We start from the raw sequence: 125,219 nt of genomic DNA, 5'->3' as shown, positions 1-125,219 counted from the left end.
TAAAATGATAAAATATTCATTTGCTTTTGTTAAAATAAAACATGTGAAGGTCTGTGTTAAAGCTAGACAAAAGGGTGATGCAGTGTAGGAAAGAAGTACATTTGAATCTAGCTTCTGTCACTATCTTTGTGACTCAAGGTAAGACACAACTTTTCAGGATGTCAGTTCCTCCATTTTAGGAGAGAGGAAGAAGGTGGACTAGGTGATCTCTACAATCCCCTTCTAGATCTAAACTAGTGATCCAATGAACAGCTAATCCAATTTTCTCATTTTACAGATGAGGAAACTGAAGTTAGCATTGGTGAAGTAACTTTCCCATATGCCTAGAAAGTGGTGGAGGTGAACTGTATAGGTCTCCTCAGTTAGTTAACAAGCATTCATATAAAGTACTTGCTTTATGCCAGGTCTTACTTCTGGGGATACAAAAAAAAATAGTAATGGCAGCTAACATTTATGTAGTTTTTACTATGTGCTAGGCACTAGGCACTGTACTAAGTGCTCTGCAATTTTTCTCATTTAATCCAAACATCAGTTGTGGGAGATTAGGTATAGGTGTGATTGTTATCTGCATTTTGCAGATAACAAAACTGAGGTGGACAGAAATGAAGTAACTAGCCCAGAGTAGCCAAAAAAGCCAAGCAAAATAAAACCTGCACAGCCTTTGTTCTCAATGAGCTTACATTCTGATGAGAAAGGCATTATGTAAACATCTAGATACATACAATATATACCCAGAGTACATGATAGTAATTGGAAAGGGAAAGGTATTAGCAATTGGGGGGAGGGGGGAGGGAACCAGGAAAGACCTCCTGCAAAAGGCAAGGTTTGAGCTGGCTCTTTAAGAAAGCCCAAGGAAGTCAGAGGCCGAGATGAGAAGGCAAAGTGTTCCAGACATGGAAGATGGCCTGCCCAACGGCCCAAGGTGGTAGATGGAGTCCCGAGTTCAAAGAACTGCAAGTCTCCTGATTCCCAGGGCTTTCTGCTTCATCCCTGTGCTTCAAACTATCATCATGGAATAAGGATTATACCTTCTTATTACATAGCATCTGAAACAATATATTCATGCAACGTTTTTGCAGTTTTACAAATAGATTGGGGAGCCAGTCCTAGAGGAAAGGGGGCCTCATATGGGCTGAGTAGGAAGCCACTTATATGGCAAGATTTGAAGGACAAGAAACACAAGATATTTCTCTCCCCCTTTCCCATCCTCCCAGATGGCTGATTTCTCAAATTCTACTTTTAAGAGTCCTTACTCTGGGTTAAGGCAGCAAGATTCTTGTTAAATTCTTAATAAACCAGGTTAAAATATCTTGGAGAGGGAGCCACATATTAATTCATGGACAGACATTAACATCTCAAATGGACTGGTTGATCAGGGTAAGGGACTGTCACCTTAAGAGACAGATACCAGGCTGTGAAAGAAGTGATCATCAGATATGTTCCTTTTGATAGTGAGGCCAGAAGAGAAAACTGTGCATATGACATAAATTTTCACTCACTGAAAGGAGGTCAAGCTTTACCCAGATGGACCACTGTAGTGAAGAAGCTCATCCTAAGCAGGGGAGAAAATTCTGGGTACTGGAGAACAGAGAAAAGAAAGGGGAGATAGAAAGGTGTAAAGAAAATTTTCACCCACTCCATAATTTTCCCAGAGCTGGATTTGATTTTGGAGTTCCACTATAGATTATTTAGGATGATCATTAGCAAATCAATTCTCAATCTTGATCTCCTCAAAACACAAAGATAGTGCATTTCCCAACAAAAGACAAACAGAAAAAAAAAAAAAAAAAAGGAAGGGGGGAAGTGTTAGTTATATAATCCAATATCTGAAATTTGTCATAGCTGAAATGATTCACTTTGATACTGTTCAGCCACTTCAGTCATGTCCAGTGCTTCATGACCCCATTTGGGGTTTTCTTGGTGGATACTGGAGTAGTTTGCTATTTCTTTTTCCACTTTATTTTATATCTGAGGAAACCAAGGCAAAGAAGATTAAGTGATTTGACCACAGCCATATTTGTACTCAGGTCTTTCTGAGTCCAGGGCCAACTGTGCCATTTAACTGTCCCAAAATATTTGGTTGTAGTTTTTTTACATCATAATTTATACTCATGGCTTATTACTTAAAATGCCTTTGTTGGGATAGAAGGGGATCTGAACTTTTGATTTCATCAGGATACAAAACTGCCTCTTTGGAAACTTCCCTCCTCCAATGCATATCAATAATTTCTTTGTAATTTGTAGTATTAGAAAACTGTATGTAGCATTGAGAGGTTAAAAAGTTTTGCTCATGGTAAGACAGTCAGTAGGTGTCAGAGAAGGACCCTAGCCAGGTCAGCAAATAGGTCTTTATCTACTATGTTATGCTGCCTCTAAAAATAAATGCTTATCTTAAAAAATATTTATTTTATTAAAAATAATTGAACATGCTTTATTGCTTAAAATATCCAGAATGCATAAGCTGGTTGTTTTAATTAAACCAAACAATTTAAATGTTTGTTTATGCTGATGATTATCCTCCTCCGAATACAGCATGGCAAAAAATACCCATAAATAGCCAACTACCCACAATTAAGTTGTTGAATTGAAGATGATTCATCATGCAGAATGTGTTCCAATTAGTTTGGTAAATACAATAACTAAATCATTATTCAATTTCATCCTCTAGATGCAAAATTAATTTTTTAAATGTAAATATAAAACAATTCTTAGTTGCCAGTTGCCTATGCTCTGCCTCCCCACCCACAACCTACAAACATTATGGAAAACAGAAACCTGGAGGTGAGCACACAATTAACCCACAATTTAGATAAGATACATAACCCTAATCATTGTTGGATCCAGAAAGGTAGACACTGTGTTGGGAATACTAACAACTACATCACAAATTTCATACATACTTCCCATGTACCATGTAACTATAGGAATGCACTATCATGTCATACATATATTACTATGAATTTCCAGGTTTTACATTTGCCCACATGAATCTTTTTTGTTATTTTTCAACAGTTACTTTTATATGATTTTGTTTTTTTCTCCCTCCTTCCCTACCACCAAGACAACAATCAATCTGACATAGATTATACATATATGTGTATATACACAATCATATCAAACATTTCTACATTAGTCATGTTATGAATAAAGAATCAGAACAAAAGGGAAAAACCATGAGAATGAAAAAAGCAACCCAAAAAAGTGACATATTTAATCCACATTCATGCACAGTTCATTCTCTAGATATGGATAGTATTTTCCATCATGAGTTTTTTGGAATTATCTTAGATCATTATATTGGAGAGAAGAGCTTTACTGAATATTTACAAGAATATTACTGAGAGGTTTACCAAAAATGATCGTCTGCACAATGTTGCTGTTACCGTGTACAATGTTCTTCTAGTTCTGCTCACTGCACCCTGCTTTAGTTTATGTAAGTCTTTCCAGGTTTTTCTGTAATCAATCTGCTCATCATTTCTTCTATAACAGTAGTATTGTTTTATTTTATAGCAGTATTCCATTCCATTCATATACCACGATTTGTTCTGCCATTCCCTAAATGATGAGCATTTCCTCAACTTCCAATTCTTTGCTATCACAAAGAGTACAAAATTTTTTGTACATTTGGGTCCTTTTCCATTTTTTTTTTTTTTGATCCCTTGGGAAACACATCTAGTGGTATTGCTGGATCAAATGGTATGCTGTTTTATAGACCTTTGGCATAGCTCCAGATTGTTCTCCAGAATGATTCATCACTTTATAACTGCACAAACAATGCATTAGTATTCTAACTTCCCCATGTCTTCTCCAACATTTATCATTTTCCTTTTCTGTCATATTAGCCAATCTGATTGATGTGAAGAAATATCTCAGAGTTGCTTTAATTTGCATTTCTCTAATCATTAGTGATTTAGAACTTTTTTTTCACATGACTAAAGATGGTTTTAATTTCTTCATCTGAAAATTGCCTATTCATATCCTTTGACTAGTCATCAGATGGGTAATGACGAATATTCTTGCAAATTTAATTCAGTTCTCTATGTATTTTAGAAATGAGGTCTTTATCAGAAATGCTGGCTATAAAAAATTATTTCCCAGCTTTCTTCTTCCCTTATAACCTTGGTTGCATTGGCTTTGTTTGTACAAAAACTTTTTAATGTAACCAAAAATATTTGTTTTACATTTCATAATATTTTCCTGCTTGGTTATAAATTCCTCCCCTCTCCCTAGACCTGACAGAGAAATGATTTCTTGCTTTCCTAATTTGTTCATAGTATTATCTTTTATATCCAAATCATGTATCCATTTTGATCTTATCTTGGTATACACTGTGATATATTAGTCAAACACTAGTTTCTCCACTTTACCCAGCATTATTTTTGTCAAATAGTGAGTTCTTATCTCAGAAACTGAAATCGTTGAGTTTTTCAAACAGTAAATTACAATAGGCATTGACTATTGTGTTTTTGGTAGGTAACTTATTTCCCTGATCCACCCCTCTATTTCTTAACCAATAGCAATTAGTTTTGATTACTGTCACTTTACAATACAGTTTTAGATTTGGTATGGTTATAACCTCTTCCTTAGCATTTTTTCACACCCTTGATGTTCTTGACTTTTTGTTCTTTCGGATGAATTTTATTATGATTTTTTAAATTCTATAAAATGATTTTTGGCTGTTTAATATGGCACAGAATAAGTAAATTGATTTAAGTAGAATTATCATTTTTACTATATAGCTCTACCATGAGCAATTGATATTTTTCCAATTATTTACATTTGACTTTATTTGCCACATGTATCTTCTGACACCAAAATGCATACATGAAATGTAATAATGCAGGCTCCAACCTCTGAATTTTCTTTGACTGATCACAATCACTGTTCCTCCTTCCATGCTCTAGCATTCACCACAACTAGGCCAGCTCTCAAAGGCCCCTTGCCTAATCCTCTGCTTATGTTCTGACTTCCCATTATCCTTGGCAGAATTGCAATCATTCCATGTCCCAGACCTCTGAACTGGAAGAGATTTGGAAAGTATTCTTTTAATCGTGGCAATCTCATCATTTGCCTAATCCTTTTCAGACTCCCAATGTCCTAATCTCCTGACAGTAACATATCAATTATTGAGAAATGAGACTTCTGGCATCATAAAGAATGTGAAACAGCGTGACATACAGAGGGAACATTGAAGAAAGAAAGGAAGGTGGGAAAGTGGAAAGAAAGGAAATAGAGGAAGGGGTCAAGAAGCAGAAAGAAAAAGAAGAGGTAAAAAGAAGAAAGGGAAGAATGCAGAAAAGAGAGAGGGAAGTGGGAAAGAAGTAAGAGGATTATGGAGGAAGGCAGGGAAGTAAATGTCTCGTGAACCTGATTTTTGGAACCCAGTTATAGGACTTTAATCTTTCCCGTTGAGTTCAACATACTAGATTCTGCCACATAAATAATTTTGCTTAGAGCAAATGGCAATAAATATACCTACTGGAATATATTTAACATGTATTGGTTTACCTGCCATCTAGGGGAGGGCGTGGAGGGAAAAAGGGGAAAAGTTGGAACACAAGGTTTTGCAAGGGCAATGCTGAAAAAATTACCCATGCATACATCTTGTAAATTAAAAAGCTATAATAAAAATATTTTTAAAGACAAATAAATAAATATATCTACTGGAGAGAGACCATGGAAATGCCATAAGGTTGGTGCTGGGAACAAGTAGAGTGGGATTAAATGCTTACATGATATAAATTTCTATATCCCTCTATATTTTGGTTCCCTGGGGCAAAGTCCCTGTCACTCTACCCTATTTACCACTCAACTGGAATTATCTTCTTGTTCTAGGCTACTGAGACCTTTTTCACTGTAAACTAATATATTATTATGAGTTAGTTAAATAATTTAGATCTGGAATAAGAGGGTTACTAGGTGTGATAATCCTGATATTATGACTTTAGACAAATCATTTCTTTGGGTCTTTAGTTTCTTCATCTGAAAAATGAAAGGTTTCACCTCCATTACCTCTGAGTTCTTTTGTATCCATACATTCATGATCTCTAAATAGCATCTACCATATAGAGCTGTTGTGTCAAATGAGATAATCTACATAAAGTCCTTTGTAAACCTCAAAGCCCCATATAAATGTTACCAATCTCCTCACTTACCTGGAGGCCAACTACATACTAATTATTTTTGCTCTCTCCTGCTCAATCTAAAAAGCATTCTCTTCAGCAATTAAAAACAACAACCCAGAAACAAAGCAAGTCTTTGGTAGTTCTACTTTCTCCTCTTCACTCACTGGCCTTGTCCCAGCACCTTCGAGCAATGGTCTCATTCTTTCTTTGATCTTCCTTTTGTTTCTAACTTAGATTTTAAAGTCAGACTTAGTTCATGATGTTTCTCTTCCTCTTTGTTTTGTTCTTATTCATTTGAACATTTAGAACAATACTTTTCTCCCTAAGTAACAGGTTGGCAGCTTCCCATATACTTTGATGAGCCATATCTCTGTTCTGGTCATTTTCAAAGTATTTTGTTACTGTTTGGATTTCCTTCTTGACCCAGGCAATATTTAAGATGGTAAAACATTTTAAGTGTGTTTTTTTTTCCCCAAAAAATGTAGAAAACGGAATTTCTGCTTTTCTATATTTACTAAGTACATTAGTTTTGTTTTTTTTAGCAAATGATAAATCAACTCTTTTATTCACTTAAGAACTGTAAGACATCTTCACATTACCTTTTATTTCATACAGTTTTGTTTATATTGAGGAAAGACAACAGGGGGAAAGTAAGTAGAATTTCAAGTCCTAGATTACTTGACATAGACTTTGCATTTAGAATACTAACAATTAAACCATTATAGTTTTAAACTCCAAACCTGAAAAGGACAACGAAACCATAGGTTAACAAAGAAACCATAGGTTAATTTCACTCATAAAATATAAAGGCAAATTAAATCTTAGCAAACAGAATGCAATAACATAGTGGATAATTATCTATTAGAATTTATCCCAGGAATGCAAGAAAGATTATCAATATAATACACAGTATTAAGAGAAAAATAATTTTAAACGCATTATCTCAAAAGACTGTTAAAAAGGCATCATAGCTGAAAGGAGAGGAAAAGAGCTGGTCTTGGAGTTATAAGGACCTGGGACACATCAAAGCTAATGCTAGGGAATAGCTTACTTGGTATATATTTTTATACCTTCTCCATTTTGTCCCCTTGGGGAAAGTCCTGGTCATCCTGCCCTCCTTACAGTTCAGCTGTGTTCATCTTTTTGTTCTAGGTTGTCGAGATCTTTTTTATCTTGTCACCTATGACATTAGTTATACATCCACATAAGACAGATTTGGAATAAGACTACCCAAGTTTGTTTCCAGCTCTACTTACTACACTGGGCAAGTCATTTATCCTTTTGGTACCCTTGGCAACTCTGTGAGATAATTAAGTTTCAGGGAAGTTGCCTGCTTGCATTGGTAGAAGAAGTTTCCTCATCATTTTGCCAATATTAATTAAATCACAGCCCATAATCATCTCTACAGAAACTGACAAGATATCTGATCATCTAAACTCTAGGGGGCTTGAAATTAAGCACTGGTAGCCTCTGTAGGGTACCACAGCAGCCTCATGATGACTAGCCATTAGCACATAGACTCAAATTTGAAGTCTTCCTGTTGACTCTGTTGACTCTTTTGACTAACCGTTTCGTCTTGGAAGTTAGGCTTTTTTTTTTTTTTGAAATTTAAAAAGATCTAAAATAATAGAAAAAGGTAATGATAAATGTTGGAGGAGATGTGGGAAAATTGAAACACTAATGCATTATTGGTGGAGTGGTAAAATGATCCAACCATTCTGGAAAGCAATTTGGAGCTATGTCCAAAGGGCTATTAAACTGTGCATATCCTTTCTAGTAGTGCTACTACTGGTAGAAGAAAAGGACCTCATTGTGCAAAAATGCTTGTAACAGGTTTTTGTTTTTGTTTTTGTAGTGGCAAAGAACAGGAAATTGAGTGGATGCCCATCAATTGGGAAATGGCTGAATAAGTTATAATATATGGATGAAATGGAATATTATTCTATTATTAAAAAGGATGAGCAGGCTGACTTCAAAAAATGCTGGAAAGACTTACATGAACTGATGCTGAATGAAGGGAGTAGAACTAAGAGAATACTGTACATAGTAACAACAAAAAGATTATATGATGATTAACGGGATAGATTTGGCTCTTTTCAACAATATGGTGATTCAAAATAATTCCATTAAATATGAGATGAAAATGCCAACCACATCCACGACAAAGAATTGTATATTTTGACTATGGATCAAAGCATAGTATTTTCACCTTTTTATTTGTTTATTTTTTCATTCTCATGGTTTTTTCCCCCTTTTTGATCTGATTTTTCTTGAATAACATGACAAATATGGAAATGTTTAAAAGAAAAGCACATATTTAACTTATATCAGATTTCTTAGGGAGGGGAGGTAAGAGAAGAAGGGAAAAAATTTAGAACACAAAGTCTTATAAAAATGACTGCTGAAAACTATCTTTACATGGATTTGGAAAAATAAAATACTATTGAAACTTTTTTAAAAAATATCGCTTAGTTCCCTTTTTCTAGTGTCTGGGTTTAGCAAATCATTACCTATTATTTAATATTCCAAGTAGCCTTTGTTAATGGGAAGAGAATGGGCTGAGTAGCCTAAGCTTCTGATTATGTTAGCAGTTTTATTCCTATCCACAATTTAATAAATTGGAATTCTAGTTTGTTAATCAATCTCTTATGAGTTTGGTTACCAAGAATTATTTCCCAGAGCCTGATCACCATTGTGTAGGCTGATAAAATTAAGTTTCTGATCCTGAAATGCTTAAGACTAGATTTTGATCCTGAGGAAACTTCTCCTTGAACTTCTAGTATAAACCAGCTAGTGGGTCTCCATCTTTTTATTAGTTTTTAAATTTTATTTTGTTTTCCAACCTTAAATATCAAAAAAGATAATTTCCATGCACAAAGCAGAACACAAAAATATTTTATATGAAGCTGTGAATGTTTATTTCACACAAATTAGATTTTGGGGAAAAAAAAGAATATCATGAATTCCACACCTTTCTTTCAAAACTGCCTGTTTTGTATTTCTTTTCTCCTCGTTGCATTAAAGAAAGTTTCAATGGCATCACAATTACTAAAACCCCAACCCCACAATTAATCTAGAGATGAGGGATTTTTTTTTGGTAACAAGCATAAATGAATCTAAACAATAGTCATGTCCAAAAGAGTCCATAATAATATTTATTAGGTCCTTACTATGTGCCAAGGACTGTGCTAAACACTGGGATACAAATAATGAAAAAGACAATTCCCTGCCCTCAAGAAAGTTTAACCTAATAGAAGAAGACAATATAAAAGCTGAAAAGGAGACAAGAAAAGGGGAGGAAGGTATTGTTGTGGGTGCATAAGAAAAAGGTCCAAAGGAGCACAGTCAACTGAGAAAGAAACATGGTGGGTCACTGCTTTGAAAAGATGTTTTTCTTCACCATGGTACTGTCCTTATGCAAATTATTCTGGCTCTGCTAGTCAAGTCCCCGATAATATGAAATCCTCTTATAATTCTTTATGGCTCAATTATATTCCCTCGTATTTGTAAAATACAATTTGTTCAGCTATTATCAATTGTCTAATAGGCCATCTAAAACACCCCCTTAGACTATAGTTATTTTCTTTTCTCCCCATCTCCATGAGGTTCAGAAAGTTTGTTTTCTGGTGATACCCTTTCCAGTATCATCCTCCCTCTTAACTACTCCTGACACCTTTGGAATCTCATTAGTTTCCCAGTTGTGTTGTTGAATTTATACACCAAATTGCTTGTATGAGCCTTCATTTCTCTTGTGCCTTTTTCAAATAAGATTGAGGTTCATTTGATTCCCATTTTCCTCATCCCCCTCCTTTCCATTTTTATCGTAGAACATCTAAATCATGAGATATATTCCATTATGTTTGGGGGTTTTTTTTGGTTGGATCATACCTCACTTTGCAGTTTATTCTTGGCTACAGACCTGTATTTTTTTGCTGTAGAGGGCCTCAGGTAATGGGGAACTCAGGGAAAGGTATACTTGAAACAAGAATACTTAGAGCAGGGTGTTTACTCAATGTGATTGATGATACAACGGTTCCCTAGTTCACATATACTTAGTGTGATATAGTGAAGGAATCACTCTAGTTTGATATAATGATGGAATCACTCTACTTAGTATATATTTAATGCGATCTAATGATGTAATCAGACTGAGATATTTAAGGCCTGAGAGGCCTGGAGATGAGAGTTCGATCTCAGACTCAGACTCAGACAAAGACACATACATAGACACAGGAGACACAGAAGATGAGACAGAAACAGAGGTCCTCCTGCTGGGCTCGCCTGCTTTCATCACTTCTCCACCTAAGACCAAGGCTCATCCAGAGATCCTCCAGATAACTAGTCAGACATTACATTTTGTCTTTTGAAATATTGTATTCCAAGATGTCTCATTTTCAATAGAAGCTGTTATTACATCCTGTGTGATCCTGACTATAGCTCCTTGGTAATTAATTGCTTATTTATGGATAACTTTATCTTTAACAGGGGATCTCTAGATTTTGACTAACATTCTTGATCTTTTCCTTTTAGGGTTCCTTTAAGATGGTTAATGGTGTCTTTCTACCTTTACTTGGTCATCCTCTGGTTCTAATCAATTTGGTCTATTTTCATTTAAGATACCTTGAAACATATTGTGTGTAGATACTGGGAGGGTGTTAGGTTTCTCCCAAGGTGCTAAGTAAGTGGAATTGAGGAAACTGGTTAAATCTAGTTTAGCATTGATTTAATCTACAATAAATAACGGTTTCCTAGTGATATAATGATTGATGTATATTCAGTGTGGGGCATATAAGGGAAAAGCTCTCAGAGCCAAAGAGGACAAGCCCACTAAAAACAAACCCACTAAAGGACAAGTCCACTAGAGGACAAGCCACTAGACAGAGAAGCCCACTAGAAGCTCTTGGAGGAGGAGACAGATTCATTCCATCTTCCACCTTTGTGCTGGCTGGAGGCTGAAGCTGGCAGAGGCAAAGGACTAGCGGCAGGAGCTCTCGGAACCAAGGAGAGAGATAGGCCTCTAAGAAAGCTAACCAGACCCCAGGAAAAAAGACAAGACTTTGAAGGAAACAATAAAGGAATTGGACTTTAATCCCTGCCTGCACTTGTGATTTCTGAACTGAAATGAAGGCTGCCTCCAGAACCACCCCACCCCCAAGCCCCCAAGAAACCTCCCAGAAAAAAATATATTTTAGAGAAGAACATTACAGGTGGGGAAAAAGAAGAGATTCTCCCACACACATACACATCATTTTCAGGTAGTCTAATGACTTAAAATTATCTCTCCTTGACTCATTTTCTAGTTCAGTTGTTTCTGAGATCAGAGTTCAGTCTTCGGATTTTATCCTAATATTTCTTCAAAAACTGTCTCATATAGCAGAGATATCAGACCCAAAGCTTATTGACCTCACTACTTCTTAGTGTAGCCCAAACCAGATTAATATGTAATGGGGAAATATTTAATGAAAAATTTAAATATATTAAAACATAAATAGCATTACATTTTAAAACTAGTCTATACACACACACACACACACACACACACACACACACACGCACGCACACACACACACACACACACACACACACACTCAAGATGCAGCCAACAAGAGATCCTCACATACAGATTAGTGGATCCTATTAAGCCTTGAGTAATCTGATTTGTGCTTGGTCCATTCTAATTTTTACAGTTTCCATTTCTTTAGTAAAATTTACCATTTTTTCATCTAAGCTACTCATTCTCCTTCCAAATCTTCCTAAAAGTTTCTATTTCATTTTTTCCCTTTCTTCACTTCTTTAAGTAACTCATGTCTTATCTGTAGAAAATCCACTTTTTTTCCTTTTGAGTCCTACTTACAGGTTTTATGGAATTAAATTTGCAAATATTTGCATATTGTTTGGCATTTCTTTGATTTACTTTTTAAAAGCAATTTAGAAGTTAATCTGCCTTCTCACTACTGCCCTCCCCACCAATTGTGCAAACATCAAATCAGAAAACAAAGCCCTCTAAATAGTTTTGAAAAATAAATTCCCACAAAAGCCATATCCAAAAATATATTTCTTTTACATTTTAAGTTCATCATCCTTGGGTCAAAAATGAATGGTGCATTTCATATTCATTCTTTTGGAATTGTGGTTAATCATTGTGTAGATCACAATTCTGAAGTCTTTCAAAATTGTTTTTCTGTTAACATTGTATAAATCCTTCTATTTCTGCTCATTTCACTCTGCATCTAATGATCAGTTTCCTCTAATATACTGTATTGCATCACTTTTATGACACATTAATATTCCACTGCATTCATATACCAAAAAAAATTTTTTTGCTACTCAACTGGATACTCCCTTAGTTTCCAATTTTTGCTATACCACAAAAAGAGTTGCTATATTTTTGTACAAAGGGATACTTTTTCTTTTTCCTTGATTTCTTTGGGGTATAGCCCTAGAAGTACTATAATGGATTAAAGAATTAAGTTTAGCAAGTTTCTGGGCATAATTCCAAATAGTTATTTGATTTATTCATATCACCGTCTTTAGTTCTAGGATTGGGGTTTTATGCCAGGGCCAGGCTCTGTTCCTCTTACACTTCTGAGTGAGGAGGTTGGTCTTGTGTGGTTTTACCCTGGTTCTCACATTGACTTCCACCTCTTAGAATTAGTCCCACTTGATTTTTAAGGTGTAATACTAATTTTCTGGTACTCTCTGGCACCTCAAGACAGAGAGGCTTCAGAGTCTCTGGCCTGAGCTATCAATCTTATTTTCATAGCACCTTATTGATCCTTTTTGGTCACAAATGATTGCCATTCGAGACTTACATGAACTGATGCTGAGTGAAATGAGCAGAACCAGGAGATCATTATATACCTCAACAACGATACTGTTTGAGGATGTATTCTGATGGAAGTGGACCTCTTTGATAAAGAGAGCCTTAATTGATCAAAGATGGACAGAAGCAGCTACACCCAGAGAAAGAACACTGGAAATGAATATAAACTGCTTGCATTTATGTTTTTCCTCCCGGGTTATTTATACCTTCTGAATTCAATTCTCCCTGTGCAACAATAAAACTGTTTGGTTCTGCAAAAAAAAAAAAAAAAAAAAAGATTGCCATTCCAGGGAGCTTCTAAGGTCTCCATCCTGGGGCTTTCTTCCACCATTCCATGGTTTCTCAAGAGAATCCCTATAGTTATGCTTCTTGACCAAGAGTCTAATACTAACTCCGGTCACATTAGCATTTGCATTGCTTGAGAGACCTTCTTTCTTACTGACATGCATTTAAGAACGATTATTCAGTTTAGGGGTAAAAGATAATACTGTAGTTTTTCATTGGATTTCTTTATTCTATCTGATGTAAACTTCAGGACTTTGCTGAAATAGGTGTGAAGGAGTACTCTGCCTCTCCTTCAGTTAGTGATCCAAATCCAAGTGATGGTTTTAGGATTGGTTTGTTTTTAAAGAAATGTGTTTTAGGTAGCAGGAAAAGAGTCAAAAGCCAAGAATCTGAAGATGAAAAGAGTGGGAATGATAATGGGAGTGATCTTCTGAAGAACTAACTGATATCAAGGAACTTGCCGAGAGTTTGGCCTTAGCAAGGAGTTACCCTTAATGAAGATTGGAAGGAGGGAGGGAACATGTCTGAGGGAGATGAGATAAGGAAGAGAAGTAAAGAGAGAGCTCACAGCGAATAACCTCAATTTTTTTTCATAAAGTATGAGAAGTTCTCTGCTGAGAGGAATGGCTGCCATGGGAGGCTTGAGGAAAGATAAGATTTGAAGCTATTACCACAAGAGTAGAAAAGTGAATCATTTGCAGAATGAAATGATAGATTCGGTATAGCAAAGGGCCAGGTAACATTTGTTGAATGGGTTCTTATGGTTCCTTTCAACAAGAAACCAGTGAACAAGAGCAAAGGCAGTAGATAATAGGAGCAATCATTTGGATTTCCCATGTGAGAAACAAGTAAGCAAGGAAAGATAGAAATTTGAGCACTGAACAATATGGAATTGAACTATTAATTATAGGATTGATCTATTAAAAGGAACAAAATCAAGTTGGAGCAGAAGTGATAGTCTAGAATACTACTAAGGGACTGAAGTTCTCTAAAAAGTAAATTTAAGGAATGGCAAAACAAAGGAAGAAAAGACAAGACATTAGGTTATGATTTTGGAGTTATTCATTGTTGAAGTGGAACATTATTGGGTGATGGTAAGATCAAAAGTGTGATCATCTAAGTGTATAGTGAGAATGGAGATTTAGGTGTGCTAATGCCTACTCTTCCAAGGTTAGAATATTTGTGGGACCATCAGTACTAAAAGTCCCTAATATACATAAGAGCAAAAATATGGAAGGAGAGGAAGACAGGCACTACATTTGGGAAATGAGGAAGAATGTTCTAAGGGTCCATAGAATCTTAATGGAGTGAACCTCAGAAGAGGAGAGGCTGATAAGTGATATTGGCAAAGGAAGAGTCTAGAAGTGATACTGGGAAGTAAGGAATATTCTAACTTCCTCCAAGAAGCAGAATCAGGAAGTATGAAGGAAAATATATTCAGTACCTAAAGAAGTGGGCTGAGTAGGTCACAGGAGAGGTAAGGGAATTAAGGATAAGGGAGGGGCATGGTTTATTCTTATACTCAGGATTAGGAGAGAAAGAGGTGGGATGAGTTCATTAGTCATAAAGGGGCAATCCAGAAAAGGACCACAGCTGAACCTCTTCACACCCAATGGTCTCTGTGGGTGATTCTAGTGTCTCAGCTCTACCTCTTGGGGTTTTTATTCCACCTTAAGATTGTGGTTTGCTTTGTTAGGGATTGGAGGAAAACAATGATAAAGTTAGTAATTGAATGAAAGGAATCAATTCCTTTGCAGTATCCCACAATGTTGGAGTTGGAGCTGTGTGATCCAACTGCCCTTTGTTGTGTATGGCCAGTCAAATGAAGATACTATACAAATCAGCAGGTTTTGCAAGTAGTAAGTGACAGAATGTAAGTACTGAGAAACAGTGTATTTTATACTGTCAATCATTCCAAAGGAGAGCTCACTGAACACTTGACTGTGACTTATCTCATCCAAGAACACTTGATTGTGACTTATCTCATCCAAGATTAAATCACATTAACATCATTATGTTTTGCTTCTCAATTAGTCTAATCTCCAAATAATTTGCTCCTTATACCAATTCTTCTAGCACCTTCCGCAGCTAGTTAACCAACTGAATATTTTCTCCATTTAATTGAGTAATATGAATTCACATTCTATCTGAATGATGCTTCATGTCCCTTGACCTAAAACTCCCAATCCCATAGTTCCCTCTATCCATTCCAGCTCATTTTATTCATATGATCTGTTGCGCTCTCTCTCTCTCTCTCTGTGTGTATGTATATTTTTTTATCCATTCACTTTGATGTGTTCCAAATGGTGGATAAGTAAAATTGGAATATTGTGTGTATACGTTCCATAGTCCCAAATTCCAGGTCAAGAAATAGTATAAGTGACTAAAATAATAAAATGTTATGTCCTATTACATTAGTTTTCAACAGCCCCTCTCTGCATAACCCCCTTCCTCCCCACCCCCGCATCATGAAAGTTCCTTGAGCTTTTCTATTAAGACTAAGTATGTAACTGCTATCCCTGAGAGTTTGACTACACACATTTTGATGCCCTTTTTATGTTCAATTGTTCAATTCTTCAGAAGCTCAATTTTGGCAAATGACACTGCAAACATCTCTATCCAGTGTGATGTGAATTCTTGACTCAAAACCATTTCACCTAAAAAGAACTGCAAATGATGGAGTAGTTGCTAGATATGTTTATCAGTGCAGATGTCTTTTCTGTCCTTATTTTTACTAGATTTTATCTTAAATGGAGACTGCCATTTCATCTCAGTTTCACATTGTTTCAAAGAGTTTGGTAAAATCAAAGGTTGGGGAGCCATGGAATCCTGAGGCAAATGAGTCTAAAAATTTTCTTGTGCCCTCTCCAGGTCACAGTTTTCCAACAATTTTCTGAATGAATGAAGAAAATCCAAGTTCCACTACAGTTATCTAGTACTACAGGAAGAAAGCTATAACTTGGGTCAGCCAAAGTTTTGTTTATTCAAACTCTAAAAATCAATGATATGAATTGGTTTAGCAGAACCAGGAGATCATTGTACATGGCATGACAAGATTATACGAAGATCAATGGTTCTTTTCAACAATGAGAGGATTGAGACCAGTTTCAATGATCTTGTGATGAAGAGAGCCATCTACACCCAGAGAGAAGAGTATGGGAAGTGAGTGTGGTCACAACATAGTATTTTCACTCTTTCTGTTGTCGTTTGCTTGCATTTTGTTTCCTTTTTAATTTTTTCCCCTCTTTGATCTGATCTTTCTTGTGCAGCATGGTAATTGTGGAAATATGTATAGAAGAACTGCACATGTTTAACATATATTGGATTACTTGCTATGGGCGGGAAGGGGGAAGAGGGGAGGAAGAAGGGCAGAAAAATTTGGAACACAAGGTTTTGCAAGAGTTAATATTGAAAAATTATCCATGTATGTTTTGAAAATAAAAAGCTTAAAAAAATGAATCTCCAAATCCAGATTAGAGATTTATAGGGGATGCATTAGTCATAACCTGAACCCTAAACAATCTTCATAGAATCATAAATTTAAAGTTGGAAGGAATCTAAGAAATAACTTTGTCCAACTTTCTCATTTTCAAATAAGGGAAGTGAGATACAGAGAAGTTAATTCTTTTGCTTTAGGCCACAGATAGTAAATGCCTTTATACTTAAATTCTTTTAATATTGACATCTAAACAAGTACTCTACTACATTTTTAATACAGCTTTATTTTTTCTTGCTTCTTTCAACATGATGGCACTAAATGAGTCACTGTGAATTTTTTCTTATCATTTGAAGAGGGAATATGAGAATTTATTATTAAAATTTCTTTTTCTCTAGTGAGAGAACTGTTTGTAAGAAGCTTCAGTACCTTACTACTGTAATAGTAGCACAAGTTATTCCCACGGACCCTTTTCTCTGTTGATTCTACTCTTTTAGTCAACACCACTAGCTGCACTGGTATTGTTCAATTGTCATTTAACTACTTACAAAATAATGAATGCATGAATCAGGAGTAGTGACACTTTTATGACAGTTGTACATTTAATTGAACTTTTCCAAATTATAGAACCCAACTCCAAAATGTGAAAATCACTGCCTATTAAGATACATTTCATTTCCTTTTCCAAAAGTTTAACACAATTAAAAACATATAGACAAATGAGTAAGTTCAATGCGTTTCCAAAAACTCACTGGCTGTAGACAAGACAAAAATGGCTTTTATCCATGAAAAAAGATAGTTTGACAATTTCAACTTAATATTAAATAAAAGGAGAGTGAGAGGAATAAAACACTGTCTTTCCACCACACAGAAATTTTCTTAGACAACATTAAGTATTTGAGACAGAGCTTTGCAACATTTGATATGCTAACCACAGGCTGGCATGCTACTTAAAATCTCAATCACTATTTGACCAATACCTATAAACTCCAATCCACAGTTCTGATTTCTTCCTTTCCTTCCCTTCTCTTCCTGTAAGGTTCACTCTTATTAGATGCGTCTGCTAGGACATCAAAACTTCTCTTTCTATATATGTCCCTCCACATCTAACTTCTATCTATAATCACTGCCCTTAGATTTCAATTGCCTTTCCTTTTAGTCACTCCAGTCTCATCTTTGCTGCCACTTACATTCCAATGAGGTCCAGTGTGAAAAGTATTCATAATGCTAAGCTCTCCTGCCCTCTAGGCAGCCCAACATGTTTAATGTTGTCCCTAAATCTAGTATAGAAAGTTGACTACGCAGCAATGAGACTGGTTCTGCAAGTCCCATCTGAAATCAGTTTCATCCTATTACAATCAAAATGAATAAAATGTAAAGAGGATGATCCCTGATTTAGAATTTAAATATTCAATAAAAATAAGCATTATATGTACTGTTATTGAATACTTTAAAATCTAATGAGTTTTGTTCATAAGCTGTATTTGTAACATTTGGTTTTGAAATCACACATATAAAAAATGTCGTCTTAAAGCAGTGCTGTATTGATTAGATTAAGCTGTTAAAAGAGGGAAAGTATGTCTCCTATGGAAGAACTCCAAACAGCAGAAAAAACAATGGTGTGATAAGCCTTCACCTATTCCTGGTATACCTCCCTCTACTTACTGGTTTTTGTGCCCACAGCATCAATCTCTTGGCTTTACCACTGCTGTAACTATTGCTAGTACAAGGGAAGGATGTGTTCCCTTATAACCAAGGCAAGAACAGGCTTGCAGGGTTCCCTCAAAATGAGCCACTTACCTGCTCATAAGCTCATGGCTCAGAGATGGGCTCAAGAGCACAAGCTTGCCCTAGCAAGCAAAGGAAGGAGCCTAAGTTCCCATATGGCATTATATGCTTTTTCAGTGTGACAGAGGGATGTTTCTTCTCTACCACAACTGTTGCAGTAGCATCAGAAATAACAGAATGGAACAGAACCATAGGGAAGACTGCCATACCATTGCTGGCTTGTACCCCCAGAATCCCTCTTTCCCCTTGCCTAGGCATGGGAAGGATGGAAGAGGAGGTCCTCCCTCAACACAGTATGGAACATCCATAATGTAGATGATTCTTTTTCTTAACACTGTTGTTGTAAGCAGGATCCTACTCTATGTTTAAACGAATAGGTCATAATAATAAAGTATTTCTTAAAGAAATGCGCAACTTAAAATTAGCTATAAGAAAATACTGTTTGTTGCTGGGAAGACATACTCTAGAGAATATATGCAACTAGTTTGATGTCAGGTCTAAGAAAAGCATTTAATATTTTCATCAGCTGTGATTAGGTGCTTTTGACTAAAGTGAGTAACTACATAAATTAAATAACTAATCAACTGCTATCTATGATTTAATATGGTATTATCTGAAAACTTTCCAGTGAACCACTTGAAAAATGAAAAATTTTCATAAAGTACTTTTGTACTTTCTTTTTGTACTTTGAAAGATTGTAAAATACTGTTTTTTAGCATGAATCTATAATCTTAAAATTTTGGAAACAACTCAATTTAGCAATAAGTTCCTCTTACTGATAGAAGTTGCAGTTTTGATAGTGACTCTAAGAGGCTGCCAGCTACCTATGTAAAGGTGAAGGAAAAAAAAGATCTCAAGAATGAGAAAATGGCATATCTTAATTGCACTTCTTTTACAGGTTATCTGTGCTGTTGCTATTCATTGTTTTTAAAAAGGATCAAGAAGCATGAATGCCATTTTACTTTTAAAGCTAAATAAGTACCAAATGATGCCAAGATATTTATTATAAATGAGGTGTATGTTTTTATTGTAAACTCAATTAGAGCTTTTATTTCTATATAATGTTTAATAGGGTATTATTAAAAATATATAGTCTGAACAATGATTAATTTTCAGCTTAAAAAAAAGTAACCAGATGAGAAAGAGACAGTTTATGACCAATTCTCAGTTACATGCGTGGATTAAATATAACACAGTTAAAGGTCAAGATTGCTTCCTCTTGCCCAACATGCTTTTGGGCCCCCATCGCCAACCTCAGTTGGTGTGAACTCAAAAAATGTAAACTAATTTTAATACTAGTCTAATCAAAACATAATTAGGAAAATAAATACTTTATGAAAAGACAATGCATTTCAAAACCAAATATTAATAACACTTGAGATTATCCACTTACTTCTCTCTCCATTAGAGCAGATAACTGAGACTTAACCTTATGTATAAATCCACTAGTTCTAGCATAATTGTGCTAACTAAAAAATTGTTATTACAAAATAAATATTTTCAGTCTCTCTCTACTCTAAGTCATGTTAAATCATTAATAATTTTTAAATGTTAATACAGCTAGGTCACTTTTGAAGAGACACAAATACTATACAATCCTGAGCAAAGTGATAAAGTTACAGTTTCTTGGAACATTTTCTTATCTAAGAAGTCCTTTAGGAAACACTTAAAAGCCAAATTATTTCCCTTTTCATTAGATGTACCGTGAGTTCATTTTACTTTGGTAAATCATTTTATCTATGTAAACCTTTAAAATAGAAAACAAGCAGAGTTTTAATCAGGATTCCTCCATCACCTTTTGACACTGATAAAGTAAATAATCTGGAAGAGTAGAACAAGAGGATCTGAACCACAGAGCTACCATTCCTTCGTGAGCCCTTAAGTGCAACAAGCAGGGGACTGATGGAAGCAGGTGACAGGCCAATATTCCTTCATTTCCTAAAACAAAACATAAATTATATATTCTCAAACTCAATCAGTTCAGAAGCATAATAATATAAAATATATATCATGAAACAAAGTTCAAGTCTATCATTAAAGGTTCATTTGAGTTCATGTAAGCATTGTTCTATTCTCCTAAACAATAGTTATTTATAAAGCACTTCCTCTGGACAGGACACTGAGTTAGGTGCATAATACTTTATTTATCAAACATTAAAATTCTAAATTTTATTTTTGAAAAGAAAAATCATGATGGAAAAGTTATTTTCAGTGGGTAATGATCCAAGACAAATGTCATTATCTTGAATGGAAAATGATCCAAAATAGTATTTGTATATGTTGTACATATATGTAATGCCAATGCTTTCAGTTATTTTACTCTTATATAAGAAACTATGAACTTACTGGTATTATATTGCTTCCATTAATCAAATAGCAACTTTTCTAATACTTGGTAGATGATTTATAAGACAGTGGTCAAAAAAAGTACAGCCTTTGGTCAATGTGGTAATGATTTTCTCAATATATATTCTTCTACAATACAAATTTGTCATTATAATGTCCACTTCTTCAACATACATTAATTTATGTCTATTTCTTTATTTTGTGGATAGAAAAATTAGAATTACATATAAAATCATGACATGCCTAAAACAGATTATGTAAATGGTAAATTTAATTTTTCCACAAATAAAATTATAACCAAAAATTTTTTAAAGTACTTACTGTCTAAAGTAATAATGTTTCAGATATTACTCTACACAAAATTGAAAGTTTGATGTAATTGTTCTTAATATAATGAAATTTTTTTACAAAGTCAGAAAATTTTAAAGAATATTTGACAAATGTATTTGTAAGTGTTCCATAGATATTCCTGACAAAAACTGCTCAAGTTGCAAATTGAGATATACACACAAGGACAATATGGAAATTAATTTTCCTTCTCTATGAGCTTGTTAAAAATTTTTTGTTTTTCTTTTTTCTCAGTGGAGAAAAAGGAAATGCAGAGAGCTAGGGCTAGAATAAACTACCCCTCTTCTGCCCCCCCCAAATAAGTTACTGAAACATTATTTAAATGCACAGAAGAGAATAAAGGAAAATCAGAAGAAATCACAGACAAGCAGGATAGCTTTGAAAGTAACTTCAATTTGTCATATACTTTAAAAGAAAAGCAAGCTATTTAGTATGGAGATTTATAGTTTCATGGTCAATGCTCTCTTTTTGTTCTAGAGTGAGTGCGTGCGTGTGCGTGTGTGTGTGTGTGTGTGTGTGTGTGTCTGTCTGTGTTTATTTCAGTTCTTGTTAAGCTCAGAATTTTAAAAATAGAAAAATAATATCAAATGTAAATGGGGCCATGGGTATATTTGAGTATTAAATTATATTTCTAAGTACCAATCATATAGCACCACTTTTCATGTATATAATAATTGCTAATAAATCAAAATGCTTTTAAGATACTTCAAAACTGAATAAATTATGTACTTATTTTTTCTAAAATATTAATTGAAAAGTCATAAAAGCATGTTTCTGTTCACAAAAAGTTATACCAATTCTAAGCAATTCTGCAAGTTCCAAAAAACACAACCCAGCAGCTCTAGTCAGCTATTAGAAGTCTAAGATGAATGGTAGTAATTTGTAGGCATGATGATAATATTTAAGTGCTTAGTATAGAATAAGCACTTTTTTGCATGTGGCATGCATGAGAGGACAAAAGGTAAAAAAAAAAATTTTGTGGGTTTTTAAAAAAATTCTACAAACCTATAATATCAACGATGTACAATCTTAGTTTCTGCTGCAGGATCTTCAAGGCAAAAGGCAAATTAGCTTGAGAATCTGACATTTTAATGTTTTGCTTCACATCATTTGCAAAAGAAAGCCAAAGTTTCCCAAAGTCTTCAGTACAAATCTTCATTGGTCTGAAATTATTTTTTGTTAGTATGTATCCAAAAGAATTTGTCAGACACAAATAAAAATAAACATCTTAACAATCATTATAAAAATGAAGCAACTTTGCTTCTATCCTATTAAACTAATGATAAGACAGTTTCAACTTCCAATTCAATGTTAAAAAACACTGACATCAAGAAATGTTTCACTGAACTCCAAATTCACAGTTTACACTCACTGTTGATTAGTCTTCAGTGAATAATTTTACCAATTAACTTTATTATATCAATAATTATAAATAAATATCATGTCAATATGATTTCATCAGTTTAGATATATCCCTTTCAACAATGCATGCAATAATCCATCTATTCCTTAGTAGACAGTATTCCTAAACTGCTGTGGCCAAAACAATTCACTAACTGTTGGTAAACCTGTTGGCCAACTTTCTGGTACTTACCTCTGCAAAATGAACCAAGGTAGTATCTTAGATAATAAATATATAATCCACTCCCAAGTCTTTATTTCAGGCACACCAAGCTTAAAAAGACTTGTCAGAGTTTACACTCCATCAAACCCAGGTTTGAGTCAAAGTGTGAGTTTTATTTTCTTCCAGATGTACTTTCATTTTAATACTTAAACACAACAGGAATTAGGCCAAAAACAAGTGAGAATTTTAATAAAGTAATACCTTTAGAAAAATACTATGCTTAATCTGCAAATGTTTACCATGTTCTCATATATACTCATGGACAAGGTTCTTTGATAACAGCGACTATATCTTACAATTTTCTTTTCCCCACAGGTCCAACTTGTGTAAGTACTTGATAAATATTACATACATACTTACTATATTTTAAAGACAGAAAGCAAAATGTAAAAATCAAAGACGATTTTTAAAAAATGAATCTTTGGTGTTTTCTTCTTTTCTTTCAGATATCTTTTACAAAGAACACTGATCCAGGGGGTATATTTGAAAAATAAAAAGAATTTGCTACAGATTCATGTTTTCTCTTTCCTTGTAGCCTCTCACACTCTCCAGAATAGTACTCTGAACACAATAGATGTTATTTTTTTCTTATTGATGATAAAAAATTAAGTATTCTATAAGAGATTTTGCCATAAGAATTATCTGAATCTATAAGTTAGCTGGCACAGTGGATAGAGCACCAATTTAGAAGTCAGAAGGACTTGAGTTCAAATCTGATCTCAGAACTTAACACTTCCTAGCTGTGTGACCCTGAGCAAGTTACTTAACCCCGACTGCCTCAGGAGGAAAAAAAAGAATTAGCTGAATTGAACAACACTTAATGAGATCAATGAATTATACAGCATGAAAAAACTGCTTTAAAAGAAAAAAGAAACATGAGAAATTTTAGGTTTCACCAAATCCAGTTAAACTGTTATCACAAAAGGTAAGAAATCAATTACCTAATGAAATCCAAGAGTGATAAGGTTATTGAAAATTCTAGCTGAATATATGGATCCTCTTCCACCTTATACTTAACACAACCAGAAAGATTCTCCTCTGTAAAAAGTTTTTCCATCTCTACATGATGCTGGATGCTTTTGGTGCTTTCTGCTTCTATTATAGGAAAACAGAAGCCAGGATGCTCAAGAATCTATAAAGCAATATAATATTACACTTAAAATCTTGGGGGGAAAGTATCAATAAATTAACATGGGATAGCTTTGTTTTGGGATTTTTTTTTTTGAAAATTTCCCCCTCTACCACAAAAATAATCAATAAAGAATGTTTTAAAATTCTATAATAAAATATCAATGCAACTTTTGCAATGCAATGCAATCTTTATAAAAGATTATCAAGAGAAAGGCATTAATAAGTCCACTTATTTCAAGTTATATTCAAAACAAAAAAGTCTAGTTCAATAACTGATAGTTGTTCTATCAAATGCCATTATAGTAAATTCCAAATTATTTTGTTGTAATAGAACAGCTATTATAGATCATATTTGTAGTCTGCTAGAACCAAAGACTAAACAAAAATAACACCCAGTCATTTAATGTAAGACAATAAATAAGGAAATTAAAAGAAGTGCCCTGAAAACAGGTGAGTTGGTTATCATTCACATATTGATCTCTCCGTGAAGGAAACAAGCATTTACTTAGTGCTTGTTATGTGCCAGGAATTTTGTAAAAGGCTTTACCAATATTATCTCATTTGATCCTCACAACAACCCTGGGAGATAGAAGCTATTGTTATCTTCATTTGACAGCTGAGGAAACTGAGGCATAGATTATATGATTTGTCCAGGGGTTACACAATTGGCAAATGTCTGAGACTGGATGTCAACTCTCACCTTCCTTATTCCAGGCTTAGTGCACTGTGTGTGTCAACTAGCTAAGTTACCCAATTTTTTCCTCAAATTCTTAGATTTTTAATAAATGTTTTATTCTGTTTCAGTAGGTAGTTAAGTGTTTTTCTGTATCAATTTAAAACTCATTTTAATGATTAACACTTTCCCTATTAACCTCTAAAGTCATTTATTTCTCTAAAAGAAATTTTTTTCTAAAGAAAATAAATGACTCTTATTTCTTAAAATGTTCTCATTCTTGCCTTCTTTGGAGTATGGAAATTATGACAACTCTTTTCCTTTTTTTATTTTTTTGTAGAGAGGTAAAAGTTGGTAGTTGGAGTAAGTTTGTGAAATAGTACTATTACTAATAAGAAAAAAACTAATAAGCAAAAAGTGTCTCTCTTTAAAGCTAGAAAAGATGAACCATCAATTTTCTTACCTTGAAATTTTCTGTAGATGTAATTTCTAAATTCATATTCTTCAGTTCCAAGCTGCTTTTATTGACAATCAACCAGACCAACAATAAGCAGTCATCTTTCCAAATTTTGCAAGAAGATACTTTTAACATTTCACTGTTACATAGTTCCACTAAATCTGAATGTGTATGTTCATTTAACTCTTCCAGTAAAGATGAAGTCAAAGACATTTCATTGGCAAATGAGGAAAGAGTAGGATGAGGAGGATGAAAAATCTCCATGCTATTATCTTCAAACAAAGAAGGTGGAGACAGGCTGCAAGCTGAGAAATTCTCAACCAAATGCAGTTCAGTCAATGACTCAGATTTTAAACCTGATTCCAAAAATTCTGAACCAAGAGAACATTTCTTTAACCCTATGTCCTCTTTGTCCTGAAAACTGTTCAGATGATCATTATCTTCATAAGGTGCATTTGACAAAGGACTGAAATCAGAACAATTAATGTTATGTGTACTAGTTACTTCTCTATTTTTGATGTCATTCATTTTTGATTTCCTTCGGAACTTGTGAGAGACAGTATCTGTTTTCCCCAGCTGCAGGAAAAAAAAAGAAAGAAAGAAACTATTCATGAGTTTTGATATGATATAAGAAAATAATGGCCTAAATCTAAGTAGGTTCAAATGAACAATTCTATTAGCCTGATGAGGTTCTGCAGGGCAAAGCACAAACTATGAAAATCACAATACAGACAATTAACAAGTCCAGAAATTTATTCTTATGACTACACAGCTTTGAATAATTCAATAAATTTTGTTATTTTCAACTAATCAAAATTAAAGTGAGGTCAGAAAGCCAACCTTAACCTAAACTTGAAGATTTATTACATTCTGTAGTATTAGACTATAAAACCAGACAACCCAGGTCTCTATTAAATAAACCTTGTGAAGGATAGATACTTTGTTTTTATATAAGATAAGATACGACACTGTTTATATTTATAATCCCAAGTAAGGACATTAACAGAAACTACACATGATATAAATCATTAGCCTATAGAACATGAAAAAAAATTCCCATAATCTAAATTATGCCAAAATAAGAGTCCAAAGGAACAAAAGAGTTAAATGTGGAGAAATTGTTCTAATTATGATTAAAACATACATTGTATCTCTGATAATTTTTTTTTTTTTTTTTTTTTGCTGAGGCAACTGGGATTAAGTGACTTGCCCAGGGTCACACAGCTAGGAAGTGTTAAGTGTCTGAAGCCAGATTTGAACTCAGGTCCTCCTGACTCTAGAACTGGTGCTCTATCCACTGTGCCATCTAGCTGCCCCTGATTATTTTTTTTTTAAATGCAACACAAGATATAGGATATACTATAGCACATTTAACATGTACAAGACTGCTTGCCATCTAGGAGAGGGGGTAGAGGGAGGGAAGGGAAAAGTCAGAACAAAAGTGAGTGCAAGAGATAATGTTGTAAAAAATTATCCATGCATATGTTCGGGTTTTGAAAACCTAAAAATGTTATATGTAAATATAACCTATCTATATAGAACAGCATACATAGAACATATGACACACCTGGCCCATTCTCAATGAACATCAATGAAGATTTTTTTCACTACATCCAGGACCACCCTTCTCCAATCATTTCTCTTGTTCAATTTTTTTAAAATTCAATTTTACTTTATTTTCAATTTTGAATTTTCTCCTTCCTATCTCCCTCCTCTACTTAAGAGAAAATGAGAAAAACAAAATTTGCTAGAAATAAATATCGTCGAGCAAAAATAATTCTCTCCTAAATCATATCCAACAACAACAAAATGCTTCAATCTGCACTCTGGGTCCATTCATCACCTCTATCTAGTACTAGATAGCATGTTTTATCATGAATCCTCTGAATGGTTATTATATTATGCAGAGTTCCAAGGTCTTTTAAAGATGTTTATATTTACAATGCTGTTGTTATTGTACAGATTATCCTCTTAATTCACTGTTATGTATCAGTTCAAACAAATCTTCCCAGATCCCTCTAAAATCATTCTCATAATTTCTTACAGCATAATGATATTCTATCTAAATCATTTAACATAATTTGTTAAATTCCCTACATGATGGCCTCTCAATGCCTAGTTTCCAATTCTTTGCCACATAAAGGGAGCTATTATAAATAATTTCCTTTTTAAACATATATATATATATATATATATATATATATATATATATATATATATCCATTTCTTATTTCTTTGATCTCTTTGGGACATAGGACTAATAAGAATATTCACTGGGTCAAAGGGCATGTGAAATTTAATAACTTTTGGGGGATAGTTCTAAATTGCTTTTCACAACAAATGGAGCAGTTCACACCTCTATCAACAATGCACTTATGTTCTTTCATAGTTCTCCAGCATTTGTCATTTTCTTTTTTTTATCATTTTATTCAATCTGAAGGGTATGAGATGCTACCTCAGTTATTTTAATCTGCAACTTAGTGATTTTGAGCACAGCCATTAGACTGTTTTTCTGAAAACTATCTATTCATATCCCTTGACCATGTGTCAATTGAGGAATAGTATTTATTCTTATAAATTTGACTCAACTTTCCTTATATTTTAGAAATAAGGTCTTTGTTAGAGAAACTTGATGAATTTTTTCCCCTTTTACCTGTTTTCCTCCTAATTTTAGGTGCAATGGTTTTGTTTGGGCAAAAAACTTTTTAATTTTATGTAATCAAAATTGTCTTAACGTTAGTTCCCATGAATTTAACTCTTTCCATATCCATAGATCTAAAAAGCAATCTCTTCTATTCTCTTGTTTATGATGTCACCCTTCATGACTAAATTATGTACCCATTTGGGGTTTGTCTTCTTATATGAAGACAACTTATATATATATAGACTTATATAAATAATATATATTTATATATAAACTAATATATATATTTATTTATATATAAGCTTATAAATATAATATACATATGTGTGTGTGTGTGTATGTGTGTGTATATATATATATATATATATATATATATATATATATATATATGTTGATCTAGACATGGTTTCTACTAGATGGCTTTCCTAGCAATTTTTTTGCTGAATAGTGAGTTCTTATCCCAGTAGCTAGGATCTTTCACTTTATTAAACACTAGGTTTGTGTGTTCATTTGCTTCTATATTGTAAACTTAATCTGTTTTGCTGATCAACTAACATATATTCTGTTTCTGTAACAGTGCCATATATTATTGGGAAATATATATATACATATATATACATATTTCTTTCTATATCTATTAAATATTCTCTAGATCTATCACATCTAATTTTTTAAGAATTCTATTCAGTTCTGATTTTTTCTTCAAGAATACTTAGAAGTCTTCTATTTCATTAAAGATCAATTTTATTCTCTTTGTAGGAATAGCCTCAGTTTTGTACATAAGTTATTCTTGTGGTAAGCCAAGATCATTAACATCTGGAATATAATGTTCTAAGCTCTTCATTCCTCTAAAATGAAGACTGCTAAATTTTGTTTGATCCTGACTGTGGCTCCTCGGGATGTGAATTCTTTTTTTTTTTTTTTTTCTGACTGCTTAAAGTATTTTTTGGTTTACCCAGAAGCTCTAGATATTGATTACAATATTACTGATATTTTCATTTTGGGGGTTTCAGGCAGTTTATCATAGATTCTTTCAATTTCTACTTTGTCCCGTGGTTATAACAAATAGGGCAGTTTTCTTTTATAATTTCTTGACATATGATGTCCATTTTTTATAGTCCTGACATTCAAATAGCAATCTAATGATCCTTAAATGATCTCTCTCAATCTGTTTTCCAGTTCAATTGTTTTGGAGATAGATCTTCTATTTTCCAGCATTTTGTTGTTTGTGATCCCAATAGGGATTTTTCTGGCAAAGATATTGGAGTGGTTTTCAATTTCCTACTCCAGTGCATTAAGGTAAACAAAGATTAAGTGACTTGCCTAGAGTCACTACACAGCTAGTAAGTATCTTAGGCTGCATTTGAATCCTGGTCTTCCTGACTACAGGCCCAGAACATGATCTACTCATGAAGCTATTAGCTTGCTTCTATTTTAATTTCATAAAATTATTTTGTAATTATTTGTATATATGTTATATGTCCCTACTAAACCACAAATACCAAGGTCAGGACTATATTTATCTTTTACTCCCTCCTAGCATCTAATACAATATTCTGTTCTTAAATGTTTGGTGAATTCCTCAACTTATAACTAGGGATGTTGGAGTAACAATATAAATGGATAAAGTAATCATTTTAACTACAATTTATTTAGAAATACTCTTCATGTCCATAATAACTGCATCATTGATTTTGAATGCACCAAGAAAATCTCAGCAGGCTGCTATGCAACAAACAAGATAGTGAATCAACAAATTGGACTGTGATTCACACATTAGCTTCCTGGGAAATTTGGCCTACATAACTTTTTCTATTAGGCTCTGATTACCTTGGGATGACTACAACTGAGCTCTTAGACCAAGAACTTGAGTGGTCAGAGAATGAGGCAACATGTTTTACATTTACATGATTAAATGAGATAATATTCATATAACCCTAATCAAAGTTCCTAGCACAAAGCTGGAACTTAACAAATGCTTATTCTCTTTTCCTTCCCCATTACAGCCCACCTTATATCTTGATATGTGTGACTTGAAGAACTGGGAAAATAATCTCTCTCACCAAAATTAACTTATCACTGGCCTAAGTCGATACTTGAAATGTCCACAATTAGTCACGCTTCTTTTGTATTAAAGCAGTGAAAGTAGTTATGTTGTAGAACTTTTATGAAATAACATTAAGCCATTATCATCTATTAATACTTTAGTTTGAAATAGTTGTAAAATTCCTAGCAGTGAGAAATGTCCTAAGAAAATGGGATTCAAGATGTAATTTTTTTAAACAGAGGTAATTGAAGAAAAAAGCTGAGACTGTAGGTTCTTGTTCAATTGTTTTTCAGTCATGCTGGACTTCTTGATCCTACTTCGAATTTTCTTAGCAAAGATGCTAAAGTGGTTTGCCATTTTCTTCTCCAGCTCGTTTTACAATTGAGAAACTGAGGGAAACAGAGTGAAGGGACTTGCCCAGGGTCACATAGCTAATGTTAGATTTAACCTCAGGAAGCTGAGTCTTCCTGACTCCAAGTATGGCACTCTATCTGTGCTACCTAGCTGTCTCCCTGGTCCCTAACAGGACACTATGGCAGGGTACTATGGATCTCAGGAGGGGATATCATAAGGACACCACCACCTCAAAAGGTGGCTTATAAAAAAGGAAAGTGGTGGGAAAACTAATAAAAATTTTGTTCACTTGAAAATTCTTCTTGAAGCAGGTCTTCCACTTCATTATCCAGCATCTCAGCATCTCTACCTGGGGATTATAACATAATTCTCCTATGTGCACTGAGGAACCTTTGTATCCCACTTCAACACATTTTTTAAAAAAGTGGTATAGAAGGGCAGCTAGGTGGTGCAGTGGATAGAGCACAGGCTCAGGAGGACCTGAATTCAAATTTGACCAGAAATACTTAACATCTTCTCGCTGTGTAACCCTGAGCAAGTCACTTAACTCACCCAAAATAAATAAATAAATAAAGTGGTGTAGAAAAAGCAAAGCAACAAAGCATTGGTCTACATTGTGAAGTCAGCAGGAAGCATCAATTTAAGTCAAGTCAACAGGCACCTAGTATGTGTCAAGCACTGTGTAGAAACTCTCTATTCAGACTGAATATAAACCTAGAGAATGAAAATTCTCTAGCCTGTTATATGAGAAGAACTGAATTAAAAAGGAATCATAATAACAAAATTGTCAGTTCACACATACATGGTACTTTTTAAGCTTACAAAGAATTCTCTCAAAATAGCAGCTAGTACTCTCTTCTACTGTTAACCACATTTCCTACTGTCCAATCTTATTCAAACCTTACATATCCTTCTTAGTTTCTTCATCATCAACTGCTTCCATTAATGTCCCAAACAGCATATTGATATTTCTGCCCAAAGAATGGACTAACAGAGATACATAGAGAAACATAATAGACTACTTACCAGACTAACTGCACTTTCTGATCCCAGCCCAACAAATAATGTTGAAGCCAGACGCTGTTTTTCTGCTTCTTCCTCAGAATGATGAAGAGCCTGGGACTGATCCTTCTTCATCATCATCTGATCCACATTCTCCACTAATGTACTGTCCTGAGCAATAGGCTGAAGCTCAGGGTTGCTTCCTGCTTTGTTTTCCTTTTTAGGAAGATAGCCTTCTTTTCCCCATAATTTTTTCACACCTTCCAGCTTCAGGCTATTTGTTCTAAGGAAATTGGTAATGAATCAAGTCAATCCAGAACCAAAGAATTATTTTTCTAAAATATTCTTCCAAAAGTAACTGTTTCTACAGCTTTCGTAAAGTAGTTTAGCACTAATATGATAAAGTATAATTGAAACCATATAGCCAGAATAAGATGCAAGAGTCTAGACATCGTCCACTGTGTTTTTTAGTACATTTTTTTACTTTAATGCATAAATGTATTCCTGAAAGTTTGAAAAATGAGATAATTCACTTCCGATATTCCAGAGATACTTCATTATACAATGACTTCAATCTCATTTTCTTCATCACATCATTAATGAACTCTAATCCAAAACTTGAAGAATAATGCACAGCAACTAAAGGAGATGACATTGGAGTAAAAAAATACATGGATTTGGAGATATCTCTGACACATGCCTGTCTGAACATGGGCAAGTCACTCAAATCTAGTGTTCTAGGGAACTAAGGCTCTAAGTTACAGAGAAGTTACTGATTTTCTTTACTAATGAAGAAAGTTTCCACATTAGGAATTCCCTACCAATGAAAGCACAGGGCCAGAGCAAAACCAAAACGACTACATATTACTGAAGGAATCTTCTGGAGAAACAAAGAATCTTTTCTAAACATGCAACTTATTTTTAGTTCAGAGGGTTTTTTTTTAATGTCAACTAAATAATATATTCTCAACTAATATATGTGCATTTTTAAATGAAGGAAAGCCTGAGTATCTTTTTAAAAATAAACAATTTTAAAATAAAAAAATTTAAAAATAAGCTCTTAAGAAAAAGAGGTACTCAGAAAGGAATAATAGCAAATATGTGTGTGTATTTTTTTTAAAGAAAATCTAGGATACATTTCTTTCCCAAATCAAAATAGTGATAAAGCAGCAAGAGAATATTATTCATCTTTTTACCTTTCCTACTCTCAGACTAGCAAAAGAAACTAAATTCTAACTCTACACACTCAACTTGCCTATAAAAGAGCTAAATTCAGGAATAAGATTTGGTATTGGCCTTATTTAGCAACCCCAGGACAAAAATTATAGAATGAGTGAATATGGACATTGTAGCCTGTGACTGGCATCATAACAATATTTTCCCAGCCTAACTTTTGGTTACAATGCCTTATTGATAGACTGATTACAATGTTTTAAAACCCAGATGCTGCCTCTTCCTCACTTGCGGATTTAATAAAATAAGGAAGACATATAAAATTTGTCTTTGATCCTACACACTCCACATGATAGCAAACTATGCACATGGGTTCAAATAGACCAGAAGCAGGGAATCTTAAAGGCAGACATTAGCCCAAAGGCCTAAGATGTGACATACAAGACTGATGTGAAGTCCAAATTTAATTAGATTTAACTACTTATCCAAAAGACATGACTATGTATCACCTCTTCTCTTCAAAAGGTGAAAGTGAGGATATTCAATTGGCTTTATTCCTATTCTAGCTCAGAATTCCTAAGCTCATTATAGCAGAAATCATAGCATGCATAATCACACCTGCAGGATACATTCCGATTGTAAGTTACTTGGACAGATACTATATAATTTGATTTCCTATACATACCTACTGTGAATTAGGCTTTATGCTAAGTGAGACACTAATAAAAAGAAATTTCAAATGGCTTTTAAAAGTCTGACTTAGCAACCTATCATTTTATTCAAAAGGAATAAGGTGAAAATTGTTGGGTTTACTGATTGTTATATCACATTTGCACTATTTCTGATAATGAATGAAAATGGTGGTTCATGGCTACATTCATTTTTAATTACATGCTGGGAATACTAACTGGCCCCATTTAGAATGTCACCTACAGACCTGCTATTCAGTGGATATTCTGAAAAGTTCAAACAACAAATAAAGCAGTTAATAACTTTTTTTTTTTTTAAAGACTGGAAAATTGAAGGGGCAACTAGGTGGTGCAGTGGATAGAGCCCTGAAATCAGGAGGACTTGAATTCAAATCTGGCCTCAGAGACACTTAACACAGCCTACCTGTGTGACCCTGGGCAAGTCACTTAACCCCAGTTGCTTCAAGGGGGAAAAAAAAAGACTGGGAAATTGAGCAAATAACTAAAAAGCAGCCCAATGGCGATTTTAAAAAGGTTTTCCCCATATACATTTCACCTATCCACATACTTTTACTATTATCTATATCCCTCATTTTATCTTGTAGAAATCCCAGGAAAGAGATGCATAATTATTGGGAAGCAAAGTGGTGTAGTAGAGCATCGAACCACTCAGAAGAGTAGGTTTGAAGTCTAGCTCTTCCACTAACTAATTCAATGTATGCCCTTATATAAATCACTTAACTTCTTTATATCTTGGTTTCCTAATTTGTAAAATGCATATAAAGCTCTGCGACAGACTACATGTCTGCTGTCTGAGGGCCTAATTTAAATTTGGAGAGACTCTTTTGAAGGCTAAGTACTAATAAAAAGAACTCAGGTAAATTCCAATGAAGTATCTTGGCTACTGAGGACAAATAATAAAATATACATCCTTCCTGTCAGTATAGAGATAAAAAATTGCAGGTGCAAAATATTTCAAATACTGTTGCTTTGTTGATGAGTTCTGTTCAATTCTTTTTCTTTACAAGGGTTAATTCACAGTTAATTTGGGGAAATGATGATGTAAAAATCAATATAAAAGACATCAGTAAAAAACTTAAAAGGAAAAGGAAACTGAGAATGAAGAAAATAAGAAGCTTCCCTGTAATTACACAATTATCTTGTATGCCCCACTCTCTAAATACAACATATGAACATTTTTGAACAACTTTTCCCATAAGGAGCAAATATGAACCAGTAGGCTTCATAAAAATATTTCAAAGTATTCAACCTCACATCCAGCCCTGCATCATCTGCAACTGTTCTGCGAAGCTATATTAATTCCTACTTAGTAATGTAAGTTGCCATTTTTTTTCTCCCTCTTTCCTGTTTTTTAACACTTAGGCCCTCCTGCTAACTATCACTTGTATTCTTGACTCATTCTTCTGGACAAATCCCACCACTCTTTGGCCTAACTGAGCGGACAAGGCATGGTAAAGGAAGTGGTAGTAAGAGCAGAAAAGTAGGAATAGTCACGCATAACTGGAATTTATGCTATTATACTCAGGACATTAGGCTTCCATGCCTTTATTTATAGGTGATTTTTCTAGCATTTTTTAAAATAGCTATCTCATTTAAAGAATAAAAATAAAAGTAACAACTTTTCAATCATAATAATTTTTAAAATAAATATACATGGCTCATAGATCCAAAAAAAACATTGTCTTGCAGAGTAGCAAATTCATAACTTGAGATCCATAAACTTATTACTATTATTTTTTATATTTTGATGAATTTATTTCAATATTATTGGCTTCCTTTTTAATCCTATATATTTTATATGTATAAAAACATCACTCTGAGAAAAGATGTAGAGGTTGGGTTAGGGGTTCACTGGATGACAAAAAGGATCTAAACCACATAGAACAGTTTAAGAACCTCTGCTGTAAAAAGTTAAAATCTTATTTTAATGATGAAGTCACTGCCTAAACACTTAGAGAACTGCTTGTAGAACAAGTTTACAAATCATTTACAAACAAAATTACAAAGAAAATAACTTTCTTTTCTTGACAACTACACTTTGTTTTTAAGCTAAAGTGGTACTTCCTAGTAATCACCCATCTTATTCACCAGGCTGGGGTCTAAATATCAGGTTATTTCCAAAATTCAAATTCAAATACTTGTCACTATCCAGCCCCACACATACACATTTGCAATAAAGATACAGAATGATACAGTGGGACCTGAACATCAGTAAACTTGGATTACCTCTGTGACTCTGAGCAAGTCACAATCTTTGTCTTATTTTGCTCATCCTTAATAATCCCCATCCTTGGGGATAATACTATTTACACTGATAATTTCCCAGGTTACTGTAAGGAAAGCATTTTGCAAGTCTTGAAATACTATTAAAAATGTGATCTACCAGCATTATTATTTTAAAAAGAACATACCAAAGGTTTAAGACAATCATGAAGAGATTCTGAATAAGTGTTTAGCTATTTTGAAGAGCCATCACTCTTACTTGATATAAGTTATTTTTTAAAAAGTCATGCTACTGATTTCATTTTATACATTTAATGTACTGCAGTTAACAGGATGTTATATATTTTTAAAAATCAACTTTCTAATAGTTTATATTCCAAGGATGATATTAATCCATTAAAATGAAATGTTCCACATTCAGATGGGTTACCATCCCTTTGGAAATTATCCAAAAATGAGCAAAATTATGAGAATCATAGAATTCATTCTAGCCTTGTTAAAATAAACCAAGAAAATAAACAAATGGAAAATAAATGGCACACTGGAAGATAGATATTTAAACATTTACATGTTCTCACCTAGCATCTAATTTCAACAAGAAAGGAACTTACTCCTTCTGTCCTGTTTCTGCACTATTCCCGGATACATCAGAACTAAGAGAGATGCCAGCTGGAGACTGCCGTCCAGTGCAACCAGATGAAGACATAGTTGAAGAAAAGGACAGTCCATATGGTTCAAAATTGAGAACTAGAATTTTAAAAAGACAAGGATCAAATTTAAAACAAAGCAAAAAAGGGGGGGCAAAGTTATCTTTAATTGGTTAAAGAATTAAATTTTTGGCACAGGATGATTCCTTCTATAGGAATATTTCCGAATCAGAAAGGTTATAATAATGATTCTTAACTTTTTTGGTCTTAGGACTCTTGTACATTCATAAAAATTATTGAGGATCCCCTAAAGAGTTTTGCTTATGAGAGTTGTAACTAGCAATCTAACCATGTTAGGAATTAAAATTAGTATTCTTAATTTTAGCATTATTATGAAAAGAGTTTTGATCTCACGTACCCTGGATCTTGAGGATTTCAAGGGCATCCAGAGCACAATTTGAGAATCAATGGATGACAGGATACATGACACACATGTAAGTATATTGGTACAAACAGCTCTCCCCCACCTTAACACACTCAGAATATCACTTGGATCCAGAAGGAATCATAGACAAGAACAATTTTGAAAATTACATGTTTATGAGGTGATTCAAGTTAATTTCAATAGACCTGTGATGGAGAGAGCCATCTGCATCCAGAAAGAGCACTGTGAGGACTGACTGTAGATTATAATATAGTATTTTCATCTTTTTTGTTGTTGTTTGCTTGCTTTTTTTTTCTTACTTATTTTTTCCCTTTTTTGATCTTTTTTTTGTGTGTGTGCAGCATAATAGTGGAAATATGTTTAGAAGAATTGCACATGTTTAATTTATATTGGATGACTTGCTATCTATGGAAGGGAGAAAAATTTGGAACACAAGGTTTTGCAAGGGTGAATGTTGAAAACTATTTGAACGTATTTTTTAAAATAAGCTATTGTTTTTTGAAAAAGGTTACATGTTGAACTTATTATATACTTTAAAAGAAAAGGCAAGTTCTCTATAACAAAGATTTAACTTCATGTACAATCCTCTCTCATCCTACAATGGAAATGGAAATACTCATATTATTTGATGTTTAAGTTCACAATGAAAAAACTAAATGAAAACTTGTTTCTTTTTAAATTATCACTTATACATTGCAAATGGCCAATATATATATGCTTTCTCCATGTGAATGAGTTGTCTCCAATATAAGATTTAATCATCTTCAAATAATCATCTCCAAACTAATAATAGATATCTCCTGTGCACCAATACTAAAGCTATTCTTTTTCCCTATTTTGTTATGTAAATTTACTGTTCTTTCTTAACTATGAAAATGAATTATATTCTAAATCAATCTCTCTTTTTTTCTCTGTCTCTATTTCTTTCTCTCTTACATTACATTTCCTCAACTGATTATTTTCAACACAAATTTTATCTTTTCCCTAAAGAACCTCCAACTATTTCTTTGTCCAATGGATTCCTTACTTTTTTTTTTTTTTTACATATGATACAATAATATAAAAAAGTAATGACTTCATCAATTTGGAATGGTAAATAAGACAACTTGCTAGTTATGTGACTGAGACAAATCACTTAACCTTGATTGCCTCCAAAAAAAGAAAACAAGAAAATAAGTGGGTACCTAGATGGTGGATAGATCAACAGCCTTGGAGTCAGGAAGATCTGAATTCAAATGCAGGTTACTAGTTGTGTGACGCTAGACAAGTCATTTAATCCTAACTGCCTCCCTCACAAAAAAACTATTTTTTAAAAAATCATCATCCTTTATCTTATAATTTAATCACCAAATATGGACTTTTAGGCCTACTGATAAAGTACAGTCAAGGTTAAACAACCCATTCAGTAAAACTCAACCTAGACAGTATCTGTTTTGGGATCTGAAAAACATTTTAATCCTTTAATGTTTTACTGGTTTATCTTTCAAGGCCAGATTCGTTTCCTTTACTTCTGGCCTTCATTATGTAATCATCTGTGTGTGCTGGGAGATCCAGTAATACTTTATTTAGTGCTTTGTTCAAAGAAAATCATGGTCACAGTTAATTTTCCAAATCATAAATCTCCTGCATCTCTGCTATTGTTTTGCTTATACCTGGCCTCAGTTTATTTTGTAATTTGAGGAAAACCAGAGGAAATTTGGGGCAAAACTCATCTTCTGATGATTTCCTAACCTAGCATTCATTAAAAACAAAAACAAACATTTATTGGTCATATACTGTGGGACACAAACAGGTAGCTTTCTTTTTGTTTTAATTAAATTTTTTTCAATTAACAAGTATTTTTCTCTCCTAACTTTTTCCTATTTTTCTTTTGATACAAATATGCATGTCAAGCAAAAAAAAAAAAAAAAAAAGTCTAACATGAGTCATATCCAGAAATGTTTGTCTTGATACTGAGTTCATCATCTTTCTATCAGGAGGTAGTTAACATTATTCATCACTAGGCCTCTGGAATTGTGGTTGGTCATTGCATTGATAAGAGATCTTTGTTATTTCAAACTTGCTTGTCTTTACAACACTGCTAAAATACAAATCACTTTCTTTGATTCTGCTCATTTCACTCTGCATTTGTTCTTTGATAAAAAAAAAAAAGTTTTATACATATATGTTCTTTTCCTTTTTCTTTGCTTTATTTGGGGAAAGGTCTAAACAAGACTGAAAAATGACTGAACAACAACAATTTGTAGTGATCCAGATAGAACAAAGAAGGCCCTAGACTAAGAACATTTTTTTGGACATTCTTCATATCATGATTTTTTTTTCTCCCCCAAAAATGTAGCATTCAGAACTGACCAGGACAAATATACACTAGACTATTACTTCTTTACTCCTAGACACCTTGCCTAGGAGTGTAAGAGCCTTTTTTAGCTCCCACTAACTCAAATTGAGCACGCGGCTTAAGAGGGGAAAAATTAACAAAGTATGTTGAAGGGAGAAAGGGTTAATTAAGATGAGAGAGAAGCACAAAATGTAGTCACTGGAAAGTGACTGGAGAGATACAAAGACATTTTTTTTTTTTTTTTTTTGCTGAGGCAATTGGGGTTAAGTGACTTACCCAGGGTCATACAGCTATACAGTGTCTGAAATCACATTTGAACTCGGGTCCTCCTGACTTCAGGGCTGGTGCTCTATCCACTGCGCCACCTAGCTGCCCCTGATACAAAGACATTCTTGAGAAAATCTCTCATCTGGCACATTAATGTACTTTTAGGGGAGTTATGAATCAGTTAATATAGAAAGCAATTTGGAACTATGTCTGGAAAATTACTCTGTTGTACATATCCTTGGGTCTATCTAGATCACTACAAATTGTTGTTGTTCAGTGATTTTTCAGTCTTGAATACTCTGTTACTTGAGTTGAGATTTTCTTGATAAAGAATCTGAAATAATTTGTCATTTCCTACTCTAGTTCCTTTTGTAGATAAGGAAACTGAGGTAAACAGGGTTAAGCAACTTACTCAGTCACACAATCAGTAAATATCTGAGGCTAGATTTTAACTCTGAAGCTGAATCTTCCTGACCATAGGCCTGTTTGTCCATTGCTGAAGTGGCAAGGAAGATAGACCCCTTTTCCACAATATTTTTTTCCCTCAATGATAATTATAGGGAAGAGAGGAGACTGAAACTTGGACAAGTATTCTAGGAGGCATTCCTGTGTGCAGGGTTCTAGACTTATCTCCAATGAGGTCTGAAAAGTGGCAGTGGTAGATGTGCTCCCAGTAGACATAAGGCCTCAAAATTATGTTTTATGATAATTAGTTGAAGGAATTAAGGATGTTATAACTGAAAAAGGCATGACCTGGAAAGGACAGCCATCTTTAAAGATTTAAAAGATTGTTACTTTAAAGAGGTATTAGACAATCAGCTTATCCCCAAAGGCCAGAACTGGATGCAATACGTTGATATTACAAAGAGGCAAAGTTAGAATTGATGTAAGAAAAAACTTCTGAATGACTAAGACCCTCCAAAAGTGAGATGTACTGTCTCAAGAGATAGTGAGCTACTCTTCCTTCAGTGAAGTTCTTTCAGCAAAGACTAGATTGGTATATTACAGAAGGAATTTCTATTCAAATATGATTTGGACTGACTGGAATCTGTGAGGTTCCATCCAATTCAGTACTTACAAGTTATTTTATAATCTGTTCAGCATTAGTAAAATTTTACTTTTAAAACATATACTATTAACAAAGAATTTTTCCTTTTAGAATAAGCTTTCTCTCAAGAAACACTAGGTAAAGATATCACTTTGATACATCTGTAAATCATCCTTTAAAAAAAGTGAAAGATATGAGATGGGGGTCTCAGAAGTAACCAAATGCTCAGTCTGAATAGCTTAAGGCTTCAGTTCCACAGAGTCCTCTTAATACTTCAATCCCTGTTCTCATTTCAAAAACCATACCATAAATGTTATACAAGAAATTTAGGTTAGTGGAAGAACACACACACACACACACACACACACACACACACACACACACACACTCTCTCTCTCTCTCTCTCTCTCTCTCTCTCTCTTTCTCTCTCTCTCTTTCTCTCTCTCTCACACACACATACACACACATGAAGGTATAATGAACTAAAAGTATCAAATATTTGCAGTGAACCTAAAATACAAGTAAGAATCCTTTGTAGCATCCCCTACTAAAGTTATTTTTTAAAAAAGGTACCAGAGAATGAAAAAAATTGGTTCTCTTGTCAATATTATGCATTTACATAACAATGTTCAAGATTTGTGGAGATGAATCTATTTCTGCTAAGAAAATCATTGTGACAAATATTTACCAGAATGAGTCGTATGCCTCCTACCTACAAAAAGGACTTCAACCTAGAAGTCCCTTATTATCCCAGAACAAAATGCAAATGTCATTATCTCTGATTCCTTGTGCTCTGAAACAGCCAAACCCAACTGAACTGAATCAAAGACTTTGAAAAGCCACTTTTAACGTCCTTTTGGTCTATTTAGTTCATGACAAGATTGAAGACAAAGGTTCTTTTCATATCTAGGGTATATACATAAAGTGGCTTCTCAATGATTTGAATGAAAGCATAGTTAGCTTAATTTATATGGTAAAAGGGTATAATTTTTAGAAAGAATTCTAGAAAATCCTAAAAATATTGAATATTACTACTGTAAAGATCCTGAAGTACAATGGGTCTATAATTACTTCACAATTTGGATAACATGAAGACTTTTAAGAAAAGTCATTTGGGGAGGTAGAGCCAAGATGGTGGAATAAAGGCAGGGACTTGCCCAAGCTCTCCCCCAAACCTCTAAAAATTCCTTTAAACAATGACAACACACTTTAGAGCATCAGAACACACAGAAAGACAGAATGGGGAGGAGGAGGCAGAGCCAAGATGGTAGAGAGTAGACAGGACATTGCCTGAGCTGTCTCAGGCTTCCCTCAGAATCAATGCTAGAACAAGTCTCTCAACAGATTCTGGAGCGACAAAACACATAAACATATATATAATAATTTTGTATAATAATTTTTCTAGATTAAAATATCTGGGAAAGAGTTTTAAAAAGGTCTCATTCAATTAGACAAGAGAGAACATGGCCTAGCACAGGCTCAACATGGGGAGGCCCAGCATGGGGAATCTAGCAGGAGTCTCTTAACCAAAGTACAGAAGCATCAGTTACTCTGTCCTGGTTCAGAAGGTTAGTGGATCAGCAGACCAGCTGCAAGACCTCCAAGGCAAATTGTGAGCCCCTGAAATCCAGTATGAGAGGTGGGACTTGGGCAGGCCCATTCAGTGCAGTGAGAAAAACTGCAGCACCACTGGCCCCAATGCAGTCATTGAGAAGCCCTTGTCATCCTACACAAGAAGCTTGAAAAAATCTCCCACATTGCTCTAGGAGCAGAGATAAACCTTTTATTTTTTTTTTGGCTGAGACAATTAGGGTTAAGTGACTTGCCTAGGGTCACATAGCTAGGAAGTGTTAAGTGTCTGAGGCCAGATTTGAACTCAGGTCCTCCTGACTTCAGGGTTAGTGCTCTAACCACTGCACCACCTAGGTGCTCCAGATAAATTTTTTAAAATAAGCAAAAAAGCAAAAAAATACCTGACCATAGAGAACTACTATGGAGACAGGGAAGATCAAAACACAAACCTAGAAGAACACAGCAATGACAAACTGCCTGTAAGTGAAGCCTCAAAAGGGGATATGAACTACTTTCAAGCTCAAAAAGCTCTTTTGGAAGAGCTCAAAAAGGATATTAAAGAAGAGAAAGAAGAAAAATAGAGAAAAGAAATGAAATATATGAAGGAGAATTATGAAAATTTTGGGGGACAAACAAACAGCTTGGAAAAGAAAGAATAGAAATTGATGAAGAAAACAACTCCTTAAAAAATAGAACTGGCAAAATAGAAAAAAAATCCATCGAACAAAACAATTTCTTTAAAAGTATAATTGGCCCAATGCAAAAGGAAGTTAAAAAAGCTAAATGAAGAAAACAATTTACTAAAACTTAGAATTGGACAACTAGAAGTGAATGATTCAATGAGATATCAAGAATCAGCCAAATAAAAATTTTAAAAGGAAAAAAATTGGAGAAAATGTAAAAATATCTCATTGGAAAAACAATTGAGTTATAAAATGAATCCAAGAGAGACAACCTAAAAATTATTGGAGTACCTAAAAGGCATGATGAAAATAAGAGCCTGGAGAACATCTTTCAAGAAAGCATCAAGGAGGAAATAAAAAGAAATCATCAAGGAAAACTGCCCTGATATGCTAGAAACAGAGAATAAAATAGTCATTGAAAGAATCTACTGATCGCCTCCTGAAAAAGAAATTCCAAAATTATCAGATGAAGGAGAAAATATAGTAAGCAGCCAGAAAGATATAGAAAAAACACAATCTGCATTACTCAAAACCTAGCAGCTTCTACATTAAATACTCTGGAGGGCCTGTAATATGACATTTCAGAAGGTAAAGGAGCTAGACTATAACCAAAAATCAATTATCCAATAAAATTAATATCTTTCAGGGAAAAAGATGGACATTCAATGAAATAGGGGATTTTCAATAATTTTTGATGGAAAAACCAGAGCTGAACAGAAAATCTAATCTTCAAATACAAGACTCAAAAGAAGCATAAAATAGTAAACCGCAAAGAGAAAAAAAAACACATGTTTTTAAAAGGTTAAAATGTTTACCTACCTACATGGGAAGATGATACTTGTAACTCCTGAGAATTGTATCTTTGTCAGGTCAGTCAGAAAGGGTACACTAAGCCAGAGGGTACAGGTATAAGTTGATTTTAATCGATTTATTGTGATGATATAAAAAAAAAAAAAGAAATTGGGGTGGGAAAAGGGTTGTACTGGGAGAAGAGAAAAGGAGAGGTAAAATAGGGTAAATTATGTCACACTAAGAATCACAAAAGACCAACAGCAGAGGGAAAGAAGAGAAGGGGAAGAGCATTATTTGAACCTCAATCTTATCAGATTTGACTCAAAGAGGGAATATTATATATACTAAATTTGATAAATTTGGTTCACCCTATGGGGAAGTAATAGGGGAAAATAGAGAGACTAATAAAAGGGAGAACAGAAGTAGAACAAGAAAAGGGAGAAGAAAAGGAGGGGGCTGACAAAAGGGAGAGGGTGGTCAGAAGCAAAACACTTGTAAGGAGGGAGAGATGAAAGGAGAGAAAAAAATATAACATTGGGGAAAATAGGATGGCAGCAAATACAGAATTAGTAATCTTAATTGTTAACGTGAATGAAATGAACTCTGACATAAAATCAAAGTGGAGAATAAAGCCAGTATCCCATAATATGTTGCTTGCCAAAAATACATTTAAAGGAGAGAGATACATAGAGAGTAACAGTAAAAAAAAAAAAACTGGAGCAGAATATATTATGCTTCAGCTGAAGAAAAAAAAAAAGCTGGAACAGTGCTCCTGATCTCAGGCTAAGTAAAAGCAAAAACAGATCTAATAAAAAGAGATAAGTAAGGAAACTAACTATGTATTACTAAAGGGTACCACAGATAATGAAGTAAAATCAATACTAAACATATATGCACCAAGTGATATAGCATCAAAATTCTTAGAGGGGAAATTAAGTAAGTAGTAAGAAGAAATAGACAGCAAAACTGTATTAGTGGGGTATCTTAACCTCTAACAAAACTAGATAAATCTAACCACAAAATAAGCAAGAAAGAAGTTAAGGAGGTGAACAGAATTTTAGAAAAATTAAATAGGATAGACCTTTGGAGAAAACTGAATGGGGACAGAAAAGATGCCTCTTTCTCAGGCACCTACACAAACACTGACTATATTAAAGCATAAAAACCTCACAGTCAAAAGCTGAAAGATAAAAACAGTAAATGCATCTTTTTCAGACCATGATACCACAAAAGGGCAAGAAAAAACAGAGCAAAAATTAATTGGAAACTAAATCTAATCCTCAAGAATGAGTGGGTTAAAAAAATAAGTCATAGAAATAATCAATAATTTCATCCAACAGAATGGCATTTGTTATGGGCCAGAACCCTGAAACAAGGATTCTTACAAGGTGTTAAGTCAGTGGAATTGATGAGACAATGGTTATCTAGTTTAGCATGGTGACTAATAGTTCTCTAGTTCAGTACATGTACTTAGTACTTAATATAGTTCCACAGGATTCACACCTATGATAGTGGAGTATATAACAGCCAGCAAGGACTGGACCACATTAATTTCATTTTCAGTCAGGCTCTTGGTAGCTCTCCTGGGGGACCGAGAGGCTCAGAGGCAGAGCCAGAGAAGACAAGTGGACTGGAGGTGGGAGCTCAAGCTCTCAGAGCCAAGGAGAGAGAGAGAGAGAGAGAGAGAGAGAGAGAGAGAGAGAGAGAGAGAGAGAGATTGATTCATTGTGGTGGCCGGCCTGTCCTCCTGCATTTTCTCCACTGAAACCAAGTCCCCTCTGAAGGCTACAAGAAAGCTAGCTGAGCACCAGGTGAAGGACACAATAAAGACTTTTAGACTTTAACACCTGGCTATTCTCATGGTGATTACTCTACTAAAAAGAAGGCTGCCCCTAAGACCTCCAGAAAACCAAAAAGAACACTACAGACATTAATAAGATAATATAGCAAAACTTATGGGATATAGCTAAAGCAGTTCTTACAGGAAATTTTCTATTTCTAGATGCTTACATGAATAAAATAGAAAAGGAAAAGATCAATGAAATGGGCATGAAACTAAAAAAGCTAAAAAAAAAAAAAAAAATTTAAAACCGCCCAATTAAATACCTAATTAGACATTCTGAAAATCAAAGGAGAGATTAATGCCAGAGAAAGAAAACTATTGAATTCATAAATAAAACTAAGAGTTGGTTTTTATGGGGGAAAAAAAAAACAACAAAACAGACAAACCTTTGGCTAATTTGACTAGAAAAAAGAAAGAGGAAAACCAAATTACCTGTATCAAAAATGAAAAGGGTAAACTTACCACCAATGAAGAGGAAATTAAAACTCCTAAATTAATTAGGAGCTTTTTTATGCAACTGTATGCCAATAAATCTGACAACTTAAATGAAATGGATAAATATTTATAAAAATAAAGATTTCTCAGATTAACAAATAAGGAAATATAATACTTAAATAGTTTCATTTTAGAAAAAGAAATTGAATAAGCCATCAATGAACTTTCTAAGAAAAAAATCTCCAAGGCCAGATGGATTTATGTGAATTCTACCAAACATTTATAGAACAATTAATTCCAATACTATATAAACTATTTGGAAAAATAAGGGAAAAAACAAGTCCTGCCAAATTCCTTTCATGACAGATAATACTGTCATACATGATACATACATTATACATGATGCTTAAACCAGGAAGGACCAAAACAGAAAAAGAAAATTACATACCAATTTCCCCAATGAATATTGGTGCTACAATCTTAAATAAAATATTAGTAAAAAGATTACAACAATTTATCACCAGAATAATACACTAAGCAAGTATACCAAGAATGCAGGGCTGGTAAGATATCAAGAAAACTATCAGCACACTTGACCCTATTAATAACAAACCTAAGAGAAGTCATATGATTATCTCAATAGATGCAGAAAAAACACTTGATAAAGTACAACACCCGTTCATAATAAAAACACCATAGAGCATAGGAATAAGTGGAGTTTTTCTTAAAATGATAAGTAAATCTATCTAAAATCATCAGCAAATATTATATGTAATGAGGATAAGCTAACAGTCCTAATGAGATCAGGGCTGAAACAAGGTTTCCCATTATCAGCACTATTATTCAATATTGTACTGGATATGTTAGCTTCAGTAAAAAGAGAAGAAAAAGAAATTGAAGGAATGAGAGTAGGTAATGAGGGAACAAAATTATCACTCTTTGCAGATATTATGATAGAACAGTTAGAGAATTCCTAGAGAATAAACTAAAAATTACTAGAAACAATCAACCTTTAGTTTTAGCAAACTTTAGCAAAGTTATAGGATATAAAATAATTCCACGTAAATAATCAGCATTTCTATATGTTACAACAAAGCTCAGCAGCAAGAGCTAGAAAGAGAAATCCCATTTAAAATAACTGTAGATAATATAAAATATTTGAGAGTCTACCTGCTAAGACAAAGCCAGGAATTATATGAACAAAATTACAAAACGCTTTTCACACAAATAAAGTTAGATCTAAACAACTGGAAAAATGTCAAATCCTTGTAGATAGGCCAAGCTAATACAATAAAAATGACAATTCTACTTAAACTTCATATTCAGTGCCATGCCCATCAAATTACCAAAAATTATTTTATAGAGCTAGAAAAAATAATAACAAAATTCATCTGAAGAAGAAAAGGTGAAGAATACCAAGCAAATTAATGGGGGGAAAATGCAAAGCAAAGTAGCCTAGTCTTACCAAACCTAAAACTATATTATAAAGCAGCGGTCATCAAAACCAGTTGGTACTGGCTAAAAAATAAAGTGGTGGATCAGTGAAACAAGTTGAGTTCACAAGACACAATAATCAATGAATATAGTAAAATAACTGTTTAAAAAACCTAAAGCCTTTAGCTTCTGAGATAAGAATTCACTATTTGATGAAATTTGCTAGGAAAACTAGAAAATCATATGATAGAAAGTAGACAATGAGCAACATCTTACACTATACTAAGGTAAGGTCAAAATGGGTGCATGATTTAGACATAGTGAGACTATAAGCAAACTAGGAGAACAAGGGATAGTCTACTTCTCAGATCTGTGGAGAAGGGAAGAATTTATGGCCAAAGAAGAACATTTTATATTATGAAATATAAAATGGATAGTTTTGATTATATCAAATTAAAAAGTTTTTGCACAAATAAAAATTAAGAGAGGAATGTACTGAGAGAAAAGAAAAGGGAGAAGTACAGTGGTGTAACTTATCTGTCATAAAAGAGGCAAGAAAAAGCTTTTACATCTGTAAGAAACAACCAGCAGGATGATTTCAGAGAGGCCTGGAGAGACCTACCATGAACTGATGCTAAGTGAAATGAGCAGGACCAGGAGATGCTCAATAATATCCAAGATTACGCTGAAGGATATATGAAAAGAAGGAAATGCCCAAAACTCAAGAGAATAGTCTGATTGTGGCAGAAAACAGCAGAAAGGCTTTTCTTACCTTTTGTAGCATAAAATCACATAAGCTTTTCTGACTGCCATGAAACACTGTTGGACAAAGTGATAGGGCTGCCTGTGCACTGAAACCTCCAGATCTTGTTCATTGAAATTATCTTAATAAATGATGAAGCTGATTTTTTTTTAGCCCCAAGTGAAGAGCCTTACGTTTATTCCTATTAAAACCCAACTTATTAGATATGGTACAATCTTTTTACCAAAAGAAATTTTTTATGATCTCAACTCCCTTATCCAACGCATTAGTTATTCCTCCCAGCTTTGTGACATCTGCAATTCTGATAAGCATGTATCTGTGCTTTCATCAAAATCACTAAGAAAGTGCTGAACAGCGTAGGATGTAGGATGTCTAGCTATAACCACAGATACTCTAATTATCAACATCAAGTAAAACATAAATCATGTAGGCATATTTGAAGGCCTATCACCTTCACAGAAATAATCTACAAAGCTTAAGTCAAAGAGAAATTCCCTATAAAATAGTGAGGTCCTCTCTATATACCCCTTTTTCAAATGATACCATACTGATTGCAATAAGCCTTATGATATTTCAAAATAAGCTTCATAAGCACTCAAGAGACTAGCCTAACATCCACACAGGTAAAACAAAACAGATGAAGCATTCCTATTAACATACAGTTGGATGAGCAGCCATCAGCACACATCTTCAACAGTCACTGCAAATGCACAATAAGAATTAAGGAAAAGGAAAGAGAATGATTTTATGTGCCTATGGTGAAATACATACCATTTTCAACAATTTCAAGTAGCTCCCTGATACAAAAATCCATCTTTTTAAAAAAAATCACCAAAAGAACATGTGATGCTGTATGAGCATGAACTTGGAAAACCACAATCACCAAAGAATTAAATTATAAATGACTAAAGAAATAACATGTTGGGCATAAGCAGGCTATAGCATAGAAGAAAAACAGTTTTTGCCTCAAAAGCAAAGTAAAAGATAAAATTCAGGAAATATAAGGTCAGAAAGGAGGTGGGTTGTTTATATACCAAGAACAAGTGATAAGTCAAAAGGATATACTAGTTCCCATGGAAAGTTAAAAAATTTATAGAGATGACAACCTCTAATGCACTGGAGAGATGGATCCTATATTAAGGGTTTATGGGAAACATGGGATGCAAAGGATGAATGGATTGTGAGCTATGAAAGGAGTATCCGATATCAATGTAATCATAAAAACGTAAAATATTAAATGTTTAATATCTCTAAGGCAATGGTGCTAAGGTTTATGGTTACATGATGAAAAACAAACAATCTATGTCTTCAAAGATCCTTTTATTTCAAAGGAAGGATAAGTCATGTATATAAATAAGTATAATCCAAAATGGAACATGTAAGAACAATGGAAAGGTCTAGACAAAGTACTATGAGAAACCTGCAGAGCTAAAATCACTTTCAGCTAAGAGGATCAAGGAAGACTTCATGGAAGAAGTAGTATCTAAGATGATCCACAAAGGAAGAAAAGGATTTCAACAAGAAAACTAGACTGAGTATAATGTCGGTATGTGGGGGAGGAAGAGAAGGCTGCAGGAATGCAGAAGAATGAAAGACAAAAGCAAGAAACAGCTTATAGTCCAGTTCAGCTGGAAACCAAGTATAGGAAGGGGATAAAAATAAGAAGAGATTACAGAAGTAAGTTGGCACCAGACTACCAAGGGTCTCAAATTACAGATTAAGACATATGAATTTAATTCCATGGGGAATTAAAGACCATTAAAGGTTTTCTACAGAGAATTATCAATCACACATGACAGCTAGAGGCCATTAGGTGGCACAGAGAATAAAATACTCCATCTGGAATCAGGAAGATCTGGGTCCAAATACTTCCAATTTTTAATTGTGTGTTCTTGGGCAAGTCACTTAACCGCTATCTGCCTCAGTTTCTTCAATTGTAAAATGAGGATAATAATAGCACCTACCTACAGGACTGTTGTGAGGATCTTAAATATAATTATAAAGTTCTTAGCTTGTGCCCAACATACAGTAAACAATATATAATACTTATTCCCTTCCCTTCCTTCCCCTGACCATCTCTTCAGACCTCTGCATTAGTAAGATTATTTTGACAATTATATGAAAGAGGAGGGAAAGACTGGGGATAAGGAAACAGTTGTGAGCCTATTACAATAATGTCAGTCAAGAGTTGATAGCCCAAACTAGATAACAGTAGAAGAAAATAGGAGAACATTGGTTCAAGAAACACTGGAGTAATGAGAACAAAGCTTAAATGATGTTATGTGAAGAATGGTAAAGAGGAAAAATGTCAAATTCCATGGTTTCAAACCTAAGTGAACATAAGATTTGTGGCCCCATTAACAAAAATAGGAAAAGTAGAAAGAGGAGCAGTTTTGGAAAGGAATTAATTAATTCAATGTTATACAAACTGAGTTTAAAGTTCCACCAGGACATTTAGGTGGAACTGTCCCACAAACACTTAGAAATGTTTCATACTGAGGCTGAAGAAAGAAATTGAACCTGGATACATAAATCTGTACAAAAGTGATAATCAAAGCAATGGGAATAAATGAGATTTGCAAAAAATGTAAAGAAAATGAGTATATTTAGAGAAGAGAAAGATCCTAATGCATAGAGCGCTGGGGAATACTCACACTTCAAAAGAAAGAGAAAGGAAAAGACCTAACAAAGAAGGATAAAAAGATAGTGAGGTGGATAGAAGGAGAATATGGAGAAAGAATTAAAGTCAAGGAGAAACTATCTTTAAAAGACAGGAGGAAAGGGGAAGTGTCAACAATGTCAAACAATGCAGAAAAGTCAAGGATGATGTGCAGTGAGAAAAGGTCATTGGACATGACAATTAAGATGTCATTAGTAATTTTGGAGAAAGCAATGTCCTCAGAGTGGCAGAAATAGAAGCCAGATTACAGGGAGCTGAAGGGAAAATGGGCAGTGAGAAAGAAGCAATCAGTTCAGATTTATCTTTCTAGAAGGTTACCAAGAAAGAGAAAGATTATAGGACAACAGAGTGAGAGCTAGGCAGAGTCAAGTTTTTGTTTTTAGGACAAGAGAGATTCAAGTATGTCTATAGGAAGTAGGAAAAGTTCTAAAAGAAGATGAGATTTTAAAGATGTGTGCAGCTGCAAAGAGGAAGACTATAGAAAAACAAATTAAGGAATAAACAGGGTCAAGAAAAGGGTTTCTGTTTTGCTTTTTGAAGAAAAGGGGAGATTCAAGTGTGTCTGCAATAAGTAAGCAAGCCAGTAAGAGAAAGGAAGATTTTAAAGATATACGAAAAGTGTTAAGTATGAAGGTAGTACACCTGTCAGATTGGCTAAGATGACAAGAAAAAATAATGATGAATGTTGGAGGGGATGCGGGAAAACGGGGACACTGATGCATTGTTGGTGGAGTTGTGAACGAATCCAGCCATTCTGGAGAGCAATCTGGAATTATGCCCAAAAAGTTATCAAACTGTGCATACCCTTTGATCCAGCAGTGTTTCTATTGGGCTTATACCCCAAAGAGATACTAAAAAAGGGAAAGGGACCTGTATGTGCCAAAATGTTTGTAGCAGCCCTGTTTGTAGTGGCTAGAAACTGGAAAATGAATGGATGCCCATCAATTGGAGAATGGCTGGGTAAATTGTGGTATATGAATGTTATGGAATATTATTGCTCTGTAAGGAATGACCAGCAGGATGAATACAGAGAGGCTTGGAGAGACCTACATGGACTGATGCTAAGTGAGATGAGCAGAACCAGGAGATCATTATACACTTCGACAACGATATTGTATGAGGATGTATTCTGATGGAAGTGGATTTCTCTGACAAAGAGACTTAACTGAGTTTCATTGGATAAATGATGGACAGAAACAGCTACACCCAAAGAAGGAATACTGGGAAATGAATGTGAACTATTTGCATTTTTTATTTTCTTCCTGAGTTATTTTTACCTTCTGAATCCAATTCTCCCTGTGCAACAGGAGAACTGTTCGGTTCTGCAAATATGTATTGTATCTAGGATATACTGCAACATATTTAACATATATAGGTCTGCTTGCCATCTTGGGGGGGGGGGAGGAGGGAGAGAGGGGAAAAAACGAAACATAAGTGATTGCAAGGGATAATGCTGTGTAAAAATTATCCTGACATGGATTCTGTCAATACAAAGTTATTATTAAATAAAATTAAATTAAAAAAAAAATAAGTATGAAGGTAGTAAGATTCCAGAAGAAAAGGGTATGAATGAGACCAAGAGCTCAGGCAGCTGAATTATACTATCATGTTCATAATTCAAAGAGATTAAAAATAAAGAACCCAAGTTCAATTGACAGAACTAAAAATTTGTTGTTATGTATTTATAGGAATAATGAATGGCTGACCAAAATATTGTATATAATCATAATAGAAAGTTACTATATAATAAGAAAGGATGAAAATGAAAAATTCAAAAAAAAATGATAAGGATGAATTGCTAAAGAGTAAGGAAAGCAGAACCAAAAGACAATTTACACATTGATTATAATAATGTAAGTGAGAGCACTAAAAGGCTACAGAATTCAGAATTCACGTCAAATATAAAACATAATGATAATTCTAGATGAAAGATTAAAAAAACATACTCCCTTTCTGCTAAGAAATGATAAACCCAAAAAACAAAAAGAGTTTTGTTTAGTTCCTTTGCAGTTCGGAACTTGAATAGCAAGGAAGTTATGAATAGCTGCTATGACAGCAATCAGAGATAAACAGGATTCATAGTACATGTGAGGAACAGTTAGATGGTACAGTGGAGATAGAGCACTGGCCCTAGAGTCAGGAGGACGTGAGTACAAACCTGGGCTGCTGGGTTTTTTAAGTTCGACTTTTGTCTGAGATCAGTAATTACTACCCTACTTTTTTTCCTTAATACATTCTACTTCTGATCATTGTTACTGTTTGTAGATCAAGAAAAGAAAACATAAGAAAAATTGAAAACTGACCAAAAATAGAACTTTGGCACAATAATACAAAAAAATAATTAAAGGAAATTGGCTTGAAGTAATAGAACAAGAGGGGGAAGCAGAAATAGAAAAATTCACTGATCACCAAAATGATTCCACAAAGAAAACATACAGGAAATCCTTGGATCAAAGAGAAAACTTATAAGAAACAAACAAATAAACAAACAAAAAAAAAAACCCTTAATTCAAATATTTTGAAGCTACAATTAAAAATTGAATAGAACCTATAGCACCTAAAATAAAAGATCACAGATTCTGAAATGCTATATATCAATAATCAAGAGAACCAGGAAAACACTACATTCAGCCAAATTAGATAAATTATTGAATTAAAAAAAAATGAACATTCAATGAACTGTCACATTTTCAGGATTTTGTCTCAAACTGAATGGAACTCAATAGAAAATTTAACATGTAAGAGTCAGTATCAAAGACTAATTTCAAGGAAATTGATAAGGACAAACTGCTTATATTTTATACATATACTTGAAATAATATGATTTTGTGGTCCCCTGACCTTAAGGGATTTTTGTTCTAATAATAAATCAGTAGTCCTAAATCTTCTAGCTTTGGAGTCTGCCTCAGGAAACTCCCAATCTGTCTGATTCTGACTACTCCTTAGTCAGATAGCTTCTGGCCTCAGGAAACTTCTACAAACTTCTGAGAAAATAGTGAATAAGACCACTCCTCAATCTGGTCAGTGATAATCTGGTCAACTGAGAATCACTCCTTCCAGAGACCACTCCTTCCTATCTATGAACTATAGAATTAACATATCAATGACTGAAAGCTAGATAAAAGTATCTCCTTGCTTTATTTCTCTACTGGTTTCCCTTAGAATTCAAGTCCACTTTGTAACAGGCAATAAAGCTTTTCCCCTTGACTAGGAGATGGGTTCAAGCCTATAAATTCATTTGAGATACCTCATGACACCAGTCTGGGACCCAAACTTTGGGGTCCCCCTTCCCAACCTCAACAGATTGGTATCAGTAATAGTAGTCCAAAAGAAAGATTGTGGTAGGAGGGCTCAGTATGATGTGATTCTAAAAAGGAAAACTATGTAGAAAAGATAAAAACAATAATTATGCTATATGAATGAGGTTTCTAACAATAACCAACACAAAGGAATTAGATGGGAGATGATGGCTGGTAGTTCTGAAACGCCACTCACACTGAGAATGGGTTAAAGAGGGAACAGTCCAGACACATCCAAAAGGATACAACACCCTCCAAAACATGCAAAAAAATAAGAGGGGGAAGAAATAGGATTAGACAAGGCATAAAAAGATGTATAAATTAATGGGAAAGGGATAAAGAGAGAAGGAAAAGGTGAAGTAGAGAAGAGTATACAGATTAATAGGAGTAGAATAAGGTATATAGATTAATGAGAATGAGATAAAGAAGGTAAAGAGTGGGAGGAAAAGATATGGGAAGGCAGGGTGGGGAAGTTAAATAATAGCAAGGCAAGTCAATAGGTAAAAGTAGAAGAGTTTAGTATAGGAAAGAAAAAAATATACAAACAGTAACAATGATCAGAAATAGAATGTATTAAGGAAAAAAAGTAGGGTAGTAATTACTGATCTCAGACAAAAGTCGAACTTAAAAAAAGATTTTAAAATGTACTTTATATGTCAGCCATATTTATATTATTTTAGATGTATGTGTATATGTATATATATACAGTGTATATATGTTTGTATGCATAAATATATCCACACTTAACTGTAGCCTGTTTGGGAAAAATGCAGAGGGGGAAGGGAGTATGAAAAGAAAAAAAAGAATGAAGTAAAGAGTACAGAGCAGAGAACAAAGGAAAATCTACAAGCAAGCAAAGAAGTGATAGACAATTATGGATGTCTTCTATTTTAATATATACTTTCTTGAAATGGAAATTTATTGTTGCATGTTTTAAATCCTTTCTTGTGCTCTTCTGGGCACGACAATTTTTTTTCTTTTTCTATCTTTTTCTATTTTGTTTCTTATTTTGCATTTGTTTTAAATAAATACATTTAAGAAAAAAATATAAAAGCATAAAAAACTTATTAACTTATTTTCTACCAAAAATATTCTAAGTTTCATATTTCATGAAATGTTTTTTAAATGTTTCATGTTGGAAATTGTGAAGAAAACAATTTATGCTGATCTCTTCCCACTGAGCCTGCACTGTTTTGCTATAGCTCTTTATTAAATAAACAGGTAGTACAGTAGATAGAATGCTGGTCTTTGAATCAGGAAGACTGACATTTAAATTCAGACAGAGGCACTTAATAGCTTAATTTGCCACAGTTTCCTAGTTTGTAAATCAGGGCTAATAATAGCACTTACCTTAGAGGACTGTTGTAAAGATCAAATGAGATAATATTCATAAAACACTTTGTAAACTTAAGGCACTATATAAGTGCTTTATATAAGTGAAGCTATACTTCAATATCTTTCATCAAGTCTTTCTTCTATGCAGGGAGGGTTGCATGACTTTAATTCCTCAGACAGTCAAACAATTTTCATTCACACAAAAGAATATCATTTTTAGTGAGAGTTAACTAACTAACCAAGATATTTTTAATGCTCCTGTACTGTTTAGGAGCCTCAAATGAATTGTGAAATCTTTGAAGTTGAAACAATCAAAGAATGTATCTAATTCATTTTCTAATCCTATAAAATAGAAGCATACTTTCTCCCTTTAGGGGATAAGAGGGCTCAGTGGCTATAGCACTGAGCCTAAAGTCAGGAAGCCCAGAGTTTGGATTTAGGATCAGACATTTACTACCTGTGTGAACTTCAATAAGTCATTTGAAAACTGCCTCAGCTTCCACCAAAAAAAGAAAGAAAGAAAGAACAAATAGCACTTACCTCACAGGATTGTTGTAAGGATCAAATGAAATAATATTTAGAAAAGGTATTCAGCATAGTACCTGACAAACAGCAGACAATAAAGCGCGCTCTCTCCTGCCCTCCCCCCTATCCCCTCTCTTCATTTCTCATTCTTGTAGATTACTATTTATGATCTGGACCATGCTTAAAAGCAATAGGGTATGAGACAAAAGAAAAAAAGAGGCTAAAAACCAGATCAAGATTAGGAAAGAATAGGATAAAAAAAGGAAAGATCACATAATCCTATGAGTTGAAAATACTCATCCTATGGAGAAGGAAAATGGTAATAAATCAGGAAGGCTGGAGAATAATAGGAAGAGATAAGAAATGGCATCTGAAGGAAGTCTGGAAGAGGGCCAAGAAAAAGGACCTGCTCAAGCCTGGAGAATTGAATTTAACCAGCACAACAGAGCAGCTCTTCACAAATGATAAAAAAGTAAATTAAAGGGGCGATGAAGAGCTAGCTAATATGTCAGGATGCATGCAGATTGTGGGTAAATGTGTCAATGAAGCACAAGGAACAGAAATATAAATTGATACTAAGCGACATCAGCTTGTTTAACTTTTTTTTTAGAAGTAGTTACAATATTTCTGCATGCCAGCATGAAGTAGAGGGTAACAAATGTGATTATGGGTTAATATCACAGTCAGTAGATGGGCAATAAAAAAGTGGAAGGGAGAGACAAAGGCTGTGTCTGATATCATGGATATCAAAGAGCTTTAGTGATGAAGATACCTTGGATGTCAAATACTTCAAACCCTTCACTTTATAATTAATTAACTGAAGGCCCCTGACCAGGGTAATCAGAGAATGAATGGAAGCAATAGGAAAGGAAAAAAAGGTAAATAAGACAGAGCCAAAAAGATCAATAAGAACCAATAAGATCAAAGGTTACATAAAGTCCACACAGCAAACAATGTCAAAGGAGACAAAATAGATGGAATGACATATAAGGAGACTATAATCAATCTTAATATTTCATCAAAAACTGAAAATACAAATGTAATTTTTAAAAATAAAACATTTCAAAAGAGTTCTTGTTGGAATCTTAGTGTTAACTCAACTTGAAACAAGGTGATAACTCAAGGGAGATGTAAGAATCCTAGTGTTAACTCAATGTAATTGATACAATGCTTGTGTTCACACCTTTACTCATTGGAGTTCACAATTTTGGGAGATTTCAGGGTTTAGTATGAGATATCCGAATTCACACCTCCCTTGAAGCTCTTAGAGCCAGAGAGCACTCTGGGGAGAAACTCATAATCCCTCTCTCTCACATCCCACAATCCCTCTCTCTTGAAGGAGCATAAATAGAGCTTCAGTGAGCCCAGTCAAGGGAGTAGAGCTGAATTTAGATTGAGAAGGGAGCGTCAAGTGAGTTCAGCCGGAAGCCCTCTCTGACTGAGGAGTTTTACTTCGGATCATTGACTGGTGTCAGAGAGGAGTGCTCTGGGAGATTGAGAGCCAGAAGCCCTCTCTCAGAGGCAAGACAGATTCAACTTGGTACTGGCTCTGGAGGCTGAAGAAAACAGAGGTAGAAGCAAAGGACAAAGCTGCAAGAGCTCTTAGAATCAAGCAGAGAGATAGGACTCAACTAACTGGGCTATTTTGGAAGGAGAAAATAAACGTTTGCATTTTTACCAGCTGGCTGAGTTTTGAGGTGATTATTATTTTCAACTGCAACTAAGGCTGCCTCCAGAAAACCTCCCCCAGAGAGAACCATTATTATATTATTTTAAAAGAAGAAAATCACCACATTTTGGTGCCCGAACAGGGCAAAATTTGGAGCTGTGGCCAATAAAATTTGCCACTCTGGGATGGTCTCACAGCATACATTAATTTATACATTAGTATAAAAGGTGTATATCTTGTCAGGTCTTGTCCCAGATAATTGTACTGCTCACTTAATGGCCTTTAATAAAATTCTAGCCACAAGCACTGGGTAAAGAGTAAGGCTTTGTTCTGGTTGTGCCAGGAGGTTCACCCTCTCGATCACACTGTCTCCTTAATGAAGGACTGCTGTGGGCGCCTCTTTCGTAGCAAAAACTGATATTTCCAAGGGTTTTTGAGTTACTCTTTCAACCACATTGGATAAAGCCAGTTCAACTTCTCTCAAAGCTTCTTGAGCTTCTTTTGTAAGCTGGCGTGGTGAATTTAACGCAGTGTCTCCCCTTAAAATGTCATATAGGGGTTGCAATTGATTGGTAGTTAAACTTAACAAGTTCTTTAAAATTTTTAAACATTTCTGTGTATTAAGTAATCTACAGTGACAATATCTAAAATATGAATTCCCTCAGGATTGGTCAAGAAATTAATTTGATTTGGACTCCTAGAACTATCCTGTATTTTAATGTTGTAATTCAGAGGCAATCTACATGCTCACAAAACAAAAAGGTACAAATGCTAGGATTCTTAGCAGCCCCTTAACCCACAGCTTTCCATCTATAGCTACTTGTATGAGAACAGTTGGCTACTATTGTGCATCAAAACAAATGCATTTTTAGAAAAGGTAAGATATATTCTAAAAATTTCAGTAGTCAAATTTGGGATTTTGACAATCAGTGACTAAGCAAATGAAACATCTCTGAGTAGTTTTGGTAGTAGTTATTTTTATACTTTAATTTCAAACTCAAATAGCTGCTCACATAAATTGTTATTCACATAAACTGAATCTGAGTAATCATTCATTCTCTAGAGGAAAAATATTGGCCTATAAGTCAGAAGACCTGAGTTTTAATCTTGGCTTTATTAGCTAGCTCTATTTTGACTCAGAAAATCAGACTTTGGAAAAGTCATAAATTCTTGGCCCTAAATTTCTTCAAGTAAAAGGAAATAAAAGCTGCTTTACTGGGTCAGACTCAGTTCATTCAACTTAATGGTCTCTTTGAAAGCAATCACAAGAAATATGGCACTAACCAATGTAAGAAGTAAAACTGTAAGGTTTTGTTTCCACAGTTGAAAAGTTTCAGGGTCTCAGAGTCTCCCTCTGCATTGTCATGGTAGAAAAGAATGTGCTATAAGTCACATTTATATCCTGGGTCAGTGCATCCTGGCTGAAGAGAATTAAAGAATGTCTTAAGGGAACAGAAGTAGCTGCAGACGTTCTTTGAGTGCAAATGACATGGGTTTATGCCCCAGGCCAGCTAAAATTTAATTGAGCATACTTAACAACCAGTCATGTATATTTACTTCTCTCTTAAGGAGGAGACATCCACCATTTTTTAACATAAAATGATGTGGCAAGAGGAGGGGAAAAACATGGAAGCAAATTAAAGAATGTATACAATGGTAGTGTAATGAAATACCAGATTTTGGAAGGGTCTCCTCCAACTGAAACTCTGAGGAGGGGATGAGGAGACAGGGTAAAATTGTGGAATATAATTACTGTTTCTGGCTTCTGTAAACTGTGTTTGTGCCCTCTCAAAGGAATATAGTACCTGCTTCTTGCAAGAAATGTATAAAGCCTTCCTCCACTCAGTCCAAGAATTTGGGTCTAAAGTTTTCACATTGTTAGCCACCAAGAACAGAATCCTTCTCTCAATAATTCATATGAACAGACCCATCTACTTAGTATTCTGTTTCATTCAACAGGTTTTATCTAACAAAATTTACTCAGCACTGCTTTCTTTCCTAGATGTTTTAGATATAATGGGGGATATAATGAAGTGTGATGTAATTCTTGTATTATCTTCAAGTCTTCAATTTACCTGTTTGTCTTTTCAATGTTGTGGTGGTAATTCTTAGTTCTAGGGTTAACAATGTTACTGCTTGGGTTTTGATTGGATTAAAAAGCTATTGTATTTTTCTACATGTGGCCTTCAGGATTCTGTAACCAAATTCCCTCTGAGTTTTTTTTCTTTCCTGACTGAAAAGTCCTTCTACTTTTTTCTAAGTCCACATACAGCAGTTCCTTTATCCTTTGACCAATTCAGTGTTCTTTTCTGGATCTTTCACCAATTCCACTATTCTTTTCCTAAAATGCAGTAATCAAAAGTACATTTTATATTTTGCTTCCAAAACCTTTTTGATGACATCTAGAATTTCTCTGATTTTTAGGGTTACAATATTTCAAAGAATAATTTTCACAAGGCAGCTATGTTCAAGGACCAATCTGCAATGACTTACATATCCCTTTCCTAGATCAAAAAGAGGAACTTATGAGAATTTTCAACAGAATATTCCTTGAGAACAGGAACTGTTTTTTGCCTCTTTTATAAGTGCTTAACACAGAGCAGAAAGTTGGTGTTTCATGAATGATCATCACAACATTGAAATACAAACAGGTAAATTGAACTTAATTAAATAGTATGGTAATTCAACTCCCTTATCTGAAGGGTCATCAGGACCATCTCTGTATCATTTCTTATGAAACCACAATATACCAAGCCCCTTGATACAGGAGCTATTTGTCAACTATTATATATGCTATGATATTTGACTAATATAATCATATCACATTTTTCTCCCTTACTCCATGAGATACATGCTATATCAATAATTATCTGTACTCTGCTCTATACATGTGGCCCTATGATGCATCCACTTCTGAGACATGTTTTATTTCTAGCTATTTGATTAGAAAATGCAATACATAGAGGAAGCTTGAAGTGGGATGAAAATATTAAATTTTTGCAATTGCTTAATAACATGATTAAAGGTACTGTCCAAATGAAAAGTGTGTAAACCAAAGGTCTGGTTCTATACAAACCTTTTCCCTGAGAAAGTTTTTCTTCTTGTCGCTGATGGTGAGGTTTATATGGTGCTGCTCCTTGATCCAGTCCTTCAGCAACAAAACCATCCAAGAAAGACAAAGAAGCATCTACCTATATTAAAAGGAGAATAAAATTGGGGAATTCTCTTTAAAAACATAAGCAAGCAGGGAATCCTACCCTTTAACTTAAATAATTTAATTTGATACAGCAACAAAAAAAAGGTCTTTTGATATTAATAAAATGATACTCACATAAAATCCATATGAATGACATTCAAATTCTCCTCATTTTTAAAATTAAAGTGAAATGAACAAAAATCTAAATTCCAAAACAACTGTCCAAATTACTGACCTCTAATGAAATCTAGTTAAAGAAAATAGTAATTAATACAATGCCCTAAATTTGACAATCTCAGCAAATTCAATGGGAAAAAAAACAGAACTGTTTACAGTGGAACATTTAAAGTGGCATCACTTTAATTATGCTATTTGAATTCAAAAAGTTTTCACTTCTAATTCTAGTTGTTTAAAAAAAAAGTAGATTAGAAGGGAAAAGAAAAAGAAAAAAGCTGGAGAAAAGAAAAGGAATTAGAAATAATGAAAAAAAAAGTGAGAGGAAAGAGAGACAAGGGAGAAAGAAACATGTAACAGAGGATTATCTAAGTAGCCAGTTTGCCTTACCTCAGACCCAAATTAATATATTAATACAATAGCATCAAATCATCTAAAATTAGATAATCCCCAAATCACTTATATTTAACCTCTTTATACTTAATTTTTTAACTTAAAGTGATGAGATTCAGAAATGGAAGTGACCACAGGGATTAGCTAGTTCCTTCTTTCAGATTATAGATAAGAGAATTAAGGTCCAGAGGAATTAAATGAACTACCCCAAATCAAAGTAGTAGCAGGAGCCTGAGTTCAGATCTGAACTATAGGTTTCTGATTCCAAATCTAGAGTTTTTCCCACTATACCATGGGTCAAGCTGATGGGACAGAAGAACTGAGTCTAATACTTCCTTTGTACCCTGCAAAATACCTTTCAGTATTAGTTATCAATGCTGTATGAGTTCATTGAAACAATGAATGAAAAATGAAGCCAAAATGGATTCTCTAATTCTTTATTTTCTTCTTCCAAATCTTTTAATCAGTTTAATTCATAGAAACCTGACTTCTCTGAAAATTTTTGGATTCAGACTAAAATAAGGAAATATGGCTCACTTTGAAAAGAGAATTTAAAGGGGAATACCTGGTTCAGAGAATATCTCAACAGAGCAAGTAAATACATGGAATGTGTTAGTAGATAATCAAGAAATATAATCTTGAACATTTAATCTTTTCTGATCTCCCTACAACAATTATCTTGATAATGAATTGAATAGGGTTCTTGTTTGTTTTCCAGTATGTTCTGTACCTCATTAGTTGTGATCTATTAATGTTATATCCCCCAATTTCCCAAATACTTTATTTTATATGGTAAAGACAACTTGACTAAAACTTGAGAAATACCTTGTCCTATTTTAAAATAGTGTAGTTTTAAAAGAGTATAAATGTCTTACCACTAAGTCTTCACAACTTTTATCAACTGGAAGTAAGCTCTTCATAAGTTCCACATTCTCCTGCAAGTGTTTTAATTCAAAAGCATGTTGTCTCATACAAGTGTCCAGGGATACACTGAATTCCTGAATTAGTTTCTCAACAGTTTTAGAAGAGTGTGTCTGGGATGTCAATTTAGTCACTGCAGCCATAATCCAGGCTTTTGTTTCTGAAGTGGTGGATTTATTCATAAGCAACCTGTAGAGCTTTGTTATAATGATCTCTGGGGTTCCCTTATCTAAAAGATAGGAATATTCTCCCAATACCTGTGAGTAGTAAACAAAGAAATGATTGCAAACATATATCAAGTCATTCAGCAAATTATTCTGGGAAAATCTAAACAATACACCTTTCCTTACAATTGATTTTATCTATATTAGACACTCTCTAATAATGAAGGCACTCTTAAAATTGGTTCTACTGGCACAGTTTAATGTGGAAATGTACCAAAGAATGGAATTGAGTATTGAAAACTTTTAGACATTATGTACTATTTAAATGTGCTGGTAGCACATCATTAAAAGATTGTTCTTTCCAAACTAATCAGTTCTGGTTACTGATTTTATCAGCATATTTCTTTTTTGTGGTAGCAAAGAACTGGAAATAAAATAGAGGCTATCAATTGAAGAATAGATAAACAAGTTACAGTATATGGATGTGATGGAATTATACAGTTTCAGGAAGAAAAAAACTGAAAAACACTTGCATGAACTGATACTGATACCGAGGTAAGTAGAACCAGAATAATTTATACAATAATAAAAATATTGATCTAGAAAAAATAACAACAAAATTCATATGGAACAATAAAAAGTCGAGAATCTCAAGGGAACTAATGAAAAAAAAATCAAATGAAGGTGGCCTAGCTGTACCTGATCTAAAATTATATTATAAAGCAGCAGTCACCAAAACCATTTGGTATTGGCTAAGAAATAGATTAGTGGATCAGTGGAAAAGGCTAGGCTCACAAGACAGAATAGTCAATTATAGCAATCTAGTGTTTGACAAACCCAAAGCCCCTAACTTCTGGGAAAAGAATTCATTATTTGATAAAAACTGCTGGGATAATTGGAAATTAGTATGGCAGAAATTAGGCATGGACCCACACTTAACACCATATACCAAGATAAGATCAAAATGGGTCTATGACCTAGGCATAAAGAACGAGATTATAAATAAATTAGAGGAACATAGAATAGTTTATCTCTCAGACTTGTGGAGGAGAAAGAAATTTGTGACCAAAGATGAACTAGAGACCATTACTGATCACAGAATAGAAAATTTCGATTACATCAAATTAAAAAGCCTTTGTACAAATAAAACTAATGCAAACAAGATTAGAAGGGAAGCAACAAACTGGGAAAACATTTTCACAGTTAAAGGTTCTGATAAAGGCCTCATTTCCAAAATATATAGAGAACTGACTCAAATTTATAAGAAATCAAGCCATTCTCCAATTGATAAATGGTCAAAGGATATGAACAGACAATTTTCAGAGGATGAGATTGAAACTATTACCACTCATATGAAAGAGTGTTCCAAATCATTATTGATCAGAGAAATGCAAATTAAGACAACTCTGAGATATCACTACACACCTGTCAGATTGGCTAAGATGACAGGAAAAAATAATGATGAATGTTGGAGGGGATGCGGGAAAACTGGGACACTAATGCATTGTTGGTGGAGTTGTGAACGAATCCAACCATTCTGGAGAGCAATCTGGAATTATGCCCAAAAAATTATCAAAATGTGCATATCCTTTGATCCAGCAGTGTTTCTATTGGGCTTATATCCCAAAGAAATACTAAAGAAGGGAAAGGGACCTGTATGTGCCAAAATGTTTGTAGCAGCCCTGTTTGTAGTGGCTAGAAACTGGAAAATGAATGGATGCCCATCAATTGGAGAATGGCTGGGTAAATTGTGGTATATGAATGTTATGGAATATTATTGTTCTGTAAGAAATGACCAGCAGGATGAATACAGAGAGGCTTGGAGAGACCTACATGAACTGATGCTAAGTGAAATGAGCAGAACCAGATCATTATACACTTCGACAACGATATTGTATGAGGACATATTTTGATGGAAGTGGATTTCTTTGACAAAGAGACCTGAGTTTCAATTGATAAATGATGGACAAAAGCAGCTACACCCAAAGAAAGAACACTGGGAAACGAATGTGAACTATCTGCATTTTTGTTTTTCTTCCCGGATTATTTATACCTTCTGAATCCAATTCTCCCTACGCAACAAGAGAACTGTTCGGTTCTGCAAACATATATTGTATCTAGGATATACTGCAACATATCCAACATATAAAGGACTGCTTGCCACCTAGGGGAGGGGGTGGAGGGAGGGAGGGGAAAAAAAATCGGAACAGAAATGAGTGTCAATGTAATGTAATTATTAAATAAAAAATTAAAAAAAAAAAAAAAAAAACAATAATAAAAACATTATAAAGACAAACTTTGAAAGACTTAGGAACTCTGACCAACAAAAAGACCAATCACAATTTCAGAAAACTCATGATAAAATGTTACCGAACTCCTGAGAGAGAGGGGATGGGATGGTCCCAAGAGTGCAGATTGAGACTTTTTTTTTTTAACATGGCTAAGCAGGAATTTGTTTTATTCAACTATAAATGGTGGCAACAAGGATTTTATCAGCAGGAAGATAGGAAGGTATAATAAGGCTTTTTTCATTGATTTAATTTTAAAAATAAATAAATATCATGCAACAAATTTTTTTTAAAGAAAAACTAAGTGTACTAATAAACTATTATAATACTTATACATTGAAGATTAGCTGTTTTCTCAGTCTCATAATTTCACAATGCAAGTAGTTCTCACTGGGAATCTTTCTTTAATAATGCAAATCAACAGCTTCTCTACAGAGAAGTTAGAAAGTTGTCTGGGCTTCTCCCTCAGAGGAAAAGTGACTTAACCAAGATAGTATATAAGCAAGAAGTGAACTCAGGTCTTCCCAACATCAAGGCTAGATCTCAAACCACTATACCACATTCCCTAACATAGTCATACTAAAACATAAATTAAACAAATAGACAAAAAAGGTTAAGAAACTTGTCTCAATAAGGACAAATCTTCAGTCTTTAAAAGTTTGAAAAGTTATCACATATGATGATCAGGGGAAAAAAAAAACACCCCAAAATCTCAGTTGATAAGACTCAGATACAAAAGTTACAATCCACTGAGTTCATTTTTTTTCTCCTTAACCCCATCTTATCTTCTTGATATATCATGGATGTTTACTATATCCACAAAAATAACTATATTTTACTATAATATTGATATTTTCTTCTAAATTCCACTCATTTTCCATCTGCTTGGTTTTTATTTTAATAATGTCATTGACTCCTCCAAAATAAGCTTATCAGCAGAAATTTCAACATGCAAATTGACTCATCTTTGATACTCAACACCTTAGCTCCTTCAGCGGATCCTCCCCTCTGGAGTACTAAAGAACAAAACAGTAGCCCTCCCAATAGCCTTCCTTTAATCTGGACTCAGAACTTTCAAGGTAATTTTTTATTTTCTAGAAAGGGTGTGCTTGGTTTTGACTCCACTTGCTTTCAATTCTGAACATCATTTCCCTGTCCCTCATTTTTCAGCAGTATTGCCTTTCCCTTTAGATTCTAAGTTCCTTGAGGGCAGGAACTGTCTTTATATCTTCAGTGCATAATAGCAAAGTGCCTAGAACTTACCAAACATTTATCGATTAAATTCAATTTGTTGCTTGCCTCAAAAACAGGAAAAAATTAAAATATGCTAGAATTCTAAAAGTTCAGCAACTTATATAGCTACCATTTGTAAGAAAAAAATCTAAAAGTAAGTTCAATGAACAGATTTGTAATTATCTAAGCAAGCTATACTTTTAAATTTAGTATACAAAACAGTTTAAGAAAAAACTAATGAAGTGATCTGAGATGTGTAAGTAATGCTAAAAAGACATGCATATCAAATATTTTCTGGGTTTTTTTTAAATGGTCATTTCTCATTTTGCTCCCTCTCATAATTATCTCTTATGGCTCCAAAATCTCCAAAAATGGACTTCCGGCCAAGATGGCGGAGAGGAAATACACTTCTGTGTAATCTCCGTGTTTTTCTCTCACTATTCATTTCATTTCATGCCTCTGAATTAATGCTCGACTGAAAAAAAACCATACAATTACTTACCAAGAGAAACCATCCTTGAGACTCGTCAAGAAAGGTCTGTTTTTGCGCGAGGGCGGGGACGGTATTTGGAAGCAGTCTGCGGGCAGCAGCGGCAACCAGAGCACAGATAGCAGCTCAGAACCGGGTGGAGCGGAGAGGGGGTAGGACGCGATCGCAGCCGTCTCTGCGGTGAGAGCTTTGCTATAGGAGCAAGTCAGCAGCCCAGCAGAGAAGCTAAAAACACCGGGGGTGAAGAATACAATCCCAAACAGCTGGAGTTTCTCGGGACCTGGCCACCCCTCCCCCACAGTGTCTTAGCCCGCTCGGATCTCAGAGCGCTCGGATCTCAGTGCGCAGGCGCCATAGCACAGTAGGACCTGTGCCTCACGAATACCCTGCCCCTCCCCCAAAGAAAGCAGCCTCCATTCAAGGGGTTTTTTTTCCTTCTGTTTCTTTGATAGTTTGTCTTTGATAAATAGACAGAATGAGCAAGAAACTGAAAAAGAATTTAACCCTGGACAGCTTTTATACAGATAAAGAGCAGACTCCAAACCCTGAGGAGACTAAAAACAAACAGTCCCCAGGTGAATCCCCGAAGGAAGAGACCTTATGTCCCTCAGCACAGATGAATCTCATGGAGGAAATTAAAAAGGCTCTCACAAGGGAGCTAGAAGAAAAATGGGAAAAGGAGAGGGAGGCTCTGCAAAAGGAGAGGGAGGCTTGGCAAAAGAGCCTGGAGAAGTCAGTTAAAGAGAGAGTGGATAAAGAAACCAAATCCTTGAAAAATAGGATTAGTGAACTGGAAACAGAAAACAGCTCTCTAAAAAACAAAATTGGCGAAATGGAAAAAAATTCCACAGAACAAAAGAACTCAATTGGACAATTAGAAAAAGATCTTAAAAAAGTGAGTGAAGAAAATACCTCATTGAAAATCAGGGTCGAACAATTGGAATTGAATGACTCGAGGAGACAAGAAGAATCAGTCAAGCAAATCCAAAAAAATCAAACAATGGAAAAGGATGTGAAATACCTTCTGGGGAAGACAACAGACCTGGAAAACAGATCCAGGAGAGACAACCTGAGAATCATCGGACTTCCAGAAAAGTATGATGAAAAAAAAAGCCTGAACACTATCTTCCAGGAAATTATCAAAGAGAACTGCCCAGAAGTCATAGAAACAGAAGGTAAAATAGACATTGAAAGAATTCATCGATCCCCTACTGAAAGGGATCCTAAAATCAAAACACCAAGGAATATAGTGGCCAAATGCCAGAACCCTCAGGCAAAGGAAAAAATACTGCAAGCGGCTAGAAAAACCCAATTCAAGTATCAAGGAGCCACAATAAGGATCACCCAGGATCTGGCAGCATCCACATTAAAGGATCGAAGGGCCTGGAATATGATATTCCGAAAGGCTAAGGAACTTGGTATGCAACCAAAAATAACTTACCCAGCGAGATTGAGCATCTTTTTCCAGGGAAGAAGATGGACATTCAACGAAATAAGCGAATTTCATCTATTTCTGATGAAAAAGCCAGAACTTAACAAAAAATTTGATCTACAAGCACAGAACTCAAGAGAAATCTAAAAAGGTAAAGATTAATCTTGGGAACTATATTTCGGCTGTAAAGATGTATAAAGAATACATGTATACCTTGTTCTAGAAACTAGTTGTGGAAAGGACATTGTACTAGAAAAAAGGGAAAGTGGGGGTACTACATTTCATGAAGAGGCAAAGAAAACCTAGTAAATCTGAGAGAAAGAATGGAGAGGAATGAAAATAGTGAGTATTTTACTGCTTTCAGAATTGGCAGTAAGAGAAGAATTTTAGACATATTCAATCTATGGTGAAACTTCTCCCACCTCATTGAAAAGTGAGAAGGGAAAAGTGAAAAAGGAAGGAATAAGCTAAGTGGAAGGGAATACGGTAACTGGGAGGGAAAGGGGTAAGTTGGGGGGGGGAACTCTAAGGGGGGGGAGGGATACTGAAAAAGGGAGGGCTGTGAGAAGCAAGGGGAGCTCACAAGCTTAATACTGGGAAGGGGGGTAAGGGAGGGGGTAAGGGAGTAAGAAGGGAGAAAAGCATAAACCGGGGTTAACAAGATGGCAAGTAATACAGAATTGGTCATTTTAACCATAAATGTGAACGGGGTAAACTCCTCTATAAAGAGGAAGCGGTTAGCAGAATGGATTAAAAGCCAGAATCCTACAATATGTTGTATACAGGAAACACACCTGAAGCGGGGTGATACATGCAGGTTAAAGGTAAAAGGTTGGAGCAAAATCTACTATGCTTCAGGTGAAGCCAAAAAAGCAGGGGTAGCCATCCTGATCTCAGATCAAGCTAAAGCAAAAATTGATCTAATCAAAAGAGATAAGGAAGGGCACTATATCTTGCTAAAGGGTAGAATGAATAATGAAGAAGTATCTATATTAAATATATATGCACCAAGTAGTGTAGCATCTAAATTCCTAAAAGAGAAATTAAGAGAGCTGCAAGAAGAAATAGACAGTAAAACTATAATAGTGGGAGATCTCAACCTTGCACTCTCAGAATTAGATAAATCAAACCACAAAATAAATAAGAAAGAAGTCAAAGAGATAAATAGAATACTAGAAAAATTAAATATGATAGATCTCTGGAGAAAATGTAATGGGGACAGAAAGGAGTACACCTTCTTTTCAGCAGTTCATGGAACTTATACAAAAATTGATCATATATTAGGACATAAAAACCTCAAACTCAAATGCAGTAAGGCAGAAATAGTGAATGCATCCTTTTCAGACCATGATGCATTGAAAATTACATTCAATAAAAAGCCACAGGAAAGTAGACCAAAAAATAATTGGAAACTAAATAATCTCATACTAAAGAATGATTGGGTGAAACAGCAAATTATAGACATAATTAATAACTTCATCCAAGAAAATGATAATAATGAGACATCATACCAAAATGTATGGGATGCAGCCAAAGCGGTAATAAGGGGAAATCTCATATCTCTAGAGGCCTATTTGTATAAAATAGAGAAAGAGAAGGTCAATGAATTGGGCTTGCAACTAAAAATGCTAGAAAAGGAACAAATTAAAAACCCCCAATCAAACACTAAACTTGAAATTCAAAAAATAAAAGGAGAGATCAATAAAATTGAAAGTAAAAAAACTATTGAATTGATTAATAAAACTAAGAGTTGGTTCTATGAAAAAACCAACAAAATAGACAAACCCTTAGTAAATCTGATTAAAAAAAGGAAAGAGGAAAATCAAATTGTTAGTCTTAAAAATGAAAAGGGAGAACTCACCACTAACGAAGAGGAAATTAGAGCAATAATTAGGAGTTACTTTGCCCAACTTTACGCCAATAAATTCGACAACTTAAATGAAATAGAAGAATACCTCCAAAAATATAGCTTACCTAAACTAACAGAGGAAGAAGTAAATATCCTAAACACTCCTATCTCAGAAAAAGAAATAGAACAAACTATCAATCAACTCCCTAAGAAAAAAACCCCAGGACCAGATGGATTTACATCTGAATTCTATCAAACATTTAAAGATCAATTAACTCCAATGCTAAATAAACTATTTGAAGAAGTAGGGATTGAAGGAGTCCTACCAAACTCCTTTTATGACACAGATATGGTACTGATACCTAAACCAGGTAGGCTGAAAACAGAGAAAGAAAATTATAGACCAATCTCCCTAATGAATATTGATGCTAAAATCTTAAATAAAATATTAGCAAAAAGATTACAGAAAATCATCCCCAGGATAATACACTATGACCAAGTAGGATTTATACCAGGAATGCAGGGCTGGTTCAATATTAGGAAAACTATTAACATAATTGACTATATCAACAACCAACCAAACAAAAACCATATGATCATTTCAATAGATGCAGAAAAAGCATTTGATAAAATCCAACAGCCATTCCTAATAAAAACACTTGAGAGCATAGGAATAAAAGGACTTTTCCTTAAAATAGTTAGGAGCATATATTTTAAACCTTCAGTAAGCATCATATGCAATGGGGAAAAACTGGAACCTTTCCCGGTAAGATCTGGAGTGAAGCAAGGTTGCCCACTATCACCATTATTATTCAATATTGTATTAGAAACACTGGCCTCTGCAATAAGAGTCGAGAAAGAGATTAAAGGAATTAGAGTAGGCAATGAGGAAACCAAACTATCACTCTTTGCAGATGATATGATGGTATACCTAGAAAACCCCAGAGATTCTACTAAAAAGCTATTAGAAATAATTCATAATTTTAGCAAAGTAGCAGGATACAAAATAAATCCCCATAAATCCTCAGCATTCTTATACACCACCAACAAAATCCAAGAGCAAGAGATACAAAGAGAAATTCCATTCAAAATAACTGTTGATAGCATAAAATATTTGGGAATCTACCTACCAAAGGAAAGTCAGGAATTATATGAGCAAAATTACAAAAAAGTTTTCACACAAATAAAGTCAGACTTAAATAATTGGAAAAATATTAAGTGCTCTTGGATAGGCCGAGCAAATATAATAAAGATGACAATACTCCCTAAACTAATCTATTTATTTAGTGCTATACCAATCAGACTTCCAAGAAAATATTTTAATGATTTAGAAAAAATAACAACAAAATTCATATGGAACAATAAAAAGTCGAGAATCTCAAGGGAATTAATGAAAAAAAAATCAAATGAAGGTGGTCTAGCTGTACCTGATCTAAAATTATATTATAAAGCAGCAGTCACCAAAACCATCTGGTATTGGCTTAGAAATAGATTAGTTGATCAGTGGAAAAGGTTAGGTTCACAAGACAGAATAGTCAACTATAGCAATCTAGTGTTTGACAAACCCAAAGATTCTAAATTTTGGGATAAGATTTCATTATTTGATAAAAACTGCTGGGATAACTGGAAATTAGTATGGCAGAAATTAGGCAAGGACCCACACTTAACACCACATACCAAGATAAGATCAAAATGGGTCCATGACCTAGGCATAAAGAACGAGATTATAAATAAATTAGAGGAACATAGGATAGTTTATCTCTCAGACTTGTGGAGGAGAAAGAAATTTGTGACCAAAGATGAACTAGAGACCATTACCAATCACAAAATAGAAAATTTTGATTATATCAAATTAAAAAGCCTTTGTACAAACAGAACGAATGCAAACAAGATTAGTAGGGAAGTAACTAACTGGGAAAACATCTTTACAATTAAAGGTTCTGATAAAGGCCTCATTTCCAAAATATATAGAGAACTGACTCAAATTTATAAAAAATCAAGCCATTCTCCAATTGATAAATGGTCAAAGGATATGAACAGACAATTTTCAGATGAAGAAATTGAAACTATTAACACTCACATGAAAGAGTGTTCCAAATCACTATTGATCAGAGAAATGCAAATTAAGACAACTCTGAGATATCACTACACTCCTGTCAGATTGGCTAAGATGACAGGAAAAAACAATGATGAATGTTGGAGGGGATGCGGGAAAACGGGGACATTGATGCATTGTTGGTGGAGTTGTGAACGAATCCAGCCATTCTGGAGAGCGATCTGGAATTATGCCCAAAAAGTTATCAAACTGTGCATACCCTTTGATCCAACAGTGTTTCTATTGGGCTTATACCCCAAAGAGATACTAAAAAAGGGAAGGGGACCTGTATGTGCCAAAATGTTTGTAGCAGCCCTGTTTGTAGTGGCTAGAAACTGGAAAATGAATGGATGCCCATCAATTGGAGAATGGCTGGGTAAATTGTGGTATATGAATGTTATGGAATATTATTGCTCTGTAAGGAATGACCAGCAGGATGAATACAGAGAGGCTTGGAGAGACCTACATGAACTGATGCTAAGTGAGATGAGCAGAACCAGGAGATCATTATACACTTCGACAACGATATTGTATGAGGATGTATTCTGATGGAAGTGGATTTCTCTGACAAAGAGACTTAACTGAGTTTCATTGGAGAAATGATGGACAGAAACAGCTACACCCAAAGAAGGAATACTGGGAAATGAATGTGAACTATTTGCATTTTTGATTTTCTTCCCGAGTTATTTTTACCTTCTGAATCCAATTCTCCCTGTGCAACAAGAGAACTGTTTGGTTCTGCAAATATGTATTGTATCTAGGATATACTGCAACATGTTTAGCATATATAGGACTGCTTGCCATCCTGGGGGGGGGGAGGAGGGAGGGAGGGGGAAAAAACGAAACATAAGTGATTGCAAGGGATAATGTCGTGTAGAAATTATCCTGGCATGGATTCTGTCAACGCGAAGTTATTATTAAATAAAATAAAATTTATTATAAAAAAAATTAAAAAAAAAAAAAAAAAAAAAAATCTCCAAAAATTCCACGTCTTGTGGTAATACATATAAGATTAAGAATAATAATGACCTAGAAAAACACATACCCTGATACGTCCATAAACAGGTACCTATACACAGATGAATACATACATAGAAGTTCACAGAAATTCAAATATCTATTGATAACCACATACACAATTCCATAGACTGGAAGTGTCAAACTTGCCTGCCTTCAAAAACCCAAGTACTAGACTGGGACCAGATTAAAATGTAATTGAAAATGTTTAACAATTAAAAAAAAATTTAATTTTAATTTGAGGATTTCTAAGTCAATATGCAGCCCAAAGGGATCTGTTTCTATTTAAGTTTGACACTATTCATATAACAATTAAAAAAAGAAACATATATAAAACAAACACACACACACACACACACACATACATTCAAAGTGAGACAGTGCAGGAACTGGCAGTAGAGAAAAAGAAGCAAATGAAGAATTAAGTGGCAAGCAATAAAGGTAGGAAAAATACGAAATGATATCTGAAGGTAGTAGAACCTCAAAGTCAATAAAACAAGCATATGGGGCTAGTATTACATAGTTACCATAATAACCAATGCTATAAAATTTTAAGACTAAGTAAATATTCTATAATGTATTTTGCTCACCCAGCTCATGACCTGCAGAAATCTCTGTGGATAAAGTGCATTTTCTATCTCTAGTAAACTGAGATATGATTGGACTGCATAGAGTCTTAGCTGTTTGTCTTCATTTTCATCATCAAAACCTATAGAGAAATAATATGTCATTTATATTGTTATTGAACCATATATGAATGCTGCAATTAAATATACTTAATTCTAAATTTTCTTCTTTATACAAAACTACCAACCTTCTGCCAGGAGTCTCAAAAAATTGTTAGGGATATCAGGATGCATCACATCTCCTCCCACTGAAAATACAGCATTCATTGTCTGGATAAACCACTCATTATCAGGAGCATATGTAACCACAATGTTAAGGAAATGTATATTTCACACTACCACTTAATGAAATTATCATTTCTTCTGGGATTTTTTTAAATTCAGAGGACAATCTCAAACACAAATTGTAAGTTAGTATATGTAACATGCCCCTTGCACATGAAAGCTACTCAATTATATTTGTTGAATGAAAAAATGAATAAAATGGATTAACTGAATATTTAAAGAATAAATCCTGTCTGCACCATAAAGGCCAAATATTCAGCCTATGTCAATTCAAATATATAACTGATTTAAGTACATATCTACTCGGTCCCACAGAATCTTTTTGCTCATCTTTTTTTTTTCTTTTAGATTGAAATTAACAGAACCTCCTGTGTCCCAGTGATAATTAAAATAGTCCCATTGCTGAAATTTAAGAAGGAAAATATAAGGAGGTAAAGGGGAAATCATGTTCCAAATTGGTAGATGGGAAATTTGTCCAGTGGATTTAAAATAAGCAAAAAGAAAGACAGAATAAGATCAACTTAAATACATACTGAAAATCTTTGAGTCTAAAATTATTCCACTGACAGAAGAGGATTTAGGGAGGGTACATCATTCAAAAAAAGCTTTCCTTTACTGTCTTTGCCAGCAAAAAACCTTTAAAAACCAAAAAAATAAAGGTTACTATTGGCATCCAGAACTTTAAATATGTCCCTAAACACTTTTATATATTTGTACTTCAGTTCTAAGAGGAAATATGTCTAGTCAACTTTAAATCTAAAGTAGTTCATACCCCAGAAAAGGATATTTCTCAGCAAGCTCAGCTATTTTGCCAACTAAACTGATGATGATGTACTCTTCTTTGCTCTGCTGCAAATATTCAAGCATTTTCTGGACAATAACACTTACATTCTGTGCATTAGTAATTCTATAAAGAAGTTCCAATGTCTATTTAGAGAATGGAAAAAAAAATTTATTACTAACTATTCATAATTGTGTCATTTACAAGTAGATATTTAGCATGCTGGACTATCAAAATTAATCAGATTACATTGGTTTATAACACAGTTCAGTCAATTTTATCTTTGTGTGGATAATCTACTTTTTTGGATTATCTGCAAATTCTCCATTAAGTTCTGGGCTCTGAAATAATATATTCAATGACTGCATACTGACGTAATAGTCTAAGCAAAATATAATTAGAAAACTAACAATGTTGTCAAAACATTTAAATGTATGTATGGTTTACATAAATTGTATTGCATTTTAATAATCCATGCCATATTACTTCTCTATTGGTACATATAATTAAGAGCAAAAGTATCTAAGTTGGAGGTCATTACAAATTCTAAAAAAACTGAAAAATTTTAAGATTCTTACAGAAATTTAAAGATAGATTTACCCTGAATTTTATTTTATTTTATTTATTTATTTTTATTATTATTATTATTTTGAGGTAATTGGGGTTAAGTGACTTGCCTAGAACACAGCCAGAAGTGTTAAGTGTCTGAGAACAGATTTGAACTCAGGTCCTTCAGCCTCAGGGCTGGTGCTCTATCCATTATACCAAGTAGTGGCCCCTCTGAATTTTATTTTTACATGTGTTTGGAAACCTGAACAATAAATTCACTATTAGAAACCCCATTACCTCTTACCTTCTCGTGGCACTTAAAAATTACACTTCTCAAGAGAATAAAAACTAATTATACTTGAAAAAGAAGATAATTAAAAAGTCAAATCTTTTTCTCCTCCCCAAAAAAAGATACACAGTCTCTTGTTCTAAAAGAATCAGACTAAGTAAATTCTAAGATCTATATCTACAGCCAAAAAAGTATCAAGAAATTAGTTTCCTAACTACATAGTACTTCCTCACTGATGTTCAATCTTCCTGACCCAATACAATAATGGGAGATGAACCCATGGTCCAAAAGTCTCCACTAGTCCAGGAACTACTGGGCAATATTCCCAGGTCCTGGGAAAGGTTTTCTAAACTAACAACGTTCCCAGAAAGCAGCATAAGACCAAAATACCATTGGATTATTTCCAGGATAATATTTCTCTTATTTTAGCAGGTCATTATTAGTCCCAGAAATCTCTGTGGTAACTAGTTTGTTTATATATTCAGATTGTACAAAAACCCCATGGGCCTATCTTGTCAAAACTAACCTTTTTAGGTATTTTTTAAAATAAGGTTAAATATTTTTAACCCTCATTACTATCATTTCTATTAGAACACAAATCTTCTTAAAATTCTAATTGAGTGAGATGTTTCTGTGTGTGCAATTTTTGTGAGTGCAATGAGAATATTATGAGTACACTATGAGAATACTAATTCTACATTAAGCCACCATTTTGATATATTAGCTTACTTCAATATACATTATCTAAAGATCTACAATTACATAAATGAGACATTTTTATTACATTCAAAATTTGTTCCCTGTTTTATCAATCTTTTTAATTTGGCACTCTAGTCTTCCCTCTATCATTTTAAAGTGAAAGTCAAATAACTAAATGTCATTGAAAAATTTGATAAAAATTAGTCACTGAACAATTTATTTTTTAACTAGTTAACTCTAAAAAATAAACTTAACTCCCTTTTTTGGAGACAGTTTTGCCTTATCTTGAGTAAATGGGACAGAGAGTGCCATTTATTATTATTTTTTTTTCATTTATTATTACTATTAATCTGCCTTTCTATAAAACATAGCCAACATGCAGAAACCAAACCACTTTGCAAACAGACTACCTTATCTGAAAACTAGTAAGAGGTACCCAAAAAGTCAAGCAGATAAGAATATAAAGATTAAAAAAAAAAAGGAAACTTTGTTTTTAAGAAATCTTTCTATTTGTTCAAAAATAAAGTCTTTAATTTTAAAATGTCTAATGCCTTTTGTTAATCATATAAGTTATTTTAAAAAACATTTTAAATGAATTCACTATTTAATGAGAAGTTTGGGCTCTTTTTTCTTCCCCATCAAAATTTAGTTTTAAAAGTAAATAAACAAGTTTTTCTCTATATTGCCTAATCCTATCTACTAACCTACAGAAAACTGCCCATTTGCAGGTTGATTAGTTTCTGCACATAGGTCTAAACACACACATATATAAAGACACACATGTAATATATACATATATATGTACACACATATATACATGCATATTTTAAAGCATTTTTACAAAGGGCATAGATTAAAGGGAAATAAAAATATGCACCTTCCTTCCAGGAATTCAAATCACTTTATGGATATTTTAATTTGTTCTCTCAACTTCCTTGTTTAAAAAATCAGGCAAGAATTAAACCTCTTTTACAAATGAAAAAAATGGGCTACAGGAAAAAGAAATTATTAACCTAGATTACACTACAAATCCATGGCAGAGTTAGGATATCCTAACTATTAATTCAAAGCTCTTACCAAAAAAGGGGAGCTGGGGCGCATGTCTAAATTAACCCAACAGATAATAGCATCTTATCATTCAAAAGAATAATTTAAATAAATTCTAGTTGCTACTGTTGCTTTAATTTTTTTTTTTTTGAAATGTTCCTTTATTGATTGAAGAGGAAAAACATTAGTGCCCAATACCATTACTAAATGCTTAAAGGTCAGAATTTTTTCCCAGCATTTGAATAACAGTGAGAAAAGTTAAAGATATGGTAACACCTCACAAACACTACTCAAAATACCAATTTACCTCTCTTTTAATAATGGGATCAGGATGGTCTAAGCATTCAATTATTGTCATCTGGTGCTGAAGTGCCAGATTGGGATCCTGCTGGATAACATAGGTAAGAGCCTTTAGTCCTAGAAAAAAAGTTACAATCTACAAAGTGATTTGAAACAAATATATACAAAATTTTACAGACTTTTTCAAATGTACTGCTGAAGTAATTAACTGTCTTACCTAAATATTTGAGATTTATTTTAGGAGACAAAACAAATTTTCCAATGCATCTAGCAGCCTTCTCAAGCAATTCAGGTTTAGGATAGATGGTATAAATGGTATGTACACATTCAAATAGAATAGCTAGAAGGAGATAATCAGAGAGCAAATTTAAAAAAAAAAATAATAAATGTAAGAACATATTGATGCAATTGATGCAGTACACATATAAATATAAAGGCTACTAACCTATTAACAAAAATGTGACTGACAGAATATTATCAAAGAAATACAACATTACTATTTTCAGCTATATGTTCAAGATCAAGACTTAGGCTCAATCCCATCACTAATATATACTGTTTCTATGACCTTGGGCAAGGTACCTGACCTCTCAGGAACCCATGTAACTCTCTCTCAGACTGTTAAGTTGCAGAGCAATTTTACTATGTGCATTAGAGAAAGGTTTCTCACAGAGATTCCTACAACAAAAATCAGATAGGGACCACTCCCTCCCCAAAAACTTCATTGTCCAAGAAGCTATAGTTCCATACTAGGGTTATTCTATGCATAGATACAAGAAACCAACTTGTCTATAATTTATTAGTAACTCTTTGAGAATTTTGATGATCAAGAAATCCATTACCTTTTAGCCAAACACCTTATAATAATGAGAAATAGCACAAAGTTAACAAAAATACAGAGCCCATCATCAACAGTTATATACAATCACTAAAACTAGGTGAACATTATGCTTACTGAGTGGTCTCAAGGGTTTGCAAAAATTACTATAAAATTTTTTTACTACAAAAAATTAAGCTATAAACTGAATTCTTTTAAACTGAATGCCAAACTTAACCAACTAAATATTGTTGCTTTCAAAAGAGTCTCCTTAAAAGTGTTGTTGCAATTACATTGACAGTACTCAAAATATTTTTTAACTCTTCTTTTATATTGCCTCCAGGTTCTAACACATTCCTTTAACTACAGTTCATATTTACCATAGTACCAAATCTCTATTCTTTAAGATTGGATTAATTTTTAGAAATAAACAAAAATCATTCAGAGGTATGCCAGTGAATATTTTCTAGGGTTTGGGTTACAAATTGTTTCACAGAAAGTTCACTGTGAACTGGAGCATTGTCATAATAAAAGAAAAAACATAATTACTCTTTTATATAATACAAAATCTCTCAAATGCTTTGGAATACTACATAACAAATACGGCTTGGTTTTGTGAAATAATAATATTAACATTCATAATCACAATTATAACAACAGATATTTCCCTCAAGTTTTACAACTTGCAAAATACTTACAAATATATTAATTTTATCTACATGAACAAATTAACACCATCTCTACTTTTGACTCTCTGATGCAAAACTTTTTTTCTGGTCATAGATCTTGAACCTTTGCAGATCAAATTAGAAAAGTCATGTTTAATTACCAATTAAAATTATCTCAAAAATGCACTATTTTTGTTCACTTTCTTTAAAAAATCAAAATAAGATTTTGCTGTTTATATTCACCACTCAAAACATATGGCTATAATCTTTGCAGAAATTTAAATTTATACCCAAATTTTATAATTAATTCATGAATTAATACTTACTAAGTCACCAATATGTGCAAAGTACTTAGAGGATAAAAAAGAATAGTAAGACATAATTCATATCCTTTCAGAGTTCAATAGAAGAGACAAAAAATGAGTATGTCTCTATCAAATTTTATTCCTGAGTCACAATTGTCGCATCTATGGCCCTTTTAACAAGTTTTTGGATGTATAAGCAATACGAAAGAAATCGTCAATGATGTAAAAAAAATGGAAAATTTCTCCACAGAATGGCAGCATTTCATTTTAAAATTGCATGGCTTATTTTTCCTACCTATTTTAAGGGGCTTTTTTCCTGCAACTAAAAGGTCTTAAAAGTAGATTAACTTTTACTTAAGTCTACTGACTATCAGTAAGAAAGTACACTTATTTATAAGTAATCCATTTAAACACATTGTTATCTATTTATAATTCGGCATGATTTTATTTTTTGTGCCTATTAAAGTACTACTGTCTGCCTAGAATCTCCTAAAAGCCAAGACCTGGTTTGTATAACATGGTACCACAACTAATTATGTGCTTAATAAGTGTTTCAATGAAGGGATGACAGATACTGTAACAGATTTCACAGGAGTATGGGTAACATTGGAAAGAACCTTTGAGATGATCAACTCCAACCCCTGCATTTTATAAAAGAGGACACTGAGGTCCAGAGAGGAAAAGTGATCTGCTTAAGGTCACTCAGAAAATAAATGGAAGGGGGGATTGAAACTTTTGTCCTGTCACTTCAAATTCAGTGCTCTTTTTACTACACTAAATTGTCTGCCATATATTCCATTAAATATTTTGTGTTCATATTTACCAAGTAATGTTCAAAAAAGCTATATTATTAGTCAAAGTTAATGGTCAAAGACGAATGGTCAAAGAGGGGCCTGTACTCTACATCAGTGAAAGGATCCACACTACTAAAACCATAAATCTTTTTAAAGTGTGCTTTCCTGACATCCTTCCACCTTGTCACAGCATTCTGAATTCCTAAAAAGTTTCTGGTTAAATCACTATGAAAAAGTCAAGGGATATGATTTCTGAGTAATTATTCATTTTATTAATAATGCTAGCATATTATAAATAAACTCTTGGACCAAAGATGAATCACAGCAGTGGGCCCCCACTTTAGATGTTCTTGGAAAATTGTATGTTCCTGAGGGCAGGAATCAATTCTTAATGATTAACAATTAATGACAGCATTAATATTATAATGAACGGTAGTCCTAGTCTAATGAGGGGCAGAGAGATTTGACTTTGTTTACATCATTTACTTCCAAGTCATCCCTAGCTTCAGGGAAATATCGACATTGAGCCAGTTTCACCTTAGATTAAATTTCTTGGAAGACTGGGTGAAGTAGCAGTACTAGATGAGCCTAGAAATGAGACTTTAGAAAAGGAGAGGAAATGTAGGTTTTTCCAATTCATTGGTTATTAATCATCAATTTCTCTCAAAGTTAAGTGCAACAATTCTGTGGTTCTTCATTTTTGTATCTAAAACATCTAGCACAAAATTGCTTTGCACACTGTAGGTTCTTGTTTGTTGAATCAAAAGTAAAATCTATGGCATGTAATGCACAGCTATAATATGAGAAATATTTGGCTTTTACTATATTATGTTACTAAAAGTTACCCCATTTATTTACCTACCATATGTGATATTGTGACTTAACTCAGCTCTTCTTAAAGACTCATCAAGAACATCATATGTTAATTCACTTGTCCTGTTTAAAAAATAATTTATTTTCAGTAGAATGTAAAAGCTCTAAAATAAAACAAAGTTTTAAAACTTGTATTTCAAAATCTTTGGCAAATATATTCACTACCAAAAAAATTTTTTAAGGTTAACTAAAGTGCAAGTTATTTGACTTCTCAAGGCCAATGACCAGATTTGAGAGGTTTGGGCTAATACCTTTTAGCCCAAAGGTTCTTTTAACTCTAACACTGTACATATCAATGAAATTCTTGAATTACTTTTTAATTTTTTTAAATAAAAGCAAGCTCTATTTCAATTAGCAAAAATTCAGTGTTTCTAAGTTTGGTTTAATGTATTTTTTCATTCATTTTTATATAAATTAAGAGTTACTGTTTTACTGATATTGACTAATGGATAAAACAACTTGCATAAGTTATCTTTAACATTTCATTTAACTGCTAAGTCAAGTTTTTTATTTGGTATTGATATTTTGTAGCTTTGTAAAATAAAATCACTCTAGATATTAATTCAAAATCATATTCAAATTTTACTATAAGTTTATCAGTCTGCACAGGGTATGAATGCATAATAATTTAGATGATCCAGAGAGAAGTTCTGAGCCATTCTTCTTTTCCCTACCAGCTGCTAAGTATTATAGCTAAACATGGTTATCCTAGAGGTGTTTCTATTAAATTTCTGTAATTATCTTCTATTGAATCAAGAGAACTATATACCTCTCCTGTAATTTTATGGACAATATCTGATAATCATGAACTTTGCAGAGACTGGCTAATAACACTACTATATACAATGATAGTATACAGAATAATATGACTACAGGAATAAGATGAAATTTATTAAGAGCAAATATAAAATTTTATACTAGAATTCACAAAAATCAACTGCATCAGAACATGATAGGGCAGTCACAGCTAGACAATAGCTCCTATAAAAAAGAAGCTCCATATAAGAAAGTGGTATGATACTCCAATAAGAAAAGCATAGCATCCAGAATGAGGAAGGTCAGAGTGCTGCTATTCTCCAATCTGATCATACCATATCCAAAGTATTGTGATCAGTCCTAGCCAAAGCATTTTAGGAAGGACACTAAGAAATCAAAATGTCCTCCAGAGAAGGGTAATCAGAAAGATGAAATAACTGAAGAAGATTTACCAAACAAGGATTTACCGAAGGAATTAAAAACAGTGTGAAGAGAAGAAGCTTTTTAAGTATCTGAAGAGCTGTCACTGAAAAAGGAGTTAAACTTGTTCTTCAAGGCCACAGGTAGATATTACAAAGAAACAGATTCAGGTTTTATAGATGAAATACATTTCCTAACAATTAGAGCTGTCTCAAAACATAATGCACTTCCTCAAAAAACAGTTGAGTCTCCCCAAGTAAAATTCTTCCAGTGAAGCTGGACCACCACTACTTAGACAAGTAAGAATGGATCATTGTTCAGGTAAGGGCAGACTTCTGAGCAACTTTTCAACTATAAGATTCTATAAATGTAAACTGTTCCATCCAAGAGACCAGAGAAATTAGTGTTGTGCTAATTTAATAATGCAGAAATTTACTAGAAATATAGCATTCTGACAAATGAATATACTTTTGCATAAAGAGAAGAACTCCACAGAAAAATGGTTCAACTAATTAAGAGATTCAGTCACGGACAAAGGATGAATAAATTAAGTCACACTGTACCGAGTAGGGGTTTCACTCCTAAGATTCTCTTTAAATGAAAAAAAAATCCATAGATATAGTCTGAAAAGTGTCATATTCATAGGCCTCATTAATTTTATACAACTCAGATTTAGGAAGAAAATTTACTCATTCTAATAAGTTATTTTGGTAAGAGCCATATCTACCTTAAGAAATATCCTTTTATTCCCCCATTGTTTTAAAACCAACATACATATATAGTGGGAAAAAGTTCATATTTAATTGGATTCTTCTCAATTCTACCTTATAAATGAAGTACACATTTCTAAATAAAAATCAAATGACATTAGAGGTAAGTATATAAGTCTAAGTTTGAAATGCATATAAATATCCCAAATAGATAATGTTGTCTAATTCAAGAATATTACAATTGCTACTTTTATTTTTCCCTAATTGCTACAGAACTTATGATTTTATTATCTAATAATCTGGCATCATAGGTCAAATGACATATTCTAAGTGAGAGTTAGCAAAGTGCAATCCACTGTTTTTTATTTTTTTTAATAAAACTAAAATATAAAAACCATTTTTAGTTCACAGAACAAAAAAAAAAGGGACCAGAATTTGGTCACCCTAAATTTGCTGACTCCTACTATAAATAATAATTTCACAAAATAAAAGTTCCAATATTACATAATTCATAAGGAAGGTTGTTAATGCTTCAGGAATCAAGGGGTTCTATTATAATTCTTATTAAGTTTGATAAAACAAATAACCTAACTTATTCTTTCGATAACATAGAAGTTTAGTAACTTGCATTCCAATAGAATATAATGCATATCTGAAATAACCACTATTTTCACACTATAGTTATATCATGAAACATCTTCACAGAGCTACTTAAGTTTATGATAGACATATTTAATGTGTGTATCTGCCATATTAACTCCAGTTTCAACTTCAAAGAAACATTAGTATGAACATCACAGACATGGGGAACAAAATACAGTACTACAAAGACAGCTTTTTTCTGGGCATTCTTTCAAAATGAAAGCCCACAAGAGGGAAAGAGGAATTCCCACAAGGTACTTAGTGAGGCCTTTCTTGAAAGCACTAGACTACAAAAAAGCTAAGAACTTAAATTCATGCATCCTTATGTAAAATGGTTTTTACCTTTGGAAGAAAGAGTTTAAATTAATTAATAACTATTTATTATATACCCAATATGGGCAAGGAAATATCCTAAGCACTATAGAAAATATAAAGAAATTTAAGACAGAAGAATTCATGCCCTCAAACTTAGAATACTATATACTTAGAGAACTCTGAAATATTCAGATAAAACACCAACTTACAACAAAATAGTATATAAATGTCAAATAAATAATACAAACATTAAGAGATAGTGGAATCCAGAATAAATTATCATAGAATCAAAGGAAAAAAAAGATCATTTTAGGTGGAACTGAGACTTGAGATAGACTTTTGAAGGCAGACCAAATTTGGATATGCCGAAAAAGAAAAAAGAAAGTATAACTGATAATAAAGGAACTGAAGGAATTTCTATGTTTCCTAAATTAACTATTTAGTCACTGAGGCATCAGGAAAATATGGGCCATCATGAAACTACTAAATGTTTTGAGTTTTGTGGCTCTGCTTGTCACTTATATTTAAATTTTTAATTGTCATCAATATCTTTTGTTATTTACCTTCATCTCCAAAGCGATCCTTCCCACTTCCTTTACTCAGCAAGCCATTCTTTATTTATTTCTGATTTTTAAAAAATAAAATAATATAGAAAAATTTACCTTGGATCATCTTTTCCTAGAAGTCCTAATATCCTCAAGAGCTGAATTTGTAGCCAAGGTGCTGGTACACTGTGGTAATTGAAATCTACTGGGAGTTTTCCTCCCACTACTTGCTTCAAGATTGTCACAAAGCTTCCTGTCAAGTCCTTATATGCAGATGGATTTTCCTATACCAAGGGGGGAAAAACTATTTTTAAGCAAAGAATCTTATTAAACACAAAATGAATATAATTCATGTGCCTTAAGCAAACTGATCAAGTTTACAATTCAAGTTCATAAACCTGGATTATTAATGTTTTGCATCTAATAAAACAGTACTCCAGTTTTGTACATTTGATTTCTTCTATAACAGAAGGAAATAAAAAGAGCTTCTAGGACTTCTCACACTCGCATGAATCAACCTCAGAGAAAGCCTAAATCAACCTCAGAGTTAGCCCTCTACCACTTCAATCACCAATTCAAAAGTTCTGGGGAAACTCAACTGGAAGTCTTAGTTATCAAGTCATTACAGAAAAATAATATTGACAGAATTGGCATATTTAAATGAACAGTAATAATTTGACATCTGGAATGTAAAATCAGAATTGCCCATTTCCTCTGAACTTTATTTGAAAAAAAGCAATTCAATATGGCTTTTTCATGTAAAGTTTAAATAGCTACTAATCTCTTAACCCATCCAGCTGCTTAAATATTCAAGTGATAGGGACTGGGCAGACAGACTCACTGAAAAGGGACTAAGCAGTCACTTTACACAAGCCATGTTTAGAAATTATCTACTACATAAAACTGTAGTCAATGAATTATCATTAAGTCAGGAAGACATAGTTGGGGGAAAAAAATTTCCCCCACCACTAGAAAACAATTAAAAGAATATTTTTTGGTTCATACTTATGATATCACTAAAGAAGTACAGGTATGGAAAGTTCTTCCACCAATGCAGATATGCAATCTGCCTATCTAATTTTTATGATCTTAGAAAATTGCCAGACTTACCAAAAGGTTAAATGAATTGTCATTGTCAAAAAGTTCGTACAGATAGGATATGAAAACAAGTATTCTTTATTCTCAAACTAGCAATTTCTCCACCACACTTTGTTGCCTTTCAAAGTATTTGAAATATATTCCATCCTGAATATTCCAGTCTAGTAGGCAATATTTTTTGCCAATCCTAGATAGTACCCATAGTCCTATTGCTTTCCCCATTGTTCAGATCAGGAAGTGGAAGCTAAGGGAGATTAAATTAAAGCACCTAAATTAAGTGTCTGAGACGGAACTGGAACTCAGAACTTCCTGCATTCCTGAATCCAATTCTTCTATACCTACAGTACCATTCAGCTGCCTAAATGGTTTTGATGTATTTTACTATATAATTCCTTATTAAACTAAACAACAAAAATCTAATCAGTTTACAATGACAACTAATTTTCAACTTACCTTAATCATCCGAAGGTAAATGTGCAGAGAAGCAGCCATGACCCCAACATCCCGATCACAAAGTGCTTTCCTAAATTTAACATGAATGTGCTGAACTTGATTAGGAGCAATGAGATGGAATTTGTACAATGCCTGAACAGCTTTTCTTCGTATTATCTCTCTAAAGATGAAAAAAATAAAATTTATCTAAATAAATGTCAACTACTCCATTAAAAGATTCTCAAGTGCAAAATATATTCATACCACTTATATTAGAAACTAAGAAAATTACAAAGAACAAAAACCACCTAGACACAAGCATTTGGAAGCTTATAATTCAAACAAATGTAGGACTATAGCAAAAACTAGTTTTTAATTTGCCATTGTCTGAAGATTAGCTTCAAAGAGCAGTGATTGTCAATGTAGATATAGCCTCCAACAATGAAGGTTATGACACTTCTACAACCTATTTGGTGGTCTTCAAGAGTTCTACAGTCAAAAATGTCATCACTGGGGCAAATCTGATGATAAGCATTTGCCATCAATGAGTTTTTGATCCCAGTTCCACTTAAATTAATGGAAAAGAATAATAAAAAATGAAAAACGACATGTTTACAAAACACTTTACATTCACTCATCTGATCCTTGCAATAGGCCTATGAGAAGGAACAAGGCATTATTATTCCTACTTGATAGCTAAAAAAAATCAGGTTCAGAGAATGGAAGCTAGTACACTACAACGAAGTATCTGAGAGGAAGTGGGAATGCAGACTCTCCATTCAAAGCTATCTCAAAGTCCTAGGCTTAAAAAGAAAAAAACTAAATTGGTGGTTATGAAAAGAAAATTGAGGTGTTACACTGAAATAAGCTGTGAAAAAAAATGTAATATTAAAATGATATTAAGGATAAAGTAAAATAGGAGAACGTGAATAAAAGTGAAGTCCAGGCAATGAAACTCAATTAGCAACAGGTCTGTTTGTTTAGCCAGTGATACCAAACAAGATCCTTTTCTCAGTCTTTTGCTTTTTGTTTTGGTTTAGACCTTTAGTTATTTCATCTGTGTAGATTTGGAATTTTAGTTATTTCATCAGAAAGGAAATTCTCTCTATCAAGGCAGATAAGCAGAATTATTCTGCAACCACACTGTCTTAGAATTGCTTAAGATACTGAGTTATAGCAAGGAATTGTTTAGAGGCAGAAATTGAACCAAGGTCCTCCTGACTCTGAGGACAGGCTTCTATTTAATAGCAGCCTGTCCTCAGAGTCAGGAGGACCTTAGTTCAATATTTAATAGCATGACATAGTGGAGAGAGAGCTGGCTTTAAGACCAGCAAAACCCAAGTCTGAATCCCACCTGATACATATTGATTATAGGACCATGGTCAACTCATTTAACACTTCATGTTCTCTCCAGGTACATCTCTAAGACCTTATACCGACATACACTATAGAATGTTTCTTTCCCTGGGAGTCTCCTATAGTAATGAAATCACAGTTTAGTCTCATTGTCTCATACCAGGCTGCTTCTCTATTCTATAGTACTATATCATAACAACACAAAATTCTTCCTCTCCTGTGATATAGAGAGGGAAAAGGAAGAGGAACTTTCTTATACCAATGACTGAGAGATAGGTCTTAAACAACAGATCTGAATCTCAATCCTAAATTCGAGATTATATCAATTGATATTAGAACCAACACATTTTTGGGGAAAAAAAAATTTCAAAAGATAAAGACACAAAAACAATTCATCCAATCCATAAATTTAATGAAGGAAAAAAAAATATAGGCTTCAACTCTAAGAAGTAACCAGGCCTAGACACCACCTCTAGTTTCCCAGTAGACTGTAAATGCCTTGAGGGTGAGGACTGTCTCATTTTTGTCCTTATATTTCCAGGATTGAACATAGTGCCTTTTACATTAATATATTCTCACATTGATGAATTGAATTTCTTAAGGCATCAGGGGGTGGAAAAGAAGGTTCTAGAAAGAAATCTTGCTCTGTTGGCTATCCTTCATTTCCTTTCCAAATCTTAATAAATTCTGAAGTAAAATGGAATATTTAGTTACCCAGCTGTCACAATGGATATGCCAGAAGGAAGTTTTGATTTCAAAATAGGAGCTTCCACTTTGAGCTTCAATTTTTGGTTTAGAAATAGTCTTTCTTTTTTCAGTCTCTTTCACAGTTCTGCCTCTACTTTTATTTTCTTTTACTCTACAAGACCTAATATAGCTTTCTTTTCTTGACTTCCTTATCCCTGCCCATTACTCAGATGAGAGCTGGAATTTAAAAGTCAAACAGCTGGTAGATGAGAATCAGGATAAGCCGTAGCAGCAATTTTGGGCACTGCTGAGAGCCTTAGTCACCACTCACTGTCGAGTGATAAGAGAGGTCAGTACCTTTGCCACTGTCAGAGGATAAAGCCAAGAGTATATGAGGTTTCTTAGCCCATAATCCAGCTTGGCAATTCTGGTAGAATACACATTGCCCTATTCCTGCTATGCAAAAATGTTGGCAGATTTTAACTGGGCTTGCTATTTGAGCCTATTAGCCAAGGCAGAGAACTCTAGTGGCACAGAGGATGAGGGAAGTGTCATCACCTCCTAGGAACCATGATTTCCCTGTGACAGCATTGTCTTTTAGTCTCTTTAGTGTCATTAGTAGTCATAAGGAATGGAAGAAAGAACAAAGTTCTGGCCACAGGTTGAAAGCACAACCCTAAGTGACAGCACCAGATGGAGAATCAGGAGACTTCAATTCTAATCCTTGTTCTGAGTTGCTGAAACTTTGCTGTGGATATAGAACAACCAGTCCCAACCTTGTCTTAAATCTTCTTTGGGTAATCTTCTGGCTTCCTTGGCCTTCTTCCCAAATTCTCTAGCTCCAGAGAAATAAGCAATGACTTTTGCTATAATGATACTTTCCAAAGTTCAACAAGTAATAGGTAGGGAATAGGGTAAAACAGAATGAATCACAGTGAAAAAGTGACAAATAGCAATTAAAAATGCACAAACCTTTCAGTTCTCAACCTTTTGAGGTGCACCATATACAAGTCAATAATCATGGCCACTCTGATTTTTTTCTTTTTCTTTTTTGCTGAGGCAATTGGTGTTAAAAATTGCTCAGGTCCTCCTGCACTTTAATTTCTTTAAAGGAACAATCACATGATTCTTATGATCAAGATAATCTGTAATTTGGGGCAGCTAGATAGTGTAGTGGATAGAGCCCTGAAGTCAGGAGGACCTGAGTTCAAATATGACCTTAGACACTTAACACTTCCTATGTGACCCTTGGCAAGTCACTTAACCCCAATTGCCTCAGACAAAAAAAAAAAAAAAAAACAAACTATAATTACCCCCCAAAAGTAAAAAATGCTCCTTATGTTAATTGAACTTCTTCATTCTTATGTTCTGATATAATGACAAACTTAATTCTGGCAGGTTTAAAATAATCTTTTAACAGTATCATAGATATCACATAACACCATTGGTATAAATGGCTAATGCTATTCTAAGTGGTGATAAGATAAAATTCTAAAGTTTCAGCAACTCAGAACATGGAACTAGATCCTACTGAGGAAAGTTACATTGGAAATAAGAAAAATATATTATGAATAAGAAGTGTTTCCATACTTAGGGAAAGTTAATGAGCTAAGGGACCCTAGCCCAGCACCAAAAAAAAAAAAAAAAAAAAATTTGTTTTTAAAATTCTTGGGTCCCGGAATGAAAATGATTCAAGTAGAAAGTTTGAGTTAAAATAAAAGAAACAAAAAACCACGTAACATAGTTATTTGGAACAGATCAGAGGAATGTAACTTTGATTATAAAATAAGGCAGCTTCAAAATAATATCACCTTGCTTTTTTATGGCACTTAAATACTTTTTGGAAATCTATTCTACTTTTTCAATTTCGCTTCTATATAATTCTTTTAGGCAAGAAGGATTATCTCCTCCTTTTTGTAGATGAATAGATCAAAATAAAAACATTTATTTAAGATAAAGAACTATGCTTTGGAAAATTTCTACATTATGTTTGGAGACTTTGGCATAAACCATATCCACTGCCAAATCCTCACAGAATTTATGAAGCTCTTATTACTACACTGCATTCTTTACCAATGTTAAGTTCAAGTTCACTCTTTTGAAACTCATTTAAAGCAATTTATCTAAACAATGGATTGACTTACTTAGAATGTTGTAGCTTGTCTTCTATAAGTGGAAGAACAGCAGGAATCATTTCTCGAGGAAAAATCTGACTGACAATAGTAAGTGCCATGCATACTTCCACCAGGTTTGTGCTCTGCAAGTCCTATTAACATTATTAATCACAAAAAATGTACAATTGTTGCAAACTAGGACATCCCATGATTGAGTTTTCTAATCTTAGTTCAAAGTCCTATGAATTCTATAATTTTTGTGTTTTTCTGTTGATTGATCTTAATTCAAAATTCAATCATTTCGTGCAAGTTTATCAACAGTTTTTATATTATGTTCCCATCTTATTTGCCTTAACAAAGTCAAACCCTCATACAATAGCAGCTGTACAATTAGCATTTGCTGAATGAGAAAATAAATACTAAAGTTAATATATATTCTGTAATTTTAAAAATAAATCTGTATGCTACTGATGAAAAAAATACCTTTTGAAACCTGAATTAGCAATTCACACTATGATGTGAATCTAGGTTAAGTTAGAAGGGGACTAGTTTTAAAAAAAATTTTTTTTTCATTCAAAAGGCTTGGGGGGAAAAAAATACCTTCCTACTAGGAAAAAAGTCAAAAACAAATAATAGGCAACTTTTTACACAAAACCTAATTTTTTTTAGGTTTTCTAGTATGTAGGAGTCAAACAAAGAACAAAATATGCTTTATCAGCATTTGGATTTGAAGGTCCCTTTGCAATAACTTTCCGACTCCTTCAGTAACTTAGGAAAGGAGACATTATATTAAGTAACTTACTAAACCAAAGGCAAAAACTATTTCATTACTTTCTTTTTCACTCAATAACTTAGTCTTTCATCCATCGTATTATCTAGAATATAAAAAAATCGATTTTTAGTATGTGGGATATTGGGGAGAAATATGGAAGAATTCAGGGAAAAAAATTAAAATTAATGTTAAAATGTAAGAGCATTGAGATTCCAGAGCTATAGACTAGAGTTGTTATAAATCCGTCCTTAATATTTTGATCAAGTGTAGTTTCCAGACTAAATACAATCCTTACCAGAGAATTCTGATTTGTTTTGGTCTTTCCTAAATCCTAAGTCTAAAATGGATGATAATTTTACATTATAGGGATAATGTTTTTCCATAAAAGAATATCACACACATACTCCAAGTAATATGGGAGAGATGGATTAAAAAGAGGAAATATTGTTAATTTTTTAAACAGTATCTAAAATTTTTCCTGGCTATCTTCTGATAGATGTGTTAATAAAATCTGAAATAGCCAAAAGACAAAGTGCAGATATAAGTAGAATAGAGATAATCCACAGACTGAATAAAAAAAGAGCTTTCAACAAAAAAAGTTATATTTGACAATCAGTACTATATGCAAGAGGAGTTGAAACAGAACTATCCACCTACTCCTGTGGTTTTATTAACCAACTCAAATATACAATTACAGAGATATTCTGGAAGCCATCAAGCTTACCTTAATAAAACTTTTAAAATATAGCAAAATAGCTCTCAAGTACTTAGAAGTTGATCAAATAAAGAGCTTAAAAATTTCTAAGGCCTTTTATCTTTTTTCCTACTTACTACTCATTAGCATACCTATCAAAAGGTATGCACAAAAAAAATGTAGAAAGAATATTCAAAAACAATCAATCATGAATCAGCAGCAGTTTTGGAGGGGAAAAAAAGGTTTAGAGAGGGAAAAGTAGTAGTCGTGCTAAAATAAAGGATTTCAATTGCCCAATTATTCTCTTTTCTCCATTAAATGAGATTTTAAAAATTTCCTGTCATTTCTATCAGTCATTATCATAGCAGAGTTGCCTCCAAAATCGTTCTAGTTTAAAAAAAAAAAAAAAGAGTAGTTCTTTTCCTCTCTAAAACACACAAGTATTCATCTATTCTATACTAGGGATGGTGATAGTGGTATTGTTAATACATATTTCCTTCTACCAAGTGCCCATATTTTCACTTTCAATCAAAAGGAAATAGGAATTAGAGTAGAATCCAGTAATTGGGAAATATGAAATATCCCTTATTGCTCCACTTGTTCTAAAATTATCTTCAATCAAAAAGTCATCAGAAGAAATCTCATGTACATTCTGGAGACTAAAATTATAATGATATTTCCCAAAATGGCTGTGTAAATAGTACCTTTACAACCGTATTCACAAGGAGAAGCAACAGTTCATGGTTTTCATGTAGAAATAATGAAACTGCCAAATAACCTACAAAAGACAATAAGAAAAAAAAATCCTATTATTATTAGTTCCTATAATCCTCTCTGTGGGTTTAAACAGCTCTCTTCACCACAAGATCATCGGAACTGTCCTAGATCATCTCACTTTTGAAGAGAACCATGTCCATCAGAATTGATCATTGTATAGTCTTCTTGTTGCCATGTATAATTAATCTCTTGGTCCTGTTCATTTCACTTAGCATGAGTTCAGGTAAGTCTCTCCAGGCTTTTCTGAAATCATCTTGCTGGTTATTTCTTACAGAACAGTAATATTCCATAACATTCATATACCACAATTTATTCAGCCATTCCCCAACTGATGAGCACCCATTCAATTTCCTGTTTCTTGCCACTACAAAGAGGGCTGCCACAAATATGTCCCTTTCCCTTCTTTAAGATTTCTTTGGCATATAAAGTCAGTAGAAACACTGCTGGGTCAAAGGGTATGCACAGTTTGATAACTTTTTGAGCCTAGTTCCAAATTGCTCTCTAGAATGGTTGGATCAATTCACAACTCCACCAACAATGTATCAGTGCCCTAATTTTCCCACATCCCCTCCAATATTCTTCCTTGTCTTTTCCTGTCATCTTAGCCAATCTGAGAGGTGTGTAGTGGTATCTTAGAGTTGGCTTAATTTGCATTTCTCTGATCAATAATGATTTAGAGCATATTTTCATGACTAGAAATAACTTTGCTTTCTTCATCTGAAAATTGCTTGTTCATATCCTTTGACCATTATCAACTGGAGAATGGACTGAATTCCTCCTGAATGAGTCAATTCTCTATATATTTTAGAAATGAGGCCTATATCAGAAACTTTGAATATAAAAAAGGGGGAAGGGCTCTAAAGGGGAAAGGCTGCTTGAAGGAGGTGGCCATCAGAAGCAAAATACTGGGGAGGAAGAAAGGGAAAAGGAAAGAGAAAAGCATAACTTAGAGTAAATAAGATGGAAGGAAATACAGAATTAGTTATTTTAATTGTGAATGTAAATGGGATGGACTCTCCCCTAAAACGGAAGCAAAGAGCAGACTGGATTAAAACCCAGAATTCTACAATATATTGTTTACAAGAAACACATTCAATGCAGAGTGATACAGAGTGAAGGTAAAGGGCTGGAGTAGCATATATTATGCTTCAGATGAGGAAAAAAATCAGGGGTAGCAATCCTGATTGCAGATCAAGTAAAAGCAAAGATAAATCTAATTAAAAGAGATAAGGAGGGAAACTATATTTTACTAAAGGGTACCATAGATAATAAAGTAGTATCAGTACTAAACATATATGCACGAAGTGGTATAGCATCTAAATTCCTAAATTAAATATCAAATTTGAAATACTGAAAATAAAAAGGGAGAGTCATAAAATTGAAAATAAGAAAATTATTGAATTAATAAATAAAATTAAGAGTTGGTTTTATAAAAAAACAGCAAAATAGATAAAACTTTAGTTAATTTGATTAGAAAAAGGAAAGAAGACAATCAAATTGTTCGTCTCAAAAATGAAAAGAAAGAACTGTCCATCAATGAAGAGGAAATTAGATCAATAATTAAGAGTTATTTATATATATAAAACTTTATATATGTGTACATTTATATAGAACAATATGTAAAATTTATAACTTAATGCCAATAAATTTGATAATCTAAGTGAAATGGAAGAACATCTACAAAAATAAAGATTGCCCAGGTCAAAAGAAGAGGAAATAAATTATTTAAATAGTCTCATTTTAGAAAAAAAAAAGAAATAGAACAAGCTATTAATAATCTCCCTAAGAAAAAATCTGCGGGGCCACATGGATTTACATGAGAATTCTACCAAACATTTGAAGAACAATTAGTTCAAATACTATATAAACTATTTGAAAATATAGGGAAAGGAGGAGTCCTACCAAATTCCTTTTATGACACAGATATGGTGCTGATACCTAAACTAGGTAGGGTAAAAACCAAGAAAGAAAATTATAGATCAATTTCCCTAAAGAATATTGATGCAAAAATCTAATAAAATATTAGCAACGAGATTAAAGAAAGTCACCCCCAGGTTAATACACTATGATCAAGTAGGATTTATACCAGGAATGCAGGGCCGGTTCAATATTATGAAAACTATTAGCATAATTAACTATATCAATAACCAAACTAACAAAAATCATATGATTATAATAGATGCAGAAAAAGCATTTGATAAAATCCAACACTCATTCCTATTAAAAACACTAGAAAGTATAGGAATAAATGGAGTTTTCCTTAAAATGATCAGTAGCATCTATTTAAAACCATAATCAAACATCATGTCATTAGGACAAACTAGAACCATTCCCAATAAGATCAGGAGTGAAATAAGGTTGCCCATTATCGCCATTACCACTCAATATTGTATTAGAAATGCTAGCTTCAGCAATAAGATAAGAAAACGAGATTAAAGGAATTAGAGGTAAGTAATGAGGAAACCAAATTATCACTCTTTGCAGATGATATGGTAGTATACTTAGAGAACCCTAGAGAATCAACTAAAAAATCACTAGAAAAATTCACAAATTTAGCAAAGTTGCAGGATACAAAATAAATCCACATAAATCATCAGCATTTTTATATATTACCAACAAAATCCAGCAGCAAGAGATACAAAAAGAAATTCCATTCAAAATAGCTGAATAGTATAAAATATTTGGGAATCTATCTGCCAAGGGAAAGTCAGGAACACAACTACAAAACACTTTAAATAAATAAATCACAAATAAAGTCGGATTTAGTCAACTGGAAAAATATCAAGTTGTTCCTGGGTAGGCTGAGTGAATACAATAAAAATGACAATACTACCTAAATTAACCTACTTATTTTGTGCCATACCAAACTCCCAAGAAATTATTTTATAGACCTAGAAAAAACAGTAACAAAGTTCACCTGGAAGAACAAAAGACCAAACATTTCAAGGAAATTAATTTTTAAAATTGCCAATGAAGGTGCCCTAGCTGTGCCAAACCTAAAATTATATTATAAAGCAGTGGTCATCAAAACCATTTGGTACTGGCTAAGAAATAGACTAGTCAATCAGTGGAATAGGTTAGAATCACAGGACAAAGTAGTCAATAACTACAGTAATCTAGTGTTTGACAAACCCAAAGGCCCCAGCTTTTGGGATAAGAACTGACTGACAAAAACAGCTGAGAAAATTGCAAACTACTATGGAAGAAATGAGATATTGACCCACACCTAACAGTATATACCAAGGTAAGGTTGAAACGGGTTCACTCTTTAGATAAAGAGTGATATTACAAGCAAATCAGAAGAACATAGGATAGTTTACCTCTCAGATCTGTGGAGAAGGAAGGAATTTGTGTCCAAAGAAGAACTGGAACTCATAAATGAACACCAAATAATTTTAATAATTTTGATTATATTAAGTTAAAAAGTTTTTGTACAAACAAAACTAATGCAGACAAGATTAGAAGGGAAGCAATAAATTGGAAAACCCTGTTACATGTAAGTGTTCTGATAAAGGCCTCATTTCTAAAATATATAGAGAACTGACTCAAATTTATAAGAATTCAAGCCATTCTCCAACTGATATATGATCAAAGGATATGAACAGACAATTTTCAGATGAAGAAATTAAAACCATTTCTAATCATATGAAAAGGTGTTCTAAATCACTATTGATCAGAGAAATGCAAATTAAGACAACTCTGAGATACCACTACAGACCTCTCAGATTGACTAAGAAAACAGGAAAAGACAAGGATGAATAGTGGAGGGGATGTGGAAAAATTAGGACACTGATACATTGTTGGTGGAGTTGTGAGCTGATCCAACCATTCTGGAGAGCAATTTGGAACTAGGCTCAAAAAGTTATCAAACAGTGCATACCCTTTGACCCAGCAGTGTTTCTACTGACTTTATATGCCAAAGAAATCTTAAAGGAAGGAAAGGGACCCACATGTGCAAAAATGTTTGTGGCAGCCCTTTTTGCAGTGGCAAGAAACTGGAAATTGAGTGGATGCCCATCAATTAGAGAATGGCTGAATAAGTTATGGTATGTGAATGTTATGGAATATTATTGTTCTATAAGAAATGATCAGGAGGATGATTTTAAAGAGGCTTGGAGAGACTATGTAAACTGATGCTGAGTGAAGTGAGCAGACCCAGATCATTGTACATGACAACATCAATATTATAGGACAATCAATTTTGATGAATATGACTCATACCAACAATGAGATTATCGATGTCAGTTCCAATGATCTTGTGTTGAAGAAAGCTATCTACACCCAGAAAGAGGACTGTGGGAACTGAATGTGAATCACAACATAACATTCTCACTCTTTTTTGTTGTTGTTCATTTGTATTTTGTTTTCTTACTCATTTTCTTTCCATTTTGATCTCATTTTTCTTGTACAACAAGAGAATTGTATAAATATGTTTACACACATTGGATTTAACATATATTTTAACATGCATAAACATATATTGGATTGCTTGTCATCTAGGGGAGGAGGTAGGGGGAAGGAGGGAAATATCTGAAACACAAGGCTATGCAAGGGTCAATGTTGAAAAATTATCTATGCATATATTTTGAAAATAAAAAACTTTAAAAAATCAATAATTAAAAATAAAATAAAATGTATGAGACCAATTTATTATCTTTCCATCTTAAACCTGTTCCTTCTTCTATGTCATTATTTCTAACAGTGGCACCAACCTTAGTCACTTCAGATTTCCATATTCATTTCCTTCACCTCTCATATTTAACAAGTTGCCAAATTCTGTTGGTACTTACAGGTTGTAAAAGATACATTCTGTCCTTTGGTCTTGGTGCCACTACCTTGTAGAAATCGTCAGAAACACACAATTAAACTATTGAAAAAATTTCTTAACAGTTCCTCCCAGCTACTGTATAGTCATTCCCAGATTCACCTTCTTTATATCCAGATATGGCCATATCTCTCCAATGTTTAACCTTATAATCTAATCAAACTTTGCAGCTTTCTCTTCTCCCAACAGTTTCACACTTCTATACTTTTGCTCAGTGCTCCCTACTGTTGTTCCCAACCCCGCATTTCAGAGTCAAGGAAATGAAAGTCGAGAGAAATTAAGTTCTTTGTCCAAAGTCACACAGGCAATTAGTGGCAAAGACTGTACTTGAAATGTCCTTGATTTCCTGTGCCACTTAAGTGTGCTACTCATCCTTTAAAAATGAATTAAAAAAAAAATTCAAATGCCCTTCTTCAGAATCACAGAATTATCAAGTTTAAAAAGCCCTCAGCAACCATAGGATTATACTTTTATAGCTGGACAAGATCTTTTAAAAAATCATCTAGTCCAAGGGATTGTAACTGGGATCCATGAATTTGTTTTTTTGGATTCTTTTACTTTGATAAGTGTATTGCAATAACTGATTTCCTCTGTAATCTTATTTATGCTTTGAAAATCATTACTCAGAAGGTTATAAGCTTCAGTAAAGGCATCTGTGACCAAAAAAAGTGAAGAATTACATATCTAGTCTAACCCTCTTATTTTACAGACAAGGAAACTTAAGACCGGAGAAGTTCAGTGATTTACCCAAAGATACACAGATTATTACCTAGTGCCCTTTCTGTTGCCTTCTATAAGGGGTCACCTAGTCTGTCTCATGCTGGAAACAGAATCTCCCCTACAATTCGCCTACAAACAATTAACCATCTTCTGCTTGAGCCCACCAATGAGGAGAACCTATCACCTCTTGAAACAGTCCAAGCCATGCCTGGATAATTCTAATTGTTAGGAAGTTTTTTCTTACATCAAGCCTAAGTCTGACTCTCTGCAACCTTCCATGGTCTTAGTTCTGCTTTCTAGGACCCTGAGGAACAAATCTAAGTCTCCAAATCCCTGAAGCCAGGAACTGTTTCCTCACAAGTCTTCTCTTCTCCAGGCAAAACATCCTAGTTCCTACTCCATATGTCAGATTCTGAGGCCCTTTACCACTCTGGCTACTCTCCTGTGGATATTCTCCCACTGATCAATATTCTTCCTAAATATAAAACCCATAACTGAACACAATATACTAGGTGTTAGACCAGGACAGAATAGCAATATTACTATCTCCCAGGTGCTGCATTTTGTACCAGTTTTTTTTTTTTTTAATTATAGCTTTTTATTTACAAGATATATGCATGGGTAATTTTTCAACATTGATCATTGCAAATCCTTTTGTTCCAACTTTTTCCATCCTTCCTCCCACCCCTTCCTCTAGATGGCAGGTTGACCGATACATGTCATATATATTAAAGTACATGTTAAATACAATATATGTGTACATGTCCAAACAGTTATTTTGCTGTATAAAAATAGTCAGACTTTGAAATAGTGTACAATTAGCCTGTGAAGGAAATCAAAAATGCAGGCAGACAAAAATAGAGGGATTGGGAATTCTATGTAGTGGTTCATAGTCATCTCCCAGAGTTCTTTCCCTGGGTGTAGCTGATTCAGTTCATTACTGCTCTATTGGAACTGATTTGGTTCATCTCATTGTTGAAGATGGCCACGTCCATTAGGATTGATCATCATATAGTATTGTTGTTGAAGTATATAAAGATCTTCTGGTCCTGCTCATTTCACTCAACATCAGTTCATGTAAGTCTTTCCAGGCCTTTCTGAAATCATCCTGCCGGTCATTTCTTACCAAACAATAATATTCCATAATATTCATATACCACAATTTATTCAGCCATTCTCCAATTGATGGGCATCCACTCAATTTCCAGTTTCTGGCCACTACAAAGAGGGCTGCCACAAACATTCTTGCACATACAGGTCCCTTTCCCTTCTTTATGATCTCTTTGGGATATAAGCCCAGTAATAGCACTGCTGGATCAAAGGGTATGCAGTTTGATAACTTTTTGAGCATAGTTCCAAATCGCTCTCCAGAATGTCTGGATGTGTTCACAATTCCACCAACAATGTATCAGTGTCCTAGTTCTCCCACATCCCCTCCAACATTCTGCATTATCTTTCTCTGTCATTCCAGCCAATCTGACAGGTGTGTAGTGGTATCTCAGAGTTGTCTTAATTTGCATTTCTCTGATTAATAATGCCTTGGAACATTTTTTCATATGGCTAGAAATAGTTTCAATTTCTTCGTCTGAGAACTGTCTGTTCATATTCTTTGACCATTTATTAATTGGAAAATGGCTTGTGTATCAGTTTTATTAAAGTCTAAGAGACATAAACTTTTGTGGCTCCATTCCAGTTTTCTTATATTGAATTTAATTTTGTTTTAAACAAAGTATAAGATATTCAATTCTATTAAATTTTATCTTAAGAGATCTGGCTCAATATTCTACCACCTCAAAACCTTTTGGATCCTAATTCTTATCATCCATGATGTGAAATTTTGATAACCATGGCAACAAGAGCTGTGTCCAAACATTCATTAATAAAAAAAATTTTTAAACAATACAGGAATAACTAAAGCAAATGTTAAACAATGTAAATATCAGTTTCCTCCATTATAAAATGGGCATAATAATAGCATCTACGTCATGCTTTCAAACTCTAAAATACTGTATGAAAGTGAGCTGTTGTTAGGCATTCTATAAATTACAGTGGTTCTATCAAAACTATAAACTATATCTGCTTTGATTCAATGGACATGATGGCTATAAATTTAAAGATAATATTAAAATACAGAAATTTTACAACCATACCAACTCTCTTCTCTAAGAGGTTTCCTTGTTGTGCCAACTTGATTGCATGTATATAGCCAAAGGAAGATTCATATCCAAGCATTTCACAATATATAAGTCTCACCATACATTCCTTCATTAGCCTCTGTAAAAAAAAAAAAAATTAAGTGTTTATATGATGGATCTGATAATGTTCTTTTATGATCAAGCTATAGTAAAGTCATTTAGAATAATAGTGTCAGATGCAGGACCAAGACCTATGTTATAGGTTAACCTTGCATATTATATGTACAAGAATTTGATTGTAGGATATAATGTTTTTTAAGGAGGTATGGCATTATTAAAGTGAATCAGCTGTAACTATGACTGGCTGAATATTGAATAAAAATTATCATTACACAAAATCACACTTTTAAAATGCCTGAGCATTTATCCTGGCATCAACATAAGTACATTAATGAAAAAAAAAAAAAAGGATTAAAATATACTTAGTTATGAGTCCACATTTGCCTCCTCAGACACACACCAATGTATTTCACCCAGATGGCTTAACCTACTACAAGATTCGATCCTTCCAAACAGTCTTTCCCTTAATGAATATTTTAAGTTAATTTTCCTATTGAAAAGAGAATGATCTGAAGAGCTGGAAAGCAGTTAATCAATTCAACAGCTACATTTCTCACATGAATTAATAAAATGGTATTCTGGCTTGCCCTTCACCAAATCCTACTCCAATGCTTCAGGATGGCATGATGACCCTGAAATCTTAAAGGCTCTGCCAATAGAACATAAGCATCTACAATGTTGAAAGAAATTAGAGAGGGGCCCCTGTGATAGAATGAATCTGTTTTCCAACTTTCAAACTAGCTAATGATAGAGAAGCTCCTGGTAATGAATTCTAAGAATGATCACCCCAAATACAAATAAAAATGAAAAATGTCTTAGGTCTGAACAGCCCCTTTTTGCTGGATATGGGACAGGAAAGAAGAAAATGTGAAACATCACAGAACTTTTTTGAGTATCAATAAACTTTCGACAATTGTTACTTTAAATGCAAAATCTTTGACCAATGGCCAAAGAATAGACATATTATTATAAGAACTAAAACAATCTGGACATTCTTACTATAAATTAAAGCAGAAGAGCATAGCAGCTAAGTGGAAGGATGGCTCCCACACACTCCTTAGAGAGGCCAAGAAGTTGATGAAGGAGGTTTTATTGTTTGCACAGAGGCAACAGGAAACATTATTTTGTGGGATACTTTGTCATCACATATTACAGTAATGATGATAAATATATGCCCAAAAAAAAAAAAAACCACCATGAAAATAACTGCAACTTAAGCAAGAACACAGTTGCTAAGAATGAAAGGGTTAAGGAATTCTAAGAATAATAGGCTCTAAAATCAAATCAACATGCACCCTGACATGTGATGACTTCAATGAAAAGATGGGGAAAAAGTAAGGATGGGAGAAATATCTGGGACAACAAGGTTCAGAAAGAAAGAAGGAAAGAGCCTAGAGATTGGTACATTATACAAAAACCTCATGTCACCATACCATGAATACTTTCTTCAAAAAAAAGAAATATACTTATTAGACATGGCAAATATTCAATAATACCATAAAAAATAAAATAAATGATATTTTAACAAGGATGAAAAGCCTTGCTATTGCTGCAGAAGTTATCTGTAATCAGTTTTCTTTGTAGCCAAACCATCAACTCTTCTGAAGATCAGAAATTAGTTTAAAAAAAGAAATAAGAAAAAATATAACAGTGGACAACTAAAACAACTTAAACTAGTTAAACAAATAATTGACAATCAAGAATGGAAAACCAGGGACAGCTAGATGATACAGTAGACAGAGCACCAGCCCTGGACTCAGGAGGACCTGAATTCAAATCCAGCCTCAGATACTTAACACATTCTAGCTGTGTGATCCTAAGCAAGTCACTTAACCCCAATTGTCTCATCAAAAAAAAAAAAAAAAATTGAAAATAGACAACAGAAATAAAATTGACACAAATTATAATAATTTTAACCAGAAATTTAAGCAATGTAAGCAACAAGAAGATTAAGAGCTCAGAAGACATTTGTTTTTATTGTCAAATAGATCAGATGGCCAAAGACACATGTGATAAGACTATATGCTCATTTGAAAGCACTTACAAAGAAGGATAATAAATGATTATATCATTATATCATTGTATCATCTTATAAAACAGAGAAGGGTAAAATTACAAGGAAAGCTTGTAACTGAGAAAAATTTTTATGCCAAGTTATTTCTAACAAAGGGCTCATTTTACAAAAATAGAACTGAGTCAAATTTTAAGAATATACGTCATTCCCCAATTGAGAAACGGTCAAAGGACAAGGACAGGCAGTTTTCAGATGAAGAAATTAAACTATCTACAATGATAAAAAAATTGCTCTAAATTATTATTAGAGAAATGCAAATTAAAACAAATTTGAGGTACCACTTTACACCTATCAGATTGGTTAATATGACATGAAAGGAAAAATGATAAATGTTGAAGAAGATATGGGAAAATTGGGACACTTAGGCAAGACTGGTGGAATTGTGAACTGATCCAAACATTTTGGAGCTATTTGGAATTATGCCCAAAGGGCAATCAAACTGTGCATACTCTTTGATCCAGCAATACCACTATTAAGTCTGTATCCCGAAGAGATTAAAAAAAAAAAAAAAAAAAAAAAAGAGTACAAAAACATTTGTAGCAACTCTTTTAAGTGATGGCAAGGAATTGGAAACTGAGGAGATGTGCATCAATTGTGGAATAGCTAAACAAGTTGTAAGATTTAACTGGGATGGAATACTAATGTGACATAAGAAATAAAGAGCAAGATGCTTTCAGAAAAATCTGGAAAGAGCTATAGAACTTGTAGGGCAACGTATTTTATGAAATCAATTGCTTTTTATAAAAAAACAAGCCCGATGGGATCAAAACTTTTCTAAGATGTTTCAATTAAAACATAACTTAGGAAAGCCTAATTATTTTCTACTAATGACTATATATATATATATATATATATATATATATATATATATATATATATATACACATATATATGGCTCATAAATATATTGTATAAATGGAATAGTAGACAGATAGGTCAGTAGTTAATGATGCTTTTTCATTTTTATTTTAAAAATATTTTTCCAGTTACATGTAAAAACTATTTTTAATACTAATTTTTTTTATTCCAAATTTTCTTATTCTCTTTCTCCCTCATTGAGAAGGCAAGCAATTTGACATAGATTATACATTTGCAATCATACAAAACATTTCCATATAAGTCATGCTGTAAAAAAAAAAAAAAAGATTCCCCTCAAAAAAATTAAGCAAAAAAAAATTTTTTTAATTTAAAAAAGCATACTTCAATCTGTATTCACACTCCTTCAGTTTTTTCTCTGGAGATGAAAAGCATTTTTCATCATAAGCTTTTTGGGACTGTCCTGGATCATTATATTGCTGAGAATAGTTAAGGTAGTCACAGTTGATTTGCTATTGCTGTGTATATTGTTCTCTTGATTCTGCTTACTTTAGTCTACATCCATTCTACACTGTTTTCTAGACTGTTAGTCTAGAAAGTATTCTCCTCCAGATGTCAGTCTGTTCTCGAGACATTTTTTTCCTAGATTCTCATCTACAAAACACTTTTTTAAAAAACTCTTCCTCCAGAAAGTGTCTTTTCTAGACATTGTTTTCAAGACTATCTAGAAAGGCCTCTTTTTCTTTAAAACATTCTCTTTCTAGGCTGTCAATCTAGAAGTCCTCTTTTCTAGTTTTCAAGTCCAGAAAGCACTTTTCTAGGCTATCAGTTTAGAAAGCATTCTTTTTCTAGAGGCTCTTTTCCACACTGCCAAGTCAGTCTAGGAAGCACTATTTTCTAGACTCTCAAACTAACACTAAGACTCCTGTTGAATATTCCTCTAATAATTAGCAACAGAAGCATAAAACAGGAAAATATGTGCTAACTTGCTAGATTATAAAATGCATTTGGATTTGCATTATTTGGACAAATCATGGAGTTTATCCAACAGCATGTATGTCTGAGCAGACAGTATAAATGAATAACAATTTGGGCCTAGAGTTGAACAAAATGAGAATTAGCTAGATTGCTTTCAGGAAAATAAAGAGTTCTTTTATTAATCAAGTCTCTCATGAAAAGGAAAGGCTCATCTTTTGAATACTAACATTCTACCTATATTGCTATGGCAGTGAACCAAATGGAAAGGTATATGGTGGGTATAAGCAGCCTACAAAATACATCAAGAGACTCTAACAAACAGGAGTAAAAGATGTCATCAAAGAATCATTTAAGAAAAGCAAGGGCTGGTCACACAGGAAAAACAAGGAATGATGGGTAGATATCTAAAGTGCTCCAATGTTATCCTTGCAATGTCTCATATTGATAAAAACATATAGAATTCATCTAATTGATGAACTAGATGCTATATACAGTTCTAATCTCCTAACATCACCAATTGACAGTCTCAAATACAAAAGAAATTAAAACCTATGTGCATTAACTTTTCAAATTTACCAGTGTGGTATTGGGTGCAGCAACAGTTGCCTTCAGACTAGCCAATTCCTGCTGAATTAATTTCTCTTCCTCCTGTAAAAATTATAAACATTATTAAATATTAATAACAATTTTAGCTAGCATTTACATAGCACTTAAAGCTGGCAAAGCACTTTAGGAGTTGTATCATTTGTTCCCCACAATAAGTCTGTGAGCTGGATATTATTATTATTATCCTCATTTTACACATATGAAAACTGAGGTTGAGAGATTAAGTGAATGTGTCTAGAAGGATCTGAGGTTTATCATGATGAGGTAGGTCTTCCAAATTCTTTGTCCACAGCACCATCTAGTGGCCTTTAAATGACAGGATCACTTTCTTTTTAAATTCTAATGGTATACAACAGTAGATTATTCTTGATCATAAATAATAACTAAAAAGCAATTTAACAAATCAATTATTCTGATAAATCTAAAGCTTTACTGAATTAAAATTGACCAGATTATTTGAATCAAATATGACTAAAGGAACAAAGTGTCCAACTTCCATATCTCAGGAATTCTGTAACTATAATCAAAGGCGACTATGAGTTGTGCACTTTTTCCTTTCTTATTACATTACCTTCACCATAAAACTCAGTAATGACTAGCCTAAAAGCTTCCTTACCGTTAAATCATTCCATCTTCACTCAAATCTCTATTTCCTTCTCATGACTTGTTACTAAGCTTAAAAGAAGTTAGTGGAAAAGAATGAAAGATTGAAAGAAGTAGAACGCCCTTCTTTTATCCCTCTCCCTATATATATATTCAGTATATAATACTGAAAAGTCTTGCTGGAGTTAAGAAAAAAGAAGAGAAAACAATGAAAATCAAGGTTAAAAATTTTTGTTTTAAGTAAATTTCACAAACATCTGCTTTTACAAGTTATTTCTGGATATAAATGTTCCTCTTGCACTGAAGTTCTGCTTTATAACAAATAAGCAAAACCAATATACTGACCACATCTGATAGAATATGGAACATGTTCTAAGTCTATTTACTACCTCAGCTCAGAGGGGAGGAGGCATGCCTCTCCCATTAACTATCCTCTGGGACAGTTACTCCGAGCTCTGCTTCCTTTGAATTTTCTTTTTCATTTTCTTTATTGTAGTTATGTATATATTGTTCTATTATGTTTAAAAGAATTGCACATATATAACCTATATCAGATTGCTTTGTGGTCTTGGGAAGGGAGGGATCTAAATAAGAAAAGGAGAAAAAAAAAAAGGAACACAAAATCTTACCAAATGTTGAAAACTATATTTACATATATTTAGAAAATAAAATAGTATTGAAAATATATTATATTGTTCTCCTAATACTGCTAACTTTACTCCATATCATTTCATGCCTGGGTAATTTACTCCATATCATTTCATAAAAAAAATTTTCCATACTTATTTTATGAGAATTCTCTGAATCCTTCATATTTATCATTCCTTTCTGCACAATAATATTCATATACTCTTCCAAAATTTGTTCAGCCATTCCCCAATTGATGGGCACCCATTTTGTTTCCAGCTTTTTGTTATTACAAAAAGGGCAGTAATGAGTATTCTAGTACAAATGACATCTTTCTCTCTTTGACCATCTTTGGATCCATGTTCAATAACATGATCTTGGGAGAAAAGTATGAATGGATTCATCACTGTAATGTTTTCCATACACAAATGATTTTGTGGAAAACAGAAAACACATTAATGGTTTCACAAAATATGAACTTTAAAAAAAAATCTTAAGTTTTGTTAAATCCTTTTGTTTTTATATCATTGTTTTTTAAAAAATTAATCCCCTCTCATCTTTTACTCTATCCAATGAGATACTGCTTAGAAACAATTTTTTCTTTTTTTTTATTATAGCTTTTTATTTACAAGATATATGCATGGGTAATTTTTCAGCATTGACAATTGCAAAACCTTTTGTTACAATTTTTCCCCTCCCTCCATCCACCCCCTCCCCCAGATGGCAGGTTGACCAATACATGTCATATATATTAAAGTATACGTTAAATACAATATATGTATACAAATCCATACAGTGATTTTGTTGTACAAAAAGAATCAGACTTTGAAATAGTATACAATTAACCTGTGAAGGAAATCAAAAATGCAAGTGGACAAAAATAGAGGGATTGGGAATTCTATGTAGTGGTTCATACTCATTTCCTAGAGTTTTTTCGCTGGATGTAGCTGGTTCAGTTCATTACTGCTCCATTAGAACTGATTTGGTTCATCTTATTGCTGAAGATGGCCAGATCCATCAGAATTGATCATCATACAGTATTGTTGTTGAAGTATATAATGATCTCCTGGTCCTGTTCATTTCACTCAGCATCAGTTCATGTAAGTCTCTCCAGGCCTTTCTGAAATCATCCTGCTGGTCATTTCTTACCAAACAATAATATTCCATAATATTCATATACCACAATTTATTCAGCCATTCTCCAATTGATGGGCATTCACTCAGTTTCCAGTTTCTGGACACTACAAAAGAGGGCTGCCACAAACATTTTTGTACATACAGGTCCCTTTCCCTTCTTTAAGATCTCTTTGGGATATAAGCCCAGTAATAGCACTGCTGGCTCAAAGAGTATACACAGTTTGATAACTTTTTGGGCATAGTTCCAAATCACTCTCCAGAATGGCTGGATGTATTCACAATTCCACCAACAATGTATCAGTGTCCCAGTTTTCCCACATCCTCTCCAACATTCCTCATTATTTTTCCCTGTCATTCTAGCCAATCTGACAGTGGAATCTCAGTTGTTTAATTTGCATTTCTCTGATTAATAATGACTTGGAGCATCTTTTCATATGGCTATAAATAGTTTCAATTTCTTTGAGAATTGTCTGTTCATATCCTTTGACCATTTATCAATTGGAAAATGACTTGATTTCTTATAGAGTCAATTATCTATATATTTTGGAAATGAGGCCTTTATCAGAACCTTTGACTGTAAAAATATTTTCCCAGTTTATTACTTCCCTTCTAATCTTGTTTGCATTGTTTTATAAAAACTTTTCAATTTGATATAATCAAAATTTTCTATTTTGTGATCAATAATGATCTCTAGTTCTTCTTTGGTCATAAATTCCTTCCTCTTCTACAGGTCTAAGAGGTAAACTATCCTATGTTCTTATAATTTATTTATAATCTCATTCTTTATGTCTAGGTCATGTACCCATTTTGACCTTATCTTGGTGTACAGTGTTAAGTGTGGGTCAATGCCTAGTTTCTGCCATACTAATTTCCAATTTTCCCAGCAGTTTTTTAAACAAAATTTTTTAAACACTAAATAAGGATAAAAGCAGATTAATAAAGTATTTATGAGTATATGTCCATATCTATAGTCCACTATGTCTGCAAAGAAAAAGAGAAATATTTTCTTAAATCTTGACATAGTGTATATGCAATGGAAGAATTTTTCTTCAGGTCCATGTAACTTTAATGACCAAGCTTTCCCAGAGAAAAACTGAGAAAAAGCATTCAATTTCTCTGGTTTCCGTTTTCTCATCTGCAATAAGAAAGGATTAAACTCTGATCACTAAGGTTTCTTCCAGCTCTAAAGTTAGGTTGCCATGATCCTTTGCCAGGGATATATTTCTCATATATCCCTTATACCATTTGTCTATAGACCATTAAATAGACATTTACAGCCTAATCATTTGTCCTTTGGATCACCTGTAACTTTTGATTCTTTGAAGCCTGAAGTATTCTTTGCATTGGAAGAACACTAGTATTTAAAAACAAATAAGTTAAGGTTCTGTGCTGTGTAATAGCTTGGAACAAATAAAAGTATCATGCAATTTCCTATAAAAATAATGGAGCCCACACTCTCCCTCCTACTCAATTTTAGGCCCAATTCATTGCCAATTTTCTCCTTCCTTTTTTCTTTTTTAATTAAAATGTTTTTTATTAACAAACATGTATTTTCCTCTCATATACAACTTCCCTCCCCTGCCAAAAATAGATAAAAGAGTTCTTAGATCTTTTATATTTTATAAATTGTTTTTTATATTATAAATTGTTCTGGTGCTGCTCAATTCACTTTCTATAGATTCATATAAGTCTTCTTTGATTCTCTGAACCTGTCTTATTTCATCTTTTCTTATAGCACAATAGTATTCTATTAGATTCATATAACATGCTTTGTTCAGTCAGTCTCCAACTGATAGCACTTTCTTAGTTTCCAGATCTTTGATACTAATATGATCATATATATTTATGTTATATATATATAAATTTACTGATCCAATAGACTGACATCCAAGTCTATGACCTAGTCTAGATAATGTACATTATTCCTACATTTGATCTTTCCATATGAATTGTAAAATGCCAATCTCTTTCAAATAATCATGGATCTCAATAAATAAATCATCTTAATGTAATATTCTGGCACTTAATGCAGTCAGCACATGATTCATAAAGGGGTGCATCTTGAGGACCACATCATCTTCACTGAACCCTTACCCCACTTGAACAATAGTTAACACTTCTTCCCCAACAATGGCAAAAACTTCTGGTGAGTATGTATCTCCCTTATTTTGTGCTTTGTTTCCTTACACTAATCAGTCAGTTGTTGTTTGTCCTTCGTTCTTGTAAAGGGCCATGACATGCAGGTGAGTTAGATTTAAGTTAAGATTTAAGGACTGTGCCAGGTCACCCACCTCACTTTCCCATCCAGAGCCATCTCGGTTCAGTGACCACATATACATCAGGAGGACTGAAGACGGCACTTCCCAGCAGTTACATACATAAAGGATAATGTATGAATATATAAATTCTTTGCAGGAAAGAAACTCTTAAGATCATGTTTTGTTCTTCATCCTGTTCTTTTTTGTTAGCAACAAATGCAGGATATAATATTTCCTCCACTTTGAGAGGGATAAGGACAGAATAACATTTTACTAAACATTTGAGTAAAAAGAAGTAATTTACCAACACATCAAGTCCTTAAATAATGATTTTCAGGTATAAAACAAACTCCTAACTGGTGTCTTTTCTAAGGCTTCCTTTTGTATAATTGCTACAATATTCCTTCAGTGACAGCTTTCCTTTAATAATGAAACAGCAAAATAATTTTTTAGCTTACAAAATAACTGAAGACTTGATTTATCCCTGTACAAGTTGCATTTAGCACTTACTAGTCTTTATGCATTTAGTAAAAATATTACACTTGTCTGCTTTCTAAAAACGTCAAAGTTGGCTAATTCTTGGCAAACTATAGATGTACCCCAAATCCCTTCATTTTATTTCCTTAACAAAGCATTGGAAGACCTGAAAGTTATTTCAACTAAGTGCTCCACATACTATTATTGTGACAGTTTACATCTCCATCATTTCTCACCTGAGGTATTTTAATAATCTAACTGACATTCTTGGTTCCTGTCTTTCTGCTCACAATCCATCTTTCATGCCAAAACAACATTCCTTTTTTGTCCCCCTCAGATTCTTCATCTTTTTTGTTTGTTTCTTTCTTGTTGATGATGATAGCTTTTTATTTTCAAAATATATGCGTGGATAATTTTTGACATTCACCCCTACAAAACCCTGTGTTCTAAGTTTTTTCCTTCTTTTCTCCTCTCCTCCTCCAGTCAACAAGTGAGCCACTATATGTTAAACATGTGCAATTCCTCTATATATATTTCCACAAATATCATGCTACACAAGAAAAATCAGATCCAAAAGGAAATAAAAAATGAAAAAGAAAACAAAATACAAACAAACAAGAAAATACTATGTTTTGGTCCACATTCAGTTCTCACTATCTTCCCTCTGTGTGCAGACGGCTCTCTCCATCACAAAACCATTGAGACTGATCTGAATCATCTTATTGTTGAAGAGAGCCATGTCCATCAGAATGTGATTCCACAGCATTCATATACCATAATTTATTTAGCCATTCACCAACTGATGGGCATCCACTCAGTTTCCAGTTTCTTGCCACTACAAAGAGGGCTTCCACAAACATTTTTGCACATGTGGGTCCCTTTCCCTCCTTTAATATCCCTTTGGGATATAAGCCCAGTAAAAACACTGCTGGGTCAAAGAATATGCACAATTTGATAACTTTTGGGGCACAGTTCCAAATTGCTCTCCAGAACGGCTGGACCCATTCACAGTTCCATCAACAATATATTAGTGTCCCAGTTTTCCCACATCCCCTCCAACATTCTGCATTATCTTTTCTTGTCATTTTAGCCAATCTGAGAGGTGTATAGTAGTATCTCAGAGTTGTCTTAATTTGCATCTCTCTGATCAATAGTGTTTTAGAACATTTTTTCATATGACTAGAGGTTTTATTTTCTTCATCTGAAAATTGCTTGTTCATATCCTTTGACCATTTATCAATTGGAAAATGGCTTGAATTCTTATAAATTTGAGTCAATTCTCTATATATTTTAGAAATGAGGCCTTTATCAATACCCTTGAATATAAAAAAATTTTCCCCAGTTTATTGCTTCCCTCCTAATTTTATCTGCATTGGTTTTGTTTGTACAAAATTTTTAACTTAATATAATCAAAATTATCCATTCTGCATTCAATAATGTACTCAAGCTCTTCTTTGGCCACAAATTTCTTCCTTCTCCAGATTTGAGAGGTAAATTACTCTATCAAAACAACATTCCTAATACAAAGGTCTGACCATGGTTGACATGATTGACACACATACTGCCAGAACTAGCTCCCTGTTTTGAAGGCTCCAAAGGAAAGTGTGGGAGAGAAGTATTAGCCTGAATACCAAACTGAAGATCTACAAAGCTGCTGTCCTGACCTCATTGATGCATGCCTCTGAAACCTGGACAGTCTACTAGCACCACACCAAGAAAATGAATCACTTCCATTTATATTGTCTTAGGAAGATTCTGAAGGTCACCAGGCAGGATAAGACACAAGATACTGAGGTCCTTCCTCAAACTAAACTGCCAAGTATTCCAACTCTGCTGCACAGAGCACAACTCCATTGGGCTGTCACACTGTTCGAATGCTAAATGTACATTTGCCAACAAAAATTATTATGTTCACAAGGTGGTCAGAAAAAGCAATACAAGGACACTCTCAACTTATCTACTAGGAACTTTAGAATCGATTGTATGACATGGAAGATACTGGCAAAGGACCATCCTAGCATGTTGTGCCCTCATCAGAGAAAGTGCTGTGCTTTATGAACAAAGCAGAATTGAATTAGCCCAAAAGAGATATGAGAGGCACAAAATTTGAACATTCCAAGTTCATGTTGGTCTGATCAGCCACAGTTGGGCATACTGTAACTCAATTTTAATGTAGTGATGTCATTTTGGTTCTCTTCAAGTACAATGGACAACTACCAATCTAATACAAAGGTCTAACTGTGGTATTCTCCTGTTCAAAAATCTTCATTGGCTCTCTACTTTTTACAGAATAATTCTGGCACTTAGAGCCCTCCATGATGTAGCTCCACCTTACTCTTCCAGACATATTTGACAATACTCCCCATCTTCCTACTTTTACTTTAGTTCCAGGGCAATGAAACCATCAACTGTTCTTCAACTTTGTCCTAAAATAATCTTAATCCTATCAAACTGTGCATACCCTTTGATCCAGCAGTGTTTCTATTGGGCTTATACCCCAAAGAGATACTAAAAAAGGGAAAGGGACCTGTATGTGCCAAAATGTTTGTAGCAGCCCTGTTTGTAGTGGCTAGAAACTGGAAAATGAATGGATGCCCATCAATTGGAGAATGGCTGGGTAAATTGTGGTATATGAATGTTATGGAATATTATTGCTCTGTAAGGAATGACCAGCAGGATGAATACAGAGAGGCTTGGAGAGACCTACATGGACTGATGCTAAGTGAGATGAGCAGAACCAGGAGATCATTATACACTTCGACAACGATATTGTATGAGGATGTATTCTGATGGAAGTGGATTTCTCTGACAAAGAGACTTAACTGAGTTTCATTGGATAAATGATGGACAGAAACAGCTACACCCAAAGAAGGAATACTGGGAAATGAATGTGAACTATTTGATTTTTGATTTTCTTCCTGAGTTATTTTTGCCTTCTGAATCCAATTCTCCCTGTGCAGCGGGAGAACTGTTCGGTTCTGCAAATGTGTATTGTATCTAGGATATACTGCAACATATTTAACATATATAGGACTGCTTGCCATCTTGGGGGGGGGGGGAGGAGGGAGGGAGGGGAAAAAACGAAACATAAGTGATTTCAAGGGATAATGCTGTGTAAAAATTATCCTGGCATGGATTCTGTCAATACAAGGTTATTGTTAAATTAAATTAAATTAAAAAAAATAAAATAAAATAAAATAAAAGTCAGCATTTACAGGGCTTTGAAAGATGTGTTGGTTTCAGAGTTTATCAAATTGCTTCATCAAAGCAAAGCAATGGAACTCAGTTACACTATTGAAGATGGGAACTGTCTCTACAACAAATTGCAATGTCAGTGCTATACATATCTTCCAAAATGTTTAACAAACTTTAAAACATTTTACTTCCATGTTTTAAATAGAAACATCTGTGGAAATAGATTTCCTAATTCAACACATTGCTATAATCCATGTTTTTTATTATAATTTCTTGCCATTTTTCCATTTGTGCCATTATATGGTCACTGCTTAGAATTGTACTTAGTCCTTAATAAATGCTTGTTGCTTGATTAAAAAAAATAATAATAAAATAAAATAAAATAATCTTAATCCTATACCTTATTACCTACCAAATATCTAACCAGATAGAACCAGTTGGCCAGAATTATATATTAGAAGCCCATCGTCTTCCATAAACTAAAGATGACAAATGTTAATACTACAATTAAAATTATTTTAAAATATCTGTGAGAATTCAAAGAAACTATTAGAACTGGCATATAATCACAAACAAAGCTGTTGCCTACAATCCGCCAGATATAACATTAATATGGAAAAATGCAAAGGCAACATTTTTAAAAATGTAGCCATACTGAATACCAATAATCTCCAATCTATCTGAAATAAAAAGTCTTCAAAATATAGAGATCTAGCCAAAGAAATAATTACCATGTCCAACCAGGATATCTATCTTGTCTATTACTGCATTTGTCCCAAAGATTCTTTCAGTCAGCCCAAAGAGGATGAGCTTTTGATAAAAAGTTTTATTCAAATTGCAAATAGTTAATCGTCATCTGCACAATGATACACAGAACAATGCACATAAAAGACTAATAGGATCCCAAGAACTCTTTCTATCTGAATGCTAATGAACTGAGATGAGACTATGTTTGTTAATAAATAATAGTAGCTGATATTTATAGCATTTTGCATATATTATCTCATTTGGTTCTCACAACATTGGAAGAATCAGGAATGCTCTGTGAACATTTGGCAGCCAGGTATTGCAGTGGCTAAGTATGCTGACTTGGAGATGGTAAGATGAGTTCAGATTCTGCCCAGACACTTACAAGCTGTGTGACCCTAGACAAATCACTTAACCTCTCTCTGAATTATTTTCCCCGCTTTGTAAAATGGAAAATAATTCTGAGAGAGGTTCCTCCTCAAATGTTCCTACATCACTTTGCTTCTCTCCTAGCCTTACGTATGCTAGCCTATATGTAGGGGTGCAAAAAATAAAGAGAACTGGACTTAAGAATTAAAGAGACCTGAATTCAAAATCTGTCTTAAGCTCTTACTATTTGCAAATAACTTGATTTTTCTCAGCTTCAGTTCAATTCAATAAACATGTATTACTGTGATAATAAGGATACAAATGGGAAGAGGACCTGAAAACAGTCCTGCCCTCAGAGCTTGAGATCTAATCAGAAGTCAACATAGTCAAGGAAGCTGAGAGGTTGGGAGAGGATGGGAATAGGGGGTCAAGAGATGCCTCAAAAATCTGTTTCCCCATCTGTAAAAATAGGGACAACCTTACAGGGTTGTTATAGGATCAATGAGATAAATTTTTTTGCGAACCTCAGGGTGGCGCACATGACAGCTCTATTGTCAGTAACCATATTCTCCATAATATTGTCTGTCTTTCTCACCTGTCTCTGTCTCTGTCCCTCTCCCTCTCCCCCTCCCTCCTTTCTCTCCTTTTTTCCCTCTCTTCCTTCCTCCAAAAAACCACACACTCTTCCTCTTAGGGCAAGCATTTGGTTATTTTTCCAGCTTTGGGAGCCTTTATTAAACATTGATCAAACCGGGTTTGTCCCTGGCGGTTCGCATGACAACACTCCTCCTTCAAGGGGGGAAATGGGCTAATCGGCACAAATCTCCAGCCCTTCCAATCTGGATTTCACAAGATCTTACTCAGCCTCAGTTCCATTGATTCAATTCAATAAACATTTATTAAAGAGCTATTAAGTACTAAGCCATGGGGATGAAAACAAAGGCAAAAAAAAATCTAACGATCGCCCTCCGGGAGCTCCGAGTCTGAAGTTCCCGGGAGACCAAGGGGTCCCCCCTACACAGCAGACTCCAGTCCGAAGAAAGCTTCCCGGGACACCTCCACCCAAGTCAAAGACAGGCCGCCCTCCCATTTCCCTGGCAGTCTCCGGCTCAGAGAGCAGCATGATCACCCATGAGCTAGAGGATAAGGTAGCGGAGTCCCGGCTGAGAACCACCAGCCGGGGGAGTTGAGGGGACCTCGACTAGGGAGGGATCCCGGAAGGGCCTATACTGGCTGGGGATTCTGCCCGGATGAGAGGGTATGGTTGGGGAGGACTTGGCTGAGGAGGGATCCCAAGGAGCCTCCCCCGCGCCCCGCCTTCCTTCCGCGGCCACCTACGTGCTTGGACGTGAGCGCGGTGATGCTGCGGATAAGGCTGCCCAGCCGAGAGGAGACGGACACCCTGGGCACCCCGGAACCGCCGGCCGCCTGGTGCTGCAGAAAGAGCCCCGGCAGCGCCGTCAGGGTCTTCTCCACTATATCGCTCATCGCAGCCACCAGGCTTCCTTCCTCATCCCGGAAGACCCAGCGTGCCCCGGGCCTGACACGCACTTCCTGTTTCTTTAAAGTAGAAAACTTTATTCAGGGCTACGAAATGAACAAGAACATTGCCGCGCTGCGGCCACCGGAGGCGCTAGAGTCTAGCGAAAACTCTCCCTTACGGTCTTCATTTTCAAATTTGGGGAAGTGTGAACTTTAGTTTCCTCCAGATTGCGAGCCCTAGGAGCCGCTTCTTAAACCTCGGTAAAAACCGTCCCACTCAGCCCCACCCTCACAGAATCCTCCTACACTCCCCCAGAATAGTGGCATTTAGATTGTGCTTTAAGCAGAAGTGCGCTTTGCCTACACTATTATTCCCATTTTGCAGATGAGAAAATTGAGATTATAAGAGGGTTAAATCATTTATCCAGAGTCCGAAATCAAACCCAAGTATTACCCTTTCAACTTCATTTCCCTATTTCCTTATCCCCCCGATTCCTAAAGCCCACTTTCACAACCACAAAACACAAACTCAACCGGGTTGTCCCTCGCTGGAATTTGGAAGTGTACATTTTTGTGCTATACTCAGATATTTGATCTTTCATCCTGTGGGAATGTAAACTTCTGGAGAATAGAAACGGACTCATTTTTGTATCTGTGTCCTGAAGCCCTAGCACAGAGTAGAGACAGGAACTGGATCTGTGATTCCAGAGGCTAAGGAGTTCTCCCTTGGGGGGAGGGGGGAAAGTTGTACCAGGAAAAAAGGACGGCAAGGCAAAATAGGGTAAATCTCCTCACATGAAAGACCTGTTATCAGAGTGGGAAATAAGCAATAAGGACGAGCCTTCCTCTCATCAGATTTGGCTCAAACCGGTGTAGAATTGGGTGTAGAAATTTTTCTTTCCCTAAAGTTATAGGAAGAGGGAGGGGAAAGAAAAGGGGAGGGGAGCTGATAGAAGGGAGGGCAGATTGAGGGAGGAGGGGGTGGTCAGAAGAAAACTCCCTTGGACCAATTCAGGTTAGCACATTCTCTTCAATTTAGAGTCCTTCAGAGTTGCATAGGAAGTACTGAGAAGTTATTACTTGCCCAGGGTCATATAGCCTATATGTGTCATGGATTGGACTTGAGAAACCTAGGTCTTCTTACTCTTTCCCTAGGTGCTTATTAATTGTTTGTTGATTGATTGACTCAATGCCTCAAATGCTCCTACTAGGTGTTTATAAAGGCTTGTTGATTGATTGACTCAATGCCTGGACTTCTTTTCCTCTCTCTTGAGTACCCTCCTCTAAACTCACTCTGTACTTCTAATCTGTTCTGACAGTCACCAGTGGTCGCCTGAACCAAGAAAAGCAACAGAATTGTTCTCATAAAAGGATATATGCCTTTATGGACTTTTAAGGGCACATATAGGACATCCATAGATTGTAAGACTCTAAGACACATAGTAGGCATAAATGAATAGATGAATGAATCCATAGGTCAGTGAGTGAGCCCAAAACCATGGGCTTGTGGAGAAGGGAGGAAGAAGCACATGGAGAAAAATGAATGGCTGTATGAAAGTACAGTGAAGAACTGGCTTTAATATCAGATGACCTGTGTATGAAAACCAGATCTATCATTATCTGTGTGACCTTAAGAAAGCTATTTAATCTTTGGAGGTTTGTTCCTCATCTGTGAAATGGAGGGCTTGGAGTATATGACCTCTACTATCCTTTCTAACTCTAGGATCCTTTCCAGATCTAAAACCATGATTCTGTGAAGGAAAAAGTGTAAAAAGTAAATGAAGTACCTTGTAAGTTGTTTTCAACTTGCAAGATTAATAAGGGAAGTAGCAGTAATAGCAGCAGCATTTCCTAACAGCCTCCTACCTGTCCCTAAGCACCTGACTAGGACAAATATTCCCTCCCTCATTCCCAAGGTGAACAAAGAAATGACCTTCAAGAGCCCAGGAAATTCATCTCCAAGCCAATGCTTTCCACTGCAGTCCATTCTCTAGAATCTACGTATCTGACCCTGGAATCATCCCATGGTTCTACACCCTCAGCTATCAGTTTTTGCTTCTCACATCCCACTTTCTCTGAACCAGTACCTGTCCTAAAATTTGTTTTCCCACTTCTATTGCAGAAATCCTTTCCTAGCAAAAGCTCTCTATTTCTTCCCTAATAAAATGAGAAATAATATTGAATGAGAGCCCAGAAATCTAGGTTTTAGTCTCAATTCTTCCATTAACTAGCCATGTGACCTTAGGCAAATAATCATCTTTAAGCTCAGTTTATTGATCTGTAAAATAAGGAGATGCCACTAGGTCCAAAAAGTTTGAAATTTTATTATTTAAGTTGTAGCATATTCTTCTGGCTTCTATGGATCTTAATGTATCACTTAAGGATAATTGGGGAAGAATCAAACTCTTTATTGTCTACCATTTAGTAGATAGTTATCTACATGGCAGTGGATAGATCACCAGATTTAGAGTAAGAAAAACCTGAATTCAAAACCAGTCTCAAAATCTTACTATGTGATTCTGGATAAGCCCCTTAACCCTGTTTCCCTCAATTTCATCATCTGTATCAATGAGCAAAAGGAAATGGCAAAGTACTTCAGTATCTTTAAAACTCCAAATGAGGGTCTCAAAAAGTTGGCTACAACTGAAACAACCAACAATAATTCTAAGTCCTAACTCTGCTTTTTCACTACATTATAGTGCCACCTTGATATCTAGGAAGAATGGAACTGCCCAATTAAAATCATTGAAAAGCCCCTATCTTATTACAAAACCTCACTCTCTCCCTGAACAAACTTCTCTGAGCCCAGTTAATCATCATCATCTAACAATATTCTAGTATATATTACATCTTGAAGTTTGCAAAACACTATATATATAAACTTATTTGATCTTCACAACAACTCTGTGATGTAGATACTATTATTATCTCCATTTCAGAGATGAGGAAACTGATGAATAACTTAAATGACTTGACTATAGTCATATAATATCTGAAACAGAATTCCAATTCCAATTCCATTATCTTCCTAACTCAGTCTCCTATGTGCTTCCTACTATGCATCTAGCTGGATAATGAAGTTACTTCCCATAAGAACAGATAAAATGTGCTTAGCTACATACTATGTTCTCCTCTTGGCATAGAATCAATAAAAGGCAATGAATAACAAAAGCTCTACTGTTTAGTTGCACCTGCAGTCTCTCCCAGACCTAAGCCATTTAAAAAAAAAAAAAAATGCATACATCACTTTGAATCTAAGTTCTAATCTAAGGGGTGGAAAATATACATACATACATACATATATATATATAAATTTGTTTAGTTCTTCTTTCACCTCTGCCTCTGAGCAAGGTAAAGAGTATAGGCAATGCAACACAGTTTGCAATTTCTGTTCAATTCAGGTATTTATTCAGTAGAGCTAATCATTCATTGAACACCCTGGAACTCTAGACCCAGGATTTCTAACAGGCTAGGGCATGGGCTTAGAGTCAGGTGAAAACCAGTATTCTTGACAGTTGGTTCTATTCTGTTCCTTCCTTGTCTGGTCATTTAGGGGAAACAAACCCAATGTCTGTCTTTGGCAAGGAAAAAATCCACTACCACCACATCACCTTGACATCTGACTTTGAGTCCCTTAGTTACTCACACTTCTAATTCCATTACTAGCTAGCCACTTCTTATTGCACATTTTTTGGCCCACCATCAGTCAAAACCTCAGCATTCCATGAATCATGGGAAAGCAGGAACAAGGAGAGTTCTTGTGTACCTCCCATCATTTCTATAGTAATGATGATAATTGTAATGGATTATTTTCTGTTTATTTCTGATTTGTCTATGATTTTCATAATAGGAACCTTGTCCCAAAATGCCAGAATTGTTATTTTCTTCTCTTTAAATGAAACTCATCAGTAAACTTTGGAACTTTGGAACAGATAGTAGGGTTCTTTATAATGGTAGAAAAAACAGTACCATGGGGGAAAGTCTAGAATGGGCAAGCATATCAGCTACTTCAGAGCATAAGTGCCATTTGGACTTTTTGTACCTACCCATAGAGCAAACTGTTTTCCAATGTTCCCCTTAATTTTGTCCAATAGTGAAATCCTTCCCCATTAATTACCATCCTTGGTTTAATTTCAATATCTTTCACTTAATCTGATTCACAGAACAATTTTTCTATTTTTTAACCATAATCAGATGTGACAACTGTTACTTTTAGCAAAAGATGACCTCTAATGTTATATATATAATGCTTTCTACCTTTTTTTTTATTAGTTTCTTTTAGGTTCTTGATCTTATGTTCCTCCAGACGGATTTCATTTTTTATTTGTTTTTTCCCTAAATCTATAAAATAACTCTTTTGTAATTTGATTGGTATAACTCTGAATCTATAAATTAAATTAGGTAGCACTTTCATTTTTTAGTATATTGGCAAAACCATGACAATTAGTATCTCTTTAGTTATTTATGTCTTTCTTTAATTCTATATAGAAGATTGTCATATTTATATAATTCTGTAAATCTTGAAGGTGAACTCCCTACTATTTTATACATTTTATAATTATTATTAATGGAAATTATTTTCTATCTCCTCTGACTGAGTTTTATTGGTAAAATGTAGAATGACTGATGATTTTTGTCTCACTTTCTTTTTATATTACAAAGATATTCAATGGAGCATACAGAGTATCCATCAGTTATATCTTGCTTTCTTCATATGACCAACCCATCCTCTACTGCTATCAGGCCCAGATTTAACCCCATCATCACTATCTACTAATATTCCTTCCCTTAATCTGACTTAGAGCCCAAGATGTGCCAGAGTCAGTTCCAACTGACTTTAGAACCAATTATTAAAGTTTCAATGTGAGTATTTACTTGTCAGAAATCTATGTGTACAAATTGGAGCTTTATTATTGTTTTGTTGATTGTCTAGACTTAAGCAAGTATTAGTAATAACACAGATTGTACTTAAAATTTCATGTGCATACATATTTCCCAGTTGTTAAACAGAGTGTTATCAGCACACCCCTGCTTATAGCCTCCCTTAGGGAAATCTACATTTTAAGACATACCTTAGCCAGAAGGCCTAAACACTGCCACACACTTTCTAATTTCACCTTTCTTTTTTAAAAAAGAACAATTCAATTTAGGAATTTTCCAAAGATAATAGAGCTGGAACTCGCTCACAAAGAAACATTTATTACACAACTCTGGTATAAAATGCAGAGCCAGTTATTCACTTTATAACCTTATACCTGAAACTCCACCCAGAAGCAAGTGGAACTGGCTGAGTTTTGCCTCAGGAGGCATATTGTCTCTCAGTTGTGCACCTGTATTGCTATGTAATAGTTCAAGTGCTTCCCCACCTCTCAGTTCCACGATAACCCCTACACACACACACACAAATACCTCCCACTCTAGTTGGCACTTAACAGCACTAAACACGTGGAAGGTATTTGACATATACTTGAACTGAATAGCTGAATTCATTCCATATTCAATCTGGGAGTACAGAAAGAAAGAGTATTAGAGACGATTTTTTTGTGTTTGTTTGTTTGTTTTGTTTTTGTTTTTGTTTTAAAAGTCAGCTTTGGAGACCAAAAGGTTAAATCTGTGGTAATGGTTTATTTGTGGCCAATTCTCAATAAATACAATTTGAAGCCAAAAACAATCAGCTAAATAAACCATCAAGCTGAAAACTTGGATTGGAACTATCCAACATGTGAAACTTAAGACTATTTCCAGGTATAATGAACTAAAGGGGCTTATGTTATGTAATGGTTAAAAGTCTTCTGATTGGGTACAGAGTGGCAAGTACCAGTGACTTAGGAGGTTTTTGGGCCAGAACTGAAGTTCTACATACAAGACATGGTCTGATAACTTCTCTGTCTCTTTTTCTCCATGGAAGCAAGTAAGGCAAGAACTGCCCTGGGCTGATGGATGGAGAAGTAGCTGTGTTTCTTCCAACTGGCCACCATGATTCTGTGAGTAATGCTGTTTCTTTTTTGTTTGTTCTTTTTTGATCTTAGGTGAACAAGTTTCCAAAGATGGATCTGTCCAGGTGGTGACTTTGTGATGTTGAAAGTCCCTGAACTCTCATGCAGAGGTCCTCCAGTAATTAGTCAGCTGGAGCAACAGAGGATGATGACAGAAGCACCTGCAAACACATGTGAAAAGACAGGCACCTGAGGATGGGCGTGGCTAGGTTTCCATCATCCAAGGATTCACCACAGAATTTGTTCAATTGGTAGGATACATTATTAAATGGGAAGCCAGCCAATTAGGATTTATTAAACACTTGCTTTCTGTGTGTCTGGTTCTGTACTAAGTGCTAACAATACAAAGAAAGATATAAGACAGTCCCCACCCTCAAGGAACTTGAAGTCTAATGGGGAAGACCACATACAACCATCTATGTGTGAACACAAAATTTACAGGATAAATTGAAGATAATCAACAGAGGGAAGGCAACTAGCATTGAGGGCAAACTACATTTTGACTTGGGGGACCTACTTTTAAATCTTGCCTTTGTAACTTGCTACTTGTGTTTGGCACATCACTTATCCTCATTAGTATCTGTTTTCTCATCTATAAAATAAGGTTATTAGACTAGTTGGCTTCTTCTCCACTCTAGTTTATTTTACACTCTAAAACTATGATTCTATTTTTTACTAATCAAGGTTAGAACAATAATTTTTAAAAACCTTAAAGATAAATGGCAGTAGCTATTACCTACTAAAGATTAATTTAAACTAATGCTTTCAGAAATATGATATAACTCAATAGGAAAATTTATTCCTCAAAATTAATTTGCATTCTATTTTATAGAAATACACTTTTATCCTACTGTAAGGTATATCTACTTATAAAATATCAGGAGATCGGTTGCTTGGTTGGTTTTTTTATCCTTTGTTCTCAAAGAAGACTAAAATGACATCACTATATTGGGATTAAGGTATAGTGAGTCTGACTGTGGTTGTTCATACCAATATAAGCTCAGAAAGCTCTACCAGAAGTCAGGTATAAATAGTCCATATGATCTGTCGATTAACAATTAGTCAACAAGATATATTAAAACATGCTATGGTAACTTCTTCACTGGCAAAATGAAAGCTTGAACTTAATAACCTCAAAGCTATCTTCCAGATATAACTAATAGTTCTATTTTATGGGTCTCATTCATGCCTGCCTATTTTGTGCAACTCTTGGCCATTCCCTCTTATAAGTTTACCAGAGAAGATTACTCCTGAAGTATTAAGAACCTTCCTCAAATTCTTTTCTCATCTCTAAGATAATAACAGGTGACTTGGACTGTTCACTAATAATCCCTCTTTTTATTCACATGACCAGTCTATCTTCTTTTTGATCACATATTTCTTTGATAACATCCTTCACTCAACTTCTTCTGCATAATTGTTTATAATGTGCTGCATCCTTGCTAACACCTACTATGCATCTTTCCACTCCCTTTGAGTGACCTTCAGTTTTAGTTCTTTAGAGACTGCATTGCTCTATGTCTCCCAGTCAAATTATCTACCTAATTAATAGGGACATTATGGAGGAGATGTTTGAAGGTTGAAAACCTTCAAAGGTTGAAAAGTGATATTTAAAATATCACTTTTTTCTTGTGCAGCATGATATTTGTGGAAATATGTATAGAAGAATTGCACATGTTTAACATATATTGGATCACTTGCTGTCTTGGGGAAGGGATAGGTGAGGGCGGGGAAAAAAATAGAACACAAGATTTTGTAAAGGTGAATGTTGAAATTATCCATGTACGTATTTTGAAAATAAAAGGCTTTAATTTTAAAAATTACCAAAAAAGTTATCACCTGAAGCATATTAGTATTCAAATGATGGACTTTTGTTTTAGAGAGAAGCTTGGTCAAACCATTTGTATTAATAATGTATTAAAAAATCTGCAATGCAATCACAAGTGTTTTGTGGCACAATAGTTACAATAACACTATATTTTGAAACTTGATCTTTAGTGTGCTTAAGTTGAACAATATGAAAGAATAAATTTGAATAATTGTTTCAGTTCACTAGTAATTGAATTATTTTCTTTAATAAATGATCAAAAGATTGCTCTGATGGTATTTATGTGGAAAATAATCTCAGTAATCAAATAAATCAGGAATTCTTAACCTTTTTATATCATAGCAGTCTGGAGAAGTCTATATACCTCTTCTCAGAATAGTATTTTTCAATGTGTAAAATAAAATACATGGAATTACAAAAGAAAGCACTTATATTGAAACAGCTATCAAAATAATAGTTTTCAAAAGTTCATAGACTCTAATTTAACTATGGATTTAGAACAAAGCTTCTTAAACTATAAGGTTGAACCTCATATGGGGTTGCATAACTGAATGTATGCAAACAAAAAATTTGGCAATAGTAAAAGGTTTATGAGTACTCTACATCTTGTTGTACCAAATATTGCACCAAGATTTATTTTTTAAATGATTTCCACATTTATTATGCTGCACAAGAAAAATCAGATCAAGAAGGAAAAAATAAGAAAAAGAAAAAATAAGCAAGCACACAACAACAAAAAAAGGTGAAAATACTATGTTGTGATCCACATTCAATCCGCATGGTCCTCTTTATGAATGTAAATGACCTCTCCATCACAAGACCATTGGAATTGGCCTGAATCATCTCATTGTTGAAAAGAGTCAAATCCATTAGAATTGATTATCATATAATCTTGTTTGTTGCTGTTTATAATGTTCTCTTGGCTCTACTTGTTTCACTTAATATCAGTTCATGTAAGTCTCTCTAGGCTATGAAGTCATTCTGCGATCATTTTTTATAGAACAATAATATTCCATTACATTTATATACCATAATTTATTCAGCCATTTCCTAACTGATGGGCATCCACTCAGTTTCCAGTTACTTGCTACCACAAAAAAGACTACTACAAACATTTTTTGTACACATAAGTCCTTTTCCCTTTTTTATGATCTCTTTGGGATATAGACCCAGTAAAGATACTGCTGGATCAAAAGGTATGCAGCTTGATAGCCCTTTGGGTGTAGTTCCAATTGCTCTCCAGAATGGTTAGATCAGTTCACAACTCCACCAACAATGTATTAGTGTCTTAGTTTTCACACATTCCCTACAACATTTATGATTATCTTTTTCTGTCATCTTGGATAATATGAGATGTATAATGGTACTTCAGAACTGTCTTAATTTGCATTTCTCTGGTCAATAGTGATTTATAGCATTTTTTCATTTGGCTTCAATTTCTTCATCTGAAAATTGTTTATGTCCTTTGACTATTTATCAATTGGAGAATGGCTTGTATTTTTATAAATTTGAGTCAATTCTCTCTGTATTTCAGAAATGAAAGCTTTTTTCAGAACCCTTGGATATATATATATAAGAAAAAAAGAAAAAAAGAAAAAATAAGCAAGCACACAACAACAAAAAAAGGTGAAAATACTATGTTGTGATCCACATTCAATCCGCATGGTCCTCTTTATGAATGTAAATGACCTCTCCATCACAAGACCATTGGAATATATATATATATGTATATATATATATTTTTTTTTTTTTGCCAATTTTCTGCTTCTCTTCTAATCTTGTCTGCATTGGTTTTGTTTGTACAAAAACTTTTCAATGTAATATAATTGAAATCATCCATTTTGCATTTCATAATGTTCTCCAGTCCTTTTTTAGACATAAATTCCCTCCTTCTCCACAAATCTGAGAGGCAGACTATCCTTTGTTCTCCTAATTTGCTTATAATATCACCCTTTGTGCTTAAATCATGAACCCATTTAGACCTTATCTTGGTATACAGTCAAGATTTAATTCTTTATGTAAAAACAAGTAAGCATATCCATTTCATTAGTATGAAAATTTGCTTTTACCTCTGATAAACAGTATAAGTATTTGTATACAAAGTATACAATTCTTTATTCTTTATTATCAGTAAATGTTTGATTTTTATACCTATTTTATATACCTATATACCCAGAATCATGTAAAAATTTTTCAGTGAAAAAAAATCATAAGTGGAAAAAGTTTTAAGAATCCCGGATTTAGAAGAACCCTCAACAGAATAAAAAGTCCTTGAAAGAAGAAATTGTTTTACTTTTGTTTTTATATGTCACATATCTAGTTCAGCGATTACAAATACTAAATGCTTAATAAATACTTGTTGATTAATTTAAAATTTTATTTTTAAAAAGAAGCATTAGAGAAGCAAAAGAACTAGAGCTGTGACTGAAAATACCCAATAAAACATAATCCTGAATGAAAAAAAAATAGATATTCAATAAATTGTCAGACGTTCAGGATTTTGTTGCAAAAAAAGCCCTGAACTTAATAGAAAATTCAACTTATAAAATCCAAAAGAAATATAAGATAAACATCAAAAGGGACTCAATAAGGACAAACTATATTTTATACTTGGTAATGGAAACCATCTTCTAAGATTGTCCTTAGACAATAGTAATTG

At 34.0% G+C, this 125,219-nt stretch overlaps 1 protein-coding gene across 1 annotated transcript; it reads right to left on the bottom strand.

Annotated features, from left to right (window-relative positions):
* Positions 1 to 17,252: 17,252 nt before the first annotated feature.
* On the bottom strand, positions 17,253 to 114,767 carry AP4E1 (adaptor related protein complex 4 subunit epsilon 1). Its single transcript, XM_051980649.1, has 21 exons — positions 114,593 to 114,767; positions 103,812 to 103,883; positions 99,263 to 99,386; positions 91,495 to 91,568; positions 89,355 to 89,476; positions 85,189 to 85,348; positions 83,755 to 83,921; positions 80,239 to 80,312; positions 77,010 to 77,132; positions 76,800 to 76,909; positions 73,915 to 74,054; positions 73,031 to 73,143; positions 72,807 to 72,925; positions 61,603 to 61,905; positions 60,041 to 60,155; positions 35,801 to 35,936; positions 31,108 to 31,366; positions 25,043 to 25,612; positions 23,717 to 23,907; positions 22,157 to 22,314; positions 17,253 to 20,395 (listed from the first exon to the last, which is right to left on the bottom strand). Exons 1-21 carry the CDS (start codon positions 114,740 to 114,742, stop codon positions 20,235 to 20,237), a joined length of 3,441 nt encoding a protein of 1,146 aa, XP_051836609.1. The 5' UTR covers positions 114,743 to 114,767; the 3' UTR covers positions 17,253 to 20,234.
* Between the last annotated feature and the right edge of the window lie 10,452 nt (positions 114,768 to 125,219).

Source organism: Antechinus flavipes, chromosome 2 (genome assembly GCF_016432865.1).
Source record: "Antechinus flavipes isolate AdamAnt ecotype Samford, QLD, Australia chromosome 2, AdamAnt_v2, whole genome shotgun sequence".
Taxonomy (NCBI): Eukaryota; Metazoa; Chordata; class Mammalia; order Dasyuromorphia; family Dasyuridae; genus Antechinus; species Antechinus flavipes.
The sequence above is the reverse complement of the archived record's forward strand: the minus strand, read 5'-3'. Positions and strand labels throughout refer to the sequence as shown.

Bases quoted from the DNA above. Each gene is read 5' to 3' on its own strand.
- AP4E1 (XM_051980649.1), bottom strand. From the start codon at position 114,742: ATGAGCGATATAGTGGAGAAGACCCTGACGGCGCTGCCGGGGCTCTTT. The intron at 80,313-83,754 runs GTAAATTTTTCT...TTTTTTAAACAG, and splicing joins CTAGGAAAAGATGATCCAAG to GACAAGTGAATTAACATATG. The intron at 76,910-77,009 runs GTAAGACAGTTA...CTTTTTTTCTAG, and splicing joins AATAAATCTCAAATATTTAG to GACTAAAGGCTCTTACCTAT.